The sequence below is a fragment of the Gastrolobium bilobum genome, unplaced genomic scaffold (genome assembly GCF_033153095.1).
Source record: "Gastrolobium bilobum isolate Gb01-03AN ecotype WA unplaced genomic scaffold, APGP_CSIRO_Gbil_v1 utg7104, whole genome shotgun sequence".
Classification (NCBI taxonomy): domain Eukaryota; kingdom Viridiplantae; phylum Streptophyta; class Magnoliopsida; order Fabales; family Fabaceae; genus Gastrolobium; species Gastrolobium bilobum.
In genome coordinates, this window is record NW_026898416.1 from 226,925 (window position 1) to 371,103 (window position 144,179).

The 144,179-nt window shown below is 32.9% G+C and overlaps 13 protein-coding genes across 15 annotated transcripts in view; 4 read left to right on the forward strand and 9 right to left on the reverse strand.

The window, feature by feature from the left end:
• Window positions 1–2,047: 2,047 nt before the first annotated feature.
• On the reverse strand, window positions 2,048–2,966 carry LOC133316055 (protein P21-like). The gene has a single exon (XM_061517753.1). The coding sequence runs from the start codon at window positions 2,907–2,909 to the stop codon at window positions 2,217–2,219; it is 693 nt and encodes a 230-aa protein (XP_061373737.1). The 5' UTR covers window positions 2,910–2,966; the 3' UTR covers window positions 2,048–2,216.
• A 4,019-nt stretch (window positions 2,967–6,985) lies between these two features.
• On the reverse strand, window positions 6,986–8,120 carry LOC133316054 (protein P21-like). The gene has a single exon (XM_061517752.1). The coding sequence runs from the start codon at window positions 8,072–8,074 to the stop codon at window positions 7,373–7,375; it is 702 nt and encodes a 233-aa protein (XP_061373736.1). The 5' UTR covers window positions 8,075–8,120; the 3' UTR covers window positions 6,986–7,372.
• A 2,333-nt stretch (window positions 8,121–10,453) lies between these two features.
• Window positions 10,454–11,561, reverse strand: LOC133316059 (protein P21-like). The gene has a single exon (XM_061517758.1). The coding sequence runs from the start codon at window positions 11,544–11,546 to the stop codon at window positions 10,770–10,772; it is 777 nt and encodes a 258-aa protein (XP_061373742.1). The 5' UTR covers window positions 11,547–11,561; the 3' UTR covers window positions 10,454–10,769.
• Window positions 11,562–31,669: 20,108 nt separating this feature from the next.
• On the forward strand, window positions 31,670–38,597 carry LOC133316094 (elicitor-responsive protein 3-like). Of its 2 annotated transcripts, XM_061517792.1 has the most exons (6): window positions 31,670–31,729; window positions 32,488–32,590; window positions 36,613–36,678; window positions 36,894–37,020; window positions 38,127–38,241; window positions 38,491–38,597. In XM_061517792.1, the coding sequence occupies exons 3-6, from the start codon at window positions 36,618–36,620 to the stop codon at window positions 38,545–38,547; spliced, it is 360 nt and encodes a 119-aa protein (XP_061373776.1). In that variant the 5' UTR covers window positions 31,670–31,729; window positions 32,488–32,590; window positions 36,613–36,617; the 3' UTR covers window positions 38,548–38,597. The 2 variants fall into 2 exon arrangements, with proteins under 2 accessions (XP_061373776.1, XP_061373775.1); XM_061517791.1 differs by lacking the exons at window positions 31,670–31,729; window positions 32,488–32,590 and adding an exon at window positions 36,378–36,482.
• Window positions 38,598–39,894: 1,297 nt separating this feature from the next.
• Window positions 39,895–46,770, reverse strand: LOC133316060 (uncharacterized). Its single transcript, XM_061517759.1, has 8 exons — window positions 46,633–46,770; window positions 45,807–46,095; window positions 45,600–45,701; window positions 44,794–44,928; window positions 43,552–43,647; window positions 43,125–43,259; window positions 42,861–42,924; window positions 39,895–42,739 (listed from the first exon to the last, which is right to left on the reverse strand). Exons 2-8 carry the CDS (start codon window positions 45,885–45,887, stop codon window positions 40,284–40,286), a joined length of 3,069 nt encoding a protein of 1,022 aa, XP_061373743.1. The 5' UTR covers window positions 45,888–46,095; window positions 46,633–46,770; the 3' UTR covers window positions 39,895–40,283.
• A 6,041-nt stretch (window positions 46,771–52,811) lies between these two features.
• LOC133316066 (uncharacterized) lies at window positions 52,812–57,255 on the forward strand. Its single transcript, XM_061517764.1, has 5 exons — window positions 52,812–53,169; window positions 54,485–54,748; window positions 55,215–55,346; window positions 55,438–55,554; window positions 56,665–57,255. Exons 2-5 carry the CDS (start codon window positions 54,485–54,487, stop codon window positions 57,004–57,006), a joined length of 855 nt encoding a protein of 284 aa, XP_061373748.1. The 5' UTR covers window positions 52,812–53,169; the 3' UTR covers window positions 57,007–57,255.
• An 868-nt stretch (window positions 57,256–58,123) lies between these two features.
• Window positions 58,124–61,441, forward strand: LOC133316077 (uncharacterized). Its single transcript, XM_061517776.1, has 10 exons — window positions 58,124–58,283; window positions 58,388–58,487; window positions 58,578–58,705; window positions 58,868–59,007; window positions 59,119–59,187; window positions 59,487–59,625; window positions 59,742–59,804; window positions 59,894–59,937; window positions 60,977–61,078; window positions 61,159–61,441. Exons 1-9 carry the CDS (start codon window positions 58,193–58,195, stop codon window positions 61,061–61,063), a joined length of 861 nt encoding a protein of 286 aa, XP_061373760.1. The 5' UTR covers window positions 58,124–58,192; the 3' UTR covers window positions 61,064–61,078; window positions 61,159–61,441.
• Window positions 61,442–82,856: 21,415 nt separating this feature from the next.
• On the reverse strand, window positions 82,857–87,093 carry LOC133316056 (probable DEAD-box ATP-dependent RNA helicase 48). Its single transcript, XM_061517755.1, has 10 exons — window positions 86,209–87,093; window positions 85,876–85,982; window positions 85,572–85,627; window positions 85,265–85,489; window positions 84,865–85,071; window positions 84,611–84,697; window positions 84,302–84,397; window positions 84,008–84,223; window positions 83,474–83,656; window positions 82,857–83,255 (listed from the first exon to the last, which is right to left on the reverse strand). The coding sequence occupies exons 1-10, from the start codon at window positions 86,997–86,999 to the stop codon at window positions 83,025–83,027; spliced, it is 2,199 nt and encodes a 732-aa protein (XP_061373739.1). The 5' UTR covers window positions 87,000–87,093; the 3' UTR covers window positions 82,857–83,024.
• An 841-nt stretch (window positions 87,094–87,934) lies between these two features.
• Window positions 87,935–91,213, reverse strand: LOC133316058 (tetraspanin-10). 2 transcript variants are annotated; one of them, XM_061517757.1, is made up of 11 exons: window positions 91,120–91,213; window positions 90,652–90,764; window positions 90,502–90,556; window positions 90,334–90,389; window positions 89,348–89,395; window positions 89,087–89,135; window positions 88,918–89,001; window positions 88,759–88,826; window positions 88,497–88,622; window positions 88,253–88,310; window positions 87,935–88,131 (listed from the first exon to the last, which is right to left on the reverse strand). In XM_061517757.1, exons 1-11 carry the CDS (start codon window positions 91,171–91,173, stop codon window positions 88,066–88,068), a joined length of 777 nt encoding a protein of 258 aa, XP_061373741.1. In that variant the 5' UTR covers window positions 91,174–91,213; the 3' UTR covers window positions 87,935–88,065. The 2 variants fall into 2 exon arrangements, with proteins under 2 accessions (XP_061373741.1, XP_061373740.1); XM_061517756.1 differs by having other exon boundaries at window positions 88,235–88,310.
• A 2,911-nt stretch (window positions 91,214–94,124) lies between these two features.
• On the reverse strand, window positions 94,125–99,689 carry LOC133316061 (uncharacterized). Its single transcript, XM_061517760.1, has 14 exons — window positions 99,398–99,689; window positions 98,649–99,296; window positions 98,432–98,568; window positions 98,222–98,342; window positions 98,043–98,141; window positions 97,625–97,924; window positions 97,400–97,507; window positions 97,218–97,289; window positions 96,993–97,079; window positions 96,679–96,750; window positions 96,445–96,534; window positions 95,809–95,916; window positions 95,086–95,154; window positions 94,125–94,543 (listed from the first exon to the last, which is right to left on the reverse strand). The coding sequence occupies exons 1-14, from the start codon at window positions 99,647–99,649 to the stop codon at window positions 94,469–94,471; spliced, it is 2,238 nt and encodes a 745-aa protein (XP_061373744.1). The 5' UTR covers window positions 99,650–99,689; the 3' UTR covers window positions 94,125–94,468.
• Window positions 99,690–101,260: 1,571 nt separating this feature from the next.
• LOC133316069 (LIM domain-containing protein WLIM2b-like) lies at window positions 101,261–102,607 on the reverse strand. The gene is made up of 4 exons (XM_061517768.1): window positions 102,473–102,607; window positions 101,941–102,057; window positions 101,636–101,725; window positions 101,261–101,557 (listed from the first exon to the last, which is right to left on the reverse strand). Exons 1-4 carry the CDS (start codon window positions 102,605–102,607, stop codon window positions 101,261–101,263), a joined length of 639 nt encoding a protein of 212 aa, XP_061373752.1.
• Window positions 102,608–105,141: 2,534 nt separating this feature from the next.
• On the reverse strand, window positions 105,142–106,296 carry LOC133316083 (remorin 1.4-like). The gene is made up of 5 exons (XM_061517782.1): window positions 106,104–106,296; window positions 105,821–105,862; window positions 105,661–105,748; window positions 105,450–105,531; window positions 105,142–105,360 (listed from the first exon to the last, which is right to left on the reverse strand). Exons 1-5 carry the CDS (start codon window positions 106,294–106,296, stop codon window positions 105,142–105,144), a joined length of 624 nt encoding a protein of 207 aa, XP_061373766.1.
• A 33,513-nt stretch (window positions 106,297–139,809) lies between these two features.
• Window positions 139,810–144,179, forward strand: part of LOC133316071 (uncharacterized) — a 5,162-nt gene continuing 792 nt past the window's right edge. The window contains exons 1-7 of the mRNA XM_061517770.1: window positions 139,810–140,010; window positions 140,098–140,298; window positions 140,375–140,497; window positions 140,638–140,675; window positions 140,785–140,893; window positions 141,159–143,594; window positions 143,796–143,933. Coding sequence (XP_061373754.1) covers window positions 139,942–140,010; window positions 140,098–140,298; window positions 140,375–140,497; window positions 140,638–140,675; window positions 140,785–140,893; window positions 141,159–143,594; window positions 143,796–143,933 — 3,114 coding nt within the window. The 5' untranslated portion in view covers window positions 139,810–139,941. The remainder of the gene's footprint in view (window positions 140,011–140,097; window positions 140,299–140,374; window positions 140,498–140,637; window positions 140,676–140,784; window positions 140,894–141,158; window positions 143,595–143,795; window positions 143,934–144,179) is intronic.

Below are 144,179 nucleotides of genomic sequence, written 5' to 3' on the forward strand. Positions count from 1 at the left end.
ACCCAATATATTAATTCCCCTCTACGTACTTGGGTCTTTCATCAGTCATAGTCCAAAAAATTCTAAATTCATGACCCATTAACCCATCAACTAAACCTAAGAAAAAACTTAGCCACATCTCATCAGCAAAATTTCATCTGTGTAGAGCTTCATATCTCATTGTCAAAAAAAAACTATATTATCCTTTATTGATCCTTCTATATTTAAACTTTACAAAGTCAATATATACAAAAGATATGTATTTGTAGGGATGGCAAAAAGGAGCCAACCCGTCGGGTTGGCTCGTAACCCGCACAAAACGAGCCGGGTTGGGTTGGCAAAAATGAGCTGCCAGCTCGATTTAGCCCGACCCGAGCCAACCCGAGCTCAAACGAGCCAGCTCGCGGGTTGAACGAGCCAGCTCGCGGGTTAATCTTTTTTTTTTTTTTTTTTTTTTTTTACAATGGACTTTACTGATGGATTCTCCACTGATGGACTTCTTTTATTTTTTATTTTTTGGCTTTACATACGTTTTATGGTTATCGTGAGTTAGAGTAATTCAAAAAATCATGATAAATGACTCTTGTGATTCGTGGAGTGGTTTGTGTTTCATTTAATGTTTTTGGATTTTGTAAACTACTCTACTTGTAGTTGGACTGCAAAATACAATAATTTTATACAGGAAAACAAACCACAAAAATTAAATTTTTTGAGCCAACCCGCTAGCCAATATTTTGAGCTAACCAACCCGCGAGCCAACCCACTAACATCATTTCGAGCTAACTCGCGAGCTTTTTTTGAGCCAACCCGTGAGCTTTTTTACGAGCCAACCCGCGAGCTGATTATCGAGCCAACCCGCGAGCCAACCCTAACCTGGCTCGGGTCGAGCCGGGTTGGATTTTCTGGCTCGTTTTTTTTTTCGAGCCAACCCGACCCGACCCATTTTTTTCGGGCTGAATGCGGATTGGGCCGGGTCGAGCCGGGTTGGCCCGTTTTGCCAACCCTATGTATTTGCACCATAATTATGAAACAAATTTTAGACTTTTCAAAAAATGAAAAATCATTCCAATCCAAACCGGAAAAAATTAGATCGGATCGGATCGTATATGAAAAAAAATCTAAACCGAATGGATGATTACACGATCAAATCGAAAGAATTGGATCGGATAATTTATGCTTCCAAAATCGATCCAATCCAAACCGTGAACACCCATACTAAAAGTTGAAAGTTGAAGGGATTTCTTTTTTTGAAAAAAAATGATTAATTAATTAATGGAGTGTATGTGAATCGCATTGGGAATCAAAAAGGTTTTTTCTTTAAAAAAATTATTAATTTTTGAATTGTATTTATATTTTCATAATTTCTTGATCGGCCATTTTTTCTTATTAAACAATTTTATTTTTATTAAAAAAATATAGTTTGTCTTCTCAAGTTAAAAATTAAAAATTTATATATTGCAATCTAATAAATATTTCTAACTGTAAAATCACATGTAAAATTTAATATAATTTATTATAAAATTAAAATATTACAAAAACATAAAGGTATAAAATCTTTGATAAAGTATTCCCAAAAATGAGAGAATGATTAAGACTAACTTGAACGTATATGAATATTTCAAGTTCCATTACTATTATTTAAATAAAAATTATTTTATATATTGACCATTATGAAAGATTAATTAATTTTGTACTCTGTAATTTATAAATAAAGAAGTAAAATTTCGCTTAACAAAAAAAAGAAATAAAACTTCACTTCTCATTTTACATGTACAATATTTTTCTTCTTATCTCCAATCTTCGATTAATTAATTTTTGTACTTGTGTTATTTAATTTTTAAACTTATAAAGTATATAGATATTTGTGTAATGACCTTTCATAATTTAGAACATTGTTTTGTTATTAAGTTGTATGATTATTTTTTAAAAATTTGAATATGAAATGACCTATCGATCCAATAATCCAATAACCCGATCGAGTTAATCTATTAATGATCGGGTCGGGTTTTATAATATAGCAGGATATATGCCTTGGATTGGGAGCATTGAAAATACAGATAGAAAAGACAAAGCTATAGTTATGATCATACGTGAGCAATTTATTGCTTTCATAGGAATCTGACACATAATTTAGAACAGCAGTCCGCATTCCCTAGATGGGCACCCAAAGTGCACAGACCTTATTATTTTCTTTATTTAGTGGATATGGTTGAGACTTGATCAGAAGCTGGTTGGGTTCAAGGGCAAAAGACAACCCTATAGTTGGTTCCACCAGGGCATGTGAATAAGCTTGTTGGATCATCCTGGGGGTAACTATAAGCATTGGGACACCTATCCTTAAAGAATTTGGACAAAGGAGTGGGTCCACACTTACCCGAATTGCAACAATACTGGTCGGTTTTGTACACAGTACATGGGTTGTTACAACCCCCTTGAGTCCTGAGCTCCTTGGGACACTGTCCGTTAATGTCAGCAGTGCACGTTATGCTTCCACGTTTGCAGCCCTTAGATGTTGTTGGACTAAAATCCATGGGAACATTGAATCCGTCAACCAGGGAGATATCAATAAAGTCCAAATTGGTGTAGTACCCGGGGCTGTTCTGGTTGAGCGCGAATTCCGCGAGTGTGTTGGGAGGTGAACCGTACTTTTGGCACTTCAAGAGACCGTCACAGTCACCGGTCTGGCATCGACCGCGGCCTGAACCGTCGAAGCTGCAGCCGGTTCGGCCCCAAATGCGAGACCTCGCGGTACCTGCAGGCACATCGATGGTCCACGACTCGCCAGAATTAAGTTTCCTTCCACCGCCAGGCACGGCGGCAGCCCAAACAGTGTAACGGCATCGGTTTGTGATGCCAAACCTTGCTGCGTGTGCAGGGATGAAACAGAGAGCGATTAAGAAGAAGACAGACAAGGTTTTTATGAGAGACATTTTTGTTGTAATCAGAGATGAAAAGATAAAGAGACTCTTTGGTGTGCAGAAACGGAGAAGGGAGCACCGGTTTATATAGGCCATGATGGGAGAAAATTGGCTCAGCCACTACAAGTGGACCCACTCATACTTTCATATAATGTGGAAAATTGTAGAGGGTGATATAAAAAAAGAAACAAGTTAATGACACATACAGTAATTCTACCACGAAGACAGTGTGTGTTCATTGAGTTAATGATAGAGCTTCGAGCTCTAAAAGTCAAGAAAAGACGAAAGAATTTGTTTTATTATTCAGATATCTTTACAAAGCTACATCTCAGCTATTTATACGTACACCTGTCATAGACTTTCATGTTATAATACATGTGTCCCTGACAAACTAACAGACTATTACACGTACCCCTTTTGACACTATACCCAGGCCACTATATCTCAGCTGAGGACGTTTGACTACTACTGAATGTAGTCTACAACCCAACTGGGTGCTCCAACTAATCTGGATTATGACGCTGCAGATCCTCTTCCAACTCCCATGATGCATCCTCTGGCAAGGAACTTGACCAACGAACCAACCACTGTTTCTGTTCTTTATTACCAAACAGATAGTATCCGTGATTTGACAGTGATCAAAGTGATATGGTTGGACAAAAAAAAATTAACAGACTCCTACGTTAACAGTAAATTTTATCAGAATGGCATAATTCGCTACGTAGCGAATTATGCATGCAAGTAATTCACTACACTCACAGTGTAGCGAAATATGTCACGTCAGAATGCACAGAACCAAAAATGTCACATGTCAAATTTTGAGAATGTCAAATTGAGTGTAGCGAATTTCTCAAAATTTGACATGTGACATTTTTGGTTCTGACGTGGCATAATTCGCTACACTGTGTAGCGAATTATGCCGCGTAATATTTTGATAAAATTTACTATTAACATGATAGTCTCATAATTTTTTTGTCGAAAGATGACAAAATAATCGCTATCCCTGATTTCAGCACGTCCAAAGGCTGTTGAATGGGTCTATTTTCAAAGCTCCAGCTAGACTCCCTCTATAAGGCTTAAGCAGAGAATAATAAAAATAATAATTAAAATAAATAATAAAATCTTCGTTATTTATAATCGTTATATACGATTACTTTTTACGAAAATTCAAACACTTGCTTTTGTATATGAAAGTATTCTTCAAATATTCAAAAAAATCTTTTAAAAGTATGTAATTAAGAGTGACTTTTCCCAACTAAAAATGGCCCTTATCAGATCAAAGACTTTTCTTTGCAGGTTTTGAAACAATTAATGAAAGAGACTGGTCCTGTATAATGATATTAACACTCACAAGTGGCTCGCGTGCCAAACAGTGTTAGATTTCACTTTGAGAAAAAAATCATTTGTTAACTTTATCTTAGGGATGAATTAGCGTGTATATATAAATATATATTGGGATCTGTCATTTTTAAAAGATATAAAATTTTTGAGGTTCAAATTTACTTCATAAGATTAATTATATCATGCATAGAAAGATTACTCAATACATGTTTTTTATTTTTGACTATTACTTCATACGTGTTGAGTCTAGCTTGCTTTGGCTGTCGGTTCTAATTCGATAGACATTTGTGTATTTCGGCATGTAGTGGATTGTTAACGACGCGATAGTCTAGGTTGATTTTTCTTCACTTCTTCTTTTTCAACGGTTAAGGTTGATACATTTACCGACATAACCTTCAAATATCCAATAAAATAATAACGAAATTTGAGAGAGCTGATTAGCAGAAAAATATTTTCGATACATCAGATATACCATCACTTAATACATTTTTTATCAAATATAGAAAGAAAAAAAGTAACGCATTTATACTATATATCCATACTTTTATGGTTATATTTTTCCATATTCTCTTTTTTTTCATTTCAGAAAAAATAGTATCTATTCACTGAATACCAAAAATATTTTCGCTATATCAAATGTACCGATCACTCAATGCATGGCTTTAATTTCCATAAGGAAGGCAAGAAATTTCTGACACCTAGACAACTAAAATTAATAGATTGCTACAATCACGGCCCAAACCACCTTTGAACGTGACCTTATTTTGCTAAGCTACGGTTTTAGTTGAAAATTTGTAACTTGCTCATTAATAGTCTGATTGGAGTTTCAGGAATTTTGGATTTTAATTTCCAAATGCATGTCTTGTCCTCAAATCCATACATATCAGCAAGAACATGAATTTTCCAAAACCAAGACATTTGAATTTGAACATTTCCAAATTTCCAATGGACCCATATTGAAGCCGCGTATAACTATATATAAACCCAAACTCACATGCAATTTTCTTCAACGCACTCATTTTTTTTTTTGACATATTCTTAATAATCATGATTTCTGAACACAAAACACCCCGTTGAGCTCTTCATAAAAGGCCCTTTTGTTACTAAAAAAAAAGGAACCCCAGAGTCAATTGGAAGTGTGCTGAGTTCCAGAGTCAGGCTCGTGTATCTAAAGAGCATGGAGTTCAATTTCTTCGAGGCACATTTTTGAACTAGTGAAATTTTTTTTACTACTTTAATTCACTAAAAGAAATTAGTCCCATCTCGAAATAGTGGAGATACCTTGGGTTTAATTAAAAAAAAAGAAGAAGAAGAAGGACCCCTTGTGCCTTATTGGCAGTTGTTTCTCGTACTTTTTGGTAGACTAGTCTTTGGCGGCTTTAGTTTTTCTCCATCAATAATGGTTGACTAGACGTTTGGGGCTTCAGTTTTATTTATTTTTTAATCATCAATTATTGTCGGCTTCAAACATCCAATAAACTGAAAGATGAAGGGAGCAAACAAATTCGTTTTAAAATGCGAATATCTTTTTTGGTCCTCAGTAAATTTTATAATGTCTATTTTAATTCCTAACAAATAAAAAGATTATTCGTGGTCCTTAAGAAATTTAAAGTGTATGCATGCTAAATAGGGATTAAAGACCACTTTGAATTTGTGAAGAACTAATGTGGATTTTTTTTGAATTTTAAAAGTATCATAATGTAAATGTATTCGTGGTCTTTTTTGTAAAGGGCATCATATTGTGGGTCCTTAAGAAATTTTATGATGCAAATGTAAATTAATTAGTCCTTTTGAGCGAGTAATGTGTGTCTTTTTTGAATTTATGAAGGACCACGATTTCAACTAAATGGGTCCATTTTAAATTTTTTAAGAACCACAAATAGCTTTTTTATTTGCTAGGGACTAAAGCGGGTATCGTAAAATTTGCTGAAGACCAAAAAAAGTATTTACTCCAAAATGAATTTCTTCCATCTGTCGCTAAATCAAAGTTGACAACCATAAACAGTAATATCCTCAAGTTTTGCTGATATTAAAATGACACAAATTTACTTCCTTTAAAATGATACATATTTCTTCCGCAAATAATTTCACTAAGAAAAGTTCAAACTTTCTTCTTTATTATTAAAAAGATTAAAATTAAACGTGCACAGTATATATCCCTTAGGAGTAGGGGTGTTAAACGAGCCAGGGGCCTTTGGCTCGGCTCGTGAAGGCCTGAGCTTACATGTCTAAAATTGGTTGTTGGCACGAGGCTTGAACTTGTATAAAAGCTCGTTTAATAAAAAAGCCTCAGGCTCCAATTTAAAAACTCGGCCTTAGAGCCTCTCAGGTTGGCCTATCATATTATTTTATATTTTTATTTTATATTTTTTATACTACTTCGAATAGCCTCTCTTTCTCCTCAATTAATTTCACCTCATTTTATTGGTTAAATAGACTTTTTGAATGATTTTATTCTATATTATGTTGTTTGGATATATATTGAATTTATGATATTTATGATATATATTGAATTTATGATATTTATCGGCCCGTTAACACCCCTACCCACCCGCCAACCAATACAGCACACAGCACCGGTGAAGCCATCTCCATCAAAACCCCAACCTACACCCACCGCCAACCAAAACAGCCACACAGCACCCCCACCACCATCTTTTATTTTTATTTTTTAACAGGCTAAGATAGGCTTAACACATGCTTTTATTTTTTGTAAATAAATCAGGCTACAGGCCAATATTACATCCGTAACAGGTAACAGGCTAATGCCAGTCTAACACGTTTAAATACAGACTTGACCCGTTAAGACCAAAGCTCGGCTCGGCTCGGTCCGTTAACACCCCTACTTAGGAGCATTGAAAATACAGATACAAAAGAAAAAGCTATGGCGCGAATAACTAGTTATGATCGTACGAGAACGATTTATTGCTTTCATCATTTAGAATAGCAGTGCACATTCCCTAGATGGGCACATAAAAGTGCGCACAAACCTTATTATTTTCTTTATTTAGTGCATATGGTAGACCATAGTGAAACTATATAAGTGACCAGTACTAGTCCTATTGGATGTGTATGTATAAGATCAGATTCAGTTAAACATAGATGATAGTAAAGGGTTGGGAAGGTGGTTGAGTTCAAGGGCAAAAGACAACCCTATAGTTGGTTCCACCGGGGCATGTGAATAAGCTTGTTGGATCATCCTGGGGATAACTATAAGCATCGGGACACCTATCCTTAAAGAATTTGGACAAAGGAGTGGATCCACACGGACCCGAATTGCAACAATACTGGTCGGTTTTGTACACAGTACATGGGTTGTTACAACCCCCTTGAGTCCTGAGCTCATTGGGACACTGTCCGTTAATGTCAGCAGTGCACGTTATACTTCCACGTTGGCACCCATTAGATATTGTTGGACTAAAATCCATGGGAACATTGAATCCGTCAACCAGGGAGATATCAACGAAGTCCAAATTGGTGTAGTACCCCGGGCTGTTCTGGTTGAGCGCGAATTCCGCGAGTGTGTTGGGAGGTGAACCGTACTTTTGGCACTCCAAGAGACCTTCACAGTCACCGGTCTGGCATCCACCATGACCTGAACCGTCGAAGCTGCAGCCGGTTCGGGCCCAAATGCGAGACTTCGCAGTACCTGCAGGCACATCGATGGTCCACGACTCGCCAGAATTAAGTTGCTTTCCACCGCCGGGCACAGCCGCGGCCCAAACAGTGTCACGGCATTGGTTTGTGATGTCAAACCTTGCTGCGTGTGCAGGGATGAAGCAGAGAGCGATTACAAAGGAGAAGAAGAAGAAAGACATAGTTTTTATGAGAGACATTTTAGAGATGAAAAGATAATTAAAGAGACTCTTTGGTGTGCAGAAACGGAGAATTGAGCACCGGTTTATGTAGGGCGTCATGATGCGAGAAAATTGGCTCAGCCACGACGCGGGGACCAACTCATACAGTGATATACTGTGGAAAATTGTAAAGGGTAATGTTAATGACAGAGTTTACCAAAAGAAAAATACAGAAGTCAATGACACATAACAATTCTTCCGCGAAGACGGTGTTCATTGAGAATAATTAATTAAAATTCAAAATATTTAATTATTCTCTACCAAATTCTACCATGTTCATTGAGAATAATTAATAAAAATTTAAAAAAGATAAAAATAATAAAATAAATTATATTTATAAAATTTTTGTTTACAAATTATATGAGTATTACATGCTCATTTAATATGATATACGATTACTTTTTACGAAAATTCGAACACTTGCTTTTGTGTATATGATAGTATTCTTCAAATAATCAAAAAATTCTTTTTAAAAGTATGTAAGACTAACTTTTCCCAACTAAAAATGGCCCTTATCAGATCAAAGACTTTTCTTTGCAGGTTTTGAAACAATTAATGAAAGAGACTGGTCCTGTATATTGATATTAACATTCACAAGTGACTCGCGTGCCAAACAGTGTTAGATTTCACTTTGAGAAAAAATCATTTGTTACCTTTATCTTATGGAAGAATTAGCGTGTGCGTGTGTATATATATATATATATATATATTATTTTTGACTATTACTTCATACGTGTTGAATCTTGTTTGCTCTGGCTGTCGATCGGTTCTAATTCTATAGACGTTTGTGTATTTCGGCATGTAGTGAATTGTTAACGACGCGATAGTCTAGGTTGATTTTTCTTCACTTCTTCTTTTTCAACGGTTAAGGTTGATACATTTACCAACATCACCTTCAAATATCCAATAAAATAATAACGATTAGGTGGAAAATATTTTCTTACATCAGATATATTGAGCACTTAATACATTTTTTATCAAATATAAAAAAAATGTAACATATTTGTAGTATAAGAAAAATGTGTGTTATTTTGAAGGAGGTAAAATTGTATTATTTTGTTATCAAAAAAAAAAATTTGTATTATTTTAAATGAGAGAAAGAGATAAATCATGAAGGGAAGAAAGTGAATAAAGAAAATATAAATGTGGATCCCACTTTTGTGTGAGAGTGAAATGACACAAATTACATCATTTAAAAGGATAAATACTTTTCCTTTATACTATCCATGCTTTTATGTTTATGTTTTTTCACATGAAAAAATGTTTGTCCTTTTTTTAGGGGATATAACTTTATGTCTTGTCCTCAAATCCATACATATCAGCAAGAACATGAATTTTCCAAAACCAAGACATTTGAATTTGAACATTTCCAATGGACCCATGTTGAAGCCGCGTATAACTATATATAAACCCAAACTCACATGCAATTTTCTTCAGCGCACTCAATTGAAAATGGCCATCGTGAAATTGAAAAGCCTCTGTATCTTCCTTGTGATCACCGTCACTCACGTACCTCCCCTCCGCGGAGGCAGCGAGGTTTGACATAACAAACAAATGCTCGGGGATTGACGTGGCAGCCGGCACGACCGGAGCACGCATATGGGCTCGAACCAACTGCAACTTCGACGGGTCAGGACATGGACACTGCAAAAACAGGTGACTGTGGTGGTGTTCTTCAGTGCACAGCATATGGTACACCGCCAAACACACTTGCTGAATTTGCTCTTAACCAATACAACAACCTGGACTTCTTCGATATCTTCTTTGAAACTTTTTTCTTTCTTTATACAAAATAAGTTAAAGACTACTAATGTCTTTCACAGTTTCAAGCTGCCAAATACAGCAGCATCTTTAAGTTAGTAACCCAAGTACAAACGAGCATCAATTCATGAAATTAATGTTAAGTTCGTGCATTCATTAATAGACTTTTTGGTAGAATAGACTTTGGGGGCTTCAGTTTTCGAAATGAATCATCTCATTTCAAAAAAAAATATGACATGATCATGTAAAAAAAAGATCACAACCATATAAAGATAAATCAACAGTTATAATTTTATAATTATTTCTTTCTTTTTTTTATTATCATTAATTCATCTTTATATGATTATAATTTTTCACATAATTATGTCATTTTTTTTTTTTTAACAAAAGGATCCTATACGAGCTTCAGTTTTTCTCTCATCAATAATGGTTGACTAGACTTTTGGGGGCTTCAGTTTTTTTTGTTTATCATCAATCATTGTAGACTGCAAAGTTCAAACATCCAATCAACTGAAAGCTGAAGTTAGCAAACAAATTCGCTTTAAAAAGAATTTCTTCCATCTATCAGTAAATGAAAGTTGTCATAACGTACAGTCATATCCTCAAGTCTTGCTGATATTAATTTTACCATAGGAGCATTGAAAATACAGATAGAAAAGAGAAAGCTACGGCGCGAATAACTAGTTATGATCATACGTGAACGATTTATTGCTTTCATCATTTAGAATAGCAGTGCACATTCCCTAGATGGGCACATAAAAGTGCACACACCTTATTATTTTCTTTATTTAGTGCATATGGTAGACCATAGTGAAACTATAAGTGACCAGTACTAGTCCTATTGGACGTGTATGTATAAGATCAGATAAACATAGATAGTAAAGGGTTGAGATTCTTGAGAAGGTGGTTGGGTTCAAGGGCAAAAGACAACCCTATAGTTGGTTCCACCAGGGCATGTGAATAAGCTTGTTGGATCATCCTGGGGGTAACTATAAGCATTGGGACACCTATCCTTAAAGAATTTGGACAAAGGAGTGGGTCCACACTTACCCGAATTGCAACAATACTGGTCAGTTTTGTACACAGTACATGGGTTATTACAACCCCCTTGAGTCCTCAGCTCCTTGGGACACTGTCCGTTAATGTCAGCAGTGCACGTTATACTTCCACGTTTGCAGCCCTTAGATGTTGTTGGACTAAAATCCATGGGAACATTGAATCCTTCAACCAGGGAGATATCAACGAAGTCCAAATTGGTGTAGTATGGCGGGCTCTTCTGGTTAAGCGCGAATTCCGCGAGTGTGTTGGGATGTGAACCGTACTTTTGGCACTTCAAGAGACCTTCACAGTCACCGGTCTGGCATCGACCGCGGCCTGAACCGTCGAAGCTGCAGCCGGTTCGTGCCCAAATGCGAGACTTCGGAGTACCTGCAGGCACATCGATGGTCCACGACTCGCCAGAATTAAGTTGCCTTCCACCGCCAGGCACAGCCGCAGCCCAAACAGTGTAACGGCATCGGTTTGTGATGTCAAACTTTGCTGCGTGTGCAGGGATGAAGCAGAGAGCGATTAAGAAGAAGATAGACAAGGTTTTTATGAGAGACATATTGGATGTAATCAGAGATGAAAAGATAAAGAGACTCTTTGGTGTGCAGGAACGGAGAAGGGAGCACTGGTTTATGTAGGCCATGATGGGAGAAAATTGGCTCAGCCACGACACGTGGACCCACTCATACAGTGATGCACTGTGGAAAATTGTAAAGGGTAATGTTAATGACAGAGTTTACCAAAATAAAAAAAAGAAGTCAATGACACGCACAACAATTCTTCCACGAAGACAGCGTTCATTGAGAATAATTAATCAAAATTCAAAATAGATAAAAAAAAATATTTAAAATAAATAATAAAATCTTTGTTATCTATAGTGAATGCATGCATGGTATTCAATTACTTGTTACGATTTTTTTTTTTTAACACTAACTAGCTTTTGTATATGAAAGTATTCAAATATTCAAAAAATCCATTTTTTTTTTGGTATCCTGGTTGGGGTTAAAAAACCCAACACAGGCTAAAAGGAAGAGATACAACGAGTTCTACTAAAATCACTTAAATCAACTAAATATAATAGACTAATACCCGGGGGAGGGGCCCCAAAAGAACAAAAATCAGCTTGATCCGAATCAACCAACGGAAGATTTGAAAGCCAATCTGCGCAGCAATTTCCTTCTCTATACAAGTGTTGAACCTTAACAATCCAGTCTTTATCCAACCATGGTTGTATGCGAGCAACAAGATGAGACTCACAGGCTACCCCACTCCTTGAGTTGAGCCATATGACTGCTGTTTTAGAGTCACTTTCAATAATAACTTTTCTCCAACCACCCTCCCAAGCCATCTGAATGCCCTTCAAAATACCCCATAGTTCTGCTACTATGGCACTACAATGACCAACTCTATAGCAGAAACCATTGAGCCAATTTCCTACTCAATCCCTTATCACACCTCCACACGCAGTCAAACCCGGATTACCTTTGGCCGCACCATCAGTATTCACTTTAACCCACCCCTTATCCGGAAATTTTCAAGGAACCAAGATTTCCTTCGAAACCGCAGCAGCATCCCCATAATTAAGCTTTGCTGTAGAATCCCAAATTTCTTTGGATTGACTTAAAACCAAATTATAGTCATAAGCATTGTAAGGGCTTATACTATTATGCATTAATTCATTGCGCCATTTCCACATAAGCCAAATAGTGACAACAAACAAGATATTCCAAGGCACACCCCTCCCATCCACACTATTGACCTGAAGATTAGATAAGACTCAATCATCCTCAGAGAAAAGAAAGAAAGGCAAACTTTGTTAGCCTGTAATCTCTGCCAAAGAAACTGAATACTACCACAATCTCTAAATACTTGCATCAAACTCTCTTCTTCCTTATTACACAACACACAAATTGGGTTGCCCATATTCATGTCAACAAGTCTTTTCATTGTTAGTAATCTTTTATGAGCAATCTTCCACAATAACACTTGGATTCTGAGAGGTCCTTTCCAGCCCCATAAGGTTTTCCATAGTATAGACTCATTACTCTCTGTTGTAGCAAAACCAGATAAGCAATTACAAATACCTTTAACTGTGATTCCTTCATGACCAGGCAGATTCCATTTGAAATTATCACTGCTATCCTGCGGGTGAGGGGGTAGAATACTCCTAATAATTTGAAAACCTTCATTAGTCAACCAGAGGGATAGCCTTGCCAAATCCCATTCACCAGCCTCATTAACATACTCCGCAGCCCTCTTTGAAACTTCTTCCCAAGGAATTGGGTTTGCAGTCCTATCCATAAGTCTTCCCAAATTAGGAATCCATTTGTCTTGCCAGAACCTGACATTTGTCCCATCTGCTAACTCCCAAACAGAGTGATCATCCATCTTCCTCCAAGCCAAACAAATATTTTTCCAAAGAGTTGAATCTCCACTCCTGAAGGAAAAACTATACATACCAGAATGATTAGAAGCATATTTAGACAAAAGAAATCTCACCCATAAAGCTTGCGGATTGGAAAAGATGTTCAAAGCTAATATAGCTAAGAAAGCATCATTGAAAACAGACAACTTCTTTAAGCCAAGTCCTCCATGAATCTTAGGCTTTGTAAGAGATTCCCAATTGACAAGATGCATACGTTTAATATTCCCATTATCACCCCAAATAAACTGTCTCTGGAGCTTTTCAAGCTCATTACAAACTCCAATGGGTAGTTTGGTATACTGCATGTGGAAAGAGGGGATGGTGGACAAAACTGATTGGTTGAGAGTAATTCTCCCAGCCTGTGACAAGCATTTAGCTTGCCAACCGGACATTTTCTGACGGACTTTATCAATGATATCTTCATAATGTTGCTTAGTAACTCTACCATGATACATCTTGGCCCCCAGATATCTACCAACATTTTTAACTCTTTTGAATCCACTAATTCTAGCAATCCGAGCTGCAAGATTTTCATCTGTATTTTTTGAGAAGTAAATAGTACTTTTCTGGCCACTAATCTTTTGACCTGATATATCCTCAAATAGATTTAGGCACTTCATCATAATATCAATTTGCTCCTCACTAGCTTCGGCAAACAACATTAAATCATCTGCAAATATGAGGTGTGAGATTAAAGGACCACATTTTCCACCTCTAATAGGATGCCAGAGATGACCATTGACAGCAGTGTGAATAATGTGAGGTAAATTTTCCATACCTAACACAAACAGATACGAAGAAATTGGATCCCCTTGACGAATACCCCTTGATGGCTGGAACTCTTTAGTCAAACCACCATTCCAAAGAATATTAATAGAAGGTGATCTGACCGATGACATAATGATGTTCTTCAGATTAGTAGGGATATGAACTTCTCCAAGGATCCTTTGGAGAAAATTCCAATTCAGTCTGTCGTAGGCTTTCTCAAGATCTATCTTCACAGACATATAAGCCCTTCTGCCCTTCATGCGGTGCATACTATGAATGAGTTCCTGATAAATAATTATATTGTCATGAATATGTCTCCCTGGCACAAAGCTAGCTTAAACACGGGAAATAAGTTTCACTAAAACTGATTTAAGCCGCTGAACCACAATTTTAGGCAGCAACTTATATAATACAGGACAAAGGGCAATAGGTCTAAACTACTTAATATGAGCTGCACCTTGAACTTTAGGAATCAAAACCAATAATGTGGAGTTTATTGTAGATATAAGATCTGGATTCCTCCACATTTTTTTAACTAAGTCAACAATCTGATCCTTCATGATAACCCAATTGCTTTGATAAAAATAGGCAGGGAAACCATCAATGCCAGGAGCCTTATAAGGATGCATATCAAACATACTTTGCCTTATTTCAGCACCAGAGGGTTCCATAGACAAATTCTTCAGCTCTATATCAGTAAGAGAAGGCCACATATTTGCAGACTCCAGCCACCTTCTATTGACACACTCATCTGTGAACAGGTTTTTATAGAAAGCATGAATTAGACAAATAAGCTCCTTCTCATTAGAGATCCACTGATCGGAATCATTTTTAAGTCTAGTGATTCTATTGATGCTTCTCCTAATGACTGTATTAAGGTGATAAAACCTTGTATTTCTATCCCCATCTGTTATCCATTTTTTACGAGACTTCTGAAACCACAAGAGCTCATCTTCCTTCAATACCTCTTGCAATTGATTTTGTAAGTCATATTCAATACCCTGGAGCCATTGAGAATCACCATAAGAACGCTGAATCCAGATACTGTCAATTCTAAAAGAGATTTTTTCCTTTTTCCTCTTAATATCTCCAAAAACCCTTCTATTCCAACTTCTCATCTTCGGGATAATACACTGGAGCATGTAAGGCATGTCAAAGCTACCATCCCAATGAGCATTCATGAAATTTAAGAAATCATTATGTTCCTTCCAAGCTACCAGAAATCTAAAGGGTTTTTTTTACCCCCCGGAGCACAATGTGGGGATAAATTAACAGTTAAAGGACTGTGATCAGACAGAATTCTTGGAAGATGACATACCTTAGCATTATCAAATAACACCCTCAGCTGAAAATTTGCAACCACCCTGTCTAATTTCTTGAAAACTCTTTTTTGATTTCCCCACTTCGGACTTGCCATGTGAACCGTGAACGAGCAAAATCCAACTCCTCAAGCCCACACTAATCAAGAATAGATGCAAACAAAGCACATCTTGTCAAATTGGGAGGAGATCCTCCACTTTTCTCTGCCATACTTGCAATCTTATTAAAATCACCCCCACCAGCCATGGTTCCCTAATATTATTACTAAGAGAAACCAGCTTCTTCCAAAGATCCTGCCACTCAGAAGCTTTAGGACTTGCATAAACAGTCGTACAAAGAAAAGAAGTATTATTACTGGATAGAGATATTTTCATATGAATCATTTGACTAGATTGCTCTCTAGGTTCCATATGACACCAACGAGAAGACCAAATGACCCATATACCTCCTGAAAATCCATTAGCTTCTTCCACCCAATATCTATCCATCTTAATTTTTTTCATGAGAGATTCACAAATTCGACTCTGAGATCTAGGCTCCAATAAAATTACCATATGTAACTTGTGCATTTCTACTAAAGATTTGAGGTTGTGTCCCATATCTTTCTTGGCCGCACCTCTACAATTCCAGAATAGAATAGATATTAAAACTCATCATGGGGTTTAGCAGGAAGAAGGAGTACCTGCCTCTCCATTTTGGTCGTGATCTAATTTGGATGCTTATTTCCAACCCTACCATTGGTTGATCCATGTGCATTCTGGTGATCCTTTAAATTCTTCACGTATGGAGGCTTTGACTCGAGACTTCCCTCCACTTCACTCATCTGTTGATCATGAATTCGAACCCTTTCTGGATCCTCATTATGACCACTATTTTGGATTGAAGGCATCTCCTTAGGACCTTGAGAATTAGCGTTCTGAGAGGGGTAACTTGGCTGGTCAACAACCATACCCTCTATTTGATTCTCAGCTTCCTGTCTTATCTTAGAATGCTTGAGAATAAAATTTTCAACCCGAGCTACCACATTAGCCACTCCACCCTCCCTTGTGTCCTGGATATTATCTCCTACAATTTTATAGCGTGTGGAAGTTTCAATCCGTTTACTATTTCCCTTCTGACTCCTTTTTCCCCTATCCTGGAATAAAACAATTTGATTATTCCCCGGATTCAGTTGCATTTTATAGACAGTCTCAATTTCATCCTTGTCAACATCTCCAACCTCCAAATCCCTCAGAACAGCATACTTAGAAGGATTTTAGCCCAGATTTTTATTAACTATCCTCTCCTTTTTCCTCCCATCCTCTGTCTTCTGGTTAGGTGATTTCCTAGGCCCTCTCTGTTTATTCACAAGCATCCAAGGTCCAAACCTTCCATCTTGGTCTTGAGCCTGATTGGAGTCTCCCCATGTCTCCCTTGTAATAATCTTTTCTTCTATATTATCTCTGCTTTCAACATCCGGTTTCATCATCCTAATTTTAGGACAAGAATCAGTCCTGTGCCCATACTGACCACAGTTAAAACACACAATATGCAACCCCTCATATTCAATTTGCTTCATCCTCCCTTCAACTTTATACTCTGATTGCAGAGGATTATTCAGGTCCAATTCAACACAAATCCTCGCAAATCTTCCCCTTGCCAAAGAAGTGGTTGCCGCATCTAACTTTATAAATTTACCAATCCAATTACCCACACTTTTCACTAGCTCAGTATTGAAATAATCAATAGGAAATTGTGGTAATCTTACCCAGGCCATAATTCTGTTGATTGTCGCCTGATATGGCTGAAAATCCGGTTCCCATGAGCGAATGGCAAGATAATGATCTTGAATGACCCATGGACCTGTTGTTAGAGCATGCTCCAGGTCCTTCTTATTCGTGAATCGCACCAAAAAGAAACCATTCTCCACATCTGTGATCAGAATATTGCCTTCCCGTGCCCACATGCTTTCCAGCCTCTTCTTCATGAAATTCAACGATAATTTCTTCCCCAGCAGCTTAAAATAAACTAATTGGTGCCATGGCTTCCACGCTTTCCGCTTGAAATCATTAGAGAGCACAAAATTGGTTCTCCCATCCCCATCGATTTTGCATGTCACTGCTGGTTCTGGTGCTCCTTTTTCAGACTCAGTTTCCAGGTTTTCCTGCTCCATTTCATCCTCTGATAGGTTTTCTTCATTTGGTGGCCATTCCCCGTTATTTCTCAAGATCATCTCCTTATATGACATTTTCTCCGGCATCCATTCATCTTCTCTCGACTTTAAAACTTGATGAGTGCTAAATGTAGCATCTCCTCTCTTTTTCTTTTTTGTTGACCGTTCCAGATTGTCCACCTCCTCTGACGATGGTGCGCCGTCTGGTACGAGATTTTTAAAAAAATTCCGAAAATTTAATTTTTTTCAGAATTTTATTTTGTGTGAAATTTTTTCTGAAAATACCATAAATTTTCTGGTACGAGATCTGTTATTATGGTATGAAATACATGTATAGTTATTTGAATTTCTTCAAAGCATTCTTGGATTTTCTTTAAATTTTTTGAATATCATGAATGCTTAATCGGACAATAAGACAACGCAATTACTAATTACTTAAAATAAGATAATCTTTTATCAACCAAATCAATTATTTTAAATATTTTTTAATTTATCTTTTTCATATTTTATATGCATATTAAAGTATCCGTACAATGTATAAACACTTGTTAATTGTTACCAACATTATGAGCAAAAGCCAACAACTGTGTTAAATTATTAAAAACAGATACACACCCGGGCAATGTAAATAATTCTAATGAGGAAATTGATTATGTGAGAAGTAAGATGTGTGAATTTATACTCGAAATGTTTAACAAAGAACTTTTAATTAAAAAATGTTTTCATATAAAATTAAACGAACCAACCATATACTTCATATTTTAATATTGATAGTTTAAATCTAACGGTCAAAATTTATTCATTGTCTTCTTCTTCACATGGAATTAACTTTTTCATCACAACATTCTATATTTGTTACGTAAACCTTAATGAAACTGAAAAGACTTTTGTTTTTGGCATACGGAAAAGGTAACTGTTATGATCTGATAGATCGATATCTCCAATCATAGATTGGTATGTTAATGTAGGATATGTTTGTCCTCCCTCAGGTATCTATAGGAGAGGTACCCTAGAGATCAGCGGATCACTGTGCACAATAATATATACGACATAGTCAAGGCGTGGGGTGTGTGCACAGTGACAAACTAAGACAGAGGATTTAGAGTCTGTTTACCTTATTGGTTTAACTCCTTATTTATAGATGGGTTATCTGGCAGAAGTGGACTTTTATTTATATTTCCTTAATTTCTTCTTAGCTGTTAGTCCTATTTGGACATTCTAGAATGTGAGCCTTTGTCAGATCCATAACAGTAACATTTTCTCACATGTGATCAAGCTATAAAGCTGAGTGAAAAGTGCTTTATATGAATCAATTGAGTATAAAAAAATGAACAATTTAGAAGTTTCTAGGATTGATCCAATTTAATGACCCCTAATCAGAACCTATCCACTTTTACAATTTAAGCTAAGTTTAAGTGCCATGTCAATTGTAGGTGACTAAATTATGAAGCTCTATGTATTTTCATAAAATTTGTTCCTATTTGCTTTGGATGAGCAGAAACTAAACGGGTACATCTATGATATAGAACGATGTTTCTTAATTATAAGATTTGCTAATTAAAATTAGAAAGGTTACATCCTCTATATGCGACGCTACTGATGATGAAATGCGGTTTAATTTTCTACAATGGCCGGCTTCTTTCTCGAGGAGAGAACGTGCTTTCCTTCTGATCTTTTCAACGCTATTGAGATTGGTTTAATTTAACCCAATCAATTCCATGGAAATTTGCCATGCTTAAGACCAATTTTTCTAAATATAATAATTTCCTGCGAAAGTGACAAGCACGTACCAGCCAGTATCCAAATAGATGCCCCCCCAACAAGAATTTGTATTATTGCAAGCAAGTTAGATCTGATTAGTGATTGGTTAAACTGCTAACCTCTAACTTTATTAATGTAGTGCATTGGATCGATGTGGTCAGCATAAAATTTTCTGGGGTTAATGTGATTCAGTTGTCTTTTATCTCGAGAACATTGATCAAAATGTCACTGTTTATCAATTTTTTTACTTAAATATCACTCAAACAGTGTTATTTCTCAATCTACCACGGGGGCAAGTTTGCTACAGCGGATAACGAACTCAGTTTGCTGACGTGTCACATTTCTAGTGGTTAACAAGTACCAAGTGAAAAAAAAAATGAAGTTCGCTACCCCGTATAGTGAACTTGGTGTCCACTAAAAACGTGACACGTGAGCAAATCGAGTTCGCTACACCAGATAGCGAACTTGCTTCTGTGAAAGATTGGAAAATAACACTGTTCACGTGATATTTAAATAAAAAAATTGATAAACAGTGACATTTTGATCACTGTTCCTTTATCTCGTGTCCGTCCAAGTATGTGAATAAATAAACAACTCCTTTTTTTTTTTGGCCATCGTGCATTAAATACAGTACGGCTTCTTAATCTTTCTTTCACATACGAGGCTTTTCAAATAAACATAATTATTGTGTTCCCTTAGTTTCAAAATAAATAAATAAACATAATTAAAATGTTATAGACGGTACAATACTAACATGCCAGGTGTATAACACATAAGTCTCACCTCTTTTATAAAGTTATTTAGACTTATTTTTAATTTTATTTTAACTAATGTTCAATTCGAAACGATTGACATGTTCAATTGGTGGTTGGTAATAATATATAGGATTTCTTATATCTAGTCAAAAGCATAAAAATTTATAGTTATTTAATTAAAAAGCATTAATTTTGAATTATTGACTCATGTGAATGATTCTTACTTGTTTTGAAAGATAATTGAGTTGAATTTGAGCATTGGAACGATGATTAAGCCAAAAAGACTTAAAGCGATAAATGATGAGCAATGATTTAGGGAAAATCTCTCTAAAATTGTTTTTCGGCCAATTTTTCGTATCAAATATAATGGATTTCGATCTTGTGTTTTCATAAAAATTGTAGACATTTTTTTTATCTTTCCAACGAAATCAAGATCAAATCAATTGGACGAATATAGTTCAAATTATGCACAAAATACAAAATCATATTTTTGTTGTCAAAATTGTGTGTTTTAACGTTGATTTTGACCTGACAAAGGCTCACATTCTAAAAGGTCCAATAAAAGACAACACAAAAGAGAAATCATGCAAATAAGGAAGATAATCCTCGATTAATGACGATACTTGTTAAAAGTATGTAAGAGTAACTTTTCCCGACTAAAAATGGCCCCTATTTGATCAAATGAAGATTTCTTTAGTGCAACCGCATCTTTTACTCATAATGTAGCATCTTTTACTCATAATGTAATATGAATTTTATTTTTATTAAATTATTCTCTTATTTGATTTTAAAATAATTTATTTATTGATGATTTGATAAAAATAAAATTCATATTACATTATAAATAAAAAATACATCGAAAATTAGGCACTAAAATCTATGATGCACGGACAAGGACATGGACACGAGACACGACACAACACTACGACACGTTAATTCTAACAAATGCTAAATTTTGACACGTTGGGACACGTTTTGATATTAAATAATATTTTTAATATATATATATATATATATATATATATATATATAATATAAAGGAGAGTTCAATGTTGGAAACTCAGCTGATGTGTCACTCTCTGCGTAATTCTGAGTTTTCTGTTCACACTACATGACACCTGCAAACTTTCTTTTTTTGGTAAATTGGAAAAAGTTTTTTCTTTTAAAAATCGAAATTCACTTTTTAAATTCGAAAAAAAATAAAACAATTGTGGTGGACAAGTCATTGAATGTCCCACTGCTGTTCACATTGGAATTGATCGGCTGATTTAATTTGATTTTAAATTCAAATTTTGAAATGGAATGACTCAGCTGTTTTAAATGCTTATTGCTCATATGATCTAAAAATCAAATTTTGAAATGGTTTCAAATTTTGAATTTAAAATATGGATGGTGGGAAAAGATTTGGAGAGTTTTGGGTGGCATTCATTTTGTATAAATAGAGAAGTTGTGTTTCTTATTTTTTTTAGCTTGCCTACGATTTCTTTCTTCATTTTTGTTTGTAGGGGTTGTTGTGTTGGTTTTATTTTTTGTTTTCTTTGGCTTTCTCCGATTCGTTTCATATTTTAATGGAAGGTCCTTCTTCTGCAAACGTGCCAGGATTGAGGAAAGTGTTTGTTGATCTTTGCAATGCTATCTTCTTATAAACAAGACGTAAATAATCTTTAAGATTCGTTTTATTTTTTTTATACTAATTATCTTTTATTAATTTTGTAGGGCAGAAGTTTTCATCGTATTTCATTATATGTGGTTCTTGCCTACGTTTTTTTTCCTTCATTTGTATGTGTAGCAGATGTTGTATGATTATTATTTTTGTTTACCTTATAAACAAGTTGCTATGAATTCGTGTTCTGTTTTTTGTATACTAATTCTCTTTTTTTCGTTTTGTAGGGCTGAAGGTTTCATCGTATTTCATGCTGTGTGGTTCTTGCTGTTGTTGAACTATATTTAGAAATTAATTGTTGAAGCTGTTCTTGAATATTTTTAATTTGTGTGATGTTATGTTGCATCTGTGTGGTGTTCAGTTATGGTGCATGATGTTTGAATTTGTTATAATCTAAATATTGGAATTTGTTGATGTTGTTGTAAAGCCATTTGATGCTTAATAATCATGTATTAGGCATTTTCGTTGATGTTTAATTAATATAAATATAAAGGCTGCACTTAAACGATGTAAGATAAGATAAAATTTCAATCGTTGTCCAGTATTTAACGCTCCGCGTTTCAGTTTATTCGTGATTTCAATATCAGAAGAAGTTAAAAGTTTTCAAGCTTTTTCGATTTTTGTTGAAACTGAAAACATAAATGATTTTTATTAAAATACAATTATTATGAATCTTGGGATTTTGTTGCATGAGAAAGGATTTGGAAACAAAAAATTAAATAAATAATAATTTCTTTTAAAAATCGAAATAAAAAATCAATGAAAACTTAAGTTAATCATTTATGGTGGTAGACAACTCATTCAATGTCCCACTGATTTGTATATTGGATTTACTCAGCTCTTTTAAATGCTTTCTACATTGGAATTGTTCACTCTTTTGAAATTCGAATTCTGAATTGATTTCAAATTATGGATTTCAATTTTATATTTCAAATTGTAATGGTGGGAAAGGGTTTGGAAACAAAAAATTAAATAATAATTTCTTTTAAAAATCGAAATAAAAAATCAATGGAAAATTAAGTTAATCATTTATGGTGGCAGACAACTCATTCAATGTCCCACTGATTTGTACATTGGAATTACTCAGCTCTTTTAAATGCTTTTTACAATTGAATTGTTCACTCTTTTGAAATTCAAATTCTGAATTGAATTCACACTATGGATTTCAATTTTATATTTCAAATTGTAATGGTGAGAAATGATTTAGAAATAACAAAATTAAATAAATAATAATTTCTCTTAAAAATCGAAATAAAAAATCAATGGAAAATTAAGTTAATCATTTATGATGGCAGACAACTCATTCGATGTCCCACTGATTTGTACAGTGTAATTACTCAGCTCTTTTAAATGCTTTCTACATTGGAATTGTTCACTCTTTTAAAATTCGAATTCTGAATTGATTTCAAATTTTGGATTTCAATTTTAAATTTCAAATTGTAATTGTGGGAAAGGATTTGGAAATAAAAAATTAAATATATAATAATTTCTTTGAAAAATTGAAATAAAAAATCAATGGAAAATTAAGTTAATCATTTATGATGATAGACAACTCATTCAATGTCCCACTGATTTGTACATTGGAATTACTCAGCTCTTTTAAATGCTTTCTACATTGAAATTGTTCACTCTTTTGAAATTCGAATTCTGAATTGATTTCAAATTATGGATTTCAATTTTATATTTCAAATTGTAATTGTGGGAAAGGATTTGGAAATAAAAAATTAAATAAATAATAATTTCTTTTAAAAATCGAAATAAAAAATCAATGAAAAATTAAGTTAATCATTTATGGTGGTAGACAACTCATTCAATGTCACACTGATTTGTACATTGGAATTACTCAGCTCTTTTAAATACTTTCTACATTAGAATTGCCCACTCTTTTGAAATTCGAATTCTGAATTGATTTCAAATTTTGGATTTCATTTTTAAATTTCAAATTGTAATTGTGGGAAAGGGGAAATAAAAAATTAAATAAATAATAATTTCTTTTAAAAATCAAAATAAAAAATTAATGGAAAATTAAGTTAATCATTTATGGTGGCAGACAACTCATTCAATGTTTCACTAATTTGTACATTGAAATTACTCAGCTCTTTTAAATGCTTTCTACGTTGGAATTGCTCACTCTTTTGAAATTCGAATTCTGAATTGATTTCAAATTTTGAATTTCAATTTTAAATTTCAAATTGGAATGGTGGAAAATGATTTGGAAATAAAAAATTAAGTAAATAATAATTTTTTTAAAAAATCGAAATAAAAAATTAATGAAAAATTAAATTAATCATTTATTGTGGCAGATAACTCATTTAATGTCCCACTACTTTTTTATTGTTGTATATTATGAGTAAAAAAGACCTCTACTTTTTTTTTGTATATCCCACTATTTTTTTCATGGGTAATTTTTAGGGTTTAGGAATGTTGCATAAAAAAAACATTAAAAAAAATATTGTAAAATAATAAAATTATTTATATTGTAAAATAAATTCAAAATTTGGAAATAAATTAAATAAAAAATTATGTGAACAATTTTTTGTGGCAGACAACTGCACTACTTTGGAATTTCCAAATTAATAATAACTCAACTCTTCTAAATTTTGAATTTATGTTTAAATTTGAATTTTGGATTTAAATTTTTAACTTTGTAATGATGGAAAAACTTTTAGAAATGAATCCTCATTTAATGTCCTACTATTTTTCTTTTATTGTATATTACGAGTAAAAAGACCTATACTTTTATTTTGTTGTATATCCACTATTATTTATAGGGATAATTGTTAGCCCTATTAATGCTGATTAAAAAAAACAAAAACATTAAAAAAATTGTAAAATAAAAAAATTATTTATATTGTAAAATAAATTTGAAATTTGGAAATAAATTAAATGAAAAATTATGTGAACTTGATATGTGGAAAAAGAGTTCAGCATTTAATATTTATGCAGTGGAAAAAGAGTTCAGCATTTAATATTTATGCAGTGGAAAAAGATATATATAATAAATTTGAATTTAATATAAAATTATAGATTAAACAATAAAATATTTAAAATTATAAAAATACATTTATAGTCGATAATAATTATTTAAAATTTAAAAGAAAAAAAAGAAATGGAATAATTTATACTTTACAAAAAATAAATTAAAATTTTAACATAAAAAATTTAAATATACATGTATAACCAATTAAAATAATATACATGTATTTTTTTAAAAAATATTTAACATAAAATTTTTAAATATACATGTATAACCAATGAAAAATATATATATAAATCATAAATTAAAATAGAAAAAAATTATATAAAAAATTAGTATAATTAATATAAAAAGTTTTAAATTTTAAATTTAAAAAAAAAAATGACGTCTCTCAGATTTTAATTTAGTACATAAGAAAGAAATTAAACATTCATTTTTTTATTGCAAGAGTGTAATTAACACAAATACTTGCAAAAAATAATTATTTATATAAAATGCTGACAGTTAGAGGTGGAAAACTGAGTTCGACCTAGAGGGCCGGCTCGCCAATATATTTTTATAATTCAATTAAAATTTTATCGTTCTTCTTTTATAATTAAATTATTAAACCTGCTTACCAAAAAAAAATTACTAAATCTGATTTCAATTTTTGTAAATACAAATTTGTGAAATTCCAAAGACTAACGACACTAATCCTTGCAAAAAAAAATTACAAGTATAAAATGATGACAGTTAGAGGTGAAAACCTGGGCTCGGCCCGGAGAGCCGGCCTGCTAATATATTTTATAATTCAATTGAAATTTTATTATTCTTCTTTTATAATTATATTTCTAAATCTGATTTCAATTTTTGTAAATATAAACTTGTGAAATTCCAAAGACTAACGACACAAATCCTTGCAAAAAAAAAATTATTTATTATTATTTTATAAATCTGATTGTAGTAAATGAAAGTTCATCTCCGAGATAAAATATAAAAACCTAGATGCATCTATAAAAATCTTTTTTTATGGATAAATATAAAAACCTATTACATGCTGATAGTTAGAGGTGACAAACTGGACTCGGCCCGGAGGACCGACCCACAAACATATTTTTATAATTAAATTAAAAATTTCATCCTTCTTCTTTTATAATTAAATTCCTAAATCTGATTTTAATTTTTGTAAATACAAATTTGTAAAATTTCAAATACTAACGACACAAATCCTTCCAAATAATAATTATATATTATTATTTTTTAAATGTGATTGTAATAAATGAAAGTTTATTTCAAAGATTAGTGTAGTTGCTTTGATTCTGTTCATATGCATTTGTTGCAATATAAGCAAAAAATATGACTTATACATGCTTATTTGATTAAGTTTCATTCAAATCCCGTTCAGACAACATTTTTTTTTGTCCTTAATAAAATTTAATCCAATCTTTTTATTTTGCTGATACTATGACTTTTAGGTGTTAACATATTAGTGTTACTTATTTAATGAGTTTTTTCTTTCTGTATCGTAGACACAAGGAACGAAAATCACACAAGAAATGACATATTTAGTAAGTGTTGAACTCATCCCTCCAATGATTGCTACGAAATGACACTGAATGAATAGCGTTTTTATATTATAGGTAAAAGCTAATATTTTAAATCCATATTTGCTTGGTGTTATCGTTACCTTGATTTTGTTGATGAATGTTATAATTAGCAATTATTTGTACGCATTTTTCTTTTTATATCCGTTTCTCATGTTAACATGGTGTATTATAACGTATTATGGTGTATTATGATATTGTTGTATGTGCAAAATTATTTATCCCTCTGAATAGCAGATTTTTGTTTATGGTTGATATTTGCAAAGCTCTATGTCAATGTTGTAATTTTTTTCACCTGAAATATAGAACAAAATAACAACACAATTTTTTGTAAATATAAAGTTTGCAGTGCGATTAACCAACCACGACGGACAACAAAAATTTTGATCTTTTTTCTCCGTGCATCGTACAGGTAATATACTAGTTTACATTTAATAGATATAACAACTCATAATAATTTCATCTCTAGTGAATGACTTGAGAATTATTAGATGCTTCGCACCTAAGTTTGATATGGCTCAGTTCTCTTTCCTTATTGAATCTATTTTGCTAGAGGTAAGATGGATAACATATTTGTCAAATCATATCCAGAAGCTTGTGAACAGCCTATGGACAGAACCTTTACTAGAAAAATAACCGAAGGTAATTTCTTAACATATTCGAATTCTATCACAAACCTATAAAATCGACCTATAAATAAGTGTACAGTAATTCGATAATTGTCGAGTAAATGAGGTGAAAATCTATGGTCATTTCATTCTGGAAAAGCATGGTGACCGAAGATGTATGAGGTGAAAATTCATGGTCCTATCTAGGGGTGTTAACGGGCCGAGCCGAGTCGAGCTTTGATCTTAACGGGCCAAGCCTGTATTTAAACGTGTCCGACTAGCCTTAGCTTGTTACCTGTTACGAATATAATATTGGCATGTGGCCTGATTTATTTAAAAAAAATAAAAGCCTGTGTGAAGCCTGACTTAGCCTGTTAGCATGTTAAAGAATAAAAATAAGAAAACAGAATTCCACAAAAAATCAATTTCCAGATAGAAACCTTAGCTTCCAATTTGCAGCAATAATTTACAAAGTCTACAATAAATAAATAAAATTAAAGTGAGAGAAGGTAGATAACAGGTTATATTATCTTAGCCCATTATAAAAAAAGTGCCAACAAAAATAAAAATAAAATAAAAAATAAATTGACACAAACGAGCAGTGCACAGTGGAACGAATGAGTTTTTGTGGGTTTGTTTGTGTGAAGGAGGATGAAGGATAATATAGAACAGCACTAGTAATTCCATAAATATACATAAATTCAATATATATCTAAAAAGCATAATATAGAACAAAATCATTCAAAAAGTCTATTAAACCAATAAAATGGAGTGAAATAAATTGATGAAAGAGAGTTATTACAAGTAGTATAAAAAGTATAAATAAATATTTATATACTAGGCTAGCCTGGGAGGCTCTAAGGCCGAGCTTATGAATTAGAGCCTGAGGCTTTTTTATTAAACGAGTTTTTATACAAGTCCAAGCCTGGTTCCAACACGAGCTTTTATTAAACGAGCTCAGGCCTTTACGAGCCGAGCCAAAGGCCCCTGACTCGTTTACCACCCCTAGTCATATCAAGTGGTAGGAAGGACTGATAATTCCAACAGCTAGTTAGCATTAATCAAAAAGACGAGAATTGAAAGAGACTTACCGAAGATGTAGAGGATGACCAACGAGTGGAGAAGGAACAGGCGAAGAAGAAGAGGACCAGGCGACCAGCAGCCTCCAGCGCGAGAGAGGATCAGAGGATAGGGTTCCAGATTTTTTATTTTTATTAAATATTTTTTATTTTTTTAATTGTAATTTTATTTTATTTTTACAAAAAAAATGTCAAAACGTGTCCCAAAATGTGTCCATATAAGTTGACTGCGTGTCGAATTCGGTCAAACTCGCCTGTTCCATTAGTCAACGTGTCCCACAAAGTTGACCGCGTATCCGAATATATCTATGTCTGATACGTATTTTTTAAAAAAAAACACGTGTCCGTATTTACAGACTAAAATATTCTCCACATGAAAGACTTTTCTTTGCAGGTTTTGAAACGATTAATGAAAGAGACCGGTCCTGTACTATTGATATTTTTAACATTGACAAGTGGCTTGCGCGCGAGCCAAATACTGTTAGATTTCACTTTGAGAAAAATCATTTGTTAACTTTATCTTAGAGAAGAATTAGTGTGTACGTAGAGGTGATTGCGGTCTGGATTGGATCGATTTTGAAAACAAAAATTATTCGATTCAATTCTTTCGATATGATCATGTAATCATCCATTTGGTTTGGATTTTTTTTTTCAAATTCGATCCGATCCAATCCAATTTTTTTTAGTTTGGATTGGATCGGTTTTCGATTTTTTAAAAATCCTAAAATTTATTTCATGATTATTGTGCAAATAATATTTTTGTATATATTTGCTTTGTAATTTTATTTTTTTTGAAATACAAAAGTATCGGTGAACGATAATATAATTTTTTTTTGGACAATGAGATATAAAACTTAGCACAGATGAAATTTTATTGATGAGATGTGACTAGGTTTTTTCTTAGGTTTAGTTGATGGGTTAATGGATCTTGGGTTTAGAAATTTTTGCACTATGATTGGGGAAAGACCTAAGTAGGTAAACGAGAATTAATATATTGGATCGGTTTGGATTTGATCGGTTTTCATCAACCAATCCGAAAACCGATCCAATCCAATTAAAATTTGGGGTTTTGTTCTGCTTTCGGTTTTTTGGTTTTCGATTTTCGATTTATTCGGTTATCGATTTTTCGATTCGGTCATCGCGATTTAAATCGATTTGAATCGGTTGTTGAACACTTCTAGTGCATATATGTATAAAACAGTGGTAGTGAACAATTCTAATAGGACAAATGCGAGAAAGGATGCGAATCTGGACAAAAATGATATAGATTGGTGCCAAGCTTCAATCCAAGTCTGTTGTTGTAGTCAACGCTGCTTTGTCTTGTTTCCTTAAGGAGTGGGTAATTGTTGGGCAGCGACTTGATATGAAGGGAGAACCATAATAAAAACACAAGATTTATGTGGATCACCCTTCAAATTTCTAATAGACTAGAGTTACTTACACAGTTACACGGGCTAAGATGGTATAAACTCTACCACATAAAAGGAGATTACAAGTGCATAGCTTTATGTGGTGGTGGAGTCACGAGGGGTAATGAGAGATGATGGTCCCCTTTCAAGTTTATCAAATCTTTGTCTTAGAATAGATTTAGACTTAAAGAAATTGTTCACTTTCAAGTTGCTTCGTTTTTATTATTCCTTGTTTACAAAAAATACTTGGGGGCATTTGGTTGGAGCCATCTGATAAGATACATAGGCATTGGAGAAGTGGGATTCTTCATTGACTGTGTTTGATTGAAGAGTTTGGAATATTTGACTAGCAAAATCACTCCCCCAGCCATCCACTTTGCATGTCTATTGAACCCAAATGCAAGGCAACAGATTTCCAATTCAGACGTGGTATTGGAGGTTGTCTACTTAAATGGAGAAATGAGTGAAAAATTAGATGACCAATATACCCTCAAATTTTGTTAATTGCTACTTATTTTCGTAAAGGTAAAGGGTAGGTGATTCAAAAAAATTTAAAACAGGAATATTTTTGTAATTGCTACTTATTTCCCCATCTATATTTTGCCTCAAACCAAACATAGACTTTATAAAATTTACCTAACTTTCCCTGTAAATTTTTTTTCCAACCAAACAACTTTTTTAACATTTTTCTACCAAACTCACTCTCTAACCATTTTCCTACTAATTACTTTTCCTTAGTATTCAAAAATTTTCTCCTCAACCAAACGTTGGAGAATTTTCTAAATCTTATTACGTATCCACCGTCACTATATTGCTCTGCCTAAATTGGTGTAAATTGTGAACTTTTGTTCCCCTCTCATAATTTTTTTGGATCAGCCATAAGACCTTTATGCACAATCCAAATGGCTAATTCCAAAACCTCAAATTTCCTACCGCTAAACTCTATATATTGAATAAACTACTCTTGCCACTGGAAGAATAATTCAAATAAAAAGTACCTAACTCCTTGTATATAAAATCTCCTAGTAGCCTAAATACCTATCATTTTTCACAAATGTTACAAATCATTTTTATAACTGAGAGATTTTTTATTTCTTTTGGATAAACCATTGTTATTTCTCTTGAGTGGCAATCCTGTTCGGGACGAGTTCAATATTAAGGCTTTAAGTTCTTTCCAAAAATAGTATTGAGGAGGATCGAATACATACTCTCATATCCACGGGCTCAGTTATTGAGAGATTACTCTCTAGTCTCTACTCTTCAACTTTTTTTTATCTACTTTCTTTCATACTCTCCACCCAGTACCCTCCATATTCTTTCGTCATGTCATAAATTCATTTTTCTTGCTCAAAAGGCGAAAATATACAAAGAGAGATGTACCAATATGTGTCTCTCGAGCATACGCTTCTAATGTTTCGACACTTCGTGACACAATTGTAAACTCCAATGTATCATGCAAAGCATAAAGTTAGTGATTCAAACTCAAATACTACACAGTTGTGAAGGACCTCCTACATTATAGAAGATTGTGCCTAAATAGTTTTAATGATGTCAAAAGCATGAAGAACTCAATTTGAAGATGCTAAAATTTTGGGTTAGATAATTTTTAGATTTTTTTGTAACACATTAGATATATTACTAAGTATGATACCAAGCTCCATTGCATTACATGCATTTAGCTACATGCATTTCTTTTTAAAAATTAATTTGTTTTGTTATGGATTTAGTTTAATAAAAAATATCAATTAAAAATCTGTATTAATAAAAACCAAAAATTAAAAGTAATATAATAAAACTAAATCAATTATATATATATATATATATGAACTTTGGTTTTTAATATATAATATATTGTTTCACTGATTGCTTTTTCTAACGCATAGTACGTGATAGTTCAATTTTCTTTAAAAAAACAATATACAATATAATAATAAACGAAAGAAGGATTTTTTTTTAACTTCACTCACAGACTTTCGATTTGTATATAAAAAAGTAAAACGTTCTTTCTTTCTGCCATTTTTGCGTGAAAAAACAGAGCTCACTTTCTCATCTTTGAAAATCGTTGTTCCAATTCTTTCATCTTGGATATGCACAAAATAGAGTGTGTGTGAGTGTTTGATACAAACCTTGTATCCATCTTCCTCCCAAAAATCCCCAATTTTTCATTAACAAATTTTCTCTTCTTGAACCCTAAATAAAGTGCATCACTGTTGATGAGTCTCTTGGTCGATTTCTGAGTCAAGATTGGGTGATTTAGAGTGTTGTTCATGATTCTACAAGTTTGGAAGGATTTATTTACTTTGCTGAACATTTGAAATCTCTTGAGGTAATATCTTAAACCTTGTTTTGAGCATCCTTTGGTATACTCTTGAGACTTGATATTGTTGATTTGATTTTCTGTTTTCATTCTGATACATTGTGAATATTTTGATTTCTCTGTTTTGATTTTAAGTGAATATAATAGAAATCTTGATGTTGTTTGTGAAATATTTGTGTTTCTAATTTTTGTGAAAGATGGATTCAAAATGTCAAATCTAAATTTGTTTTTATACCTTGTTATACATTGTGTTAATTCAGATTTTTGTTCAAGATTTACTGTTTAAAAGACTAATCTTGAATTGTTCTAGAAATTTTAATGTTGGAATATTAAATCTGATTTTTCTGTTTTAATTGAGGTATATTGTGCTTAAAATTCAGATTTCTTGTAGTTTATTACTAAGATATTTATCTAGAACTAATTTTGAAATTTTTATGAAATTTTGAGAGAAATTACAAATCTGATTTTTCTGGATATATTGTGATAGTTTCTGTTTAAATCAAAAAATTTAAGTGTTCATCATTTAGATACTTGATAGTATTACATACAAGTTCCTTATTGCTGAAAATTTGAAGTTTGTGATACATATACTTGTGCTCTAAATTTTCTGCATACATCATATAATTCTGGAGATTCTTGTTGTGCCTTATTTGATATATCAAGTGTGATAGGACTTTGTAATAGATTGATAAATTTTCTATTATAAATCTAAGATATTGTATTGTTTGTTTAAAGTGAAGTGTGTGTGTGTGAAAAATCTGTCCTAGGTGTGTGGATGCAACTGAGTGGGTTGGCGACCTTGTGCTTGGCTTGAGAGTGTGTCTTAAGGCCTGGAGTCTCAAGAACAGTGGCGTAGCCACATCCAAGCCAGTAGGTGCTTGTTTTTTTTACTTATTATATAATTAATTATAATTAACTAAGGTAAAAATTATAATTTGGCACCACCTAAATAGAAAATCAAATACTCAATACAAAGTAACAACACACCATCTAAATGCAAACAAATAATAAGAAACATGTATAGTATAGTTATTTTTGTGTTTTACCTTTTTTTATTTTTTATCCTGCATATTTTTTTCTGCTTTATTCTAATCAGTTATGTTATTTATTCTTACTCCTATTATTTTAAAAAAGAAAGACTTCTAAACTTAATCACAAAAATGATTAGTTGACCTATTTCAAAATATGGGCCCAATTAAACCAAATAAACACATTTAAAAGTAGGGAAAAGGGTTTTTCCTTTTAAAGGACACAAGGTTGTATCATTTTAGTTTTTGACACTATATATTACCTGTAAAACATAGTTATAATATGAAAAATTATTATTTTTCCTATTTCCTCAGTCACTTCAGCTGATGAGGAGAGAAAAAAAAACTATTTTTAATGTTATAACTATGTCTTACCGGTAAGACATAGTGTTAAAAACTAAAAGGACACAATTTGTGTCCTTTAAAAGAACAAACACTTAACCCTTGAAAGTAACAATCATGAAACCAAATGAATAACAGGGCTAAAATTATGGAATATGAAGGTCCATTGAACTATTGTGTTTTGGGTTATTGCACACAAAGAATAGTCAAAAATCTAATTCCCAAATGTGAGAACTTTCCTTCGTGTCTATATTATATAAGTAATTATAATTGGGCCCTAGTTAAAATTGTAAGTTAACCCTAGCTAAAATTGTAACAGTGGTAACAAATTAAGATATGGAGCTGCTTTCCGTGTATGATTATATAACATATTTCTTTCTTCTTAATTTCTTCTTCTTCTTCTTTCATCTTCTTCGAATTGAGGTTTTCTTCTAACCTTTTTTTCTTATTCGCACTCACCACCCGGAACCCAGCCATTATGCGACAAGGCACGATGTTTCGTTCCTTTCTTCAAGATTTTACGGATACCTATTCTTGGAACATGCATTGGTAATTATATTGTCCGTTGGCAAAAAAAATTGATTTATATTTTTGAACCTTATAAAAGTGAAATTCTTTGTCTTTGCTGACCATAATATTTTATTGGGTGTTTCTAACATAAGTGAAATTCACGCCCCCTTTATTTTATTAACAACTTTTTTTTTTGTGGTTGTAGTTATTGATTTTATTTCTTCTGAAAAATGAAGTGTTGTTTTACGTTTACCTTTTTTAATAAAAATTATTTTTATGTAGAGCTACAGTTGCTATTGGTAATAGAATTGAATTATTTATTGGTGTTATTTGTATTTTATTTCACAACAAGAATGTGAATTTTGGTTATTAATTAGTGGAAACTGTTAAAGAGAAAAATCAATGAAGATATATGTATATATATGGAGTATGAAATTTTTTTATACATATCCATTAACAACTTCTTCTTTTTTTGTATTTTTAAAATTTTTAAAATATCTAAACACTAATTAAATCATTTATGTGGATCAAATGTCATTTAAATGATTTTAGACATTTGTCGCTGATTATTCCATGGTTCTTTTTAATTGTGAAGTTTGTTGTCCCTCTATGTTAATGTTCTTCACAGGTCACGACTAAGGGTATAAATGGGCCAAGTTAAGCCAAACTTTGACTTTGATAGGCTAAGCCTATGTAAAATATTTAGAACCTATACTGACCTATTAGCCTATTAAATACTTGATTTATGGCCTGCTATATTATAAAAAACTAAAAAAACCGAATACGACTTGTAAGGCCTACCAAGTTGCAAACTAAAGTTTGTAGGCCCAACTCAAATTAAAATATAAAAAATAAAAAAATTTATTCACAAAGATCACATGAAATCAATTTTCATTAACATCACATGAAATAAGCTTTCATTAACATCACATGAAATAATGTTATCAAATATCACATGAAAATGTGCATAAAAATCACATGAAAATTTCATATATGTATATATAATTTGCACTCTCTTTACTAATTTTATTTTATATTATGTTCTAAATTTTAAATAAATAACTATTATTTGTTAAAATAACATCGATCCTGTTACTTTGAAAATGTTAAGTAAAAATTTTTCCAAATAGATTTGTGTAATTATGAATTCTTTTTGATAATTTGATATGTCAAATTTTTTGGCCCCGGCTAAAATTAAATCCTTGCTCCGCCACTGCTCAAGAATCCACTAGGGAGAGTGGAGGTCTTGTGTGAGAGGAGTTGGTGAACTACGTAGGTTCGACTTGAGAGAATTCTCAGAGCTTGGAGCAGTGTAGGCACTAGGAAGGTTTTTGATATTTTGTTTGATTGCTTGTGTGACGCGTGTTTGTAAAACAGATACACTTGTGATAAATAAAACATATGCAGTGACAATTAACATACTTAGGCTTAGTGGGTGTGAACCAGTGTAACATCCACGTCTCGAGCCGGTTCAATTAACATACATATGATACTAAACAGAAATAGTGGAAGACTTAACTTACGAAAATACGAGCTAACTTTTTATTTTTCTTTAATCCTTTTTCACATGATATATCACATTGCATACTTCTCCTAGTTTAACTCTTATTTGACGAAGACGAAAATCGGACAGAGTAACCTGGCTCATTTATAAAAAACAAATGGTCTGGCCTAACCCGTTAGCCTGTTAATTTTAACTTCTAAGTAGAACCATGAATCAACTTCACAGAATACTCAGATTCTGTTGTTATAACAAAAATCACAATTTCAATGTCCCAACAGAATCATGAATCACAATAACTTCTTATCATAGTCGATATTTAAGTCACTTTCGAAAACAAAATGCACAAACTAAATAACATATATTTCATCAGATCCAGCAAACCAATCCATACTATGTAACTTAAAATAACCTTATGAATCCTACAAACACATCATGATGCTGGTAGTAGACAAAAACTTCTCATCATCTTTTCTCTCCTGAAAATACAACTCCAAGGTGACATAAGCTGGCAAATAATTTTTCAATGTAGAAAACAAAAAACATGATTAAAGAATAGAAAGAAAATAAGATTAAGAAACAAAAAACTTTTGTATACGTTTTGTTTACGTAGCCAATCTCCATTATATATTAAAGTTTGGATGGTATCTTCAGCTAAGCTAGAACGATAAGCATCAATAACTCTTCCTCCAGCACTAAATGTTGATTCTGATGCTACTGTAGAGATTGATACAGATCTTATTTCTCTCCTAAAGGTGGTATTGGTGGGGATCGGTCCTTCCACCACCTACTTAGCTCACATGACTATCACCATTTGGTACTACTATAAATAATATTATTTTATTTAAATAAATAATATGATATAGGATGCCTGTAAGTTTATAGGTCTGACATGTTAAAAAAAAAAGCTTATAACCTGCTTTCTAAATAGATTTTCTTAAAAGCACATGCCTGCTCTATATGCTTATTTATAGTTGGTCGAGTCTGGCCTGATATAGGTTAGGCTGTAGGCCCTTATAGGCTAACCTAACCCACTTTCATCCCTATCTATTTTCATATGTAGGAGATAAAATTATCTTTTATAAGAAGAAAAACACAAATCCCTAATAATAAACTTATAATTCCATTAGAAAAAGCAAATTTGGAAAAGAAAATAAAGGACCTAATCGTTGGACTTGAAACCTGAGATTGTCTTATTGGGCCCTTTCAAGTTCCAACACACAATAAATACAAATTCTGTTTCATATTTCATTCTCTCAAAGACTCTTCCCTAGCGCCGTATCAACCCCTCCCCTTCCCCCTCTTCCATTCAAAATGCCTCAGGGAAGCCTTGAAGTTGTTCTTGTCAGTGCCAAGGGCCTTGAGAATACCGATTTTATACGTAAGTTGTTATATATATGATATGATATAATCCATTTCGGACATTCATTTATCTGAAATCTTAGTTCTATTATTTGGTTTGTATATATACGCACACATATATAAATACTTGATCTGATCTGATGGAGCAGTTAACATGGATCCCTATGTGATCCTTATATGCCGCACTCAGGAGCAACAAAGCAGTGTTGCATCAGGTACATACAAACATCTCTTCTCTATTTGAATCAGATCATGATCATATACATAATTCAAATTAATTATTGGCCTAAGATTCTGAACTGAAGGCGTTGTATATTCATTTCCAGAAATTAAAGCGTTAACGTTTCTGTTCATTTATATATTTTGAATGTGCACAACGAAACATTAAAAGTTGGTGCGTATTTTGTGAATTACATTAATATGAATGCAGGTCATGGAAGTGAACCGGAGTGGAATGAGAATTTTGTATTCAATGTGTCTGAAGGTGTTAACGAACTCAGATTGAAGATCATGGACAGTGATACCGGAACGGCACATGATTTCGTAGGAGAAGCTACGTGAGTCTCTCATTCTCCATTTCCATCGTCTTCTTTTTCCTTTATCATAGCTTTTATAAAGCTCCTAGGCTAGCAACTTACCTTGTATTAATTCCAAATATATGAAGAAATAGAAAACGATGCAAATCTGATTCAAAAGTGCTTCTTTTTTTTTTTTTAATAATAACAATAAAAATTATAATAAACTCACCTAAAAAATTGAATTTTCTAACTAAATTATGTTTGGCTATTATTCATGGGTCCTCAACTTATGTGTTGCTGCAAATTTTTTCTCTTATATCAGTAATTATAATTATATCTTACCGGTAAGACATAGTTGTAATATTAAAGTTTTTTTTTTTCATCACTTAGTCGGCGAATGAATCTTTGATACAACAGATGTTCCAATCTGAGTAAATGATCTACCATACTTGGTACAGCAATAGCACCCAATAAATTATTTTCTCAGTCGACAGCCTTATCAAGAAAGAAAAAAAAAAACTTTCAAAATAACAACTACGTGTTACTGTAATTGTAATTGGTTGTTGTAAAAAATTTTCCTTTACAACAACATTTACGAAGTTGTAATTGGTTCGTGCAAAAAAAATTTCCCTAGAAATGATTTTGCCTTTAGTCATTGAGAAAGTTGTCTTATTTTAAAATAGAGAAAGAAATAGATAAAGGAGGAGAGATGGTTGACAAAAAAAAACAAAGATATGGATCTCACCTCTTTGTGAGAGTGAAAAGATATAAGTTGTATCATTTAAAATGATAAACACTTTTTTCCTCATCATTTTGGGTATTGAATTGTTCATAAACAAAAGCAAAGTGCCAAAGTGGAATTAAGTGTGGTTTTCTCAAAATAAAAAAAGGTTAATAAGATATGAAATTGTAAAGTCACTTAACATGTAAATTGACTTTGACCGTAACACCCTCGATTTTTTTTTTTTATAGTAAAATATTGTGTAAACGTGAAGCTAAAAGTTATAAACGTAATATCAGAATTCAAATTTTGAAATCGCTATTAGATTTGATTAACATTACCCCATGCCAATTTTTTTTGAGTAATTCATTGTACGAAAAAGACGTAAATAAATTTGGTTTCTAATTTTGGTTATGTTTGACAGGATTCCATTGGATGCGTTGTTTACTGAAGGAAGCATCCCACCCGTGGCATACAATGTTGTCAAGGATGGCCACTACTGTGGAGAGATTAGAGTTGGCCTTACTTTCACACACGAGGTATCTTGTTTTCCTTATCTTTTATTTTCATCACCATTGATATATAGATAATTAGACAAATTACGGCAATTGCCAAAAGCTAAAAAAGTTTAATTAGAAATTAATGGAAGATTTATAAATGAAAACTATACATATATGTGAAGAGTAATATATCCCAATCGATTGACTGCATTTCAATATGAACAATTCCACCACTTTCCTTTCAGACTATAATCTGATGCTGCTGCGTCTTTCCGTTTCTTATTGCAGGATCGCAGAGAACGGTCAGAGGAAAGTTTTGGTGGATGGAAGGAGTCTGGTTACTGAGACTGAATATCTTAATTAATAGCATTTCTGTTTCTGAGTACTATTATTGTATGAGGATCTTGGTATTAATTGGTCATATATGGATCTTCACTTTTCAATTGCTTTATTTTTAGTTGATTAAAATAATACTACAAACGCTAAATAAATCTCAGGTAAACAGAAACTAAATATTGTAGACAGAATATAAAGATGAACAATAAAAATGAAACTTCAGGCAAAACTAAAAAAAAAATACTGTGATTGATTCATTAAAAGCTCCAAACATACAAGCTCTATATTAACATCATTAGCTTTGAGAAAAATTTCGTCCCAAAATTGCTACACCCAGTTTGATGGGAAGCATCTCCATTAGATCTGATTTGTTCACTCTTCACGATAAAAAATAGTGTTAATCATAGACTATGCTTTGCTTGGCTTGGTTGCTTGATGTGATGCCTTGCGAAAGGATCTCAATATGTCAAAAGTGTAGTTATAATTTTGACACAAAACTTGAATTTGCTTTTATTCCATACGAGAACATGCCAAGAATTGCATTTGCATTACCAAAATCTTAAATTAGCAACCTGATATTGCGAATTGGAGGGCTGTAGGGAAGGATTTCTTGTCCATAATGAATCGAAATGGTTGGATTCCCTATAGAACCATATTGAAACTGCCAATCATTATCAGAACATTGAGAGAGAGAAGAATGGTAATAACTAGAACGATTATTGTAACTATAAAATCCCATGGCTCGGGGATAAAATCCTAGGGCTGGAAAAGGCGGTGGTTTAGCTAAACAGCTTCCTTGGCTTGGCAAAGTTGCAGCAATTGCCTCTCTTGTTCACTGGTGTAAAACATTGACCTATTGAAAGAGTTAAATGTCTGGCACTGCAATTTCTTTCGACTTAAAAAGAAAAAGATAGAAGAAATGAACTTCAAAATTGCGGACTCCAATTATCATTTTCTTTATACAATAGTGAGAGTAAAACTTAAACTTATAATCTAAACCACTCATTAATTCTAAATAATATTAATGAATTCAACTCTACAAATAATTTTGTAGAATACCAATAACACATGATGTTAAAAATATCAAACCATTAGAATTTATCTAATGGTAAGGAATTTGAATAGTTTTGCATAAAATCATAGATTTGAACATCAGTGCCACATTATATACAAAATAAAAAATGTTAAAAAGTATCGTCCCAAAAACATTAGTGTAAGAAACGCCATGTTACACGGCCAACAATATTATGGACTCCACACATTTTTATGTGTGTAGTGGAGATAAAATTATCTTCTATAACACGAGAAACAATAATCTCATTATATAAACATGCAAATAGTAGTCCTAATTCTGAATAAAATATTGAAATAAGCTGGACAATCATTTTACGAGAGCACTTATATCGTAAGCTTATGCGTTTTCTAGAATTTTCATAGGGTGGAAAAATAAAATACTACTTGATACAAATAATAACAACGGCTACAAATTACAGTATTTAGATGGCGTTGTAAAGGATAGCTTTGTCACAACAGCTATTGGGCTCCTGTACCTCCCTGCTTTACTTGCCTAGATCTTCTAAACAGAAAATGAAAAACACCAAGCCAGACCTTATGTTCAGAATGCATTCACTAATGTCACAAGGTAAACAAAGGATGCTTAATGACAACGATTTTTTAGTCTACAAGAGTACAATAAGAGATTAATAGCAGTTATCCTGGGGCTAGCAACGAATGTTTTTATGAGTTTACCTCCTTCGAAAATCCTTGTTGAACTGAGAATAGTGTTTTTGAGGATCAACTCCAGGGCAACCTTGCAGGCTCGCTTTTTCTAAGGGTAGGATTGGAGTGCTCATTGATGACTGCTGCCCTGGCATTGAATTTAACCCTATATCATAGTAAAATGACACATCACTTTGAGAAAAGCTGGAAGATCCAACATCTGTCAATGTTGAGCCAACATCCCTTCGTTCATGACAATTAGCAGATTCCTGGAGAGATCCTTGAATTGCAAAATTTTCCTCCAGCGGTATGTCACCTGTAAGAGTCTTAAATGCAAATTCTAGGCATGGGTCTGACCAAGAATTCATAAACGAAGGACAAAACGGAAATTCAGAGTTATAATGGTCTATGGTTTCAGTTTCCAGTGGTGGTTGTTCAATCGTAACAAATTCACTCTCCACAACCTGTCCATTTCCCTTTAATGGCTTTTCATGCATCAGTGTGTTTATATTTGTAGAAGGATGCACAAGTTTTGTTACGTTTCCAGCATCGATATGTACAGTTTCTCCAACCAAATTCCTTATTATGCTGCCTTCATGGCTACAAGACTCGCCAGTTGTAAATTTAGGAGCATTTTCACAGGACGTGGAGCTGGTCCTCAACATAGGTTGCCCCATGAGTAGTTCTGAAGGCTGGGTACCCATATTAAGCTCTTTTTTGTTCTGGGATTGGTTTGATTTATCATGACCTTCTGCATTGATGCTCGTCACCACACTCCCATGCAAATCCTTATTTGACATGTCAGCATCAGGAGTCATAACAGGCAAAATTTCCACAGCAGCCTCAACGGGCAAAGCACCAGTGAGAGTTTTGATTGCAAATTCAAAGCATGGATCTGACCAAGAGTCCCCAAATGGTAAGGGGAGCTGTGGCTCGGATCTCTCCTGACCAATATTTTCAGCTTCAACATTCTGCAATTGTTCCTTGGGAACAGTTTGGGCATCATATGACTTCTCAGTCATGTTTGATGATTCTTCTAGTAATTCTGTTTTCAAACTGTCAGATGCATGAAGATTAAGCTTGGTTTTTTCCACAGTAGCAAGATGGTCAGATGCAGTTGCAATTGGAATAGGTTCTTCCTTGCATTTTCTGGAGGAATATTCAAGAGCTCTTTCAGAAGGTAGTACCTCAGGTTCAAGGCCAGCAAGTCGCTTAGACAACCGCATAGGCACTTTGAGCTCTTTCTTCCTCTTGGATTTATTTGAATGTACCTGGGGGTTTCTGTCTCTGCTTCTTCTTGAAACATTGTCGAACAAATTGTTTTGACTGTCCCTGCTTATTCCTGTAACATTGTCAAACAAATTTTTTTGAATTGAAGTTTCAGGGACTGTAGTGGGTCCATTATCAACTGAATCTTCAACTGGTGGTAACACCCCCGTGAGGGTATTGATTGCAAATTCCAAGCATGGGTCAGACCAAGAGTAGTGGAATGCCAAGGACAACTGAGATTCTGATTTCTCATCAACCACTTCTTCATCTTCGAGTTTCTCCAGTTGACTGTCTGTAAAAGGTGGAATTTTAGGAGATTTTCTTCTTTTATTTGCTGACTCTCCATTTATTGGTGCAAGATCTGCAATCTCTGTAACAGGCTTACCCCCACTTTGGAGCAATTCTGCATTGACCTTATCTTCAGACTTTTCGCTTTTATATTTAGGAGCATTTTCACAGGATATGTAGTTCAGCTCATGTTCAAATCCAGCAAGTCGTTTTGAAGACCGATGAGGAATGTTGTGCGCTTTCTTATTACGGGTTTTGCTTGAGTTAGTACGAATTCCTGGCTTTTTGTCCTCTATTTTATCTGTTTCTTGCAGATGTGGTTGCTCTTTGAAAACTGTTTGGCCTTCCGAAAGATTATTGCTTGTGTTCATTACCTCTTGTTCCATTTTATGCACCTGCTCAATTTCTTGGACGCCATTGAAAGGCTGAGAAGATTTATTTTCCATATCAGCATCAAGAGTGGCCCTACTTTTCCTCAAGTTTCTTTTTGGAACTTGAAGAGTCTGTTCATTGATCACATTGTTGGCCAACTGGACAGGTTCAATCCCAGCAAGTCTAGGTGAAAACCGGTGACGCACATTGAATTCCTTGTTTTTTGATATGCTATGGTTATGGTGATTCTTTTCATTAGCATTCTCCATCATATTCACAGCATGCTCCTTCACTTGCCCGTCATCTGCAGAAAGCCCTTTTTCTGATTCTTTCAAGGATTCATATTTTAAAAGTGCTGAGCTACCTGGGTCAGATGTTTTCTTTATTTCAGGAGGGTTTGCAGCTCCAACCTCTAACGAATGCATTTTTACAATGGATTCACCTGTGGGAACAGGAGCAGCCATCATTTCAGATGGCACCTTCACATCTTGCCCTTTTCTTGAGCTGTTAGCATCTGACAACTCTAAGGTGCCTTTATGAAATATTTCGTCGGCTGCAGTAAAAAGTTTGAAATAAATATGAATGGGTTTTTGGGGTAAATGCCATAGATGATCATGTAGAACAATTGATCAACCAATCCTAAAATATAAATATATACATTTATGGTTTCTTACCTGCAAAAAACTGTTGTTTGGATGCAGACTTCTTTAGTTTCTGTCTCTTGGCAGCAGGTAATGGCTACATTAAACAAAAGCAGAACAAGAATTATGAAATTATTCTCAACTTGAATTCTCACATGAAAACATAAAAAAATTATTGATTGAAGAATCCCTAGATTCTTTTAATCTTTTAACAGCTTGGAGTTAGAACCAATAGGAAAAGAGAATACTCAATAAAAGCGACAACAGTAAGATAGTACTCATGCAAAAGGTTCTTACAGTTAACTTTTCTTCATCTTGGATTTGTCCTCTGCGTGGTTTAAACACACATTTGCCTACATCTCCAGATTCAAGATAACGCAATACATCCTTCTTGGAACGGAATACAAATCCATTCACTGGATCTTTAAACAACTGTTGGGAAGTATAACCCAATCATAATTTATTCAAGCACTTATTTTTTGGAAAGCTGTAAATGCAGCATATTACACAATAAACCACATTGGAGATTATTTGTAACCGACATTTCCAAATGAGAAAAGACAAATAATAAAAAAAAACAGCATTTGATTTGAAGCCAAAAAAAAAGAGAATGTGATATTAAATAAATATCCATCTTTTTTTATAATACTTAAAAAAGAGCTCCTATTGGGCAGAGGGACAGCAAAGCATAAACCTCTACCAAACATGAATTAAAATTTCATACCGGATCTTTCCTAATGCCATTTCTGTTCTTCCTAATCTTTACTTCTTTTATCCATCCAGGTGGTAAATCCTCCTCAGTGGACTTCTCAACCACAGCCTGGAACACAGCAAAACCATGAAAATTAAATAGAGGCTCATCCAATAATCAATATCATGAAACCTAACGCATTTTTTTGGCTAACTTTCTGCTCCTTTTCTTTGTAAAGGTATACATGCATTAAATGGCAGCAAGAGCACACAACCCAAGTAGACAAAAGTCAAAACAAAAAAATAAAAAAAATTAACACAACCTGAGTAACAAAGACAAACTAGGACTTAAAAGTTCGTACAATTCATAGTGTCCAGCAAAAGAAAAATTAGCCAAATTGGTAAAAGAGATGTACAGAGAAAACAAAACATATGAGGCCTTAAGTTGATGCAGCCATTTTCATTTTCCGAACAGCTCTTCTGTTATGTGGTGGCACATTCTTTCAAGGTTAATCTATAACTTTTTCTTCATTATGGTTGTATGATACGAACCCACCATGGCAAGTATACCGTAGAAGGATTCGGGCTCAAAACGCAGAAGTGGGCTCAAGTACAGGCAGAGAGGTTGCTGAAAGTGGAGGTCCAAGTGGAGATGCCACTGGCCCAAGTGATGACCAAAGTGCCCTCTAATAGAACGCAAGTGGGAGAGAGCAAATTAGTTACGGGGAAATTGGTTAAGAGGGGGAGATGGACGCTTGAGGGAACCATCTAGAATATTGAAGTGGAAACCTTGGGAGAGAGTGAGGCCTCTCCGATTGTCTCACACTATCCTTTATCTTCTTGCATTGTTATTTCATTTCCAAGTTCATTGTAATTTTCCCTTTTCTGTAATTGTCTCTGTTTCACTGTCACTAGATTGTAATTGTCTCTTGAAGAATATATAAAATCTGATTATTCAGGCCAAAGTCCTTGGTTCTCTGCTATTGGGTCTGTTTTTGTGCTGAAGGTTCTTATCATTGTATTTTAGGATTAATTTTCATGTCATGGTCATTTCTACACAACAAATAAAGTGAACAAAACTCCTTATAGTGTCTAGTGTGATTTTGGCTTCATATGTCACAAACAGTTCTAGTTATGAAAATCATCAATCATTCGTGATGCAGGACTGTGTAATGGATGATGATAAGAAAGAATATGTCAATTTGATGATAAATTTCATTAATAACAAACACAAAAGAAAAGAAAATTAGAGCACAAGAGATATAGAGATACAAACGTTGCTTGGAGAATGCATGTTAGTGCATTTCTTCTCTTTCTTGGAAGTGCTGTTGTTGTCCTTTATAGTTTCCAGATACCGTAATACCTCTGGCTTGGAGTAGAATTTGAGTCCATTCACTGGATCAATGTAACACTGCAACAAGAAAACAGTTTCATTGTGAGTGATAAGTTTCACCATGAACGCTGATAAATACACAACAAAACCCCATTTAAACAGTAATTAAAAAGAAAGGGAAACACTGTATTGTGTAATTAATATGCCTGAAAAGTAATAGTCCAACAACAAGGCAAGAAAATAAAACACCACCAAGAAGGAGGACAGAGTCACATGTTCACGTCAATTAAAGACTTTACCCCTGAATATAACTATTACAAATAATTTGAATATGGTCTCAAAAGATATGTCCCAAAATCCAGCGCACAAATTTAGGACAACTGTTCACAGGCCAGACACGAGGGGAGATCAAATTTACGATTGTATGTACCAGATGTTGAGGTCAAGAATGTTTTTAAGAATCAGATTTTAGATTCCCAAAGTAAAAATTCCGGCTACAGACAATTCTACCTAAAATTTATTCATGTTTCAAGGCCAGAAAATTGAGAACTGTGCAAGTTATAGACTTATAATGTACGCCATACAATAGTAGTGGCAATGGTTACTTCCTGACTAACAGCAAGCCAGTGTTTAAGGAATAATAAGAACTTACTACACGAAAAACAGAAACAAAGAGAAAGAAGATGATCTAACTAAAGTTGCTAATGGTCTAAAACAATAACAACTAATTAAGAGAATCTATCTATCACCTTATATCCAGATCCCATATGTGTACCACTTTTTCGAGTTTTGATATCCACATTCCATCCATCAGGTAACCATTCAGGACGTTCATTAGCTTTCTCTACAATCTGAAATTATCACATATCAACCAAGATACAACAAGTGATAAAGTCTTAGCTACGTAGTGGAAGACAATATCCCAAGAAAAAAAACTCTTCAAAATTTATACTCACTTGTTTATTAGAATTGCATTTTGTGTTACTGTCAATCTGTCCATTGGTTTCTTCAGCCTTTTCAACTTCAGCTTTTCCCATTTTCAGAAGGCAGGTTATGTCCTCAAAGATAAAACAAATTCGTTAAAGCAGTCAAAGCTCAAAACATCTCCCTTATTCCGGTAATTTATTCCCTCAGCCACAAAGCACGCATTCTGACTTGTTTCATTATACCAACAAGGAGACATGACAAGCAACACAGATCTTAGGAACTATGACATGCCCTCCAATATGGACTAAGTTGTACCACCTGAAATACGAAAAACTCTCACAGGTCATTAAAAACAAATAGGAAATGAAGATTGGATATGATACAATCAAGAGAGACATCTGAACATTAAAGATATTCAACTACCCGTGGAACTACCAGACAAACAAACAACAACCTTGTCACTGCCCTAAACAATTAGGGTCATATGGTGAGAAAGTAGTTCCACAGTTTGTGAAATAGATTTCCCGCACCAAATCGAAAATTAATTTTCTTTTATACAAAAAAAAAAAGAAAATGATTTTTTTTTTTCTTTCTACAAGCCATGAATGAAAGGAAAAATAATAGAAATGAATTTAGACAGAACAAATGCATTGACTACAACTAAAATCTCATTCATCTCCAGCTCTTTACCTCCACATCCCGTTTCACAAACAAATCATTAACATACATATAAGTGTTAAAAAATAATAAACAATTAAATAAACACATGTTAATGAAAAAACATCAAACTAAGTGTTAAAAAAACTCAAAGCTAAGCTAATCCCAAAATTAGGTCATAGGTTAGTTAGTAGTTACCGTATTTCAGCGAGGGAAGCAGTATTCTCATCAGAAATGGGAAGTGCGGAGAAGAGATTGCAGGATCCAAGGCTTCTCCGACAAACGGAACTGAAAAATTGTTGTTGGTTTGTGAGGCGAGGGTTTGAGCTTCTTGTGTTGTGTCTTTTTAAGAGTTTGGAGGATTGGCTTTGATGGGAACTATTGCTATGCGAATATTTGATCTTAGTCCACGAATCACCATCCCAAACCCACGTGTTCTATTCAATTAAAGTTTGCAATGCCACACGTAACAAGCTTTTTCTTTTGCCCGAAAATTAATTTCATAAAAATTAAATTCAGACCACGGTGCGTTAGGTCAGCTACCAGCTGATTTCTCGTACTTATAGGATAAGTTCTCAGTAATTTCTTTATTTTTCTTCACGGAAATTAATGGCTCAGTTATTTGTATTTATTCTGCTTATTTTTTTTCATTTCTAATGTCACGTAAATTTATATACTTTTTAATGTTAATGGGACGAGCACGTATTGGGATTGTGAAAGTTTTTTTTCAAGTAATAAATTTCTTAATGACGCATGATTAGGAATGATGTTTTAAAAAAATTATTACGATTGGAAATATTATTTATTAAAAAATTAAAATATATATTTAGTATTATTAAATTTAAATAAAATAAAAAAATATGATACAAATAAAAAAAAAGTTATAAATCTGTTTATGTTTAATAAAAAAAATCAAATAAAATATGATAATTGTAAATATCTAATTTTTTGAACTAATATTAGATATGATAATATTATATTCTGAAATTATTTTCTTAAACATAACTCGAGAAAAACAAAACCAAAAGCCTGACTTGTAATTATCCATGTAAATTAGTCTATAATACCCGGACAGGGATTTTTTTTTTTAAATGGCGTGTCGGACACGTGTCCGACATGTTCGAACACGTGTTCGATACGCGGTTAATATTTTGGGACACGTGATCTACTCTTCGACACATTCCGACACATTTTTTCGACACGCAGTCCACTTTTTCGGACACGTGGTCAACGTTCGGACACGGTTTTTTTTTTGTCTTAATTTTATTTTATTAACTAAAAATAAAATAAAAAAATATTTATAAATCAATGTTTTTCTGTTATGAAATTTGACATGAAAAATTAACTTAATACGAAAAATTATCTTTTTTATATTTATTTTATGAAATTTAAATATTTGATTGGTTATATGACTTATTATGAACTATTATATGTATTAAATATAAATTTTATTATATATATTAAAAATATTATTTAATATCAAAACGTGTCCCAGCGTGTCGAAATATGCCATTTTTTAGAATTAATGTGTCGGTGTGTCATGTCGTGTCATGTTCTGTGTCAGTGGTGTCCGTGCATCATAGAAATTAGTTAGGGAAAGTCAGACTTTAGCGTAAATAAATTACATCTAATATTCAAAGCATAAATTCGCTTATTAATTTGATAGAAATTAAATTATAAGTATGTCCCGACTTGTTTTTAAAAAATATAAAGTTTGCCTTCGCTTATCAAGCTAACCAAGCCTTCAAAAATAGCATATTGCACTTTGAGAATTATAAGTTATGAAAACTACATCCTAAAATATTAATAATTTAATTATGTTGCTATAAATAAAATAATAATAAATTGAATCAAAAAGTATTGATTTTTAATTATAAAACTAAACTTTTATTTAATTTAACGAAATTTAAATATTTAAACACACATATTCACATGTAGTAATAAAAATAATAATAATAATTTAACAAAGAAAATTTCTTAATATCTATATTTTTTGGAATTTTTAATTATACTTAAAAAATAAAAAAAAATAAATCAAACTTTATTTTTACTGTTACATTAAATATATATTATATAATTAACGTTTAATTTATATTGATATTAAATATCAAAATTATATTTAAGTGTGATTCATAAAATTATTTCGGTTCACATTTATTATATTTTAAAGAATTAATTTTAACTTATATTTAATATATTTTAAGAAAATTATATTTATATAGTAAAAAAATATTTATTTGTATTGTATTATTTTCACTTGTATTTATACTATTTGAGTGATTAACCATTGTGTCCCTGTATTTAATTTTTTTTACCACTTAGCCCCTTTTAAACTATATATTAATTTTAACCTTATATTAAAGGAAAATATTACTTTTTTTTCACATAAGATAACTTATCTCGTGTTCTCTCACTTCAATTATTTTTTCTTTTTTCTTGTAATGGTGGGACCCACTTATTTTCTCTTTACAACATAATATAATTATCTAATGTGAAAGGAGACTAATAAAGTCCTATATTAAAACTATGGGTTATGTTTATCTCATTTTACATGAGATAAACAAATTTCTTACATACACAAAAAGGTATTGAGTCTAACCACTCTTTTTTATCTCTCCTCTTACCTGTGGGTCCCACTTATAATTTTATTTTTACAACATGAGATAGTTTTTTTTTACAACATAAGAAAAATATTTTCCTAAAACTATATATCAATCTACTCGAGTAACTCAGACAAGTCGGTAACTCAACTCTTGATCCACGAATATTTTATATTCAAACTAAATTCTAATGTCTTATACATATGTAAATGGACTTGTGATTGGTGTTTGTGGGTCCTTTACAATTGAGGGGAGTCCTCATTCAATTCATGGTGTCAAAACATAATTTTCTATTGATTTTCAATATAACTTGTTAAATTGGGTTTTTTTTTTTTTTTTGATAACAAAATTGGGTTTTTTTATTAATCCATGCTTATTGTTATATTATGCATACACATGTTTGGACTTCATATATGGATTAGAGGGTTCAAAACAATTGAAAACAATCTTCATCCAAGCTATTTACCCTAAACTAAGTCTTATATACATACTTATATCCAAGTGGCATTGCTTTTAAAGATTTATGCTCATTTACTTTGTCATTCTCAAAACCCATGAAGGAAGTATTTATTGGAAAATTATTTGACCAAATCCCCTTCAGGAAATTTTTCATCACCTACATTTTGAAAAGTTACGCAAAATAAAAATAAAAAAAAAACAATTTGGAGAATCAAGCCAAAAGTTAGGCATTTCAAAGTTTACACAATTTTAAGGGATCAAAAACTTGGATGGAAACTGTTCTCAATTGTTCTGGACCTGTAAATACTCATCTCGAGTCAATTTATACATGTACAAGACATTAGAACTTTACCTAAATTAAAAAAAATTGTGGATCCAAATTTGAGTTGTCCACTTGCCTGAATTACTCGAGTAACTGGGTCGATTACTACTAGAATAAGTCATTTACTCGAATAACTAACTATCAACGTAGTTAAATAGAGACATGTTGATCTATAGTTTGAAAAGAGAGACAAAGTTATATATTTTTTTTAAAAAGGCAAAGGGTCAATCAGCCATATTATTTTATTGAAAAAAACAAAGGCTTAGATGTCAAACATTTTAAAATAAGTCTTTGGTCTAATTTCTAAAGAGACATTTGAACGATGCCAAGCCTTTATTACTTTTAAAAGAGGTCAGCCTAAAAGCAGCCTAGGTTGTAGGAGTTTGATCATTCATCTGAATCATGTACACAAGAAAAAATTCAGAGCTCCCGATCCACATGCTTAGGGGTGTTAACGAGTCGAGCTGGGTTTTGCTCTTAAAATACTAAGTTTATATTTAAATGGGTCAACCTGACCAAGCCTGTTACCTATTATAAATATAATTATTGGCCTGTGGCCTGTCTTATTTACAAAAAAATCCTGATTTAGTCTGTTAGCCTGTTTTTAAAAAAATAAGATAATAAAAATTTATCCAAACAGAATATACAATCAATAACACTACTAATTCTATAAATATTCATAAATTCAAGGTATATCCAAACAGCATAATATAGAACAAAATAATTCAAAAACTCTATTTAACCAATAAAATGGGATGAAATAGATTTAGGAGAAAGAGAAGGCTATTACAAGTAGTATAAAAAAAATAAAAATAAAAATAATATACTAGGTCGGCCTGAGAGGTTCTAAGACCGAGCTTTTGAATTGAAGCTGAAGCCTTTTTATTAAACGAGTTTTTATACAAGTTTCAGTCTGGTGCCAACAACCAATTTTAGACATGTAAGCTTAGGCCTTCACGAGCAGAGCCAAAGACCCCTGATTTGTTTAGCACCCCTGACACTTTTAAATTTTATTTTATTTTTCTCTTTTCTCTGTACACTACTCCCAGCCGTTGTCCTATTTTTATTGGCTCGGTCCACTGATTGATTTATACATCGAGACAGTTGAAAATTTTCCCCATTTACACCCCAAACTTGTATTAAATTTAATTTAAATAATATATTCTTATATTGATATAAATTATCATTATCGTTTTTTATTTTAATCCTCACATCAATTAATTTTTTTAATTGTGAGTAAAGCATGAATCAAAATTAAATTATATAAAATATGATTTATTTATTTTCGTATTAAATTATGGCAATATGATTTCTCCTATAATACACAAAAATATTGAGGACCCTCCATTTAACATAAAATAAAAAAGCACACGGTATATTTTTTGATATGTATGCAGAATAATATATATATGTGTTGCCCTTCAATTATTGGATATTTCTTTTGCAGCAGCTGCAGATTTTTTTTGGTGCAACAGACACATAATTTTATGTGTTGTTGCAGAATTTAATTTGGCACCGACAAAAGAAGTATATTTCCGTAAATTATTTTGTTTAATAAAATACTATTTTTTTATAGACAAACAAAATACTATTTTACATAAAGGATATTTAAGCTTACAAACGAGATATAAATAATTTAAATAAATATAAAATTTGACATTTGAGATAAAAAAACAAATTTTAATATACAAATACAAAATATAACCAATTATTTTAAGATAACTGAAGCTTGAAGTAAAAATAGACTTTAATGTAAAAAAAAAATAAGTTTCATAATTTTTAAAAAATATAAACAAAATTCTAGATAGTAATAAAATAATATTTGTTAAGGAAAAATAGCAATAAAAAATCATTGGACTCAAGGGTAAAATTATATTTTATTACATGAGAATTGATTGGCGAGCTAAATATACTTTCATAATAATATCTCTAAAGACCATACCAAGCGACAGATATTCCGACAAAATCTTCAAGCCGAATTATCAGTGACAAAAAAATATATGTATATATTTACTTCAAAATTAAAAATAATAGATTTATCTTGTTTGAGCAGAATCCAAGATTACATGTGATAATTTTTTACAGAAATGACGAGTAAGAAAAAAAAGATTTTTTAAATCACGACAATATTTTATTAAATAAATTTAATATAAAATTATTAATATAGATCGAAAATATCTCAACGCATGACTCCTCTCATATTATATTTGTTATGCACTTATATGTCAATTTTTCTTCTTGACAAGTTATATAATTTTTTTTGTGTTATTTAACATAATTATATCATGTGAGATAATAACATTCATACTAGAACGAATGGAAAAGAAAGAGAAAATATTGGAATAAGTGGTTGTAAAATTATCACCATTGATTTACTTTTGCATAGTTAGAATTCTCACACGTGATATGATCACGTTAAATAATACATGAGATGATTTATTTTCAATTTATTTAACAAATATATTTTTTCTTGCATCATTTTAATTAATATGTCCAAAATCTTCACTATTGAACAATGTTTAATTTTGTAGATTGAATATACGACCTATTTAACTAATTTACTAATTTTTTAATCAAACAGATCAGTCAAGTCCCATTTTTTTTTTATCAATAATACTTGGTAAAGGAAATGAAAATAATTATCAAACTTATTTGGAATAATAATAAAAAATTAGCTCAAGCAGTAATTAGATTTAAATTTTATTTGAATTAAGACCAGAATGAATATTAAATTAATAGATATTCGCATGTGTATCTAATATATGAAGAAACAATTTCCTTATAAAAAAATTAATTTTTTTTTGGTATCCTATAAAAATATTAATTTGTTGCTAATAGATTTTCCTAAGGAGGATATTTTTTCGTTGTGAACCGGCTCACAGATTTTGATAAAAAGTAGTGGAGGACTCGAATCAGTTTTCGTTGGATCTGATATATGATCGGTCCATTATTTGACTCGAATCATCTATACCACCGGTTTACCGGTTTTGATACAGTTTTCTTTTTATCAAGAAAACTACGTCGTTGTGCAGTTTTATTCTTCTCTCAATCAGTTTGTTCTCATCAACAAACCTTGACAAGGGTTTTGCGCAATTTCTTTCGTTAATCTCTCTCCTTCTGCTACCCAACGCTTCACCTCCTTGCCTTCCATCAACCCCTTGACGTGGCTCGCGTAGAGGGTTTGGAGGCAACGTTCAAGTTCAACCCTATCGGAAGGTACGAGAGCGTTCCAGGTGAGCTCCGGCGTGAAATCGTGGACTCCGGAGAGGCGCGAATCCCAGAACCAAAGGACCGCCAGTGACCATCATTCGTAAACAGAGTTATTAATTTTGGATCTACTCGATCTCTGTTTCGGTTAGTGTTGCTTGTGAGGTTTTTTTTTGGCTTATTGCTCTGTATGTCGATACCTAACATGTTTAATGTGAACCGATAATATAATTCATTGATATTAATTTGCTCATATTTTTTTTTTTGTTAGCATGTTTCACACCTCTCTTCGAATTACAGAAACCGTGATTTTTTTGGGGGAAACAGTACATGGGATTTTTTGGCCAGGAAATTTGGTTAATCTAATAGTTCAAAGACCATACTGTAAAGAGTAGAAAGCATGAACTACATCAGACCTACTTCTTACGTCACGAGATGATTATTTAGTATTTTAAATTGAGAATCATGTTTTGAACATCTAGTAGGATCCATTAGCTCAATTTCTTCCACACAACTGAAGAAGAATCAGTAAGGTTGCATTTATGATAAATAATATATTCTTGATAACAAATATCACTTTCACACCAGTGCTAATTTCTGTTTTAGAGTTCTGTGTGTTGATACAATCATACCCTGATAAATATTCATAGCTCGTCTTGAAAAGTAACCATTTTTTCGGCCATATATAGTTTGTTAATAGAGTTTTGAGGATTGACATTTGATTAGATTAGCAACAGAATATTATCAGCCTCATGTTTGTTCCCCTGCCCCCTTGTTGGACAATGATGTGTGATTTATTGTTTTTCATATTAGAATATTTGGAAGTGATATCATTTTTGGCATGTGTTTGAGTATGCTTGTGGATTTTTAAGTATAAAATATAGATTTGCATATACTTAACCTGGTAAACCGGTGACTCACCGGTTGAACCATTAACCCAGTGACCTAGAACCTTGGCGGGTCAATGACCGGGTCGGTTCTGGTAACACTGGTATAATGTCTTTTTTTTAAAACTACAAAATAAGCCCGATGTATGATTATAATACCTGTGGCAAACCTAGAACCAATTGACGAATGGAGGTTCAGAGCAAAGTCCTTCGTTCCTTTCATGATTAGCTTCTCTCTCTTTCTCTCTCTCAGTTCGATGATGGTGTGTTGGATATCATTGCTATACCTTTTTAATTTTCCTTCACTTTGGAAGATTTGAAATTAAGGACATTCAAGATTTCACTTATTCTCTAAATCTTAGGGTTACAACTTCCCCTACTGGATGCTATTGCCATCTCGTCGATAGGGTTGGGTCCTTTACCAATTCCTATCAAGGAATAAAATCTTACCAATTTCTCTTCTGTTCTCTCTATCGTTGATTTGGCATTTTTTTTCCTCTGGATGCATAACTTGAAAACTATCATTATAAGCTCTTTATGTGATTTCAAACTCTCTGTGTATGTTTGGATCTCAGATGGCGTTGCAAGAAAAGCTAGACAGATTCAAAAAGCAGCAAGAGAAGTGCCAGTCAACCCTATCGAGCATTGCAGCTAGCAAGGTTGCTACCCAAAAACCTATGGTTCCAGTAGCTGCACATGCCCCAGCTTCTTCCAATGGAAGAAATCCAGCCCCTGCTGTCAAATTCTCAAACGACACAGAGAGGCTTCAGCATATCAACAGTATTCGCAAAGCCCCTGTGGGTGCTCAGATGAAGCGTGTTATTGATCTCCTGCTAGAGGTAACTATCCGAATTGTCATTCCATTTGCATTGTGCTTTCCTCCTTTAATGCAAATATATTGTTCCTTTGTTTTATTAGGTTCGATTTTTTGTCAGTTACTGGTGGTGCAAGTGATAGCGAATCATGATATAAAAAAGGGATTTTTAGTCAGCACTTGCATTCTTTTGGTTATTAATACTAAATTTCAAAATTGTGTCCCTAAAACACTGATTAGGAGAATTTTCTTTACCAACCTACATGATGTATGATTTTGCTTTTCTTTCAGTATCTTATGTTGGTCCTCCTACACTTAGTTGAAACAATATATACATATTTAGATGGAGGGGGGTCGCCCCATTCTGTGGTCGGGGCATGCCATAAGCCTCAAGGAGCCATGCCACTTACACATGACCTACTAATGAAATTCCTATATCAGGAATTGATTAGTTGAAATCATATTGATTTGGTGCTTGTGTTTGCTGACAGACACGACTAGCTTTCACACCAGAACAGATAAATGAAACATGCTATGTTGACATGAAGGCTAACAAAGATGTTTTTGACAATTTGAGGAAAAACCCAAAAGTAAACTATGATGGGCAGCGATTCTCTTACAAGGTAATTTTATTCATGCATATAGCTAAACCTTCATTTATTCAAATATTCCTTTAGAAAATAAATTCTTTTGTTGTTTGCTTCTGGTCTATAGTCAAAGTATGGCCTTAAGGACAAAACTGAGCTTCTTCATTTGATACGTAAATTTGCTGAGGGCATTGCTGTTATTGACCTAAAGGATGCTTACCCCACTGTGATGGAAGACTTGCAGGTAAAATGATTTTTATTTTTTTAATTCAATGAAACATCTCTTGACATTGATTTTTTAGTAACATTGGTAGTTTTTTTCATAGATATATGTCTATTCTTATTTCTCACTGATTGATTCCTGTCTATATAGTGTTTTTTGGGAGAAACATGAATTGAAACTCAGTATACCTTTGGAAGAAGATCAAATGTTATGGGTGATACACTTGTTAGCAACAGGCCTGCAATTAGGAAAGTATATGTTAGAAGAAATAAGGATGGGTGGGCCAGCCTCTCATAGTTAGGCCTTGTTATTTGCAGAGAAGTTGTTAGAGTTAGTTAGACAGCCCTCTAATTACAGTAGTAAAGGTAGGAAATACACATAGGGAGAGAATGTAAGTGAAGGCACTTGGTTGGTGAGTTTGTCTTGGAGGGAGAGACTAGGCTCTCAATCAAATTCCTGGGGAAGTTTCCTTTTTTAGGCCGTGCTTTCTCTTTTGATCTTTGGATATCATCGATAAAATTCCCATATTTTAATCCCATTATTTCCTAATTTCTGGTCCAGTTCTATCATACACTAACGCTGCACATTAGTTGGTTTTTATAAAATCATTTTGTCACTTTCTACTAACCTTTGCCATTATGTCATTAAGGCTACTACAAAGGAAATAGAAACATATTTTTATTAATCAATACAAAATCTTACTGTTTAAGGTGGTAGCTTCAATGTGGTTCAACCTTTCCTGCTACTTTCTCGTATGTTGGATTCGGAGCTGTGTTAAAATCTGGCTTTGCAATGTTCTTACTGAAGGAGTTCAGTCTGGAGGGGCATCCTGCCTAGTAGAACAAAGCCATTAAAATTCTTCCCCCTCCCATCACTTTCTTGCATTTGTTATTTCTTTTTAAAGACCATTCTCTTTGCTTGTTTTTTATTGATAGAAGAGTGAAATTTTGTGTGTTTATCGAAATATGTTAATAAGAATAGAACTATTTAGTGGAGTTGATCTAAAACGTCTATAATCAGATGACTTGCTGTGGTGATAGGTGATGTTTTTGTTGAAGTGGTGAAGAGTCAAAATCTAGTAAATAATTGGTTTCTCATGGAATAGAACCTTACAAAGCTATTGCTTTCTAGGCTTTGAAAGCTGCAGGGCAGATTTGGCTGCTGTCCAACTTTGATTCACAGGAAGACATTGCCTACCCTAATGACCCCAAAGTGCCCATTAAGGTGGATAATGACCTGAAACAGCTTTTTCGGAGTATTGAATTGCCTCGTGATATGATTGATATAGAGAAGGATCTTCAAAAGAATGGAATGAAGCCCGCTACCAACACTGCAAAGAGGAGGAGTGCAGCGCAAATTCAAGGCCTCTCTTCTAAGCCCAAGGCTAAGAGGAAGAAGAATGAAATCAGCAAAAGGACCAAGCTGACCAATGCCCATCTTCCAGAGCTTTTTCAGAACTTGATCAATTCCTGATTAACTCGCAGAAAGTGTTGGATTTGATGACAGAGATAATTTGTTAGCTTAAACTAGATCAGCAGAGTAAAATATACTCCGGAGTTTCTTATTGCTCTGCCCTACTCTTGATATTCGTTTTCAATTTTTATACATCATGGCTGAAGCCAATGGACTGTTGTGCTCTATAGCAACTCTCTTAATAAATTGTGAGTCCATGTATATTATTAGAACCCTGTTCGATATTTTATTTCCAGTTCTTGTTAGATAACCTTTTTTTTTTTTACAAAAGTTATTACTAGATTGAAAGTTAAATTTTTTCTGCAAGCTCTTTATTCAACTTTGGAATTTAACCTACCCATAGTTTCAGGAGTAGGTTTGGTTAAAAATAGCCTAGATTCAATGTGAGCCATGAACGGGATCTTAACTTTGTACTTGCTCTGTTGCTCTACCTATTATCGTAATCATTATTATTACTAACTGCTGGCGTATGTGTGGCTGGCTGCGTGTGTCGAAAAATGCTGCTCAGCATAACTAATTGCATCGAATAAAAAATGAAAGAAAACGTTGAGACATTTTCTATGAAATTTACTTTGGTAGATATTCTACAAACCGAAATATTACGTACAACTTTTTCTGTGTGCGGCACACGAAAATAAATTAACCGTTGATTCAAAGAAAAAAGAAATATAGCGGGTAAGAGACAAAAAAAATGAAAGAAAAAATTGGACGGCGAAGGTTCATGTGTGGCACACAAAAATGTAATCAAAGGATGGTGAATTGGTGATAGCGGGACTTTTTTGAGGAAAGGATGTTTTATATAAATATGACTGTTCATTTGTAAATGATTTACAATATATAAAATTATTGCAAATATTTAATCATTTCTCTGTAAAAAAATATTAAAATTATAGTAAGAAAGAAATGTAAATTTTGAAAGTTGTTTACAAGTTTAATCATTTGTTAAAAAAAAAGTATACATGAGTGATGAGAAGCAGGACTCGAGTGTGCAGCATGAAACCTGGCTCACTTAAAATATAAGGCGCCAAATTATGCGTGGTATTTAAATGAAAGGCGAGTTGTTTTATCCTGAACCACCCATTATTTTCCTGGGTTTTGTTTTTATGATATACAAACATATACCTTAAAATAATATCTCTCTTTTATCTGGGAAGCAAAAGCAACGGAAAATTCAAAGGCTCTGAAAATGGGTTTTGCATTACAATGCTCAAATTATGGCTATTCTATTTGTTTCCCTCATCGATTCCCCTTCTCCCAAACCCCTCTATCTTTTCACGGTGCGTTTGTTCAACTCTCCTCTCAACTCCCACTTTCGATAACGGAACATCACCATTTACTGCATTAATTCGAGTTACTTTATTTTGTCGAATTTCTTTCACAGCTTACCACTGGAACGGATTCAAGAGTGCTCGAGAGAATCACAAAGTGGTACTTTCTGCTATGGACGAGCGAAGCTCCAACCTCGGTTCCCAGAGGAAAAGGTCTTCGTTATTTATTATTACATTTTTAGTTTCAAATTCCCCTTTTCCTTGTGATCATAAATATGATGAATGTTTTTTAATTTCATGTAGAAAAATTGTGGAACACGTTTGTCTGCTCAGAGCAAAGGAAGATTTATCAGAAGAGGAAGAGAACGACATGCTGGATTATTTGTACACAACACAGTATCAAATGGGTGGTGTTGTTGCAATTTCATTAGGTAAGGTGTGGGCGAGTTTAGTGTGGATAGCCACATACATTGCCTGTACATAGCTTTAGCTACCTAGCATTGATTAACTCCGCATACAGCTTCTAGTGCTAGGTTTTTGTTGCCAACGAGATAACAACACCTTTTAATGTGATGACCTTGTTACCACTGTAGGGCGCATTTCTGCTCCAAATCCTGAGCACTATACGCATGCTCTATATATGCGGTTTCAGAGGAAGGAAAATCTCGAAAAGTTCTACGAGAATCCCTTTTACTTGAAAGTTCTCAAGGACCATGTAATGACTTACTGCCATGTATGCACCAACATGTAAACACCGATTCTCTGTTCCTTTACTTTTCTATTATTGTTTAGTGAACCTCACTGTGAATGTCTTAACTTGGTCCTCTACTGAGTTCTGTTTCAGGGATTAATTAATGTCGATTATGAGTCCGAAGTGGAAGATGATATGCTTTCTATATTTCGCAAAGGAGAGGTTGGGACTAACTTACTTTCCTCTTCTCGATTTATAAATTAAAGGGTTGTTCATTAAATATTGATGTCCCAATTCATATTTGACCATGACCTAGGGACCACAGATTTTATGTTCATTATAAAAATGATAGACAGCATTGTAAATGGAAATTGACATAAATGCATCTGTGTTCTAGGTATTTGTTTCTTTGTACTTTAGATTCATCGACCTCTTTTTTGTTCATGTCTCTTTGTGGTATGCTCGGTTTCTGATTCTAAAAATAAATATTTGGGGGTGGTTCAAATGAATACTGTGGCCAGGAGTTCAACCATGGTGTGGAGTTTGTGCTTCTGATATCATTTAATAAGGTTGCATTGGGTAATCTGGTGGAACATGCATTGGCCTCTCTGGCATCGATGATGTTGGGATCTCCTTCCTTGATAGTCCAATTTACTCAAGGCATGCTTCCACTTTTTCAGTTATTGCCTTCTTAGTTTTTATTTAACTTGGTTAAGGATTGTATTAAGAAAATATTTTTCACTAAGTTTTTATACCTATTACTATTCAATTGCCAGGTCTTAATTTTAGTCCAAGCTCTAAGGAGTATACTCATGGAGTAGTGATACGATTTCGATCAGGTGATCTCAATCTCATGGTCTGTAACATCTGATTTTCTTTCTCCTTGGTCATGTTGACTGGTACTGGTGCATGATGGCATGTTTTGCAGTTGAGGCATTCAAGATATTTATACACAGCAAAGAGTACCAAGATGTAAGGAACCTAATTTGTTGTTTCTTGCACATTTAGACAACAATGCTTGGGTTGTTATTTGTTATACAACTTTTGGTCTAAAGTAGCATGTGCTTAAGTAATAGATGTTATATTCTCCTTCATGGAAGGGCCGGCTTGGCTCAGCGGTAAGCTTGCTTGCCGTGGTGTGTCAGGTCGCGGGTTCGAATCAGCCTCTCTGCAAAAAGCAGGAGAAAGACTGCCTAGAGTATTCCCTTCCCCAGACACTCACGAAGTGGGTATTTGAACTGGGTCGGCCCTTATTCTCCTTCATGCCATGTTCAAATGCAAAATGATTCCAAATGTCTCTGATAGAGTCCTCTAACCCAAATACAAAACAACAACAGAGAGAGAACAAGGTATTTTTGGTCTGGTAACCCAGAATTTTCATATATTTATGGAAAATAGAGACAATTACAGAACTAATGACAGTGAAACAGAGACACAATGGCAAGGAAAAGGAAATTTACAAGGAACTGGAAATGAAATAACAATACGGAAATGTAAAAGATAATGTGAGACAATTGGAGAGGCCTCACTCTCTCCCAAAGTTCCAATCCAATGCCATATTCTAGATGCCGCACACTTCACATTCCTCTTCTATTTATTATCCACACCCACTTCTAGAATATTCTCTACTAACTAACCATTTTGCCGAGTCAATATTGAGAGGTGGGAATATGCTATAATGCTTCCTACACTACTCTTATACGACTGTCGTATCAGTCTCCCTTTTCAGTAAACAATATAATTCAGAATTTTTGTTTGGGTTCATGCTGTCATTTTCTCTTGGTAAGTGACAAAATTCTGATTTGTTGGCTGACACTGTCGTTTTTACTTGGGCATTTTTCATTTTGATTATATTAACCCATTGAGATGAACTTCTGATGACAAAGTTGAAATATAATTTCCTAGAGCTAAATATATTTTATAAAACTGAACTAATACCACTGTTTTTAATTATATCTTTTGGAAAACAACCACAGCAAGAATCTAAATTGTCTTTGAATTTGGAAAACAGATATGGTTGTCTAAGTTCCAGCCTATTGTCCAGAAATCATTGTCTCTTCATTTCTCTGTTGATCCAGTGGGAACTGAGATTATGTAGTGAGGATGACTTACGGTAAGTTTTTACTATTTACTTAATTGGCTTAGGTGGAAGTGAGATACATATTCCTCATATTTTATGCCATATTCTTGCAGGTTTTCAACAAGAGATGCGGCTTGGTTTCCTCTTCCTCTCAAGAACAAGGATGAAGGTTATTTACCGCTTTCTCTTTCCACTTACACGTTCTTTTGCTCTGAATTATGAATATAGTGTAGGTGTCCACTTCTTTCTGCAACATTCTGTAACTTAATTGCCTCAAGGAAGTTTTTGTTGCTTATTTGCATACCTGTATAATTTGTATATGTATATTTTCTAAATGCTTAATAGGTTCTGGACCTGCTATCTTCTATTGCTTTGGTTAAATTTGCTGTTACTTAACGTCAAAATTAGGCCTACAAGATACTCTTCTATTTTTCCTAGAAGTTATCGTATACATGCAATACAATAGATTTTATGGAGGTATGCTAATTTAATAGGTATTGTTAGGGGTGATCATGGATCTAATTTGACTTGATGACCAAATCAGTCCCATCCAAACCAGTCCATAAAATGTGTTGGATTGAATAATCGAGTTGATTTTGGTTCAACCTGAACCCACCCAATCTCAATCGGTTCAGGACTTCAGGTATCGGATTTTGCTTCTTCTTTTTTCCAACCTGAATATGAACCAAACTAATTATATTAATTTTTATATTTTTTAAAAATGTTTTTAAAACTATCAACCCATTCATTCGTTCTGAACCAACCCAACTATAATCAGATTGGGTTGGTTTGGGTTGATTAAAAAAAAAAGCTCTCTATCAGACCTTACCCAACCTGACTAAACTTGATCGATTTGGTTTTTAGTTTTGCCCAAAACTGACCTAACTCAACCAGTGATCACCCCTAGGTATCAGTTCAGCCACTATGACGAGTAATGTCTTGTGGGGGGCAGGGGTTGGACAAGGTGATCTTGAGTTGAAGTCTAGTCAGGGAATGCATTATTTTTCTTCAGCAACCCCACTGAATTTTTTTTCTTATCCATCACTAGCTTCTTGATCCTAGTCTTTTGCATGATCATGAACAAAGTTTGAGTCAGTATGCATGTATGTCAAGTGTCTACCTTCTTTGTTTGCATTTTCCACCATGGTGTATCATCTATCTTGGAGTTGTTTAAAAACAGAGTTTGTTCATCTGAATTGAGAATCAGATGAACAAACATACAAATACACTATGACTCTGATGTTTTAATTTAAAATTTTCAACAACATGAATTCTGCAGTAGTATTCCTGTCGCTGGTGACATATAATTAAGCCAAATTTGTCAGTAATATGCTGACATATTTTTCTTTTGGCTGTTGACTAAATATACAGGTTTTGCTTTTTTACACGCAGACTACTCACTCATGTTTAACCTTTCTTGTTAAAACTCTTATTATCTATGTTGTTTTTAATTATTTTACGGGGAATTGAATGAAAGTAATTAGTGAATATTACCAAAAAGGAACTCATGATAAAATATCTAACATGAAGGAAAAATGGTCAGGTTTTAAATCACCAAATTCTGTTACACAATCACCTAAATATGTTCCCTTCCCAGTCCATAATTTAATATTTAAAAAATCAATTCAATTCAAAAGTTTAAATTATTAGGTGAGAACATATGGATTAATTTTATATATTGAATTATATTTCTAATACTCTCTTTTACACAAGAACTCATTGGACTTAAAGATAGATAATGCATTACCCATCTACCTTTTGTTAAAAAATTCACAATATTTATTAAAAGAATAGGGGTGACAAGGATCATCTTTAAACCATTTTGTCATAGAGACCTTGATACTATATAAAAAATTAATTTAATCCAAGTTGTTAGGTAAAGGTAAATGAATAATTTTATATATTATATTATATTATACTGCTAACATAATAAAAGTTCCTTTTGTATACTTCTCCTCAGAAATCATTCAGATACCCAACTAGGGTAGTACATAGATCATAGCGTAGCCTTTTAAATATAATTTACCTTTCACAATTTACAAGGACAAACTTTAGTTTTTGGGCAAATGTCTGCATATTTCATTATTTTTCCACCGAAAGTACAGTTTCTGTGTCTTTGGAAGACTAGGCTTATGATTCTCCCAAACTTTATCTATTCTACATCTCTTATGGGAAACTAAAATATTTTACAGTATAAGCCTGCAAAAACTTGTATAACTTCATAAATAGCAGATTGCTAGATAGTTGATCAGTTATGGAGTGGGTTTGGACCCCCTGGAACATCTCGGAGAGAAACTCCATAAATTGGGTGGACCTCTTTTGTGATGGGTCCCTGTTGTGTCTTTGTATAGAAATGCCATGAGATTGAGAACTGCTGAAAAGAGATGCTTTTTTCCGTTTGCTCGATTTCTTTACTCATCCATCTGCTAGCCTCACAGCAACTTGAGAGCTGGCTAATCATCAATATGATCATCAAGATCAGAAGTGAGAACCTTGAATATTGAATTGCCATGACTGCAGTTTTGTGAGAGACTGAAAATTCCAACTACACAATTGCAAAGAGAAGGGCTGGATTTAGTTTGTTCCCTTATGCAGGACGGTTTATTGCCCTTTAATATGAGATCAGGGAAGCTGTAGCGAACATAGAGCCAAAACTAAATTAGTTTTAATGAAATGGCCAAACTGCCCATTGATCATAAATGGATTTGCATTCAAACAAACTAAACTAGTTGACAAAACAGATTGATGATTGAGAGGTTGTGCTTGTTTTGGCACAGTTGTAACTGGTAATATATATATATATATATATATGGCAAAATGATTTCTGCAGCTGCTGTACCTACAGCAAGTAAGGATCCGCGTCCGGATCCTAGGATACGGCAACGGATCCTGAGTTTTTTTTTTTTAAAAAAAAAAAAATCGTGGGGTCCACTTTTCTGTGTCAGCTGTAGATAACACTATTTACGGCTGCTGCAGAAATGTTAAGCCCTATATATATATATATATATATATATATATATATATAATATATATATGAGGTAGGATCCTTTGATACCAGTGTCAAATTTCAAATTTGACACCTCATCTGATAGCTGTTAGATAAAAAAAGATCAACGGCGTCATATGCTTACAAATCAGAGTTGTTGATTTTTTTTATCTAACGGCTATCAGATGAGGTGTCAAATTTCAAATTTAACACTGATGTCAAAGGATCATAGCTCTATATATATATTGGTACACTACTGGTAATATATATATATATATATATATATATATATATATATATATATATTGGTACATTACTGGTAATATATTTTAGTTCAAGTCATTTTGTTGGAATTTCACTCTGGTGATTCAAATAGAGCTTTGAGATTAGCTGGGAGAATATTATTGGATCTTCTGCATTAAATTTGACTCTGATAAAAGCTGAGCTTTTGAATAATATAGTCCAAGGAAGCAAGAGTCCTCTTTCAGTCTTTTGTCCTATTAGCTCTGGTGGAGTGCCAATTTAAAACACAGCTTACAAAAGGATGAGGATGTTGACTTTTCTATCAATTGGGTCTATTATTGTGCAGGTCATTTAGACGTTAGATAATTTAATTGTGTGATAATTATTGCGAGGACTTGTCTGTGCTTTCATCGCCACCGTGTGTCTGGATCAGAATAACAAGTGATGTGCATGAGTTGAACCGAATTAGTTTTTTTAAAAAATTGAATCGAATTGGTTTAAATGGTTCGATTCGAAAGTGGTTCGGTTCGAAATCGGTTCGGAAACGGTTCGGTTTTGAACCGGTTCAGGTCAATCCTCTTTTGAAAAGAAAAAAAATTAAAATATTAAAAAATAAAGTTATAAAAATTAAATTGGTTCGGTTTGAAAGCAGTTCGGTTCAGAAACGGTTTGGTTTGGTTTAAAATAGTTCGGTTCTTAAACCGATTTTAAAAACCGGTTCTAAAACTTGGTTCGGTTTATGAACTGATTCTTTAAAAACCGGTTATTTTAAAAAGCGATTTAGTTCATGGTTCGGTTCAATTTTTTTGATTATTTTGCACATTCTTAATTCTGGTGCATATTTTCTGAGTCAGATGTTAATCAGATACGATATTGAAGGATTGCCAATTTGCCGTGCCTTCGGTAGCTTTCCTTAGTTACCTCATTCTGTCAACGCCAAAATCATCATCGTCTAGTATTGATGCCGCACCAGCGATTATCTAAATGCTTGTTTGAGAGTTCTTATTTTTAATTTTTCTTTTTCTTATAAGGAGAAATTCAATTCAATATAATTTTATAAAATTTCTTATCATAAAAAAAAAAAGTGAAAAGCTAAAAGTTTTCAGGAAAAAAAAAATTTAAGATATTTTTTTAAAGATGTATATTAACTTTTTAGATTTCTTATATTTATTTTTTAATTATATTCTTATTCTAAATTTTTATTTATAAATTTTATTATTTATCCTTGTAATTTACCCTAATAGCAAATCATTACATCTTCATTGCTTCAAAACTCTAAAAACAATCATATATAATTATCAAATAATTTTTAGCTTTATTTTTTAAACTCTTTTTAAATTTTAACTTAAAAATAGCTTTTAATTAAAAAAAAAATGTTTCAAACAGGCTTTAAGTCTTTTCCTAGTTAAAATTATGAGCCTTTAAGAATAGAATCCCTAATAAGAAATCAAAGAGAATGGGTTTTTCAATTAACAATTCATATAACCCTTTTTTTTTCCACATCTGGTATTACCAGTATATACATACCGTTCCATATTATCATGTTCTTGTATCGAAAGTTAATGACTTTTGTGTTGATGAAGAGATACTAAAGTGTGCATTTGAACGAGTTAAATAATATTTTTTGGAAGTTATCCTTCCTAGTTTACACGATAAATATTAAAACTTATTTTTGTTTTTTGTTTTTAGTTTTTGATTTATTTTTTTAAAACAAACTTATCTAATAATTATAATATTTTAGGCACTTTTTTAATTAAAACACTTTTCTAATAAAAAGATTAAACAAACAGGCTCAAAATAGGTTTGGTGTAGACATATTTGTTAATGGTTGCAAGCATCGTACTATTTAGCACACAAGACTGTAGATGAAACAATATGAATTTGTAATTGAATGGACTTACTAGGGCTGGAGTCTCAATTTGCATTAAATAAAAATTAAAAAACTAGAGTCATTTTCAATCATCGGTTTATTTGGAAATATGTATAAGCCCGTGCCGACAACTTAGGATCTAGCCTTACTGTGGTTACCCCAATGTATAGAATATGTCACATCTAAAGGTCATGACGATATGCAAGTCTCACGCAATTATTTAATATGCTTCAGGGTTATTGTAATCCTTTCATTCAAAAATCAACACATCTAATAATTTTTTTTTCTCTTTTCTCTTCTCTATCCTCAATCTTTTCTCTTTTTCTCTCATCTCAGTCCCACCCAATTTCTTTTCCTCCCTGACCACAATAACTTCGCTCAACCCTCACTGTGGTAAGTGCTAATCCCACATGTATAGAATATGTCCAGATTTAAAGTGTCCTAGCGATATTGCTTGTAAGTTTTCAGCACGTCTTAAATAAATTGGTTACTCTTGGGATAGAACAAAGATTCTTCCAAACAATTTTCTCGTTGTTAAAATCATTTTTATAAAAATTGGCTGACCCAACTGGTTCGAGGGAATGGATCTTCTTATGTTAATAAGTGATTATGTAATCATGTTATTTGATTATAATCACTCATTAATGATGAGATAAGAGAGAGAAAAATATATAATTTTTAAATGAGTAGTTGTGATCAAATAACAAGATCACATGATCACTTTTTCATATGAGATGATCTAAATCCAATTCAACCAATTGACCCGTAAATCAAATTTCCAAATGGTCTAATCCAAGTATTAAATCAGTTATGTATATAACCAGTACCGTAGCAGAGTCAATGATGGATTCGAGTATCATAAAAGCAGTTCAAACTTCATTAAATCCAAGTTGATCAACACAAGTTCCGTGATAACATCTTAGGCTTCTTAATTCTTGAAGCCTTGCAGATTGAGTTTGATTAATGATTACTGTTACATGTTTCTTATTGCATCCTAATGGGGTACCAATTTGACAACTGATTAACAAGGCAAACCCTAGTCGGCTTAATATGACCACGGTTGTCTAGGTAAGGTGTTTTCGTGAGATAATCTAGTGGCCCCATAATTGCAAATATTGGAGACCGAACATCAAAACAAATTAACATTCTCTTCTGGTGTTGATGTTGATAAGCTCTATTAAGGACAAAACTAGTTTAATACCCATGCATGAAATAATATAAAAGATTTGATTTTAGTTACAGTTAATATTATGTATATGGCCAGAATGACAATCTAGGAATACTTAATTAAAAAAATTTTATATCTTCATTAATATATATATATATATATATATATATATATATATATATTAATAAACCACATGTATTATCCACAAGAGGTAATCCTGTTCGGGACGAGTTCATAATTAAGGCTTTAAACTCTTTCCAAAGATGGTACTGGGGAGGATCGAACATATACTCTCACCTCCACCTACTTAGTTCTCATGTGCCAATTGAGTTACCATCATTTCACGAGATAAGAGATATTTAAATTAATTTAAAATTTAGAAAGTAAGAAAATAATTTATTATTATTTAGAGGGATAAGAACATAATTTATCTCTTTAGTGAAAGCATCGTTTATAATTAATCGAATATGAATTCAAACTTTTTAAAATTGAAATATAAAAATCAAGACTATAGACAAGAAAGTGTGAATTCGAAGAAAAAAAAAATTTAAGATTGACACGAAAACTTGGTTTGACTGGTACGCCCCATTAACCGATCTCCCATAATGGTTCAACAACATTACGGTCACTTTTTCATCGATAGTAGGGTGTTAATGGGCTGAGTTGAGTCAAATTTTGGTCTTAAGAGATTAAGTGTGTGTTTAAACCGTTATAAATATAATTATCGGCCTGTGACCTGAATTATTTACAAAAAGTAAAAGTCCGGTTTAGCCTGTTAGCCTGTTTTTAAAAAATAAATAAGACAATAACAATTTATTTAAACAGAATATACAATCAACAACACTAGCAATTCCATAAATATTCATAAATTTAATGTATATTTAAAAAGCATAATATAGAACAAAATCATTCAAAAAGTCTGTTTAACCAATAAAATAGGGTGAAATAAATTGAAGAAAAAGGGAGCGCTATTATAAATAGTATAAAAAATATAAAATATAAATAAAAAATAATATATTAGACCAGCCTGAGAGGCTCTAAGGCCGAGTTTTTGAATTGGAGCCTGAGGCCTTTTTATTAAATAAGCTTTTATACAAGTTCAAGCAAGCATGGTGTCAACAAACAAATAAGTTTTTAGACATGTAAACTCAGACCTTCACGAACAGGTCAAAAATCTCCGTTCGTTTAGCACCCGTAATCGATAGCCATGTCACATATCCAACATGGGCTTAAGAAAGTTTGGACCAACCTAGGGACCACAGATTCTATGTCCATTATAAATGGAAATGAACATAAATGTATCTGGGTTCTAGGTATTTGTTTCAATGTCTCTTGGTTAATGAGAAAAGTCTAATTTGTTGGCTGATACTGTCGTTTTTACTTGGGGATTTTTTATGTTGATTATATTAACACAAAAAGATGAACTTCCGATGACCAAAATTGAAATATAATTTCCTAGAGCTAAATGTATTTTACAAAACAGAACTAATACCACTGTTTTTAACTATATCTTCTGGAGAACAACCACAGCAAGAATCTAATTTGTCTTTGAATTTGGAAAACAGATATGGGTGTCTAAGTTCCAGCCTATTGTCCAGGAATCATTGTCTCCTCATTCCTCTGTTGATCCAGTGGGAACTGAGATATATGTAGTGAGGATGACTTATTGTAAGTTTTAACTATTTACTTACCAGGCATATGTGGAAGTGACATACATATTTCTCGTATTTTATGCCAAATGCTTGCATGTTTTCAACAAGAGGTGCGGCTTGGTTTCCTCTTCCTCTTAGGAACAACAGTGAAGGTTATTTCCCGCTTTCTATTTCCACTTGCACGTTCTTTTGCTCCAAATTATGAAAATAGTATAGGTGTCCACTTCTTTCTGCAACATTCTGTAACTTAATTGCCTTGGGAAAGTTTTTGTTGCTTATTTGCATACCTGTATAATTTGTATATGTATATTTTCTACATGCTTAATAGGTTTCTGGACCTACTATCTTATATTGCTTTGGTTAAATATTGCTATGTTAACGTCAAAATTAGGCCTACAAGATACTGTTTAATTTTTCCTAAAAGTTGATGTATACATGCAATGCAATATATTTTAGAGTAAATATCATTTTGAATCCGAAACCATTTTAATTCCTTATAAAAAAAGTACTTATATTAGTTCTTTTTGATAGATTAAGGTGAGTTTTCTTTACATTTTAGAAGAATTACAATTTCATAGAACTGAAACTTGACCACTAAGTCAACTTTTTTTTTTTCCTAAGGTTTTTTTATTGAGAATCCGAAAAAGTATTTACTCTAAATTTTATCGACTTATGCTTTTATAATATGTATTGTTAGGGGTGATCGTATTCGTGGGTCTAATTTGACTTGATGACCAAATCAATCCCACCGGCCGAATGAACCCGGCCATATAAACTTGATTGATTTGGTTTTTAGTTTTGCCCGAAACCTAGGTATCAGTTCAACCACTATGGCAAGAGTAATGTTTTGAGGGGGGCAGGGGTTGGACAAGGTGATCTTGAGTTGAAGTCTTGTCAGGGGATGCATTATTTTTCTCCAGCAACCCCACTGAAAGAATTTTATTCTACACCTTGGAGTATCATCTATCTTGGAGTTGTTTAAAAACAGAGTTTGATAATCTGAATTGAGAATCAGTTGAACAAACATAAATACATTATGACTCTGATGCTTTTATTTAAAATTTTCTACAGCTTAAATTCTGCAGTAGTATTCCTGTCGTTGGTGACATAATTATTAAGCTAAATTTGTCAGTAATATGCTGACATATTTTTCTTTTGGCTGTTGACTAGATTTAGTGTCTGTTTGGATCTTCTATTTTTTAAGTTACAAGCTATTTATAAGCTAAGTTACGTCAAACAAGTTTTTAGAAAAACTCTTATAATGAAAAACTTTTTTTATAAAGAAGAAAAAAGTTAAGAGCTAAAAGCTCTTAGGAGAAGCTTTTTTTTAAGCTCTTATATGCTTTTCTTGAATTGTGTACTTTTTTTAAAAAATAAAGAGCTATAAAGATAGAGAGAGAAATAATTTTCTTCAAATATGTGTTTCTAAGTAACTTTTAAGCTAAAACTTACATGTAATTATCAAATAGCTTTTAACTTAAAAAAAGAGCTACTTATAAGCTAAAGCTAAAAAAGAAAGCTTAAAAAAAGTAGCTAAAAGCTGTTTGGAAATTATATAAAAATTTTAGTTTAAAAATTACTTAAAAACACATATTTCAAGAAAATTATCTCTTTCTATCTTTATCACTCTTTATTTTTTTAAAAAGTACACAATTCAAGAAAAACAGATAAGAACTTAAAAAAAAGCTCATCCTAGAAGCTTTTAGTTTTCAGCTTTTTTCTTCATTATAAAAAAAGAGTTTTTCGTTATAAGAACTTTTTTAAAAACCTGTTTGAACTAACTTATGTTTATAAGTAACTTATAACTTAAAAAAGAGAGGATCCAACAGACACATATTTTTTACATGCAGACTACTCTTTTTTCTAAGCTCTTGTTTTAATATGGAGGTGTTGCTTTTTTACATGCAGACTACTTACCGATGTTCATCCTTTCTTGTTAAAACTCTTATTATCTAGATTGTTTTTTAATATTATTTTACCGGCAATCGATTGACAGAAATTAGGGAAAATTACCAAAAACGAAGTCATGATAAAATATCTAACATGAAAGAAAAATAGTCACGTTTAAAATCACCAAACTGTGTTACACAATCCCCTTAATATGCTCCTTATTTTCCTTGTCCATATTTAATGTGTAATTCAATTAAAAAATGTAACCGATTAGGTAAAGACACATGAATGAATTTATATATTATATTATATTTTTAACACACTACCTCATGCAAGAGTTGACTTGAAGGGTGAAAAATACACAAGTCCGCGAACTCTATACCATTTGGTCATAAAGGTTCTGATATCGTGTAAAAAATCAATATAACGCAAAAAATTAAATTGTTAGGTAAAAGTAGATGAATAACTTTATATATTATATTTCTATCATAGTTGTTAAGAATAGTGGTTTAGAAGTCTCACATCATGTATATCTTATTGTATTTCATTTCTATCTGATCCTGATATTTTACATGATATCAGAGCTTCGGTGTTACAAGTTCGATCCTCATCGCCCCCAATTTCTCTTGCGTAACATGGTATCCAGAGCCCCCAATTTCTCTGATGTAACATGGTATCCAGAGCCTAACGAGAGAGAAATCTTAATTCGCCTTCCCTTATTTCTTTTTTCCATAATTTTAATGTGGTAATAGAGAGATATCACCCTCCATGACAAAATTCTGCTACCGTCGTCAATTTCTGGCATCACCTGCCACTGTCCCCCACAGGAAAAGTTTTTCGGCAACCATTCTGATTCAAAAAAAATGTCAACGGAATCAGAAAGAGCCGATCTATCCATCTACCCAACTCCAGAGGACCCACCATCATAAGAGGTCCCACTACTGCCCGCTGTTGTGGTTTAGATTTGCCCACTGTTGCAGCATTTTGACTTGTTTAGTTCGTAGCTGCCACTGTTGTCCCTGTTCTAGCCTTGTTCCTCCGCTGGTTCATCTTGTTCGTGAACGTGGTCTTCATTCCTCGTCGGACAGCCTCGTTCTTTGTTCCACGTTGCAGCAAGCTCGTCGTCCCTGTTGCTCTTGTTGCAGTAAGTCTTTCGCGGCTGGTTGCTGCTCCTGTCTTCGTTGGAGGTGCTGAGACCGATTCCGCTTGCAGGACCATCTCCTTCTCCGGCCAGTCACTGTCGACGAACTTATTGTTCGCGTTAACACCCTTGTCGGACTTGTTTTCTTGTTTGTTGTTCGCGTTTGCTGTTCCTCGTTTGTTGTTTACTTTCGTCGGAGCCAGCAACCACCACAGCCTCGTTTGCTGTTAGCGTTATGCCGTAGGACAACTTGTCGTGTTCTGCTGTTCATTTTTTACTGGATCTGTCGTCGGACCAGCACACCATCATTGTTGGACCACCAGTCCGTCCTGTTCGCGTGGATCGGTGGTTTCTGCACCTCCTTATCTCTCTTATTTTTCATTTTTGTGGATTTTATTCAAGTCTGATCTGACTTGATTTGATCTCTGTTTTTCACTTTGCCATTGTTTGGAACATTGTTCTGATTACGCTTGTATTTGGCTACTTTGATTTTATTTTCACATTGTTTCTAGTGTTTTTATTTATGTTTAGCATTATTTTGGTCTCTCGTTAAGGGGGAAACTAGTGTTGCTCGCCAACTGTTTGATGAAATGCTTAAGAGGGATCTTTTCAGTTGACTTTGCCAACGTCCATCATGGTCATCCATTGCTACCAGCTCTTCAGACTGATGGTCATCCCAGATAATTTTTTGTGCTACCGATTTCTCTTGCTTATGTTCCGTGAAGCTTAGTTTTAATCTTCTTTCTTCCTAAGATGGAGTGTTCATGTTATTCACTTTCCATTTTGAGAGGGAGTGTTAAGAAGTTACCCATTCAGAGGGAGCACTGCCCATGTTTCTGATGTTCATTCCAACAGCTCAGTTGATTTTGTCTATGTTCATTTCAGCACTGTCCATGTTGCTGATGATCATTCCATCACGGATGTTTTAGCCTATGTCCATCCCGATGTCATTTTAGCACACTGTTGATTTTGGTTTCTCGTTCAAGAGGAGATTTATTTTGATGTTATGTTTCTTAGTCTTTCTTGTTCAAGTTTATTGCATATGATTTGTATGCTCCAACTTGAGGGAAAATGCTAAAAATAGTGATAGAATAGTGTTTTACAAGACTTACATTATGTATATCTCATTGTATTTCATTTCCTTTCAGTTATATAATAGAACCTCTGTTGTAAACTTTAGACACACAGATTACTCACAATTCTTTCTAATTTAACAATAATTAAAGTTCCTTTTGTATACTTCTCCCCGAAATTGTTCAGAAACCCAACTAGGGCATTGCACAGATCATAGCATAGCCTTTTAAATATAATTTACGTTTGGCAATTTACAAGAACAAACTTCAGTTTTTGGGCAAATGTCTGCATATTTAATTATTTTTCCACCGAAAGTACAGTTTATGTGTCTTTGGAAAACTAGGATCATGATTCTCCCAAACTGTATCTATTCTACATCTTTTATGGGAAACTAAATTTTTTTACAGGAGAAGCCTGCAAAAACTTGTTTAACTTCATACTTAGCAGGTGTCTAGATATTTGCAGTTGTGGATTGGGTTTGGACCCCCTGGAACAACTCGCAGAGGAACTCCATAAATTGGGTGGACCTCGTCTGTGCTGGGTCCCTGTTGTGTCTTTGTATAGAAATACCATTTGTTTGAGAACTGCTCAAAAGAGATGCTCTTTTTTGTTTGCTTGATTTCTTTTCTCATCCATCTGCTAGCCTCGCAGCAACTTGGCGGCTGGCTAATCATCAATATGATCATCAAGATCAGAAGTGAGAACCTTGAATATTGAATTGCCATGACTGCAGTTTTTTGAGAGACTGAAAATTCCAACTACACAATTGCAAAGAGGAGGGGTTTATTGCCCTTAAATATGAGATCAGGGAAGCTGTAGCGAAATAGTTTTGGCGGAGTTTTAAGTGTTAATATATTTTAGTTCAAGTCATGTTGTTGAAATATTTTTGTAATTTTGATTTATTTCAGGTTATAATAGTCTTTATATTTATAAGTTTTTTTAAAGTTTAATATCAAAACGTTGCCGTTTTGAAATAAATGCAGATAACTTATCTACATTGATTGTAGAAATATTTTTCCTTTTGAATAATGGAAAAAACTATTTTTGTGTTACATGTGATAAATTTCTCTCTTACGCACCATTCGATAATTGTGCCACCTTTTTTTTCTTGTTATTTTTTAGATAATAGAGCTATAAATTTATCTCTATGACATGAGATAACTTATTTTCTTTAACACGAGATTAATAAAACCTTGAATAATATAGTATGGGGAAGCAATAGTCTTTTTTTTGTCCTATTAGCTCTGGTAGAATGCCATTTTAGAACACAGCTTACAAAAGGATGAGGCTGTTGACTTTTCTATCAATTGGGTCTATTATTATGCAGGTCATTCAGAGGTTAGATAATTTAATTGTGTGCGTTTTCATAGACACCGCGTCTCTGGATCAGAATAACAATTGGTTCTGGTGCATATTTTCTGAGTCAGATGTTGTCTTTCCTCGTGTGCCATGTCCTCTAATATATTAATTAATGATATTCATATAGTCGCAATTATGAACCTTTAAGAATAGGATCCCTAATAAGAAATCAAAGGGAATGGGTTTTTGAATTAACAATTTCTACAATTTTTTCTTTCCACGTCTGGTACTACCAGTAGGCATTATTCCGCTTGAGTATATACATACCATTCCATATTACAATGTTCTTGTATGTAAAGTTCATGATTTTTTGTGTTGATGAAGAGACACTAAAGGGTGCATTTGAACTAGTTAAAAGAATAAAATAAAATAATAGAATAAATATTCTTTTGAGTGTCAACAAAAAATAAAAAATTCATTTTAATTTTTTTGAAAAAAAAATCGAATGATGATCCCTCGTGACTTTCTTTTAATGCATTAATGAGTAGTGAGTGAGAGTATTCATGTGGACTTTTTCAAAAAAAAAAAAAAAAGACTTTTAATGTATTAATAAGTGGTGACTGAGACATGTGCACTTTCCAACACTTAAAAAACTCAAGTTAAATAGATTTTTGTTTTTTTTAAAAAAGAATCATAATCTCTGCCAATTTCATTAACGCGGTTTTCATATGATAAAAGTACACATGCAATTACATTTATATGGTAAACTTAAATTTATATAAATTCATATATAATTTTTTTAAAAATATACAGGCTATTTTATTTATACTTTTAGTTTATATGTACTCATTTCAGAAAAAAGAAGCAAGAAACATAATGTATATTAAAGATCGTGTTTCTTTTCTTTTATTATACATATAGAAAACAAATGGTGTAAATCTTTTTTTTAAATAAAGTGGTGTGTAAATAACATGAGCCTATAATTTAATAATTTTCATGGTTCTTCCATTGTGCTTAAATTATAAAAAGAATACCATAGGTTTATGTATTGATTAAATTGGGTAAATGAATTTGAAAAGATTTCTATTTGCCTTGACTTTTAATTGTTTGAAAGTGCACATGCATGCTATCACTCACCACTTATTAATGCATTAAAAGTCTTTCTTTATTTGGTAAAGGGCAAATGCATGCTCTCACTCACCACTCATTAATGCATTAGAAGAGAGGCATTAGCAGCGGGTTACACGTGTTAGACGAGCGGGTCTTGTGGCCTAACCCACCGTGGTATTTTGAAATTTTTTTTTGACCCGTGGCATTCTAGATATTAGTTTTTGAAACCATGACACGATGGTCAATGTCCTAAACCATAATGCATCATATATTTATGAAAAAAATGTTTGTCATTTTAAATGACAGAAATTTATGTTATTTTAAGAGAGATACAGACACAGAAAATTTAAATTTTAAATTAAAAAACCACTCACTTTCTCTCTCCCATGATTTTTGTTTTTCTGTGTCTATTCCTCTCCTAAAATGATATAACTTATGTCATTTAAAAAGACAAACACCAAACCCTATATTTATTAATATGAGCGTGCAAACCAATTTATTATTTTTATACTGATTGAGGAACAATTTAACCCAGTTTCATTAAATTTTGCCTCTCTTTTTTATCACGCAAAAACAAGATGGAACAGTGACTAGAATGTCACTATTCTCTAACTTTTTTTTAAATACTATGCCAACAGTATTAATTTTTAATATGTCACGCGGACAAGATCGCGGGACACTGTAGCGAACTCAGTTTGCTTATATGTCACGTTTCTAGTGGACATCAAGTTTGCTACATGAGGTAACGAACTTGGTTACAATTAATGCACTTGCATGTTTATTTCGTGGCAGGTGAAAACGTGCATGTGTATTAATTGCAACTAAGTTCGCTACCCCAGTAACGAACTTGCCCACGTGGCATATTAGAAATTAATACTGTTGGCGTGACATTTAGGTAAAAAAGTTAAAGAACAATGACATTTTGATCACTGTTTCAAACAAGATCTTCGTCTTAATTAAATAGTAAGATTATTATTTTTCAGTTTCTAATTCAAATATGATATATTTTTTTATTCATTTTTTTAATTCTTTAATATATTGAATTATATATATATATATATATATATATATATATATATATATATATATATATATATATTGAGCAAGGTTATACTTACAACTTTTTTTTTACAACCTCTTACCACCATATCTTATTACCGTTGATTTCCGCCAATCAACGATTATCATTTTAGCAAATTAAATTCATTAATTAATTATTAATTCACAATAAATGATAACCGTTGATTGACGAAAATCAACGGTGATAAGATATGATTGTAAGAGGTTGTAAAAAAAAAGGTTGTAAGTATAACCTTCCTCTATATCTATATATATATATATATATATATATATGTGGGGCAATATATTCTTATACCAGTGTAAGAATTAGAAGTCTTACACTCAATCTTAATCATTGATCCACCTGTATCCAATAGCTCGAATTACTAAAAAATTAGAGCCCTTAGATATAAGTGGAATCAATGGTCAAGATTGAGAGTGTAACTTACACTGGTGTAAAATGATCCCGACCCTATATATATATATAGGAAAAAATGAAAATAAAGTAACTGGACGGTAGTAACCCTATTTTTGCACTATGTTCTTGCGGGAGATGTACAAGATTCTGACAAACGAATACATATGCCTATCATAAGCAAGAACTGTAACCCTAGACTCAAGAACACAAAATAGACCAGGAAAATTAAGGCTATAGCTGAAACAACACAATAGCCACATAGAAAGAAAAGAAACTTCCTAACCGAAAGTCCTCAATCACCAAAGCACCAAACTTCAACAAGCTCCAACTTCTTGAACCTTTCACGAACAGAAATCAAACCACCTACATCCAAAGCTGGCAACTCAGCTTGTCATCAACCTACCGAAAAATGAGTATTATTTCGCTGGGCCGAACCCATTTTGAAAGTAAAAAATAAAAAATAAAAAATAAAAAATAAGAAAAAGAAAAATGAATTAGACAAGTTGGCAAATTAAAAAACCCAGTCCGTCATCGAACTCGTATTGCCACCACTTTTGTATGTTTGTTAGGATGTTAGCCGAGTGAAAAAATCAAGTGAATAAAGGAAAGGCAATGTTAGTCTTATGCAATAGAATTTTTTTTTATCTTATGTCCATACATCGATACTTGTGTCATTTCTTTTTAATTTTTTTTCTATTGGGCCCATTTTAAATTAAGGGCATGTTTGGTGCATAGTATAGGATAAGGCCTGATAGTATAAGACCTGATAGGATAAGGCCTGATTGTATGAGACCTGATTGAATTTTAATATTATCCAGCGTTTGGCACGGTATTGTATAAAATAATATATTATATAAGATAATATCATCTAGTATTTGGTAATGCAGTGTATAATATAATATATGATAAAAATAAATATTTTAATAAAAATATCCTTTAATAAAGAATTTATATAATTCTTAAAAAAATATCACATGATATTAATTTTTATAAAAATTTATTAATCAGTGTGTCCAAAATATAAATTAATTTTTATAAAAATAAAAATATTCAATATTTTAAAAATTAATATATTGAAAAATTAATTTTTATTTTAATAGAATAATATTAAAATAATATATTAATTTTTGAAAATTACATCAATCAACGAAGTTAATACATCAATATCTTATCAGGCATTATCCCTCATCCTTAGGTCGGATTAAGTTATACATCATTTTGATGTATTAAGGGATTATGCTGTATAAGCTTATACTATACGATGGTCACACCAAACAACTGGAAATGTCATAACGTATAGTATAAGCTTATACTATTATGCCTTATACGTCACACACCAAACAGGCTCTAAGTGTGCAGAGACAACAAAATTTTGCTGTTACATGAGACTACAATTACCCAAAAAGGAAAGCTGGTTTTGTTAAAAAAAAAAAAAGGAAAGCTGGACACGTGACTTTTAAGAGCCTGTTTGGATGAGCTTTTTTTTAAGAAAAAAAGTACTCCTCGTTTTTAGTTAGTTTGGATGTCTGCTTTTTAAAAAAGGAGAAGTCACAAAAAAGTCAAAAACTTACGGTTTTAAGAAGCTGAAAATTTTAACTTCTAAAAAAAGCAGAAGTCAAAAGTCAAATATTTTTTTCAAAAACTAAATATTTTTATAAAAATATAAATAGCTTTAATTTTTATTAAAAGTACTTTTAAAATAAGGAAGTGATAAAAGTTACTTTTTCTAAAAGTTGAAACAAACGACCTCAGTAAAACATATCTAAAAAGCAATGCTAAACGCACCGTTTAGCTTTTGTCAACTAATACTAACACCCAATAGAAAAAAAACAGCAAGCAATATGCATCAGCAAGCAAATAAACTCACCGTTTTACTAACAACATGTAATAGTAAAAGGCAGCAAGGGTGTGAGTTGAGTTGGTTAAGGATTTGACTCATATTCCATAAAGACATATTCCACAAAGATATGGGTTCGAATCCCACCAATCAATATGAGGATTTTATTAGTGGACGAGGTTGAGAGGTGTATTGTGGCTTTGGCGGGATATTAATATCTAACCCCACTTAAATTTTGGGACACGTTTTGATATTAAATAATATTTTATACATATAATATAATTTATATTTAATACATATAACATCTCATGATAAATCATATTACCAATCAAATATTTAATTTTTATAACATAAATATAAACAAAAATATTTTTCTCTACTTTGTTAATTTTTCATGCCAAATTTAATAACAGAAAAAATTGATTTATAATTTTTTTTATTTTTGATTAATAAAATAAAACTAAGATTTAAAAAAAAAAAATTGTCGGATAAGCGTCGAAGCGATGACCTCATATCAAAATTTTTTGCCTGCGTGTCAAAATGTATCAGTGTTTCACACATGTCCCCCATGCGAAAAGAATTGCTTGTCCGTGCTTCGTTGCGTATATAACAGCAACAAAAATACTGCACACGCACACAAATGATAATGCTGCTAGTGTGCTTTGTATAATAGATCCACAGCAACGTATATTTATATAGATTTGAGAAAGGAAAAAAGTTGCAATCTTTGAGGAAATTTTTTTTACATAGAACCACTATACAGAAAAATGTATTCAACAAAAACTTTGCAAGCAAGGCAATAATAAAAAATTCTGACAAGATTAAACACCAGTCCAATTATGAGCATGATATGTGTAACACAAACTGTGAATGTAATTATAAATTTTTTTAGAAATTATTCTATACAAGATTAAACACCAATCATCTTTAAATGTAAAAAATTAGTGACATATAAAAGTATGCCAAATAATTTTTTGCATTTTATACCCCAATTATATAATTCCCCCAGCAGATAATAAAGCTCTATTGAAATTAATCATTAGATTCTAAGGATAAAAAGAGAGTAAAAAACTAAAAACATGGTAGAAACGGATGGAGCAATTGTATGCCAAAAAAGAGTGGATTTCAACTAATAAATCATTAAAGCTATCATTACATAAACCTAGTAACTTCAATCCATATTAAAAAATTGCAAACACTCGAAAGGATATATTATTTCCCTCGATGGTTTTGTGTAAAAAAAGAAAAATTTCAGTACCCAGAAAAAAAAGTTATCATTTGATTTCCTATAGTTGTTCTTCGACATAATTAATAAACTAATACTTGAAATATTTTCCTATTAAATGAGCAAATCAGTCATACCACTGATGCGGCAAGAAAGCTAAACTCGTCATTTTCAAGGAATTCACGTGCAAAACTTTCAAATTGGGATGACGAACATGAAAAATTGGAATTAGGGTTTACAAATTTAGGAATAAATTGTAAAAAGTTAAAACAAAAATGGATAAATTAAATTAAATTCCATTTAAAAAAGAAACTTTAGGAGGGTAAAATTAAAAAGTTAACCCGGATACTTAAAAAGGGACTTTGGATTAATTTGTACATTTTCAGCCTCTCAAAAAATTTCTAAACCTCATTAGGAAATTGGAATAAAAATTTTGTGGAAAAAGTTTACTCATTCCATATTCATAGTAATTTTTTTAGTTGAAGGACATGTATAATTTTGGTGATTGAGGACATTTTCCTATCGAATATATGAGGAGAGATATTCTTACTATCAAAATTTTCTACTACCAACTCACTACCTATCTAATCACCATTGGATCGATATCTTCTCTTTTTTCAAAAAAAAATTTAGCATTCTCTCTCTTTGATTCAATTGTGATTAGATATGTAGTAAGTTAGTAGTAGAAAATTTTGGTAGTAAGAATATCCTCCATCCGAATATATAGCTTCATTTTGTTCGGCTTTTCTTATTTGTCAGTTGTGAGTATTAGTTACCTGTTCAAATACATGCTTCATCTCTCTCAAACACGCAGTTTCTATAGCAAACTAGTGGAACTTCCATTCTTGTTCATGCCATCATCTACTTTGGCCTCATCACTATCTTCCTCATTGGCATTGGCGTTCCCATCTACACTGGCTAGCTGGAGCACTGAAACACTCCTCTTTGGGGTCACTTATCTCAAGTAAATAAAATGTGTATTTCTTCCCATTGATATGGGATTTGAATGTTGCGCCTATGTAACATTCTACCATTAAGAATCACATTTTCAATTTCTATGATTATTTCTCAGTTCCATCTTCAATTTCTATCAATATTTATAAGTTCCATTGTTATATATCAATCAAATTAAATGAGAATTTGTATCCATCCTACTAAATTACAATTAAGCACTTCGCCATTTCTCTTTGTCTATCCATCTTAATTGACCTCATTGAGTTTGCATTAAGATTTGTCATTTGTATTCTATCAATATGATTGAACTTTGGAGTATATAAGTTTGCGTTCAAAAGCTCTATATATCAAGCATAATTAACGAATGAGATTAATCCCTTATATATATATATATTTTTTAATTCAAAAATTTATTTTCCTTGTGACATTACAATAATTATCAAATAAAAAGGCTCAAAATTGATAAATTTATCTAAAAAATAAACAGCCAAAGCTTAGACATCAGCTTGTTTGAATTTTTTTTAATTGCCGAAATATTTACTTACCCTTGGATAAAGACGTTACACAACTAAAAAAAATGCAGCTGATCCTGGTATGAGAAATCTTAATTTATTTTAAAACTAACACTTGTATTGATTGAAATTTATTGAACAATATTTTAATATTAAAGCATATATTTTTATACAATTTATGTGCGGTGCTTTTACTAGATTTAGTTTAGTATTTTCTTTTCCAGATAACTACGCAAAGGAAAAACTAATTAAAACATAATTTGGGGAAAGCTATGCTCCTCCTATCCCCAAATATTCTCTCCCAATTATATGACAAATTGCATCTTCTTATGACAAGTGTAGGCATAGGTGACAAGCCAATATATTGTAAATGTGAGCTATCAATGTGTTGTCACTCACCAAAGTCAATAATAATGACCCCCTCGGTTACGAGAGCATTTTTAATGCTTATTATCATTCAAAATAAGACACCTATATTTAATAAGTCATTAATGATCATTAGCGATTGTTTCCTTTTTTCTTTCGCTAATATAAGTACTAAGTAACGGTGCAACGAGAACATTTAAGGGTTTTATGTTTATCATGTAACATGATATAACATCACTTTCCTACACACACATTAAAGAGGTAGGGCTCACATATTTTTCTTTCTCTTTCATCATTTCACTTTCTCTCTCCATTTTTATGTGTGTTGGAAACAACACTTATATCATGTAACATAACACTAATAAAACTCAACATTTAAAATATTTTCCTCAGTCACGAGTGGTTGGTTAGGTAGGATGATGTTGTCAATCAATGCTATCATGTGTCACTGCTAAGAAGTTGTGCGGAGGCAAGGGTTATACAATTCCTCTTTAGTTGCCTCAACAATTACGCTTGGATCAACACAATAAGCCTAGGCATATAGTAAATCTGCCGCCATAAAACTGAGATGGTTGCATAATAGATCGAAATTAAAGCTATGTACTCATATAGTAGACAAAAAACATATATCTTTTGAGAATTCAAAGGCACATGGTTAATACACATCACTCTGTCAGCTAGATACGTTTCTGCAACAGTCCTCGAAGATTTATGTCATCTCATTCAATTATTCATAATAAATCTCTTTGCTAAGGTAATTGTCCAGCGCAGCATACCCGTGAATTTAACTGCTAAAATTAAGGCGACTACTGCTACAAATTTAGTCTGTGTACGTGAATTCAAATACCATCAAACATTCATCTGTACTAGAAGATCTGCAATTTCATTTTCAAATAAACATACATACATGTTTATTATTATATTTTTATTTTTTTTTAAATTACGTCAATCATCAATGGATGAGAATTCTGAAATGGTTCAGAGGTGTTGCACATTACTTGCCACAATTTAGCATAGGGTCTCACAGCACTAACGATTGACTAATCGTGAAACCATGAATTCAACGACCTATAGTTCTAAATCATAATTCAGTATAATATTGTTATCCTCGACACTTCTCTAGTTATCCCATGCACGCTAGTATTTCACTTTACCTATCTGTGCCCACTGTCGAGCTATCTACGAATTCTAATGCCAGGAATGTCTTTCAAACCCATTTTTAGTGCAGTTTTTCGGAATAGAGCAGGAGGCCTCTGTAAACCAATTGATTCAGAAAATTGGCTTGCCAGCTCAGCTATAGTGGTCTTCTCCCTCCCAATTTCCCTGATGGAGTTATAATAACCAAGCCAAGCATGATAAGCTGCTTCTTTGATGTCATTATCAATCTTTGCCATTGAACGCTCAACCTGCAAGTATAAATAGATCATACAACAACTGCATGCATATTCTAGAGAACAGGTATGGAAAAGCCAAGCACAAAACAAATGTGGCAAATCACTTTTACATTCTTAATCTACAATTATATAAGTCAGGACTCAAGATGAATTATGAGGATCAAAACATCTATATACAAAGGGTATAAATCACAATAATGCATACATGAGAACCTGAGCAAGAAATGTACCTTAAGCTTTGTCTGTGGATCTATATCTGGTAAGTGGAATTTCTTTAGAGGGAGATCCTTGATTTCATCTAAAAAATACTCTTCCCATGGAGCAATCAACAATATGCCTTCCCCTTCTTTGCCTTCTCGTCCTGTTCTTCCAAGACGATGTATATATTGTTCACGGTCAGGAGGAATTCCCACCTGGATTAACCACTATCCAATTAATTAATAGTGAAGTAAAACTATCTATTATACTGGCCTAATTAGCATTCCCTTGAACAATATTCAGGACACGGGGCAAGTTGTTCACAATGAAATTATTGGCTATGGCACTGTAAAAAAATTTAAAAATCCATGTTTTACTTGATAATATTAGCAAAATACTATTCCCTATCTCATAAGGAACTTTGTTTCAGAAGTAGTTAATTCACCATTATCAAACCACCCCCCCTGCAAAAAAAAAAAAACACCGGAAATTTCCAAGGAACACAGCCCAAGTACAGAAAAATGTGAGTGGAAACACATTAAAATATTTAAAATATTTAAGCATACCTGTATGACTAAAGTAACATCAGGATAATTCATTCCACGTGATGAAACATCAGATGAGACAAGAACCAGTTGTCTGGATTGCCTGAACTCATCTGATATGCGAGCTCGATAGAGCTGAGGTTTTCGAGAATGTATCTCCCTAACATTCATTTTCATTTCCCGGAGAAGGTGATACATGAGAGATGTAACCATCCCAGTTATACAGAAAACAATAACCTGAATGCAAATCTACCAGTCAAAACCACAAATTATATAACAAAGCAATTCAAACCCTGAAACAGAAAATGTATTAACCTTATAATCAGGTGCTTGCAAGATATGCTCCTTCAGAATATTGTATACTATTTGAAAATGTGATTCATGTGGGGCAATAAGATAAGATTGCTTTACCTGTGATAGCAAACCAGAACAAGCATTAATGCCTATCACTGGAAAATTTCAATACAATAATTAAAACATAATCAGTTTGAAAGAAATATACAATAATTAAAACAGTTAAACAAAACAAGAAAAGAAAAAAGAAGCTTAATGGTCAAGAAGTCAATCAAATGCGTATTTTATTTATGCAACTTTTAGAGTATGACACGAGTTACTGTAAATTGCCTGGACAGGAGTTTCCACACAACCCATTCCAACTGTATCGACAAATGTGTGTTCCCTTTTCAAAACAAGCTGAGATATACGACGGACCTGCATATTTTTAAATCATCAATTGCATTGTTGACTAAATACTGTAGCAACACAAACCTACTCATAAGAACCTGAGATTGAAAATTAAAAAAAAAAAAAAAACCACTCCCCGTCAAACCTGAGATTGAAAATTAATTATATATAAAAAAAAAAAAACCTAACCTAACCTCCTTTGGGATGGTTGCCGAAAACAGCAAGGATTGTCTTTGACGGGGCAAACAATCAACAATTTTTTCTATATCCTTTCGAAATCCTAGGTCCAGTAAATGATCTGCTTCATCAAGTACAAGCATCTGCAAGCCCATTAATCGTACAGATATTCCAGACTTATTCTCAATATGATCCAGCAACCTACCAGGTGTAGCAACAAGTATCTGCAAAATTTAATACAAGAAATACAAAATCATTATGCTTTGTGTTTTACCACACAAGATCAGCAGCATTTTTTTTTTCCCATGCTCTTTCCATCCCATCCTCCCCTCCCCTCCCCCAACCAAAAAAGCATTAGCCTTACACTCTAAGAAGCCACACAATGGGAAACATAAGCATTTAGATATGACACAAAACCTGACATGGATCTGATTCAAGGCGTTTTTGGTCAACTTTAAATCGTACACCTCCTACTAGAGTCTGCACCCCAATGCCATTGTGGTATTTCAGTATAACCTTTGCTTCAGCAGCAATTTGACTAGCAAGTTCTCTGGTGGGGCAGAGAACTAGAACAAGTATTGGAGGCACACGTTGAGAGGTATTGCTACACATAGCTTTCAGAACTGTTTCAATAGCAGGAAGCTGTTTGCATTCAACATAATTGATAGAAAGAATCAAAATAGGATGCAGTGCTTTAAATGAACATAAAAGCACTAGGGTGTACCAAAAAAGCTGCACTTTTCCCTGTGCCAGTTTTAGCTTTGACTAAAGCATCCATACCTGCAATGCAACACAGCTAAAAACATCATGAAAATCAAATCTAATAGTCATATTCGACGGACAGGAGAAATGTAAAACACGCAAAGTAGTAGGTTGAGATAAAGAATTATAAAGCAAAAAGTTTTACCACATATACGTTTTGTAAGATTAAACAAGTGGTAATAAAAATACTAATAATAAACGATGAATAGAAATTGGATTGCAACATGAGTCATGAAAATCCGTACTGAAAGAAATAGGCATCATACCATCAAGGCAAATTTTGACGCTAGCCTCTTGTACCCGGGTCATATGAATATAACCAGCAGAAGAAAGTGCCTTGACTGTCAACGGCGATATACCACACTGGTCAAATCTACAAAAACAAAAACATCCAAATAACTGACTGCAATATTACTGTTCCACAAAGTAAGCAAACATGCATATCCATCTATATCTATATCCTCTTTTTTGTTATCACCATCCCTCCCACATCATTGAAGTGAATGCTAATAATCAATACTCAATTTGTCAACACCAAATCAACAAGCACAAAGAAAAATCATTTCTATTGCAACTTGCAAGTATAAACAAACGAATACCTTGTCTGACTTAGGATGCTTTGTTGTTCCTCACCCTCACCGTGGTGCTCCTCATTCTGGGTCAACTTCCTGTGATTAAGTTGAAACTTGATCAACTCAACCTGCTGCGAAAGATCACTTCCATCGTCGTGTGACTTTGGCATCACCCTCTTCTCCCTCTTCACATCGTAATTCCCCAAAGAAGCACTACTACCCATCTTCGAATAGTTGCTCTCACATTCCATTTCATTCTCACTCTCACTGGAAGAAGAATCATTATCGTTTCTCCAAAATCTCCGCTTGCTGCTGCCGATAGCCACATTTCTAACCTGAAGAGCAGAACTGTAATCCCTAGTCTGCGTATAATTCGTTAAATTCCGATTCGAAGGTTGGGTTATCAGTTTGCGCAAATTCACCGGCGGCGATGGGATTGGGGTTGGGGTTGGGGTTGGGGTTAGGGTTAAGGGACCGTCGTCGTTGTTCCAGAGATCTTCGGCGCCTTCTGTCATAAAGCGATTGGCGAGAGACTTGATATGGTCGTGTGGAGTAATGGGGCTGTGAGTAGCGGCGGCGGCGGTGGAAGAAGGAGGTGAGACGGTGGAGCGGATGTGGGAGCGAATGCGAGCCTCGTAAAGTTGCTTCTCTTGGTCGAGAAGCCTCTGCTCTTTATCTTTGGCTCTCTTCTCGTGCATCCGCTTCCACTTCCACTTGTTTACTCCCCCCGGAAAAGTGCGAGGACCACCGCCCATGTTACGAACCACCGTCAAGTTCCACCATGCCTTCCGCCCTTCCCGAATCATCGACCACCGCATACTTCTGCCGTAACCACCAACCTCGATAAACAACAAATGTTTTAAGGGTTTAAGGGTTTAAGCTCACCACACCCGACATAGTGAACACACGAAAACCTGATTCCATTAAGTACAAAAAGTATATTATTATTATTATTACAAATATATTAAGTAAGTATAATACTAAAATTTGAAAGCATTTCAATTTGCTCTATGTCCGAGTAGTTTATCAGGCGAGGTATGAAGGACTTTTTTTTTTTTTCTTTTCAAATTAACCAAACATTAATTATTTCCGAGTTAGTTTCCTTCTATATCCTTACAAATTTCAATTTAAGCCCGGTATGGTGGCACATGGATATTTAAACTGGAGTATGGGATAAATCAAAAATAAAAAATATTTAAATAGTAAATAAAAATTGAACCGAAATCATTTCCTTTTCACTCATCTATCACAATTTGGTTGAAGGGTGTTTCTTCATCACCCTAATTTAGATTTGCTTCAAAATCATTCCATCTGTGCAAAATTAATTTTTATAAAAGATACGAGGTGTTTTCAATTAGGCGCAATACTTATAAAATGTGTAACATTTTCTCCTAATTAAACCTTTGCTTACTCTAATTCAAATGTAAAAACTTGAGGATGAATTATTTAAAACTGATTTACAATTTTTTAAACTCTATTTTCATCACAGACTAACGTACCACAAAAATGATAAATAAATAAAATATTAATTATATTTCGGATATTAACTTGGATCAAGTAACAAAAGAACAAGAGTTTAAATCCTGAGGACTTCAGCCTACCAAAAAAAAAACATATATATATCCTGAAGATTTCATGTCATCCATAGCTCGTAAGTTAGGTAATTTTGAATTTTTCTATGCACATCAAATCAAATAATTAAAAAAAGATATTAACAATTCAAGGCAGGTCTGATGCTAAAAGAAAAAAGAAAACACAATTCATTGACAAGAGGTCCTAAAAATAACATGAATTCGGTTAGTTAATCACTGGCGGCAGACATTGAACTGTCTTTTCCTCTTCAAGATATTAAAAAACCAGTTAACGGAAGAATATATGTTCCCTTCAACCCTTAGAATGGCTCCTGGCAGCATTTCGTCTGGCACAGCATCCCACAAAGTATATAATAGACTGGCATTATACAAAACAAAGGTAAAATGGAATTAAGGCATACATACAAACAAAGACCTTATGTGATTGTTGTAATCTTACAAATAGGCCAAGAATGTCTTACCAAGAAAACAAATAAGACAACATTAAATATTGCAACAACCCTCCATTCGGTTTTCATGTATTGTGCCACGCCAGCCCTGAGAGGAAAACAAAAAAAATGGCAGCGTGGTGAGGCAATGTATTACTCATCTAGAAAAGCAGAAATAGACCAAATGATGGTAGCTTAGTTGGCGCATGAAAACTGAGCAGATAGGGGTGAGAGCATGTGGGTTATACAAAAAAAAAAAAACAGAAATGGAGCATGGGATATGGGATATGCTTACTTGCAAGAATCACAATCATAGCATTTGATGGCCCGAGAATTTTTGTACCGCTTGCAGTCTTTGTTAGTGCTAACTGGATGAAAGGTCAAGTCATAGTAGGATGCATTTACAGCAGGATATCCACATCTAAGTAACATAAAGTCCCAGGGTATAAGAATATTAGAAATGTGCAATGATTTTCTTACCTAAAAAATAAACTATACTGTAAAATAAACAAGGAAAATTCTTGGGAGAGGAGGGAGAACCAGAGAACAAAACCTACTGGGAAGGTGGTCGGCAGCAGCCAGCCTCAATTGCGGACAATTTAGCTGATTTATATTGTTTAAGAGTCTGCATAAAAGGTTGGAAAGGGACAAATCGCAGTTATTTGTGTAGAAGATAACAGATAATTGAATTAAGTGGAATAGTATAGGCCACTGACCATATATTTTTTAGATAGGTTATTGCAGTCTTCAGATCTGACAAGACAACCCCTCAATCGCTCCCAGTTGTGAGAATTGTTTAACTAAAACAAAGAGAAAAATGTTAAGTAAATGGATGTTGAACTGTTATTGTGAACCATCAGTTCTCTATGTTGATAAGAATCTTACCTCCTTGAGAAACCAAGAGCTATAATCTTGAAGTTTATACTCCTTGTACCTAAGCAGACAATAAGACTGTCATTCACCAAATCACAACCATGTTGTCAAGAGCTGAAATAAGAAAAATATCATTAACCAGACATCAATTCCTCTTAGAGCCAAGTATTCATATATAGTGTGATCCTTTGTAAACATCGTGAATCATGGTTACCGCTTCAAATATGAAGGACCATGATATATGTCTAAATATTTGAATACTTGACTCCTTACCTCAAGCCAGTCACGCTATGACCTGATCCATTATTAGTCACGATGAACCTGACACAATGGCAGAAGACTACACAAGATCAAAACAAAAAAGTATCCAAAATCAAAGAAGTCAATTGATTGGATGATGAAAACAATAGCAATTAATTACTTTTATTAAACATAGATTCACCTCTTTTTCTAGTATGTGAACATAGAAATTAAAATGAAAATTTTATAAAACGAGAAGTGTATTTAATTTGTTCAGTTGTTTGACACACAATGAAAAAGCCATAACACATGCATCTATTTTCATGCTCATTAGTGTTCCTCCACAATCCACCGCATAAAAATATAGGCCTTCAAGTTCTGGGCACAATTTTTCCCTACATTTTAAGTTAATAACTTAAGAAAACAATTTGAAATTTGGACAGCATGTGATTCTATCTCGTTGACTACCAAACATAAGGCAGTGAAGAACACTGGAGATGAATACTTAGTTTTAGATTGTGACTTGTGTTATTGAGAGGAACAAACCAAGGAGGACATCCATCTTATAATATCAAATCATCTAGAAACTTAGTTGCTAGAGCATCAGTTTTTTAACTTTCCATGTTCTTAGTGCATGTTCCCATGTATTTCAGTTATAAAATTTCAATCAGCCTATCTATTTAAAATCGAAATACATATAAGCTACTGTCTGAGCTTTACTTGTTTTCACAAGTTTCTTACTCATTCAAAATTAGTAATTGCAAATGGTACTGAAATGATATTTAATACCTGTTGCTGAAAATTATAATAAGGAGTTAAGGACTCATTTTGCATATCAATAACATGGAGGGAAATTTAATAAACAGAGCAACACAGCAAAGAACCATTGGCAATGCAAAGTGTTACATTTTTTTTATAACCAGTATATGAGAATCTACTCCGGCAGAGAATATATGTTATTACAAAAAATGATAATGGAGAAGCCAGCATGAACATTATCAACGAATTTGCATACTTACACCAATACTGTGAAGACAAGGATTCCAACCAAGACGAAGAACAGCAGGATCAGATACTGCAAGAGCAATGTCAAGGAGAATACCCCGAATCCAAAAATTCTTTTCTTTTCTTTTTATATTGTTAAGGGTTTAAGTTAAAGGCGAAATAAAAAAAGCTGATAAGGATACAACCCATAACAGTATGGAGCTGTTTTTCAGGGCACCCAAAAATCCCACTATGGATCTGTACAACACAGAAGCGTGATACAAGAGAATGGAGTAGCATAAAAGATTCAAAAGAAAAGAAGGTACCATAATCACAAAGAATGCAAGGCTGACATTAAGAAAATAACTGCTCCGAGGGTTAGCATAGGCACAGTGAGAGACTTTCGGCAACCATCATGACGAGTGCTCATCCACACCCCAAATATTATGACACCAATCGCTAAAAGCTGCACAATTACAATATGAAGACAGCATCGACAAAACCAAAAAAAAAAAAAAAAATACTTGACCCTACACAAAATAAACTAGCTAGAGAAAGAAAACGTCAACAGAAGTAAAAGAAGCTGCTAAAAACCGTAGCTTTAAACACGTTTAAGTGTAAACTAAAGCGGGTACGCAATAACTAACAACAGCATAAAGCCCCATGGAAGCAAACCCCATTTTTTATTTATTGGTGTTAAGATTTTCACAGGAAACGACCATGGAAGCAAACCCGTTTAGAGAGGATTGAGAACGATTTGAACATGAAAGCATAGCAAAAATACTACACAAAATATAACAGTAGAAAGCAAACAGCATTACCATGGTGAGAAAGTTTATCCATCTAGTGACAAAGGTGCTTGTTCCTACACCCATTTTTTCCGCAGAGTGCAAATCCGAGATGTCAGAAAATTCTGAGTTTGAATGTTAATTTTATTGAGAAGATTTTCTTTGTGTGTCTATCAGTTTTAGGAAAGAAAGACAATTAAAAAGAGAAAAAAGTGGGAAGTGAAATAGAGAGAGATATCATATAAGGAAGGAGCAATTTCGTTTCATCAATCACAAGAGAGACGCGCATGCATTATCTATGATCAAGATGCGCCACAGGGTGTACGCCAAGAAATCCATCACCCCACGACACGACATCCTACGCACACCCAAACATAACAGTTACCAAGACAAAGCTGTCTTTAATTTGGATAATTCAAACTTGAGTCTAACTTGGGGCCCCACACTCCAATTACAACGTTAATGAATACTATTCAAAATATTTGAGGCTTGACCAAATCTCATAATTATTAAGCAAATTATTATAAAGGCTTGATTATGATCAATTCAAAATAAAATTGTAATTGATTTTTTGTTCTTACCAAAACAGAACAAAACAAAAATATTAAAATATTATATTCTATCCAATTTTTATTTTATTTAGTGAAAAAAAAGAATAAAAATAAATAATTGATTTTAAAAAAAATAGCATAAAATAAAACAAAACTCGTATTTTAAAATTGAGAAATTATCTTAACGTTTTTTCTTTCATATATATATATATATATATAATAATTGTTTATTAACGGAAATCAAAGGTTAGAATTTGTACATACAACAATCAAATACTTGCCATGTATATATTTGAAAGCATTAAATGTGGAGAATCATAATCATACAAAGGATGAAATAATTAAATATAGGGAATCATAACTATACACCTGTCATTGCTGTACGTAAAGCGGCTGCAGAAATGATTTTAGCTCTCTCTCTATATATATATATATATATATATATATATATATATGGCAAAATGATTTCTACAGCTGCTGTACCTATAGCAAGCAAGGATTCGTGTCCGAATCCTAGGATACGGCAACGGATCCTGAGTTTTTTTTTTTTTTTAAATAGCCGCGGGGCCCACTTTTCTGTGTCAGCTGTAGATAACACTATCTACGGCTGCTGCAGAAATATATATATATATATATATATATATATATATATATATATATATATATATATATATATATGGGCTTATCATTTCTCAAGCTGTCGGAGATAACTTTATCTCTGACTACTAAATCATAACCGTACAAAGATGGATCAATGGTGATGGGAATCATAACCCTGATGGTCCCTGATTAATGGGGGGCGCCAGAATCCCTTGTTGAGCTCCTCCGAGTTGTCCATTCCAAACGGGTACATCCGGCTCCCTATTGGCCATTTGTCTATTGCCATAATGAGGACCCAAACCTTCTGTCTGCCGTGGTCCGTAATGCTGATAATCCCAATTCGCTTGTCGCCTTCTATCTCCTTGACTTTGATCTCTACCCCAGTAATGGTACTCGGTATCGTCTCGTGGAACTTCACCTCTGCGATAACCATAACTTTTTCCTCCTTCCGGCCTCCACCTTTGATAAGTTTCTTCATATCGACCTCTGTTTACCTCTCGTTCATCTCGCCGAGTATAACCTTGACGGGCTCCTAAATACTGTTCTTCCTCCCATATCACCTCTTCTTCCACCTGTTCATCTTCTCTATTTTGATATTGCCTAGCGCGGCCCGTTCTCCAGGCATAATCCTCAGGTATCCTTTCTCCTATCCGCGGATTTGCTCCTCGTCCTCCGCCTTGATAGCCTCCCCTTTCTGGAGAACCCCTTGACTCTTGACAAAGTTGTCCTCTCCTCCCTTCATTTCTTCTATTTCCCCCCACCGTTGGAGGTGATAAAGGAATATAGCTAGGAAGAGGAGACAAAGAATCTCCTCTTCTGTTGGGTGATTGCTGCTCATTCTCTACAGAATGCCTTTCCTCTGCTCCACGTCTCCTTTGCCCTCATTCTAGATGTTGCCTATTCCTGATATCCTCCACTAACTGAATCAAAACTTCCCCAATGGTGTTCAGAGACCGACTCCTTCCACTGGATCAGAAAGAATCTTCCTCTCCTAGGTATCCTCCGTCGTCTTCCGCTCCCTCATCATGGTAATTGCTTGCCATGACTCAAGAAAATGCGTAGGAATCTTTTTACCTATTCCCACAGACGGCGCCAAATGTTCTGTATGAACATTAGTATGATTATTGTATGGTCCCTTCTGTTAGTTATGGTCTTTGGTATATATAACCCTTCCATAGGTGGTTATTGTGAACGTGGGTAGTTATAGAAACCCATCATGTAATCGTGGTAGGGCCCACTTTGGGTTATAGTATTTTGGCCGGCTTCCCTTCCGGGTAAAACCCCATCCGAGTTCTATCAACTCTTCTCCTTGACTATTGATACCCTGATGTATAAACCCGGAACAAAATCTATCTGCAAAGATTTCCTAGGGAATTTGAACTACTTCCTGATATGTGATTTCTTTCACCAGAGTACCAGAAACGTTAATATTTGTTTTTGGTGTAGAATTTTTTTTTTCCGTCATATTTACATAAACGAGTGAATCTTGTTATTGTAAAGTGAAAAGAAAAAAAAATTGTGAAGCCCACTTACTTTCGTGTGACTGTAGTAAAAAAATTCTGTCTACAGCAAAAACAAAAATATTTTTTTCAAAAGAACAATGTAAAAATTTAAATATTTTTGACATAGTAATTTTTTTAATTTGAATAGAGTCTACGTCTAAATAAACTATTGGTAAATCAATACGTTTTTGCAAGTAATGACGTGGTCTTATGGTTGGTGTCTGAAACTTTGTTAAGAACCAACTGCAGTGTTCATTTTTATATTTTGAGATGAGATAAATTTAAATTATGATGCGTTAGATACAAATTTTTAAGTTTTGGTCGTCATGTTCGAACTTTCTTGTAAGCTGACAGCAAATTAAGCTCAAAACAACCACATGAACTCGTTTTCTTATTAATTTTGAGCTTTTAGCCTTAATTTTGAATATGGAAATTACCAAAAAGAGTTACTACATGCAATAGTTGTCTAAGAATTTTGTATGGTAGCGGTAAAACAAAAAATTAAAAAATTAAAAAAAAAATGGCACCACTTTAACCAAGGGAAAGATTCAAAATATGTAACCACAGCTCCCCCTACGAAGACTTTACAGGAAAGAAAATTTTGATCCTCCCCACGAATCTCTTGAATAATTAACTTGAAATGCTCCTTCGATTGCAGCCTGCACTCCCCGAAAGATTGTACAATCGCCAAAAATCAAGCAACAACAGGCTTACAGCCACAATCCACGACTATTCCACTTTGTTCGCACAAGTCATAATAGCTGATTTCATCCTTTCTTTATCTAAAGAAGTTTGAACTATCACCTGCCCAAGATGATTATTCATTGATTAGGGTTAGATTGTACATGGATTTGTATGAAAATATGTGAATTCCATCAGTCATCCACCTGCATTTAGAAGAACAAGGAGACGAGAAGAAAAAAGTAGACCACCAAAAAGCATACACATAATAAGTGAACCTTTGTTTGGCAAAACCATAGTTGGGTTGTGCTTGAACATGATTTTGGGTCTCAAACCATTGTTCTGAGTGGAAGTGATTAAAAGTTATTTTTCAATTGGGTCAAACCATGATTTGCAATCTATAATCCAAAACCGTATTCACAAGCAACTGTTTGCAAACTGTTAAAATAGTACAGCAGAGTAAATTGCAGGGGAGTTCGAAAATTCTAGATTCTGAAGGAAAATGTCATGTCCCAAAGCAATGTTAAAAAGTAAATATATAAACAACTTGAGAAAAATCATCTCCCATGATTAAAAAAAGGACTACTAGTGGGAGGGAAGACATTTTTTGAATGATACAGCCAAATCTGTTTACCAAGAAGTTAAAACAGAATCTATACCATTACCTCTTGTATTCTGTTTCCAGATCGAGCAAGCAACTTGTACTGATTCTCGAACATGGATGCCATATAAACCTGGAACAATGTTAGGTTTGCATGCAGATAAATCAAGAACTCGAGTTTGCTAACAAATATCAAACTGATACTTGGAAACAAATGATAAACAAAAACAAAGCTGGTAAGATCCATACTAGAACAATAACCAAGCATTAAATAGCTTCTCTCATACTGTTATTTATGAACATATGAGGTTTCAGAGAACTAAGAGTTGGTCGTGTATTTGCCAAATTTAAATTTTAAGGACTTGTATCTAATAAACTGGAAGTGGCTGCTCAAAACAAGAACAAGTAATCACATAATCAAAGGAAAATGAAAAAAGGGGAACCCAAACAGGAATTTTGGACACAAACGATTTTCTAGTCGAGTAGTAGGTCAGCATTATTACATTTTCGACTAAAAAAATATAAGAAAACCATAAGAAGATTCTATAGGACAGTTGATTAATTTGAACCTCGATCTTTCACAAACCATATGCAGAATCCATAATGCACATCATTGCTAACTTGATGGCATGTTCTGACAGAATAAATAATGAGCTAAACCAGGGCTTTCAAATGAAAATAAAAGAAATGAAGATTCTATAGGACAGCATCAAGCAAATAATAAAATGAAAATCCACATTACAAGATTCATTAAATTATGCAGAGGTTTGAATATATGTATGCATACCTGAAAAGTTGGAGCTAAACCGGGGCTTCTGAAAAAACCGCCCTTTGAAACAGACTGGATTCCCTCAACCTTTTGCAATTCTTTGATAAGGCATTCCACTTCAGACCACTGTCCGAAAATGAGCATAATTTCATGATTAGTCGTGTCAAACCATGAAATCAACAGGACAATAAACAGATCCAACAGCCATGCAGTTATTAAATCATTACAAAAGGTATATGTTGATAAAAATTATTTATTATTTAAAGTGACTTCTGCTTCCTTATATAAAGATTGTTGAGATATATAGTCCCACATTGGTTGTATGTGCAACTAATGTGGAGTTTATAAGGCCTTGGGCACTCCCACCCTTTGAGCTAGCTTTTGGGGTGGTGTATCCCAAGATTCTTATCATGGTATCAGAGCCTCGCCGCCCCCCACTTTCTCTTGTGGCGTTTCTTAGCACAGGTAGGCTGGGCCTGTTGCATTGTCCACTCTTCAAGCCCAATGGGCTCTCGTGTGAAGGGGCGTGTTGAGATATATAGTCCCACATTGGTTGTATGTGCAACTAATGTGGAGTTTATAAGGTCTTGGGCACTCCCACCCTTTGAGCTAGCTTTTGGGGTGGTGTATCCCAAGATTCTTATCAAAGATTACCTCTGCATCTGCTTGAGCTGCTTCCAATCTCCCATCTAAGGGGTCATGATCCCCAACTACAGACTCTAAGGAATCCGTCAATGGATCAGGCTGCCATAGGAAGGTAATGATTTGTTAAATCAGTAAGTGTATAAACACTGCTTAGTCTAAGTAGACTTTGCTAAAATAATCTCCATAATTTCTCCCAAATTAAAGGAAACACTTGAAAGAGGAAATAACTAATAGATAAATTACCATGACCTCCTTCAATGATAAAAATATGCGGTCAAGAGCAAAGTTTAATTGTTGAACTTTTGCCTCTATAACCTGGACCAAAAAGTAAGCTTAAAAATAAATACAAAGAAGTAATATATAAAAGAATCTATTATCATTGGTACTCAATTGATTCCATCCATATTAAAAGTACTGAAAATGGATGGCAAAGTCATATAAGCAAAACAAATAATAAAAAAGGTAAACAAATTGTTCGTGGCTTGCATCCTTATTATTTATTTAGTCGTTGAAAATGATTCTCCACTTTATTGTCACACTGTCAAGGAGGAAGATACCTGACCAATCTTAAAATATGATGTTGGGTTCAAAGTGGCATCCCATGATAATTCTGACTGATGAATTAGCGCAGAAACTCCTTCAACCTACATTAATAACAGGACAATATTTAGAATTTTCTGTCACCTCTCCGAACCCAATTCCATGAAAGGGTATGCGGGCGCTTAGCTAAATATGTTTGTAAAACTGAAATCCATATTACTAACATCAAATGCTTTATATACCTCAACAAAAATTCCAAAGTAACTTATCTTCTGGATGCAGCATTTCACTATATCCCCGACTTGAAGTCTAGCCTGCCATGAGAAACAAAAAACGAATCTGAAGGCCACTTGGTTTTTGCATTCAATCTACAACACATGCTCCATGCTAATTCAAGAATGGTTATTGTTACTAAAGCATCTACCATAAGATTTCTCTTCTTCTCAACTAGTTCTTCCTTCTCTTTTGGTTTCACTGACAATATGAGCTTTCTCAATTTTCTGTCTGCCAATAACACATTTGCTTTAATTTTCTGCAAAACATATTATTATTATATTAATATTAAGCATGATAACATTCAAGTTTCACCTGTTCCAATATAACTTCAGGAATATATTTGGACAGTGTATTTATGTTTTGAATACCAAACCTGCCCAATAAATGATGATAAGAACTTGATTTTCTCTTGGTCATAAATCCTTAGCAGATCTTCCAATTTCATATCTGGTGAAATTTTCTCTTCAACTGTATTATCAATCTTCAGATTTGGAGGAAAATTAGGAGAAAAATTCTTATTTTCAGCATCATCACTTGTAATAGTGCCTAAATTTTGCTTGTACATTGGCGGATCCAAGCCCTTCTGTTTTAACCATGACTCAAAAGCTAAGAACTTCCACTTGGAAGTAAGATTACGGTATGGCAGAAATCCTAATAAGGAACCAAAAGAAACCTGTGAAATGGTTGAATCCAGTTCAGAAGATATAGACGAAGAAAAAGTCATCGGTGACTAAGAAAATGATTTTTTATTTACAAATTAAAGTTCCCCATACTGCTTTCTAAGTACTTACAATGAAACCTTTGGTACTACAGCTTACTAGTTCCACATCTTCTCTATCTCCAGTCTTACTCAACTCTTCTGCCCTGGTCCAATCAGCATCTCCGCCTTCCTACAAAATTAAAGACCGCAAAGGTTAACACGAAGTTTAGGGCAATAGATAAATAACTCATACAATCCATATAATCTGACCTGAAAATCTGACATAAAAACAAGATTCCCTAATTCCTCGTTGTTCCTGTGACCTTCAGGATTACGGAAAGAAGTCTCTTCTCCAACAATTTTTGAAGTTTGTTCCACATATTGATCTAATCTATAACAAAAATACATTTAAGTAATGAAATGTAACTGGAATTGCAACCACAAACTGAATCATACAACCGTAAAACTATTTTCATATACCTTTTCGGCTTTCCCTGTAGTGCAGCTTCCCCAGACAACTCCACTCCAGAATCAACTGAATTTAAATCAGACAGTTGACTTAAATCAGTCGGCTTCTGATGGAACTCTAGATGTCTCTGATCATGTTGCTCCGAAACCTAATTAATCAAGCATGAAATCATTTAAACCCTAGCCTTACATTACAAAATTCTATATTGCAATGACGATTAGAACCTACATCATTTGGGACTATGACTTTGGCATCCCCAAGCTGCTCATCTCCTTTTCTGCCACTTGGTTTGCGTGGCTGTTCCAACAAGGTCAAGTTACCAATTTCATCACGCGGCTCTTCTCCCCTCATCTTTAACTCATTATCATTGTTCCTTTGGTCATCCAAATGAGAAGAAGGCTCTTGGTTCGTATCATCATCCTTGGCAATTGATGGTTCAGGCTTCCTCAATAGTATCATATCACTAAACTTCTCCTTTGCTTGCTCATTCCGCATTTGTAGAGACAAATTCGGTCTTATTCTGAACCTCGAGGACATGTCTTCATCATCATCCTCTTTATACACAAATGGCTTTCTCAGAATAACATTACGAACACTACTCTTTTTAACATTCCCTGTCTTACTTTCAGCTTGGCCAGGTTTCTTAATCTCCAATGCAACTTTGTTATCATCAGGTTCAGGTTTAAATTTTGCTCCTTTCATCACAGGTCGCACCAAACCCACGTCATCCAATTTATTTGATAACTTCTTTTCCTTAGAACCTTCAAATGGAACTTCTTCAACTTCTACAAATTTACCCTTCTTACCCTTCTTATTATAAAAGGCTTTCTCAATATCAAGATAAGAAGCATCAGGATTGGCCTTTCTTCCCATTATCTAAAACAAACAACAAGTGTATAGTGATATTGAATGAAGTGATTAATACAAGGTTGAATAATGCATAAGTTGAAGTAAGGAAGAAAAGAGAAGAGATGAACCTTGGCAAGGGTGAGTTTTGGGTCCTCTCCAAGTAAGCGACCGAACTTGAGTTCCATCTGGTCGTAGCTGTTGAGTTGAATGGGTTCTTCTTCTTCTTCTTCTTCCTGTGAACGTGAGGCAACGAACTTGGGTCTTTGATTCAGATAAAGGGTTCTCGATGTTGGTCTTCTTCTTCTTCTCTCTGATGAAAACCAAGGAAGCTGGGTTCTGCTGGTGAAGAAGGATTTACTAGTGAGAGCAACAAACCCCATTTTTCTCACAATTTCAATTTGCAATCGATTATTAATAATATTATTATCATCAAAAGTTCATAATAATTTTACACAGAATCTGTGAATTTGGTTTTGGATAAACGACTAGCGAGTAGTGAGAAGAGGATTATCCCGCACATGGTGACGTGGCTTCCGGTCCAATTTTTTTGCCTTTTTAAAGATTAACTTAATTAATAAATCGTTTTAGTTATTTAAAAAAGAAATAAAATTAAGACTTAAAGCCCTAATGAAAATGCAAGTTAAAAAAATTAATTAAATTATACAAAATCATTTCAAACATGAGATAGAATATGTTACTAACAAATGGGGTGTGCATGATAATCATTATATTCTCTGATACTGTTTCTATTTCTGTGCCCTAGAACAGCTTTTGAGGAAAAAAAAATATGTTTGATGATTTGTTCTATTTTTATTCCGAGAATGAGAATTGTGCTTGATAACACAACAAATAATATAATAAAAAATAATTCATATTAAGTTGATCCAATGTCACTACCACTTTGTTTCACTGTTATATTGATTATGTTAATCCAACGGTTATGATTTAACTTTCTAAAAACCTTTTTTCTTCTCTCTATGTTTAATACTTTATATTTATTTTCACCTTTGTATGGTTACAATGGCGAACCTGTTTGGTCACCTATGGTCGCAAGTGCGAACATAAATCCCTGAAATTTTTTTTTAAACATAGTAATAAAGCATGATGTTGGTTAGATTAGGCTTTGCTTGAATATATAATGAGGGATGGAATGAAAATGAAGGGAACACGGTGGGATAGAATGGGATGCTATATATTTTATTAGATATTTTATGATGTCATACAACAAATCAGCTTGATTAAAAAAAAAAAAGTGTTGGAAATAATTTTTTATGTCAAATTGAAGTTTTTTTTTATTTTTATTTTTTATTTTTAATGCATTGAAAATTTTCTTTAAAAAAAATTTGAAGGCGCTGCCCCCAACCCCATCACTAAATGTGCAGACATAAATAATATTTTTTGAATCCGCCACTATATGGTTATATTTCTCCATATTTAATGCTTTCACATTAAATATGAGGAATCATAATCTTATAAAGGTGAAAATAAATATAACCATTAGATCAATTATATTGATCTAACGGTGAAATAAAGTGATAATGAAATTAATAATAACTATAATTAATAGTAACAATATCTTATCTCTTCAAATATTGTGATAAAATATCATTACCCTTTCCTGAGTCCTACGTTTGCAACAAATAAAATGAGATTGAAATGCTTACCAAAAAAAAATAAAAAATGAGATTGAAACAAAGAAAGAATGAAGTACATTTGAAATGACTGGGGCGTACATAACTTTGGCTTGAAAAGGCATGTACATCACTACATGCCCCCCAAAAACAGGACGCTTATTTATAATCTACCATCAATGTTTGTTTACAAATGAATCACATAATAGCACTTTCGCAGGAATCTTGCCAAATAACATAAAGCCTTTAGTCACCACCCAAATCAATCAAGAACAAAATGGGGTTTGATGAAGCCAACGGTCCAAAAAGAAATCATACACAGACACAAGTGAAGCCCCCTTTGCACAATTGTTCCATCAACTACTGGTCTTGCGTGATGACAGCAGCAGCCTCTTCTTCTTCTTGTTCTTCTTCCTTTGGTGCCTCTGTATCTGATGTAGGCTCAGATTTCTCCTCAGCTTGTTGCGTTACATTTTTCTTCAATGAAGCTGTCTTGGAGAGATAACTATAGCTACCTTTCTCCTTGAACAATTGAGAGAAGTGTGGCTTGCAATAAAGGAATCCATCAAGAGCAGCATAGGATGAAGGGGTGAGGAAGCATCCTCCATGTGTACACCTAAAGCATGATTTGTGGTAAAACTCACCCTCCACTGTCAACTGTCATAAACAGAATTCATAAATTAACAAAGGGTCCCCCAGAAAGCATGGATCATAAACAATGTGAATTACTCAAACCTTTTCCAATGGATATACGGTTTTCTTGCATGATGTACATTTCTCTTGAGTCCCAGAGAAGAATGCAGAGAGTTTGCTTGGTGCCCTAGACTGTAAACAACAGAAAACAACGTAAATTGTGAACACGAGTTGAAAGACATATACAAACTAATGATTTTTTTTTTGACAAAAATTACTCAAGCAAACAAAAGGTTGAATACATACCAGCTCGTTCGGAGGCTTTCCAGCTGATTGAAAATTATGAAACAAGATTATGATTAGTACACAATAACTAGCTAGTACTTATAATTTTAAATAGAAACAACCAAAAAAGGGGTCTTACATGACTGCATTTTCTTGTTGAAGGTGCCAGCTTCCTTGTAAAGTTGTTCAAAATGAGGCTTGCAATACAAAACTCCTTCCATAGATGAGTAGTTGCTCATCTGTAATGTAAACACCATAAGATAGAAAGGCTTTAATTAGGTTTCTGACTCCATGATTTTTGTTTAATATTGTTGCTTAGATGGTACGGTTTCTCCTTAGTCCTTGAATTATTTTTTTTGGAAATATTCCAATTGATTCATTACTTCGCAACTAATCTGATTCGGGGCGGATCCAGGATTAAGGCTTTAAACCCCTCCCAAAGGTGGTACGGGAGAAATTAGAACACATGCTCTCATCCCCACCTGCTTAGTTCCCATGCGCCAACCGAGCTACCACCGTTTGGTAAATATTCAAATCTTAGTCCTTGAATTATTAAATAATATAAAAATTTATGAATTTTCGAACATAAGCAAAAATAAATAAATATGTAAAAGCAGAAAGTAATTAATTAGATGCATGATGAAGGGGACGTACGGCAAGCTGGCCATTGCAATGACTACATTTGAAGCAGTTCTTGTGATAATTAACACCATCAGCAGATAATTGTTCGATGATGTGAACAGTCTTATCGCAAGCCTTGCATTTCTGTTGGGTCCCGCTGAACGACATTTTATTTTTTCTTTGTTTTTTTTTTCCTCTGCTCGTGTGGCAATAGCTAAGTCAAAATCAAATCGACAACAGAATTAACTTGTGTTGGAATACAAAGCCAGCACACGCAAGAGGGTTCAGCTAAAACACCCAAGGGAGTTCTTTCTCTCTATCTTTAACACTTTACGACGAAAATGAGATCGATTCTATGATCCTCCAGCGTCTCTTGTAGATGTTGTCAAGTGCGAAATAAAAGGTACAAAAAATGAAAAGGATGAAATGGGTGGAGAAGGTGCATTCAGTTAATTGTTGACAAATAATGCAAACACACAAGTTTCATCGCATATTGGATTATCCTCGTCTAATTATAGGACTCTAATTATGAGGGGAAATGTATATGAGACAGGAAATCCTTTGACCAAGTTCGGATTGCCTTTGACCAAGAGTCTGTTGATTGGAACTTTTGGAAGATGATATACTTCTATTATAAACTAGGAGCAATGCTTAGGTTTGGAAATCCCATTCAAATGCGTGGCTCCCGCAGGTACACTCTATTTTTAACGGTATTATAACGATTTATTTGGGGGAGTAAATAATTATATGGAAAAAAAAGTATCTAATGTTACTTTAGACATCTTTGTCTAATGTTCATCAAAACGACGTTGTTTTGAGGTTGAAAAATTAAAAAATTAGAATGATAAAGACTATTATAACCCTGAAATAAATTAATATTTCAAAAACACCATGATTTTCGTCCCAAACGACGTCAGTTTGGTGAACATTAGATAAAATTATCTAAAGTAACTTTAGAAAACACAAATCCATAATTATAATATTAAATTTATTTTTTCTCTTTTATCAAAAGTTTGTTAGCTGACATAAAAAAAATTAATATTAAAACTATGTATTTCTCAAAATACATAGTTATAATATCATAATGCAACTCTTGCGGTACAAATTTGTTGTTGGGATAGAGTTGCCGAGCTATACAAGAGGGGCTACGGGTTTGAAATCAATTATCTCAGATTACTGAGGCAAGTCATATACTTAAAAAGTTATTAAAAAAATTATCTACAAAATCGATATAATTGGATTGATTTTAATCGTTATTTATCATTCGGACCCACAATAGTTTACGAGACTGGCATGTTAAAAAGTGAGACAAAAGCATTTTTTTGGGACTTTTGGCAGAAGAATTATTTAGTTAAAGTTGATTAGATATTTATAAAAAAAAATTGATTAGATAAATTTTTCGAAACTAATGCAGTCAAACATGTTAACGATAGTGACGGAACTAGTCTCGTCAATAATCCTGATAGGACTGATGCCACATCAGCACCACGTAAGCAATGTCGTTATCGTAAAACTTCATAAGGCCATAATTTTTAACTCGGGTATCCAAATCAAATGATTTTTTTTATTTCACATAACTTTTGGAGATCTACGTAGTGACACTTCATTTGACATATTTTATCTCCCACAAATATAATTTGAATCTGCAACAATAGCTCCACAATCACAAGAGCATTTAAACTCAGAAGTTCATGAGTTCTTTCCGAACCAATACCATGAATTGTAGCATATGTCATCGATTGACATGTTTTATCTATGTTAACGATGTTATTTAATTTCTTTTCGTATTTTTCAACTATACAACAATAACAAATAATGACAGTAGTTTTCTCTCCATCAATGCGCACAAACAACAATGGATAATAGCGTTCCTTCTTACAGAAAGTCTTAAAGTACTTATTTTGTTGTTGAAAAAATCATTGGCTTAGAGACTAACTGTAAAAAAATTAGACCAAGAGATCGATGACATGCACTACAGCTCATGGTGTTGGTTCATAAAAAACTCAGGAGCTTTGGGTTTAAATGCTCTTGTAATTATAGAACTATTGTTGCAAATTTAAATTATGTTTGTGGGAGATAAAATATATTAAATGAGATGTCATTGTGTAGTTTTCGAAAAGTTATGTGAAATAAAAAAAAATCTTATTATTATTATACTTGATCACAATTTACTATAGAATTTTACTTTTGTAATCAATAAATTTATTATGAGGATAAGTTCCAATGCATGCAGTATGAAGGCAGGAGGGGACATTATATTATGTAAAACTTTAATCAAAAAATATTTAAAGAGTGAAGACATTTACTTCACTTTATATTTTTTATGTAGATCTGCCTCTATTTGATTTTATTAAACCGAATGACGTTTGTATATATATAAAAAAAACTTATATTATTATTGTAGTTTGCTTATTCATTAAAATAAAGTGCATGTATTTAGATATATAATTTAATTTTTTTTATTAATTTTAAAAGTAATGTAAATTTTTGTATATGCAAATTTCATTGGCTGTCATTTATTACAAATAAATATTTGGGATGAAACAACACACCAAAGCAAAGTTTAGAAGTATAACAACACAAAACCAAGCCAGTGAGAGTTTGGTCTTTTTATGGAATCAAATATATTACTTTCCTTTTCCCGTCTTATTAATGGAATAACGACAATTTAAACAAAATTAATAACTAAGAAAAAAATATTATTACTTAAATGAGATGGAAATTCTGTTGAAGCATGCAAGAAGTTTCCTTGATGGATACCCATGGGTACGAAACTTTGAAGCGGTCTCCTCTACCTCGACGAATTCTTCTCCTCTTTGAGCTTCAACTATTGCCCTTTTCTCTTCTGCTGATCGATGAATTTCAGCAATTTTATTCTGCATTTTTTCAACATACTCAGCCTTCTTTCTTTCTAACTTTTCCTGTTAAATACAAAAAGTTTTCATGTAACATTTGGGGTCATAAAAAAACAACCAGTAAAATTGATGCATTAATTGAATACTATTATGACCTCATTTATTTTTATTTTTGCCTCCACAGATGCTTTCTTACTATTCTCCCACATTCCAACAGCAGAATGCATCTTATATGCCCTGTATGACAGTCTCGCATAAATCAAAATCTTGACATTAGATCAATTATTCTTGGACTACAAAATAACACATACAATTTGTGGAAGAAAAATCAGTTAACAAAAGTGTTAGATGGTATCTTATTCTTACCTGTTATCTACTTTTGTCTTCTCACTTTCTTCCCATGCTTTGATTAAAGCCAATCTTTTCTCTGCTTCAACTTTTGCAAGCACAGTATCTGATTGAAAAATATAAGTTACTCATGTCTTAAATATTCAATGACTAAATACACATATTTTGGGAAACCAACCTCTGCTAACTGAATCCTGTGTATCCGTTCTAGCAGCAGGAACTGCAACCTCAATAAGAAAACACATTACTGGTTGAATAAATAGAATAGTAGCATTGAAGAAAACATGTGTGCAAACAAAAGTAGATAATAGGAACATAGTTAAACAAGATAAAATTGAAGTTTTAGTGAAGAAAAAAAAGGAGGAGGGACCTCTATTCTGTAAACACAAGCGATAAATTAAGGTTTCTAATAATAATAAGGAAATTTTTTCTCTAAAATAAAATTGATCTGAGAGACTTACTTTGATCAAGTTGAGAAGTTGCCTGGTCTTTAGGAACATGGATCACGCAGTGCTCTTTTCTAACACTGCTTGAACTTGAAGTGTCTGCATTCTCCGGTTCCTTTCCTTTGAGGAAAAGGGAAAGCTCTTGTGTGGGAACAGAGCCCGCAGACTGTGCTTGTAATTTTGTTTCTTTGTTCTCCTCTTCTCCCATGTCGCATGTAGTTTGTATTCAGATTCTATCAAACTTGAAAATGTAGCAAAACTTAAGCTTTGTGTGCATTTTATACTACTTATTTTTATATGTTGGTGGTAATTGTTCCAATCATATGTTTGGTCAGAACCTGAGGTATTTTCATAGAAGAATTTTCGAACTATAGTATAATGAACCACCGAATAAACTAAACTAAATGTTTAGCATATGAGATGAGTGAAGGGAGTTAATGGTGAGCTGGAACAAATGAAAATAATAATTAATGAGCTTAATTAGCCACTGCAAGGTATCTCTTAGCCCAACCGAACAGCTTTGGCTAAACCGAATTACAATGAATAACTTATTTCCTATTATGTTTGTACAAAATAATAAAAAAAAATGATTTACTTTTATAAGAAGCATTTGATTTTTCGGTAAATGATCAAGGCGTTAACCCTGGCTCATCAGGAATGGCTGATGGGTTATGATTACGGTTAATCACTTGCCGATTGAATTGAACCAGAGAATATATACTCTGTTCTATAATTTTTTTTGGATAAATAATCTAGTGGTATCCTCAAACAATCTTCTCATGTCATCTTGTTATCAGATGCTCCTAAGACTAGCTCTTCATTGAAATAGACGGTACATTGGATTACTATCATCTGAAGAAGGTATTACTAATCTCCGTCTGAGGGAGAGGCTGTTGGTCCCAGATGAACTCAAGAGGGGTGAATTGAGTTTATAAAATTTTCGTCTTTTTTTAAAAACAAAACCAGATTTCCAAAGATAATAAATAGAAAATAAAGCATATCAATTTACGTGGAAAAACCTCCTTGGCTCGAGAGGAGTAAAAACTCACGGCACCAATTTGGATAAACTCTCCAATTGGTCAAAAACACTTCACTAAAAGAGCCAAAAACAATAGTACAAGGTTAGCCCTACACTACTCTTATACAATTCACACCCAATTCTGAATGACTACTCAGCCACCCAAATGACACTTCACCAATAACTCACCTTCCGTCAACTCAGACAGAATAGCTTAACTCTAAGCTAACAAAAAGATTTAATAATAGAAATACCATGTGTTTTTTTTTTTTTTTTGATAACAATACCATGTGCTTTTTGAATAAGGCAGATAGGTAATTTGAATTCTTATGGAAAAATATTCACTTCGCCAAAGGATGAATGCACAAGAAAGAATCCTAATCTTGAAAATCTAATTCTCTCTTTTCTTTCTTGTATTTTCTCCTCAATGAATATTATATTTTCTCCACACTTGAATAATGAACCCTATCTATAATAATAACATTTTCTCTTTCCTAAAAGCCCAAAAGGTATAATATTTAAATTTAAAATCTTTTCCAAAATCTAATCAAAAATCTTTTACTCTTGAATGAAATTTTAAATGCAACTTTCAAAAATAAGATTTCTGATTTTTTCAAATGAAAGATATGTAAACCTTAAATATCTTATTCTATTATGCAATGCAATTCTAATTTAAATCTTTGGCAAAAATATTTTATTTCTCTTTTACATGAAATCTAAAAAGATAAAATTTATCATCATCTTTACTTGATTCCATGTTTTTATCTCTCTTCATGATATCTTTCATATCTTCTCCAATCTTCATGCAATCTTCAATTATCTTGAATACTAATTCAAATCAGAATAAATATTATTCTGAAATCTCAAACAATCAGCTCATTAATAATTTCAAAATATTATCAATTAAATTAACAATTAATTGATTGTAATCATCAAAACATATTTTAAATCAATTAAACAATTGGGGTATAACAAATATCCAACAGAGACTATTTTTCTCTGACCCCTAAAGAATTTCAAAAATTTGTTTTGATAGTTTGAACTATTTACTAAAGCAAATCCTTGACCACTAAGTTACTAACTGAGCTACCTATAAGATTTCTTTTTTCTATAATTTATCAATTAGAAAATTTTCTTTTTTAAGAATTTTTGGAAGGCAACCCAATTGTGAATTATTATTATATATAGAAGTATGTCCGTTGATATGCATGATGTCGCACTATCCTGTGATAAATGCAATGGATTGATAAATAGGAAAAATGCCAACTAATTATACTCGATAGGAAATTTTTTTGATAGTAGTTAGAATTTGTTAAATATTCAATTATAATTGTTGAATAGGCAAAAGCAATAGAGATTATTCATTTACCTTTCAAACAAGCATTATAATAAGAAATTATGTTCATTTAATATTTATCTATTGCATCATCTACTGACGCTCATATAAAGGGTTATATTTCTGCATTTTTAAAGTGAGACTAGCATACCCTCGTGGTAAAGGACTTTACTCCCATGCAGAGCATACCTTACACCTCATGCATCATCACTGGCGGAGTAAGGATAGGAGGCAAAAATTAATCTTTTGTCTTCTATAATATTAGTGTTTTTTTCACACTTTCATAGAACTCATTTAGGTATTTTCTTGATTTTTTTGACCCTTTTACCCTTCATTAATTAATTAATAACCATTTTGTCCCTCATTTAAAATTATCTACCAATCTGTCTCTCTTTAATCGATTAAGTTGAAGATTTAATCGATTAAATGGTCAAAACTGACAAAAATAGTTGACTTGAAGATTTAACGATTAAATCTTCAACTTAATTGATTAAATATCCAACGAGCAACAAAGAAAAGCCTATTGTTAGACGAAAGTGGTGTTTGGGGTGAGAAACACTGACACTGACACGAAAAAATGGTCTGTTATTACTGTTCAACGATCAGAATTCTAAAGCAATTTACACTACTTCAAAACACGATTCCTATCATGATATACCTTTCAATTCTCAAATTGAATCAAACAAATATTGTGTTAAATAAAAATAATCCAAAAATCGTCGAAGCTTTCAGTTAACGATAATGGCATTAATTAAAGCAAGAAAGGAAAATTCATTTTAATACAGAGAAGAAAGATAAAAGTGACAAAGGCTGAAAAAGTTGAGAGTTGAGAGACGGAGGCTGAAAAACGATGCAAACAAAAAGGAAAAAGATTAAAATGTGAAAACAATGGCTAAGAAGTAGAACATAAAACAAGAGGAACGCACCCCAAACGCCACACCGCAACTCAATATGCTTTTCTTTGTTGCTCGTTGGAGATTTAATCGATTAAATCTTTAAGTCAACCATTTTTACCAATTTTGAACATTTAATCGATTAAAGAGGGGAAGATTGGTAGATAGTTTTGAAGGAGGGGGAAAATGATTATTAATTAATTAATGAAGGGTAAAAGGGTCAAAAAGCCTTACCAAAATATTAACATTTAACAACATTTTAAAGACTGAAAAAATGTACTATTGGCCAGGTTCAACAAAGATAAAAGTAGTTTAAAGCAATAATTAAAAGAAAAAAAATGGAGAATGCCTTCATTCAACATTAACATTATTTAAAATAGTGCTTTTAACTACAATTTTTTTTTTTAAAAAAAAAACAACGATTGCAACCAAGTTGCACTAAAAAAGTGAATCTTTTAAGTTAAAGCACACTTATTTTCTCTATACGAAACCACTACGCAAAGAGAAACACAATCATGCAAATAAAAAGAGAGCAAAAGGTTGGCAAAAAGGCCAAAGCTTTCATTGACCAAAACATAGCAAATGAAGATAAAAAAAGTAAATGCATAAAAAGGGTACACATAACACACATTAGGTGAAGTGGAGGTAAATTTCAACTTGAATCTCAAACCAGAACTTTCAGAAGAAGCACGTTTAGCAGCAACAACAATACCATGATCCCAAACCCTTCTAGCAGAATCAAAACTCAACTTCCTTATCTCCAAACCCTCCTCCACAACACGGTTCACCTTAAAAGATGGTGACCCTCTCTTTATCTCATCCCTCTTCTTGAAAAAACTACTACCATTGTTATTGCTAGTGCTAGTGTTAGTTTTAGTGTTACTCTTGTTATTTCCCTTCTTGGCTCTTGTGAAAAGAACCTTTGAAGTTGTTGCAATAATGTGCAATGAGTCACCGAAAACCAAGTCAAAACTCAACTTTCTCATCTCCAAACCCTCCTCCACAACACGGTTCACCTTAAAAGATGGTGACCCTCTCTTTATCTCATCCTTCTTCTTGAAACAACTACTACCATTGTTATTGCTAGTGCTAGTGTTAGTTCTAGTGTTACTCTGGTTATTTCCCTTCTTGGGTCTTGTGAAATGAACCTTTGAAGTTGTTGCAATAACGTATTCATAGAGCTTTACTAATATTCGAGTTGTCCCCTTACAGTTTGATGAACATCATTAGAACGCTTTGCGTTTGGGGGGCGGTTCCAGCGTTGCAACATTTAATCGACCCAGTGACCCGATGATAAACTGCCTGGTTTTCTCTTTAAACCGAATTTTTAAAATAAATGTTCGAACCAGCCCTTTGGAGTGAGGGGTGCCACCATTTACCACTAGGCAACTCAAACTTGTTGAATGATATACACCGTTTAATATACTTATTATATAATTAATAAGTTAATAGAATTCTTTCAAAAATTGCATATAGTGGGGATCAAACCCTTGCATTTGAAGATATATAGTACTTACCACTAGACTACAGTAGGTTATTGTCTAAATTGCACCATTTAAAATATTTATTATATAATTAAGTATAAAATATAAATTTATATACATATATCTGGGTCATGCAGTTCAACCCGTGACCCACTTATTGAACCATTGACTCAGTACCCTGGCCGAGTTAATGACCGGTCCGGTTCTGATAACGTTGCCTTCAACTGCATCAAATTTTTTTTGGGAGGGGGGGGGGGGTTAGGGGTCGCCCACCCTGGCTTCTTCCTTATGCATCATGTCATTGTGTTTGCCTCACACATAGTGGACCCATAAAGACAAAACAGATATGGCTTATCATTAAGAAATTTTCTCTACCTATATATACCTTCCTTCAACTATAGAGGAGTCACCTTTTACATGGTCTTCATTAAGTTGTTATGTTGCAGAACTGCCTCCACATAATTGTTGTGCCCTTCACATTCCCTCTTTACTCATAGTCTTCGTGTGAGACCCAAGCTTATGTTTATACTATCATCTTATATATCACTTGGGGTGTAACTGAGTCAGGCCAAGTTATGCTTTAGTCTAAATGGGCTACGTCTATGTAAAATATTTCAAGTCTAGCTTGACTTGCTAGCCTGACACAAGTCAAATTCTTAACTTGACTTAACTTGTTTTTAGGAAATACAAAGAAATACAAGCCAAAATAGTATACTTTATGAAATATAGGTTATAATTATTTATTTTATTTTATTTTATTATATGTTTGAGTTGATGGAAAGTCAAAATAATACAACAATCGAAACCTCACCACAACTCAAAATATTATTTTATTATAAAATACAGGTCGAGTCTGAAGGTTAGAGGCCAAGCCTTCTAAAATAAGTTTGTGGCCTGATTTCTATGAAGATATTTTAAGGAACTTAATCTTGTGCTATTTTTAAAATGGATCAAACCAAGTCAGGCTATAGGTCCCTGATAAGCCGCATGACTCATTTATTACACTCTTATAAATCACTATTACAATAACGTACTCAATAGCAAAAGGAATTGATTGAAATTTGTTAGAATTGGTTAAATAGTCAATTATAATTGTGCAATAGATGAAACTATGAAAGCAATAGAGATTATTCATTTACATTTCAGTCAAGCATTACAATAAGAAATTGTGTCCATCTAGTATTCTTTGAAGATTTTTGATGTTGTCATTGAAAAAGAGTTTGATTTTAATATGCTATTAGTGAAATATATTTTTTACTTTATTATCTAATTATGTGTTAATACCTTATTTACTGGGTTTAATTATATTAATAATCACATGAAATCCATTAAATGTTGTTATAATACAAATATAAATAATAATGTAGAACTTTTTTACTCGTAATACATCAAAATTCAAATGTTTTAAAATGAGATTGTTGTTTATGAGGAGGAAATACTATAGTTGGATCAATTTTCAAGGAGTAAAGAAAATATATGTGGTTGATGCATACAGTCAAATATCCATCTCCTTGTCATAATGTACATTAAGAAGGATGTGAACTTTTTTTTTTCTGAAATTTTCATTTTCGGGAATTAAATTTGTATTTATTGTTACTTAATGACAAATTAACATAATTAATTGTCTAAGAACCTTAATTCAAATGACACAAAATAATTTTGAATTTTTTTTAATCTCGAATTAAATCTCATGGATGCCTCTTTTTTTTTAAATATATTTACTTCAATTGCCTTTTTCTCCTTACTTTGTAATTAAATAGCCTACAAGTCCTTAACTAAAAGGAACAATAAAATTTGTGATATCAATTACCAAAAAAACAAAATAAAATTGTCATATCCTAATTTCAAGTTTAAATTTTCTCAGAAACCGAGGTGAGATTAATGAAAGAAACATTTTATAAAAATATAGAATAAAATCATTACCTTCATTTAAATGATCATTAGATGCATTGATAGTTTCCCTAACCTTTCCTTGCGTCAACGTGCTCCATTTACTTTTTAGTTTTTATAATGGTTTATAAAGGTATCTATATATTTTAAGGGAAAAAGTATTTTTTATTTTAAAATATATAATTTTATGTCATTTTAAATAAAATAATCATATTTTGATATATATTTAATAATTTTTTTATATTTTTTCATTATATCTTTTTTCTCTCCTACTAATTTTATAAATAAGAACTATGGTAAAAAAAAGTAATAAAAAAGTATTTAAAACAAGATTATTTTATTTAAAATGACATAAAATAGTTTCTTGTAAAATAATAAATTATTTTTCCATATTATAATATGTAAAATAATATGTTATAATTTGTGGCTAGCAAGTATGGGTGTAAATGGGCTAGACTTGTCTACAGGGCTTACAACTTAGTCTATATTATTAGACCTGATTTGTCCTATTACAAATAGTAAAATAGAACATGCTTAAACTTTTAAAAAAAAATTATTTAAAAAACAGGCTATATGTTTTTTTGTACATGTTGGAACTATAAGCCTACAGGCCGGACTATATCATTTTATTTATTTTAAATAAAATTATTAAAAGAATAATAAAGTAATACTATTTTAGTTATTCTTTTAATTGTTGAATATTTAATAGGTTTAAACAAGCTAACAGGTCTATACCAAGACTTTTATTTTTTAAATATAGGTCAGGTCAAACCTGTAAGTTGGGACCTACATAGGCTAACAGGTAAGGTCAGACCCAATGTTTGTAACATAGGCATGGCCTATTTTAAAGCAAAGTCTAGCCTAACTTATTTATACCTCTATTAACCTAACTTATTTACACCTCTATAAACCTAGCTTATTTACACCTCTAGTAGCAAGAAGCTTGCCGTAGGTAAAAAGTAGGGATATCAAAATGGGTTGACAAGGCATGAATAACATGCAACGGTAATTGACCAAAAAAAAATAAAAAAAATGGGTTGAAATTTAAAAAATAAAATAAAAATAATAACAATAATAAATAAATACGAGTCGACACGGATTTGACACGTGACACGACAGGACATGAATATTTTGTGGGTCATTTTTTTTAATACGCACACGACATAATTTTTTTTTACGGATAAATTCAAACACGAATTTTCTTGCCACATCGCGGATTAACTTGCGTGTCATAACCTATTTTGACACTCTTGATCAGTTTAAAAAAAGAAGGCATGAAAATAATAACAAATCCTCTATATTATGAACATGCGTTTGGATTTGGATGGGAAGACTCATGAATTGATAAAGCACAGTAGTCACACAGGCAACGAGCTGGACCTGCTCAGAAAAAGAAAGTAATCAGTAATCAGTTCACTCTCACACAGGAATACACTAAAACAGCTTAATTTGGGCACACTGTAAACACAATCCATTGTTTTAATTATTCAAATCAAACCCTCAAGCAAGCAACCGTTATGCTTGTATTGTTTCTTATGTAAAATAGTTACTTAAGTAGCGTACCCAAAAATAAATAAATAGTTACTTAAGTCTCACCCACTAAGCTTTCTATGTTTTTGATCCTATCCGTTGATTGCGATCACAACAATTCGGCGGTGATTTGTTTATATTATCTTCAACCCTGAGCATGCTCGAAATGTGTAGTTTGACTTTGATGACTTGACATTGAATTTTTTTTAACCATAAGTAAAGTCCGAGAGTGTGTGAAAATGAGATTAATCTAAAATGTCAGTCAGACAGTCAAACTTATATTTTTTATTTAATTTGTAAAAAAAATTATTTTAACTCAATTCGTATATATATTTATAATTTTTTAATTTAATTATCCTCGTTTGTTGTTGTTGTTGTTGTTATAAATTTAAAATATTATATTTTGTGTCCTGGCATTTCTTTTAATTTCAACCTCAGTACTTCACAGTATTTCCATATTAATCTTACAGCAACAGTAAAAAACAATAACATTAAATTAATTATACATGTAAAGATTAAATTAAAAACAGTTTTGAATCTTTAGTTTAAATGAGTAAAAGATGAGAAGATAAGTGAAGAAAGGAATATTACGGAAAGCAAAATTATTTTATTTACGAGATTTATATTTCTCATACCACTTTTTAATTTTCTTTCTCCTCTTTTTAATGGGTCTCATCCTTTTTTTATGTGTATATAAGATAAAATTATCTCATGTAAAATATAAATATATTCCCCATTATTTATTGTGATATTATAGGAATGTTAAGTGTTGCGACTTTGACAAATGCACCGATCGTACAAGTGATAAAGTGTAATGAGTATGAGATCGTTCCTATGAAGATTATAATTTTGAGCACTATTTTGCTACTTCTGCTTAAGTTGGACAATCAATAATGAATTTTAACAAGATTTGGATTCGTAATTTATAAAACTAAATAATGACAAGAACAAGAATGTAAAATTTAAATTGCTTGACAAATAAGAAACGTAGCTAGGGCTTCAACTTCCCTCAGTCTCCCCTTTATGTTTTGAATTATCTCTTTTAGATTAAATGTACTTAATATAAAGCCAATTGATCCTACTAATTTAATTAAGGTTCAATCTCTTGACGTCCTAAATCTTTATAATCTTGAAAGAACCATAGTTCCCCAGTTATTCCTCAAGAAAATAAGTCTTATGTTCAAGAATAATACTATTGCATAAAATCATATATCTAGAATCATAAGGATTACGATGAAATAATAATGTACACATCATGTGCCAATATTTTTATTTCCATACATTTACCTTAGATCAATCTATAAGATTCACTCATAGAAGCATTAAGAAAAGATAACTTCATTCAAAATAAAAAGGAAGAGTCACATCAAGAATTCATTCAAAACATAAAAGATCAATTGGGTTCCGTCTAACCCTAACTACAAATAAAAGTTTAGCCTAACATGGTAGAATCAAGAGCAAAAGAAAGCAATAAATCTTCCCCAAACTCCATTGATATGATAGTATGGTGAGTCTTCAAGGCTTCTAATGCATACATGATTCCAACCTGTCTTCGACTTTCAAAAACATGAACTACACGCTTCTATGCTTTAAACTCTGCTTTAGCTCTCCAAAAGTAATCCAAAGATTCAATTCCCTCTGTAATTCCCCTTTAAAAGGTTGAAGAATTCGTGCCCTAGATGGAAACCATCAAATGGGCTAAGTTGGGTCGTAATAGGCACTAGAGCGCGTTGGAACGGTAATGCATAATCATGTTAGCGAGCTTAAGCGTCCTTATGCGAGCTTAAGTGTGCTCTTCAAAGAGAAACTTTAGTATGACGGCGTGCTTTAGCACAATTAGCATGCTTAAGTGCCCTATTACAGAAGCATTTTACTATTTCAGGGTGTTTTATACACTTATGCTTGCAATGGAGAGCTTAATCGTCCTCTTCAAATGATAAACTTGCTTCTATTGTGCGCTTTGTGACTTCTATGATATTCAATTCCATGCTCCAAGACTTTGAACTTCATGTTTGCTCCAATTTATACTAATTTACCTTGAAAACAAGGGGGAAAAATCAATTGTTTAGTTCATATTTCAATGGCTTTTTGACCCTTATAACCCTTTATTATTAATTAATTACCGATTTGACCTTGATTATAAACTATTTCAAAAATTTAACCCCCTCAAAAAACATAACACTAATCTGCCCATGTTTGACCGTTGACCACCAAGCCTACCCGGGTACACCCCTCCCTACCCGGGTAGACAAAAATTTTCAAAAAATACCCGGGTAGGGAGGGGTGTACCCGGGTATTGTTCTTCGCACTGAGAAATTGCTTGAAGTATTTACCCGGGTAAGGAGGGGTGTACCCGGGTAAATCTTCGACCACCGGTTCGTTCATTGGTGGGTTTCTTGAATTTGTGCAGTAGAACTGAAGACATTCATTTGGGGAAGCAGATTCACAGTCATGTTCTAAAATTGGGTTTTGATGAAGGGAGTGTGCACATTCAATCTGCTTTGATTGATATGTATGGAAAATGCAGGGAGATTGAGAGCTCTGTAGCTGTATTTGAGTGTCTTCCCAAGAGGACTTTGGAGTGTTGCAACTCATTGATGACCTCTTTGTCTCATCGTGGTGCCATTGAAGATGTGGTGGAATTGTTTGGTTTAATGGTCGATGAAGGTCTTATGCCAGATGAAGTAACCTTATCCACCACACTTAAGGCATTGTCGGTATCTGCTTCATCAAGCTTCACGAGCTCCCAATTACCCAGGTACACCCCTCCTTACCCGGGTAAATAATTCAAGCAATTTCTCAGTACGAAGAACAATACCCGGGTACACCCCTCCCTACCCGGGTAGATAAAAATTTTCAAAAAATACCCGGGTAGAGAGGGGTGTACCCGGGTAAGCTTGGTGGTCAACGGTCAAACAGGGGCAGATTGGTGTTATATTTTTTGAGGAGGTTAAATTTTTGAAATAGTTTATAATCAAGGTCAAATCGGTAATTAATTAATAATAAAGGATTATAAGGGTCAAAAAGCCATATTTCAATAGTTCATGCTTTTTCAATGATTAACCATAATTCTCATGCATTTAACTAGGTAATTCATGTAATTTTAGCCATTAAAACATGATAAACTAGAGATTTATGATTAAGGCAATTACATTCAATCTAGCTGGGGACAAAGATCCAGCCAACTGAATTCTCTCATCGTCTCTTTCATGGGTTCTCAACTTCTCATCCTTGTTCCCTAGTGCAGAAGCGAGAATGAACATGAACTTAACTAAATTAATAAAAATATTAAAAAATCACAAAGAAAATGAAAATAGAAACAGCTCTACTTTGTGAATTGCATTTTAAAACTATTTCTAAAGTCTAACTAATAAGCAAATGGAAGTTGAGCCTAAAGCTAGAGGCACGTTGATGCACCGGTTCCCAGTCAACGGGGCATTAGAGGACACAAGCGGTGAAACACTTTCCCAAGCAGCTAGTACTTTGAGTAGTAGCCAGTTTAACATAAAACATGGGACCAACGCCCACGGTATTTCACTTCTTTCCTCTTATTAATAATCTCGTATATGCCTTTCCCTCTCCACCACCACCTATGCCTCATTTTTAGTTCACTAATTAGACTACATATTTTGCTTCTAATTGCAACTTTACTTTCATATTTTCACACAATTTTAGGCACCTCCCTCTTATTTGAATACAAACACACATTTTACAGAATGGATGTATTTATTCCGGAAGAGTATGTTACAAGGCGAAGGGTTGAGAAAAAGGCAGCAGAAGCAGCACGCTCTGAGAAAAGGTCCAAATCACATTCACAACATAGGAATAGCAATAGGACTGAAGCCACACACAACAAAGCTTCGTCGTCCACTCATCCACCCTTGTCCGCAAATGATTTCTTCCTCTCTAATTCTAAAGGTTTTGGCTCCCTCGTTGACAATGTTGTTTTTACTTGCTTCTCCGCTTAATTAATCAATCACAGCCCCTACATTGTACTAAAACAAATGACTAGTTGCAATTTTTGTAGTGCTGTATGCGACTTTATTAACCGAATGGTTAATTTTTTAAAATATTTTTTCTTTGGTTAATCAATTGTAGCATGGAACATTCATATGACGACGACGAGTAATGATTCTTTTGGTTTTGGAAGAGGTGACAAAAAAAAAAAAAAAAAGTGGGCCGAACAAGGCAAGCCCTATTTTCGTATCTTCCACGCATGCAAATGAATGCACTAGGTGTAAACCTATGATAATATTCAGTCCATGAACCTCCAAAAAAAAAAAAAGAATTTGAAACAACAAAAAAATTGAAAAGTGAAAGCATCCATCAGGTCTGTTATTTTATGTTGACTAACCATACTTTATAAAGGATAGACATATTTTTTAAAACTAAAGAGTTTAATTTTTAAGATTAATGTTTCTCATATTGTAAGAGATAATTTTATCTCCCCCACATAATAAAAGTATGTGGGATTCATATATATTTTTTCTCTCTTCTCTTCACATTGCCCCGTATGGAGTCCACACAATTTTATATATGTTATGATTTATGTCCTATAACAAAAGAAATATTAATCCCTTAATTTTTACGACAAAATTGTAAAAATTAAATGAATTCGATTAATTTTATTTAAACTGGATTGAACAGTCTTTATTCGAAACATCAATGGAGGTGACCTCAGTGAGTACATGTTGGGCTTTCAATGTGAGTCCAATGCCCAATTGACCATCTAGTCTAAGAGCAGTCCCACCTCAACTCGATCAACTCATATTTGTTTTGGGCTTCCGGTAGTTGGCCTGTTTCTGTAAACCATTTTTGCAATGCAAATTATAATTGATGATTGTTTTTTAAATTTTTTTATTCCTTATGTATTTGTTTCTTTTAAATATATATTTTTAGTTATGGATTACCTTTCTAGTGTCTAAGCCAATTTTTACATTTTTATTTTCTTCTTAGCCTTATTATCTAAGTTACGTCTTCTTCTTTTTTAATGTTTTTTACAAGTTAATTAATTTTCTACTAATTTGAAATTTATTTTTGTTTTTCTCATTCTCCTTCAGTATATAACTTTTGCTTTTTATATTGGAAAATTAGTCCTAAACAAAGAGGGGATATAAGAGATAAAAAAATATAAAATATAATTAATAAATCCACAAAATAAATCATATCTAGAGCAATAAGTTAATTTGTGACAAAAAAAAAAATACTGATTATGGTACTGCAAAAGTTTTTTCCCCCACATATTTATCAATTATTGGTGTAGGGTAATTTATTTTTCCCACCATTTTGAATTTTAAATGAGTTATATTTACTGCTTTTCAATAATAATAATAATAATAATAATAATAATAAATTAGAAATCAATCCAATCTAAGCTGTTTTAACTTTTAAATTAGATTGGATTTGAATATCACACCAAACTTATTGGATAGTAAAATATAAATAAAAAAAAAGATTTATCAAAAAATATATATATATATAAAATGTTTACCAAAAAATATATATAAAAAAATTAAAATTAAATGAAATGATTTTGTCACCTTCAAAACCGAACAAAACCAATCTGCAAATACCCATATTATTTGATTATGCTGCTTTACAAATCTTCAGTATTTCTGAAATAAAATTTGAAGCATGTTAAGATGTTTGGATACATGATATATCATTCGTGTGACCATTCTCATTGGATAATAATTTATGTAACCACTTTATGCTAATATATACGGATTGAATGGTTACGGACTCATACCCTTTTGACTCTCGTTTTGGAGAAAAAACTAGTGCACGACCGAACTCGGTGTTTTTTTTAATTTAAAAAAAAAAAAAAACGTTAAAGAAAAAAAAAAATGGATAAAAATAATAAGATTTAAAAAAAAAAAAAGAGAACACCGAATTTGATAGTCCAGGTGTAATGAAGTTTTTCTCCTCAATTTGTTGTGTGATTAAAAAGAGAACAAGGGCGTAGGGTTTCTTTCATCACGCGAGACCTGTAAACCTTTGGCTGTATATATAGCACATGATCCTTTATTTTTATTTTATTTTTTCCTTTTGTTTTTCAGTCATTGCCTTTTACTTTTTTTTTTTTTTTTTTTTTTGGAATTTTTGCCTTTTCCTTTTGACATGTATATCATTGCATCTTTTCTTTTCTTTTGTGTTTCCAATTCTAAAGGGATCAAAGGGGCCAACACAAATCGCGGGGTGTGGCTATGATGCGCCACGGAGGAGTCTTAGGGGACCTATTTACACAGTAGTACGCTTTAATTGCAAAATGGGGCATCTTGTGAGTTTTAGTGTGCTGTATTGTGATCATATGGATTATGAGATCGACGACCACCTTCACTATTGTCTCTCATGCCTGTCATGTGTGTGTACACTGTACACACACGCACAACACTAGCTCATCATTCCACTGTAGCCTGCACCATTCCCTCCCTTATATATTCACTTAGAAAAGAAATAAATAAATTCGGAGCTAAATATAATTAAAAGAGGTGTGTTTGAAATGTTTCAGTGATAATGATCTATACCTTAATTGAGTAAAGGCGCTGGAAGCAGGAAGATTTCACTATCTCATTGTTGTCACGTTACTCACGGCTGCATATATATGTACCTGATCAGTACTCATTCAATATATTGTTACTGTTCCAACGACACATTTTATTTCATTTTTTGTCTGCATCGAAATTCCTTTTCATCCGTCCTTGTCAATAGTTTTATTAAAAATACCTTTCAGGATTTTGAGTACGTTAGAATGTGGAAAATCATTCAAATTTATAATATAATTAATTAATTATTTGTTGAGAAATATAGTATCACATTGGTGTGAGGTTTATAAGGCCTTTGAGCTAGCTTTTGCGTAGTGACTTCAAGGTTCTTAACATGGTATCAGAGCGTTCGAAATCTCACCGCCTCCCACTTTCTTTGTAGTGGAATTTCCACATATAGGTGGGCTTGTATGTTGTTCACCCCCCAGTGGACTCTCGTGTGAGGGGACGTGTTGAGAAATATAGTCTCACATTAGTTGTATGGGCAACTAATGTGAGATTTATAAAGCATTGGACACTCTTACCCTTTGAGCTAGCTTTTGGGGTGGTGACCTCAAGGTTCTTAACGTTATTGATGTCCCCTCTCCTAAAAGGAAGACCATATAATATAATTAAAAAACAACTTTGTATTTTACAGCTCTAGGAAAAACAAATATTTTTCACCAATTAACTTCTTTAATGAAGTTAATACCTGAATAAAAAATGAATTGTAGGTAGAAGGTTCCAATCGAAACATTAAAGTTTAAGAAACTTCATGATACGGTGAGAGATAGAGAATTCATGATACAGTGATACATACCTTGTAGTTGTGGTTAAACTCAGAGAGAGCCTTGGAAACATTGGAGTTCCTTTCCCACAAATCTGAAGCATCCAAATGGTGATCCGGTGAGGGTAGCTCCTGTGATTTGGTGACCTTGATGGCTTCGCGCTACGCCTGAAAGTGCGATATCATGGTGGTTAAGGTTAGAGGAACATGAAAAATTGGGATTAGGGTTTACAAATTTAGGAATAAATTTTGTAAAAATTTAATAACAAAAATGGATAAATTAAATTCCATTTAAAAAGAAACTTTAGGGGGTAAAAAAAGTTAACTCGGATACTTAAAAAGGGACTTTAGATTAATCTGTACATTTTCGGCAAATATCTAAGATCCAAGGAATTCAATTTGGGAAATAAAATCTTGACTTTACTGCTTCCTTCGATATTCTCCTCTTCCTTTGTAACTATCTCCTCCATCACAAGGTGTCTAGCCATGGAATAGGAGAGCAAGCTCTTCAAGCTATGGCAATTTTCAATAGTAATTGACATTAGCTTCTGGAAGCTTACATGCCCTGTAATATTGGGTTTCCATATGTGCCTTAGTTCTGATAATTTTTTCAGTTCCATCCATTCCAGCTCATAATGTGCAGTACTGGCATACCCTTTTTTTGTACCCACTCTTCCTACCAATTCAAACACCTTGACTAATGAATCACATTCTTTAATTTTATGGTGAGTTTCCTCACACATTGAAGTTGAAGTATCTGTATCTCATTGAATGGAACAAGCAATATCAGTTTATGATATTTTTTGATTTCAATTTCTGAGTTTTTGACGAAGTATCCAAATATGTCATCGTCATTGAGCTGACTCCACCTTAGTATATCAGACCTTAAGGATAGCATTGTTCTGCACATTCTTCCCAGCAAATGATTTGCTTTAGCACTAGCTATTGTAACTAATAATTCACTTCGTGTGTTGAGCGTATTTCATTACATCTTTAAATGCGTACGTTAGAGCGTGATAGTGAGTTTATCTTCCCTTGCATAAAAATTAATGACCTGTGAGTTGTAAGGGAAATTTAAAAAGGTACCAATCTCCCAAGGTGAGAATTGATTATAGTGTATCACAAAAAATAAAAACATTAATGAGTTATACTATGGGTTTTATAAGAGTTATGTTGTAGGAAAAGTGATTGTGTAATGTTATAGAGATTCGTTTTGCGTGCCTGAATTTTTTATTTATTTTTTTGTTTTAAAAAGTGTGGGCCCCATAAAATGTTGTGAGGGTAAGAAAATTTGTTATGTTATGTTAAAGGATAAAACTAAAACCCTTATACTATTGGCGCAATAGAAAATTAAACAAAGTTGAGTAACTGGCAAAGTTTTGACCTTCGACGTATATACGTATTGTTCTATTGGAGTTTGGTGGAAACTAGGAAACCATATCCTAATTAAGCTTTTTCCATGCATTTCTTTGCTGATTGGCTAATAATAAAAGTAAAAAGGCTTCCATTTATAATTTCATGGAGCTAAATGTTCATAAACATTTACGTTGACATTTCTGTTTTTACTTGCTTCTCCGGTTAATCAATCAATCACAACACCTATACATTGCATTGCATTGTTAGCTGCCATAGCGTATGGATGGCCCCTTTTGCTTAGTCTGTGTCACTAATGTAATGTACTAACACAAATGACTAGTTGCAATTTTTGTATTGCTGTATACGCGTGTATCTTCAAGAAGACAATTAGATTTTGAGAAAGAGATATATAAGTGATTCTATTAACCGAATAGTTAACTTTTTTTAAATATTTTTTCTTTGGTTAATCAATTGTAGCATGCATGGAACATTCATACGGGGAGAGTAATGTTTCTTTTGGTTTAACATAGGGATCCTATTTTCTCATGTTGTAGGAGATAATTATCTCCTACTATTTTCTCATGTTGTAGGAGATAGTTATCTCCTACTATAGACACGTGATGTGATGCGGCCCACCACCTATTAAAAAAAAGAAAAAAAAAAAATGATGATACAACTTTTGTTGTGAGAACAACGTGAGAGAGTTATCTCATGTAAAATGAGACAATAATTTCCCTTTAACAAATCACTAGGAATAGAAGAATGGTTTAAATAATTTGAAAGAGGTGGCAAGTTACCTCTATTATACCCAAAAAAAAAAATAAAAAAAAATCGAACAAGGCAAGCCCTATCTTCGTTTACAGATTAAGGGGAGAAACACATCAATGATCCCTACTCAACCAGACTGGGCTTTGCTTAGTTCGGCCCTTAGTCTAAACCCAATAGAATATTCAGTCCATGACCCAAAAAAAATAGAGAGATAGAAACCACAAACAAATTGAAAATGTAAGCATCCATCAAGTATGTTATTTTATGTTGACCAACCATATTTTATAAAGGATAGTCGGATTTTTTTAAAACTAAAGAGTTTAATTTGTATAAAAATATATATTAAAATTTAAATAAATCATAATTACTTATTTAATTACCAAAAAATTAATCTTATTTAAACTGGATTGAACAGTCTTTATTCAAAACATCAAAGGATGTGACTTTTCTCAGTAAGTTAATGATGGGCTTTTAATGTGGGTTCAGTGCCCAATTGACCATCAAATCTAAGAGCAGTCCCACCTCAACTAGATCCACTCATGTTTGCTTTCGGCTTCTGGTAGTTGGCCTGTTTTTTGCAAACTCATTTTTGCAATGCAAATTATAATTGATGATTGTTTTTAATTTTTTATGTTTTTTATTTTTGGATTACCTTTTTGGTGTCTAAGCATATATTTACCTTTTTTCTTAGCCTTATTACCGATGATATTTTTTATTATTTTAATATATATTTTTGAAAAAGAATATTGTAACAATCAATTAGTGTTATTACCAATGTTACTATCAACCAATTTGAAGTTAATTTTTGTGTTTCTCATTCTCCTTTAGTATATAATTTTTTCTTTTTATATTGGAAAGTCATTCCTAACAAAAAGGGGATAGAAGTTATACTTAGCCGCCCCCCCCCCCCCCCCCCCCAAGGTTTATCAGTTATTCAATTAGTCGACATTTGATTAAGGAAACCAACTTTTAACCAATTGAACCAATAGTTATTGGTGGAGTGTAAATTCCTTTTCATTATTCTGAATTTGAAATGAGTTATATTTTCTGTCTTTTCAAAATAATAAAATAAAAATTAGAAATCAGTCAAATATAAAATGTTTTAGATTAGATTGGTTTGAATTTAACACCAAATTTATTGGATGGTAAAATATATAAAAATATATAAAATTAAAATAAATGATTTTTTTTTCTTCAAAACCGAACAAACCCAATCTACAAATACCCATATTATTTGATTACGCTGCTTTACAAATCTTCAGTGTTTCTGAAATAAAATTTGAAGGAATCTTAAGATGTCTGGATATATGATATATGATTCGTGTGACCATTCTCATTGCATAATAATTTCTGTTGCCACTTTATGCTAATATATATGGATTGAATTCATGCATGCCTGGTTCCGGACCCATACACTTTTCCCCCTCATTTTGTTGTGTGATTAAGAAAGAACAAGGGCGTAAGGTTTCTTTCATCACGTGAGACCTCTAAACCTTTGGCTGTATAGCACATGATCCTTTATTTTTATTTTTATTTTTGTTTTCCAGTCATTGCCTTTTCCTTTTGACATGTATATCTTTGCATCTATTCTTTTCTTTTTCCCTTTTTTTCTTTCACCCCCTTTTCATTTTTCAGCGCCATAAGGTGTTTTGTGTTTCCAATTCTAAAGGGATCGCAAATGGGCCAACACAAATCATGGTGTGTGTGGATGCGCCATGCCGCCATGGAGAGGACTACATCTTAGGGGACCCATTTACACAGTAGTACGCTTTAATTGCAAAATGGGGCATCTTGTGAGTTTTAGTGTGCTGTATTGTGACCATGGATTATGAGGTCGACCACCTTCACGTGACCATCTTCACTATTGCCTCTCATGCCTGTCATGTGTGTTCACACACACGCACAACACTAGCTCATCATTCCACTGTAGCCTGCACCATTCCCTTCCTTTATATCCACTTAGAAAAGAAATAAATAAATTCGGGGCTAAATATAATTAAAAGAGGAGTGTTTTAATTGTTTCAGTGACAATGATCTATACCTTAATTGAGTAAAGGCGCTCGAAGATTTCACTATCTCATTGTTGTCACGTTACTCACGGGGATAAAGTTAAAGATCTAAATTTAACTAAACCAAATTCACGTGAGCAATAATAATAGGAAATCAAAAAGTGCTTTAGCTATTTCTCGGACCACATCAGATTCATACATTGATATTTTTGTTTCCTCTGAAGTCCCACTGCCAGGTATTACCTATTATTATCCTCTTTTTCTTTTTTCCCCCCTTTAAGAGTTGTTCAGCAGTGCTTTAATAATTGAGTACTATAAGTAGGAGGAGATTAAATTAGTTGCATTTTGCCGATAATTAACTAACTTGGACAGAATAGATAATATAGATTAGAGACACATATAATTAATTCTAATAGTACTTATATACTATTAAAGAAACCAAAGTAGGTTCATTACTTTTATTATATGTATATACATACATATAGCTCAACGTCCAGATTAGGAAGTTGTTGAGTAAATTTTATAATTGCTCCCTCAATTCCATTGAAGTTAGAATTCTTGTTGTGGAAGCAAAGGATCCAAAACGTAGTCAATGATTCCTTCATGACCGTATCCTGGGCATATATATGATAAAGCCGAAGTTCACATGTGAGGATATTGCATGTTCTGCACATTCTTCCCAGCAAATGATTTATTGTTAGTAATTCACTTCGTGTGTTGAGCGTATTTCATTCCATCTGTAAATGCATACATTCCCTAACATAAAAATTGATGACCCTGTGGCTGTGAGTTGAAATGGAAATTTAAAAAGGTACCATGAACATTTTTTTTTATACAAGTTTAAGTGGGGTTAGACACCGGTTTTCACTAGGGTCAGGGAAGACTCCTCAACTTTTTTGAGGATTTCTGAGAGGGATTACATATCACTCACCAACAAAGTCCTCACATCGGCTAGCGGGATTTGAACCTATGCCCTTGAGGGGTATGGACCAAACCCTTAGCTAAGTGTATTCACCTTTGTTGACAAGGTGAACATTGATTATAGTGTATCACCAAAAAAATAAGAACATTAATGAGTTATACTATTGGCACGTTAGAAAATTAAACAAAGTTGAGTAACTGGCAAAGTTTTGACCTTGTCCAATTAGTTCCTACGTAATAATGGAGTTAGGTGAAAACCATGAAACCATATCCTAACTAAGCCTTTTCCATGCAATTCTTTGCTGATTGATTCTGAAGATGATTGGCTAATAATAAACGTAAAAAGGCTTCCATTTGTAATTTGATGGAGCTAAATATGCTCATAAGATGGGAACCGATGAACCAATAAAATTAAATTTGCAATCCAATGTAATTTTATGATAAAGCTCAAAAGTGGAAATCATAATGAAAACAAAGTGGATCAAGGGTCCTCCTCGTTGAAAATGTCGAACGGGACCAAATGATGATGATGCTCTGCAAAATAACATCATCATATATAAGGCAGCATTAAAATCTTTATGGTTCCCACTTCTGTGTCTCACAAGATAGAGCTATGTCTCCATCAAATCAATTCTCTTATTTAACATATATCTTCAAGACTTGAATTAACCCCTAATTAGTTGTTTAGGCTTAATCTGTAGACAAACCCATATTTACTGTGACTTTTGCTTCTTTATAACTTATCGGATTAGACCTTTGAAATACACTTGGGAACCTAATTAAACTGTTGATGAAACAGCACGCAAGTGTTTAGTTAGTGACCACGAAAGCGTGATTGATGGATATATGATTTAAAAAAAATTATTATTTTGGTCTTAAAAGAATATAAGATTTTTTTAATTAGATGTTTTAGAGTTTAATTTTATCATAGTCTTTGTTAAATATTTTAATTTATCTCAATTTGATAACGGCGTCCGCATTTAGAAGATATAGAAGCTGTACAAAAGGTGCGTGAAGTATGCACAGAAGAGTAATATTGAAATAATTGATTCAAAAACTCAATTGAAATCAATTTAAAAACTAAAAATTTAAGGACCGAAATAAAAATTTCTTGCAATTTAATCTGTTCCCGAATTCTAATCAAAGAAAAAAAACTAGAAAATAATAATTTTTTTTGTAGATATTTTTACTGCTTTCGAATTTCTCAAGTGAAATTAATCATACATGATGTTTCATTTTGTATGGTTCAAAAAATAATAATTACTTGCGCGTCAACAAATTTAACAATCAATGACCTCTTATCTAAATTACGCATGTTCTTGAATAAGTAGGTTGAAATAAATACGGAGCCATGTGCTGAATACAAGTGAATTATTCTTTCGCCATTTACTAAAGAATGATAGGGAATGAAAAATAAATAAATTATTTCAACATTAATTCAAACAACATTATTAGTATTTTGGACCATGGCAGTTAAAAATTCGTTTTAAAACAGTGATTTTATGTTTTTACTATTTTTTTTATCAAAATGTTTTTATCAATATTTCGAGCTCTTTTCACCTTACATTTTTAGGTAAAAACTCAACTATACCTACCTTGTTTTAGACTAATCACAGAAATCTAATTTATTGGGCCAGCATCTAAAACCTGCTTAAGGGATTACATTACATCCCTGCATCTTTAAGATGATCAGATTAATGTGAATTTGTCCCCCTGAATATTATTCTCCTACACACACATTTGATGCACTAGTTGAGGATGTTTGTCTTTGTAACATCCTTTATAACTAAAAAGTATAGAGAATACCTCCTGGCAATGTACCAAAAAAAAAAAAAAAAAGTATAGAGAATATGTTATCAAAAAAAAAAAAAGTATAGAGAATATAATATTATTTCTTAAATTATACTTTATCTGTAAGAATAATAAAATAAGAAATATAAACATAAATAAATAGATAATATAAACTTTCTCAAGTTACTTTATACATGGTACCAAGTTAGATGCATACATTTTACATCAGATTCTACATTCTAAGTTATTTTACATTGGTACAATACGTATATTATATTCCTAACTTCTTAAAGTTTCAAATTTATACATTACACAAGCCTTATTCAGTCTAATCTACAGGTATAAGTTTCTACATTGCTAGGATGAAATATGGTCACTGCTCCTTGATTCCCCACTAATATATAAAATCTCAGCATTTTTCATAAAAGTAAATAGTAGCAGTCTATCCTTCACCGACAAGGCATAAACTAAGCATGATGCTTATCTAGAAAGGTTGGCATAAAACAAATACACATAAGAAAAATCTCAATAATATTGAGATTTTCTAACTATAACCATTCGAGCCGTAATAATAAAAAATATCATTCTCTCAAGTAATTTTATAAATTGAAGTAATAATGATAATAATAAACTGAATAATTTTTAACTGAAGCTAATTAAACGACAATCTTGAGGGTCTTTGAATGTCAAAAATTCTGTATGGCAGAGCTCAAGTCATGATAACATGTCTCTTACCCTATAGTTTATATATGTCTGATCCTAAAATTTTATGGATCAGTTCACAGCAGTATCAACAATTAAAAATTACACACTCTCTTTGTATTTATTTGGTACTAAATAACTTATCAATCCGATAATCAATCATTCAAAAGAAATAAAATTGTAAAACTAAAGATACTTGCAAAAGAATTTAAAGTCTAAATAAAAGATAATAATAAAATTAAAGAATAATGTCAAATAGAAGAGAATCTATAGAAAAGAGTTTGGTAGAATAATATCATTATCAAAGCTAAAAATCAACTTTAAAAGAATAATTAAGAAGAAGAAAAATGAGAAATTTTTTTACTCTCTCAACAGCACCTTCCTTTTATTTCCTTATTTGCTTCTCTCGGTCCCTTTTTTTTATTTGCTTCCCTCCTATTTCTTTCTCTCTTACTATTTTCTTCTTATTCTCTGCCATTGTTTTCTTTTCCTTTTGTTTTATGGGAATATATATATATATATATATATATATATATATATATATATATATATATATATATATATATATATATAATTAGATAGATAGATAGGATCTAACTAAATCAATTGAAATCTAACTAAATTGTAACCTTATAATCATTATATATATAAAAAATATCAAGCATTCTTATCCTTTAATACACGAGGCATTACTAGGTTTTTATTAACATACTATTTTACTATTTGTTTATTTTATTTTTTATTTAATATATTTATTTATTATTATTGTAATTATTATTTTTTAATTATGACATTGCATTCAACGGCGCTTTAAGCACCCACGAAAGAATTGACATTCTAATTAGGGGTGCTAAACGAATCAGGGGTCTTTGACTCGGCTCGTGAAGGTTTGAACTTACATGTCTAAAATTGGTTGTTGGCACCAGGCTTGAACTTGTATAAAAGTTCGTTTAATAAAAAAGCATCCGGCTCCAATTCAAAAGCCTTAAAGTCTCCCAGGCTAGTCTAATATATTATTTTATTTTATATTTTTTATACTACTTGTATTAGCCTTCTCTTTCTCCTCAATCTATTTCATCCCATTTTATTGGTTAAATAGACTTTTTAAATGATTAAGTTCTATATTATTATGTTGTTTTGATATACATTGAATTTATGAATATTTGTGAAATTACTAGTTTTGTTTATTGTACATTCTGTTTGGATAAATTTTTGTTGTCTTATTTTTTTTTAAACAGGCTAAATCAGGCTTTTATTTTTTGTAAATAAGTCAAGTCATATGCCGATAATTATATTTATAACATGTAACAGGTTTAGTCAGACTGACACATTTAAACACAAACTTAACATTTTAAGACCAAAGTTTGTCTCAGCTCTGCCCAATTCGGCCCGTTAACATCCCTAATTATAATACAATTGGTACTTTTAGCGCCAACTTAAGACATATAATATCTTTCAACGCCAATGTTAACATAGATGGCGCCATTAGCGCCAATGTTAAATACATTATGACGCTTTTTGCGCCATTGAACAATGACTTTTTTTCTTTCTTTTTGGTATTACATTCTCACACTTAGTAAGACCTACGAGAATAGAAATAATTATCGCTCCATCACACTCATCATCGGTGAAGATTCCCTGCCTATAGATATGTCTCGTTATTATTGAGGAGGGACCTTTGACATATCAATTATTCTTATTGTTACTCTACCAGAATACAACCATAAGAGTCGTACTACATTCTCACCTTATGTTTAATGCTAGCTTGCTGTGACTTTCCAATTAAATTTAGGTTTATACCTCTGATTTAGTAAATCACAATTATATTGACATATTATATTCCTTGAGAGAAACAAATTCTAAATCCACCTCGCTCACCATTTATAATGTATTAAGGTAAAAGAGAGAAAGGGAGAAAGAAATGACATTAAACACAAGTTATTTCCACAATTGCTTTTGCTGTCGCGATTAACAATATTGCATTAGGACCAGCTAAAAATAAAATAAAAATTGAAATTAAGGTTGGAAAGTCTATATAGCGTTGCAATTTATATCATTCAATACAGAAAATAAATTAAACCAATAGTGCACATTCATTACAATTTTTTTAAAGAAAAAAAGACTATTAAAAAATATTTTTCTTTTTCTTTTAAGCCAAAGCACCACTATTAATTAAGGGGTTTCCCACACTCGAAATGGAATTTATTTGACCATAAATATTATTAAATGAATAAAAGAAACAACTAGTGTATATATATTTTAATAAAATAGATAATGTAAAATATTTCTATATTGCACAAACTAAATATTTGCTATAAAAAATCAGATTCAACATATTAATAGTGAGCATGGTATACAAATAAAGTTAAATATGTTGTAAAATATGAATTTTACATGTAGATCATTATTGGAATTTTAAAAGATTTATGTTATGATATTTTGCTTGTCATCGACTTTTGGCACTGGCGGAGCCACGCTGGGGCAAATATCCGCCAGTGCAGCAGACATAAAACTTTTAAACTTAGATTTTTTTCTTTTTTCTTTTTTTGTTACAGGTACTTATTTTTCTGTTGATTCAATATTTATATTAGGAGTAAATATCTTTTTAAGTCCCTAACAAAAAATATGATCTCCATTATAGTCTCTTACAAAAGAAATTAGTCTCGAGGTCCTTAAAATATTCAAAGTGGATCAATTTAGGTAAAATCATATTCCTTCACAAATTCAAAAAAAACCTACATTAGTCCCTCAAAAAGATCAAACTGGGTCCACTTTGAATTTCACACGGACTAGGTAACTAATGTTTTTTTTACAATGGACTAAAATGGGGACCAAATTTTTTGTTAGAGACCAAAAAAGATATTTATTCTTATATTAGTTAGCATCGTACGGAGATGATTAAACTATTGCCTATAGCTTGTTATGGAAGCAACTAGATTATGAGCGGGTTCAAGCGTTAATTTAAATTTTCTTTACAAAAAAATTTTAGTCAAACTATTGCCTGCAGCTTGTTATGGAAGTAACTAGATTATGAGCGAGTTCAAGCGTTAATTTAAACTTTCTTTACAAAAAAAAAATTTCAAGGACATGAAGAAATATTTTTGGGTCACCACTGAATTTTGGTATAAAATATAACTATCAAGCATAATAGTGCATTGGTGTGTAATCATTCTCCCTATTCATTTTTGGAGTCTTATATAAAGACAGGTATTTTATGAAAAAAGAATAATAAAAGTTTGTGATATTCTCCTACTTGTTAAGAGTTCTGCTTTCATCTTATTTATATTTTCTTTCTTCATTTCATACTTTCTCTATTTTTTCTATTAGTTTTATAAGAAAGAATTAATATAGTATTATCAAGTATCATAAAAACGTATTTTCTTGAAACTTTATTGTATATAATATATTTAATCTAGATAAAATACAGTAGGCCCACTAAAGATTAAAAGTTCAAAGATTAAGGCCCAAACCCATGAGACCCATAACAAGGTGCGATGTCCTCGATCGCGCATCATAGGGCGCGATGGTATCATCGCGCAAGAACCGCCTTACAACATGACTTCAGAGTTAAGAAAACAATCAAAGGAACTAATAAAGATCTATCGCGCCATTGAACAAATAAACAGAAGACATCACCAGCTTGCCACCACTTTACCAAGATAGCCTGACATAATGAGATAAGGTTAAAGAAGCACTAGCTAAACCTGTAGTCTATGAACAACCAATCAAAAGTCATACCGCCTATCAAAGGCGGCATCAGATTCATTATATAAACAAAGGGTACATATCCAGATATAACAATCTAATTCGTAAGAACACATACAAAACCTTACATTGATATTAACTTGAGCGTCGGAGTATCGTTGCAAGTACCCCCAGTTTTGATCATCGCGTCAAGGAATAATCGTTCTCATCACATCATCAACAATTATCACCAGCCCAGGAAACAGACAACTCAACTCAGAGTCTTCTCACATCAACCGTGTATGATTAGGCCCGATACACTTTGGTCAGCCCACATAGTATTAGTGTGATCAATATTATAATTATTTGGTTTAATTGACGTTAAATTAGTATAGTATCAACTATTTTTTTTTTTTTGATTTTTTTTTATATCACCTAATACAACTACTCACACCTCTTGTTACTGGCCTAACCCTAGTGCCATATCAACTAAAACTTTTGGATTGCTGGTTAAAATAATACTTCATTGAAGTAGGGGGGTTTCTGCCCCTATGATGGTTCGCAAGTAGTTTGTTTTATTTCAATTTGCATCAAAAAAGAAGAAGAGTTATTTTGTCTTTAATAGGGTAGAAGGCAATTGGCACAGACACAGGTAAAATTGGTGCCGCCATAATTGGCACATCTGTTCCATCTGGTACGAAGGCAAACTGAGCTTGTGAAACAAAAGCTGGCCCAGAAGAGGCAAACATTATAGGTCAGAATGCCTTGAGATTTGATGGTTTCTTACTTTCTATGACTATGAATAATAACAGGTTTTAACAGTATTACAATTACGAGTCAAGGCATATCAAATAAAGAAAATGTGTTTTTTTATGTTAGATAAGATAATTTATCATAAATAGGTTGGACTAGGTTAGGCTTTGACTTAAATAAGTTAGATCTGTGTGAAAAATATTATGTCTGGCCTGTGTAGGCCCCAAATTACAAGTCTAGCCTGATCTATATTTAAAAATTAAAAGCTTTGGCTTAGGTCTGTTGACCTGTTTAAGCCTATTAAACATTCAACAATTAAAAGAATAACTAAAATAATATTATTTTATTATTCAAAATTATTAAAATAATAATTTTATTTTATTTTTTAAAATAAATAAAATGATATGGGCCGACCTATAAATTTATAGGTCCGACATTTACAAAAAAGCCTAAGACCGTTTTATAAATAGGTTTTTTTAAAAGCTTATGCCTATTCTATTTTACTATTTGTAATATGTCAAGTTTGACCTAATATAGGCTAGTCCGTAGGCCCCTGTAGGCCGGCCTAGCCCATTTACACCCCTACATGCAACAAACAAAAAAGCTTCTCTTTCTTCTTTAAAGCGAGTCCTATCCACTTTTTTGTGTGTTGTATGAGACAAATTATCTCATACAACATAAGAAAAATCAAACCTATTTAGCACATAAAAGTTGGAAAGGTCAAAATGAGAATATGTATTTATCTTTCGTATCATCTTAAAAGAAATTTTAAATCTTAATTTTAATCTTGAACTCGCTACAAATAAAATTATCTCTAATAGAAAATTCATGTTATTTATGAAAAAAAAAAAAAAAAACAATTACAAGTCAAGGCACAATTGGAGATTATTTAGGCTAGCCACAGGTGATGGACCCCAGTTTAAAAGGTCTGTACTGTGGTTAGGTTTGGTAGTTGTAATTTGTCTTTGAAAGGTGTACTTTGTTCAGAATTATGATTTGAGGTAAAGGATATACCTTTTTTTTTCGCATCATGTTACTTATTAATATAATATTTTTCTATTAAAAAGAAAAAAAATTAATTGTTCAATCCAAAAATACCGGGGACGCTTTAACAAGTGATCTTTATGGGAAGAATGGAAGGTGCTTACGAGAAAAACTAAGAGATCCATCAATTCATTCAATTTTTCTCCTTTTTGATGGTCCCGATACACTGAAGTTTTATTCGATGATTACAAAAGCTCACACATAGGTGATAGAGTATGTTGGGGCTAAATATAGAGAATGGAGTGTGTAGACAGTAATATTTGGGTTGAACGTTATTTCCTTCATGGATAAGGTTCATTATCTTAATTATATGACAGTTCGTATTTGAATTAAGGCATCTTAACCCTATCTTTTAGAGCCTGTGGGATTTGTTATTCTACTCCATAACTATTAAATTTGATTTTGTCTTTTTCTTCCTGATTATGTAATTATCATATTAAGAAGTTGAGAAAATATTCCAAATTCATTGGGAATGCTTGCATAATGTCCCTAGTTTGTGAAGTATATGATATGATGTTGTCACTTGTCAGTGAGTTATGCTGTGGTAGCTAGTGACTGCAGACGCACGTTATGAATTTGGACCCGAATGGACTTAAGTGACTGACTACTGGTAATGAATGGGTTAAGCTAGCACACCTCAACGCACTGCGTACATGACCAGCTTTAAAGCCAAGTAATAAATTGAAAGCACAATGAAAACTACTACTGTCTCCTCAGTCACCACACTCATGAATCCACCTATCTAACCTTCGCTTTCTTCGCCTCCCACGTACCACTGCTTCTATTCTGTCTCTTAAAGGATGGAATCTTCACAATTATTTTTCTTAGCACTATATTGGTGTGTGTTTTACACAGAATGTGTCGGTCTAGCTATACATATAAATATAAACATCTATACTTTTTTTTTTATGATTTAGGTAGATATGATTTTTAGTATTTTGTGGGCCCGTAAAGAAACCACCTTTGTCTTCTGTTTACTTTGAGAATTTTTTATATTATGCATCAACCTAACATAAACCTCACAACCAAGGCGTATTAAATTTAATTGGGTCATCTGACATGTTTGAATGCCCTCAGTTAATGCTTAATTTAATGCAAATAAAATAAAATAAAATAAAATACATAGACTATATATAGGCATATGCCAGGTTTAATTATGGGTGTACTGTATTTCTGCACTTGAACATTTCTCACCTCGATCTATTGAATAAGTAAAATAAATGTACTCGAAAACTTCAACAATACGATTATCTTTGAAATATATGTAGATATTTTTGACAAGTTGTTATTGTGCACTAATTTAAAATTTTACACGATTTGATTATGTAAAGTTTTTATATTTATCTTTCTCGTCATATATTTTAAACAAGTAAGATCTAATTATCATTGATGAAAAAAGAGATAGATACAAAAACTTTATATCACCAAAAGTCATATGAAATTTTAACATGAAAGATGATACATTTTAAAAAAGGGGTTTGTATTTGTCATTTAACATGACACAACAAACTTTCCTACACACATAACATTTTGTAGGGCCCATACTTTTTGAAGAAAAAAGAAAAGAAAAAAATTACGGCATGCAAAACGAATCTCTATAACATTACACAATTACTTTTCCTACAACATAACTCTTATAAAACTCTTCAAAAAATTACACATATTTAAAAGGTGAGTTAATTGGTAATCGTAATTGTCTACTAACATTCTTATTGATAATTCACAATTGATTACGACTTAATTTAAATTCATAATTTTTAAACGAGTGATTACCAAACTAACAAGATAAAAGAAAGATAAAAATCATTTTAAATAATGTAAATACAAAAAATTGTAAGATTCTGATTACATAAGCAAAAATATAATAGAAAAATATTTCTGCAGTTACTTACTGCAGATAAAGTTATTTGCATTTACTCCCAAAATGACGTCGTTTTGAGATTGAAATATTAAAAAATTATAATTATAAAGACTATAATAACCTTGAAATAAATTAAAATGAGAAAAACACCACGATTTTTGCTCCAAAACGACATCGTATCGGACTTACTTCAGATAACTTATCTGCACTAACGGCAGGAAAAACGAACCCAAAATATAAATAGCTAATATTGTGAAGTGTGAATAGACAGATATTAATATATTTAATTAAAATTAAACGTTATTTAAAAAAAGTATTAAGGTAAGGGTAGTTTTAAAAAATATATGTAAATTATTGATAGGAGATATAAATAGACAACGCGTATTTAGGGAAGTATTCGTAAGCATATAAGATGTCATTTTCATCATTTTAAAAGGAAAAATGAAAATTATTGATCGTTGAGCTTTTCATTTTTTTATTTCAGTAATTTATCGCATAATAACCCAACCCAATCATCCATCGGAATATTCTTCAGCAGCTGAACTGTCTATTACGAACAATGGCAAGCAATTTGAAATATCCTATAAAATTTTGGCTTGATATTTTTAACAAAACGATGTCTGATCAATTATTGGATCCCCATGTTTATTTATTCTAAGCATGGAATTCTGTATAAATGTGTATTATGAAAAGATATTCATAAAAATAACATAAACAAATTTATTATTATTATCATCATCATCAACTAAAATAGCCATGACTTTGGGATGGGATAGAAGAGATCTGCACAAATTAAAAGCAAAATAAATATAAAACGAACATTTTTTAGGTGATATAAACCGTGTATACATGCATATCCATAAAAAGTCACAAAGGTTAATGTGGCGGGAAAGGCTGATGCGGTGCAAGCTCGATTGCTTAGTATGATCATTTGTGGGGGCCAGTGGTTGTCTAATTTTGCAAGAAATTAAAAGAAGCGAAGAAAATACCGAAAACTACATACTTTAGTGGGCCCTCGTAATTCAAGCATCCAATATAATGATAATGACTTAATGAAAGAATCCAATAAAACTGAATCGAATTATTGTTATCAATGACATAATTATCTGTATATATGGTTTCTCAATGAATAGTTACGTTAATGTAACACATTTTTCGTAAAAGCACCCTCCTTTGGTCTTCATAAGAAAACTTTAGGCTATTTTATTTGAGAGCATTTTGCACAATTTATGAAGGATAGAATTAGCTCAGTGAGGACAGTTTATCACGCAAAGTTCATCGAGGGCCTTGTTCCTTGGGGCCTTGGGGGTTTCTTGTGAGCGAGATTATTCACAATTGTCTTAATAATTAATATATATTCCTAAAATATTGGCACAATTAAGAGGTGGTCAGTGTCAGAGACCAATATAGTCTTATATAAATAATCATATGATTGCAACTGTGACTATACATATTGTAATACTCGGTTAAAGCTTTTATGCTCGAGACGCATCTATTAGTAGCATTTGCATCAAAACTCCTCATCTCTATGAAGTACCAAGGCATCTGGTTTAACATTGTCGTCCTGAAAGGACAGTTGCTAAGCTTCCTTTGAAAAGCCATATTTCGGCACTTGTGCAATTCAATTAAAGATGTTAAAAAATTCCCTGGTTCAAAACATCCACGTGGTATTTTTTTCTTAAGGACAAAAATTGAATACACGGAATAAAGTTTTTAATACAATACACAAAATGATTCCAAGTACTCCTAAGCATAAATTAATTTGCACGAATTAATCACAATAGACCTATTGTGCTGGACCAGATTCATCCAGTGATAGGTGTAGGATTTTTTTATAATAGGGAGAAAAATAAAATTTTAAAATTATAAATTTTATTAAGACTAATAGAAGATATTAATTATTATAAATATTTTTGAGGAAATGATTAATTATTAGTATTAATAACTTATTATTATTAAAATATATATTATTTTATATATAAAATAATAAACAAATTAAAATTTAGGAAGGGACGATTGCCAATGCTAACCCTCCCTTGATCCACCCTTAATTTTATCAAGCTTATCCTATGAATTGACTCTTAGAGATACACTTAAGGGTCACTCAATTTCTTTTCAAAATGAGATTTTTAGATTCTCATCATAAAAAAATTCATATTCCCTGCAATATACTTGTATCAGCTATTACTTTGCTGAAATATAAAGTCAACGTTTAACTTGCCATTTCACCATGCTCTTTTTCAAGGAACAGTAACATTTTAATTACTATTTATTCATTTTTTTACCTAAATGCCACGCGAACAGTGTTATTTCTCAATCTGTCACGGAGGCAAGTTCGCTATCCGGTGTAGCGAACTCGGTTTGCTGACGTGTCACGTTTCTAGTGGACACCAACTTGATTTTAACCAAGTTCGCCTACATGGTAGGCGACCTTCATTTTTTTATTATTATTTTTTTAAAATTTAATATTTGTTATCCATTAAAAATATGACACGTCAGCAAACCGAGTTCGCTAAACAGGATAGCGAACTTACTCCCGTGACATATTGAGAAATAACACTATTCGCGTGACATTTAGGTAAAAAAGTTAATGAACAGTGATATTTTGGTCAGTGTTCCCTTTTTCAAAGAGTTTTCTATAGAGTTTTGGTTCATATCATTATTTTTAAGCACAATTACATTAATATACTAAAGTTCACCCATATTAATAATCTAAAATATTAGCATTACACTCGAGATTTGATTTCGTGACACTAATTTTCGAATTTTATTTTTCATTGAGCAAAAGTGGCAACCGTGCATATATGATATATGTACCTCATTACTCATTCAATATATTGTTACTGTTCCAACGACTCATTTTATTTCATTTTTTGTCTGTATCGAAATTCCTCTTCACCCGTCCCTGTCAATAGTTTTATTAAAAATACCTTTCAGGACTTTTAGTACGTTAGAATGTGGAAAATCAATCAAATATATTCGCTATGCAGGTAATTTTTTTTTAAGAAATTTTATAATAAGAAGGAAAAAAAAGGCAACATACAAGGCTATCATTATTATTGATGTCACCTCTCCTAAAAGAAAGACCATATAATATAATAAAAAACAATTTTTGTATTTTTCAGCTCTAGGAAAAACAAATATTTTTCACCAATTAACTTCTTTAATGAAGTTAATACCTGAATAAAAAATGAATTATAGGTAGAAGGTTCCAATCGAATTGAATATGATTTATTCATATGACGCAGGTATCATCTGGTTTATTAAAAACTGTTGCAAAAGACACAAGACAAGAACAGCAATGCATGATGAGATGAGATCTACTGACTTTGTTTGTGTTTGGTTTCAAGTTTTGAACACCCGCGAGAGCCTCACTTTGCTTTTCCTTAACTTATTCTGAAACTGGGTTTGATTTCACAACCTTCACTTCACTTCAATTCTCTGTCTTGTTACTCTCTCTCTCTCTCTCTCTGCATATGTCGGTGGATTGGTGTGAGCGAAGATGTTCAGATGGAGGAGTGAGAGAAACAAGGTCAAAGCTGTTTTCAAACTCCAGTTCCATGTCACTCAGGTAGCTTCTTCACATGATTCATTCATTGATTCGTTACATTTGCTTCATTTTTATAATGAGAATGATTATTGATAATGGTATTTTCAGATTCTGCAATCTGGGGTGGATGCTTTGGTGCTCTCTATAGTTCCTGGTGACATTGGAAAACCAACTACGAGGTTAGAGAAAGCTACAGTTCGTGGTGGAATTTGTAGATGGGAGAATCCTGTCTACGAAACAGTCAAGTTTATTCAGGAGCCTAAGACTGGGAAATTCAGTGAGAGAATATATCATTTTGTGGTTTCAACGGTATGAATTTTCACTCTTTTTGATTTTTGGTTGGTTATGTCAATGTGATCTAGATTCTTGGTTCTATTCTGTGTAGGGATTATCCAAAGCTAGCTCCTTTGGGGAAGTTTCTATAGACTTTGCTGATTATGCAGAGGCTACAAAGCTCTCTTCTCTCTCTTTTCCCATCAAGAATTCTCATTGTGATGCTGTCTTGCATGTTAGTATTTGGTCTCTCCCATTTTCTGATTTTTTTTTTCTACCAAGGGATCACACTACTTGAAATTTCAGGGAAACCTAATCAAAAAATTGAGTAGAATCCTTGATTTCAGTATTTCTGATTTGTTGTTTAATGGACAGGTATCAATCCAGAGACTACAAGAAAATAATGATAAAAGGTATAAGTGGGATTATCATGGTTATGTTTCCTTTTCAGGTTGTAGAGTTTGCCTCAAATTCGTTTGTTTTTTATGAAGGGGTTTCTTACTTGTTAAATAACATTTGCAGAGAAGAAGAGGAATGTGAAGATGCCAAACTAAAAGCCCATGATAGGAGCCTGAGGACCTATTTAAGCAATGGCGATACAAATGAAAGCACTAAAAGTGATTCTTCTGAAGTATGGTTTCACTCATTGGGCCTAGGGATTATTTTTGCTCGCTTATATATATCCCAGTCTATAAAATGATTTTTTCTTTGAATATTTTGTTTGTCTTTGTATAACTTACTATCATGTTTTCATGATTGAAAATTTCCTCAGTACATAGTTCAAAAGTCATGTCCTTTCTATGTGCAAGAGTTATCCATTTTCTTCCCTTCTTCTATACTTGCAGTTAAAATTTCATGGAAATTGTTAAATTTTTTCTCTTTTTTGTGTTTCATAGGACGTGTCGGCGAAAGCAAACACCAATAGAGCTGAATTGAGTGCTGAATGTAGGACATCTAGTGGATCTGACATTACATTGTCAAGTTCTGATGGCAGCTCTGGACTTGATACTCCCAGAGCACTTGGACCGAGAAATACTAGCATCCACCCTAACACAAATGGTTTTCTTTCAGATGTGAGCCACATTTCTGAGCCTCAAAAACCTGCTGTAAATACCTCAGCATCAATGTATGATGTCCATCAGAGATCAAACTGGGACTGGTCTGCTGGTTCAGAACACGGTTTGAGTACAGACGATTCAACAAACTGTTCTCAGGATGCACTTCCTAGGGAAAGATCCAATCAGGCATCTGATATGGAGATTGAAAGACTCAAGGCTGAACTTGCTGCTTTGGCTAGGCAGGTGAATGTGTCCGACTTGGAATTACAAACTCTTAGGAAGCAAATTGTAAAGGAAAGCAAAAGAGGACAGGAGCTCTCAAAGGAAATCATTAGCTTGAAAGACGAAAGAGATGCACTCAAGACAGAATGTGACAGTCACAGGTCTTTTCACAAGCGAATGGATGAGGCCAAAGTGAGTAACAGGTCACAATTGGAAAGTGGGGATCTTCGTACCCTTGTTGAAGAAATCAGACAAGAATTGAATTATGAGAAGGAGCTGAATGCAAATCTTCGATTACAGTTAAAGAAGACACAAGAATCAAACTCTGAACTAGTTCTTGCTGTGCAGGATCTGGATGAAATGTTGGAGGAGAAAAATAAGGAAATATGTAGTCTTTCCAGTAAACATGAAGAGAGTAAAAGCTCCCATGAGCTAGGGGGAAACCTCCCTAATTGTGAAACAGATGACGATGAAGAACAGAAAGAATTGGATGAGCTTGTTAAGGAGCACAGCAATGCCAAGGAGACACACTTACTTGAGCAAAAAATTATGGATCTCTATGGTGAGGTAGAGATGTATAGGAGAGACAAAGATGACTTAGAGATGCAGATTGAGCAGCTTGCACTAGACTATGAGATATTGAAACAGGAAAACCATGACATTGCATACAAGCTGGAACAAAGCCAACTGCAAGAACAGTTAAAAATGCAGTATGAATGCTCATCTCCTCCTTGTGCTGTATATGACATTGAAAACCATATCAAGAGTCTGGAAAATCAACTCAAGCAACAGTCGGAAGAATTCTCAAATTCTCTGGCTAGCATCAAGGTACTTGAAACCCAAATCAGCAAATTAGAGGAGGAACTGGAGAAACAAGCCCAAGGATTTGAAGCTGATCTAGATGCTCTTACACGTGACAAAGTTGAGCAGGAGGAATTGTCGAATCAACTCAAGAAACAGTCAGAAGAATTCTCAAATTCTCTGGAGACCATCAAGGTACTTGAAACCCAAATCAGCAGATTAGAGGATGAACTGGAGAAACAAGCACAAGGATTTGAAGCTGATCTAGATGCTCTGACACGTGACAAAGTTGAGCAGGAGCAACGAGCCATCCTAGCAGAGGAAGCTTTGCGAAAGACCAGACTTCAAAATGTTAATACTGCTGAGAGGCTTCAAGAAGAATTTAGAAGGCTTTCAATGCAAATGGCCTCTACATTTGATGCAAATGAGAAGGCTAACATGAGGGCACTGACAGAAGCAAGTGAACTTCGTGCGCAGAAAAGGCTACTAGAAGAAATGCTGCATGAAGTCAAAGAAGAGCTTCAGTCAGTTAAAGCTGATTCTGAGGTAAAATTGAATGAACTTTCCAACCAAATAGATTTGATGACAGTTCAGATACAACAGATGTTGTTGGAAATTGAGGACAAGTCCAACCAGCTTGAAAATCACAAGAAGCATGAGGAACAAGTTAGTAGAGATTTCTCTGATGAGATCCAGATGCTAAAAGCTGAGAATGAAAGGCTTAAAGCAGAGATTTCATGCTTTTCTGAGCAAGTTGAACAAAAAGAAGTCTTAAGAACTGACTTGGAACTTATGAAGAAATTGCTTGAGGAATATGAGACTCTGTCACAGAGAAGAACGGTGGAAAGAAATGAGCTGGTGACTACAATTGCTTTATTGAAGAAGGAAGCAGAACGTTCTTATGATGAGCTTAATAGGATCATGCATATCAAGGATGAAAAAGCGACAGCGGAGAGACTCTTGCATTCAGAGTTAGAGGCACTTAGAGCTCAATGTACTGATTTGAAACATTCTCTTATTGAGGATGAGACTGAGAAAGAAAAATTAAGAAATCAAGTTTTCCAGCTAAAGGGTGAAATAAAGAGCAAGGACGATGCATTAACCAACACTGAGAAGAGGTTCAAGGATAGTAATGGACGCACACAACTTTCTGATGGAACTAAAGCCATTCCGAAGAACAAAAAACCTGCTTCAATTTCTCAGAATTCAAAAGAAATGACAAATCTAAGGGAGAATATAAAAATGCTTGAGGTAACTTTTCAAATCTCAGTAGTCTGAAGAGATAGTTCCTTTGAGAAAAATGCTTGATACCCAAATGTTTATTCCTCTATTGATATTTTCACTTAACTGCCCATCATTTTTTCACTCCTCTGCATTTTCTAAAGATAACACTAATTTTCTCGTGGCAATTGAGGGGAGCAAATTAATAAAAATAGTTGTTCTTTATGGCAGGGCCTGATAAAGTCAAAGGAAACTGTCTTGGAAACGTCAACAACTTCATTTTTGGAGAAGGAAAGGGAACTCCAATCTAAAATTGAGGAACTGGAGCACAAAGTGGAGGAATTCGATCAGAGCATTGCTTTGGATAAGGTATAACCATGTAATGATTAATACAGTGCAAAGCTTGAGCAATTTGCCAAGGTTAATGAAACAATTGAGTCCCTTAATCCATTGGCATATACATCAAAATGCATTTAGAAATGATGGGGGGAAAAAAATTCAACTAATTTTTCATTTTATGATTTGTCGTAGGCAAAGTTTCATAGAATTTTTGGTTCATGAAGTTTAAATTACAAAGCCAGTCTTTCTTAGTATCTGGATTAAGCTTTTATTATT

What these genes read in the sequence shown, in the direction of transcription:
- LOC133316055 (XM_061517753.1), bottom strand. Translation starts at nt 2,909, where the DNA reads ATGTCTCTCATAAAAACCTTGTCTGTCTTCTTCTTAATCGCTCTCTGT.
- LOC133316054 (XM_061517752.1), bottom strand. Translation starts at nt 8,074, where the DNA reads ATGTCTCTCATAAAAACTATGTCTTTCTTCTTCTTCTCCTTTGTAATC.
- LOC133316059 (XM_061517758.1), bottom strand. Translation starts at nt 11,546, where the DNA reads ATGGCCTACATAAACCAGTGCTCCCTTCTCCGTTCCTGCACACCAAAG.
- LOC133316094 (XM_061517791.1), top strand. Translation starts at nt 36,416, where the DNA reads ATGCCTCAGGGAAGCCTTGAAGTTGTTCTTGTCAGTGCCAAGGGCCTT. An exon ending in GATTTCGTAGGAGAAGCTAC is followed by an intron (nt 37,021 to 38,126) that starts GTGAGTCTCTCA and finishes TATGTTTGACAG; the next exon opens with GATTCCATTGGATGCGTTGT. An exon ending in GCCTTACTTTCACACACGAG is followed by an intron (nt 38,242 to 38,490) that starts GTATCTTGTTTT and finishes TTCTTATTGCAG; the next exon opens with GATCGCAGAGAACGGTCAGA.
- LOC133316060 (XM_061517759.1), bottom strand. Translation starts at nt 45,887, where the DNA reads ATGGGAAAAGCTGAAGTTGAAAAGGCTGAAGAAACCAATGGACAGATT. An exon ending in ACATGCATTCTCCAAGCAAC is followed by an intron (nt 43,648 to 44,793) that starts GTTTGTATCTCT and finishes GCTGTGTTCCAG; the next exon opens with GCTGTGGTTGAGAAGTCCAC. An exon ending in AAGATGAAGAAAAGTTAACT is followed by an intron (nt 42,925 to 43,124) that starts GTAAGAACCTTT and finishes TGTTTAATGTAG; the next exon opens with CCATTACCTGCTGCCAAGAG.
- LOC133316066 (XM_061517764.1), top strand. Translation starts at nt 54,485, where the DNA reads ATGGCGTTGCAAGAAAAGCTAGACAGATTCAAAAAGCAGCAAGAGAAG. An exon ending in GGCAGCGATTCTCTTACAAG is followed by an intron (nt 55,347 to 55,437) that starts GTAATTTTATTC and finishes TCTGGTCTATAG; the next exon opens with TCAAAGTATGGCCTTAAGGA. An exon ending in CTGTGATGGAAGACTTGCAG is followed by an intron (nt 55,555 to 56,664) that starts GTAAAATGATTT and finishes ATTGCTTTCTAG; the next exon opens with GCTTTGAAAGCTGCAGGGCA.
- LOC133316077 (XM_061517776.1), top strand. Translation starts at nt 58,193, where the DNA reads ATGGGTTTTGCATTACAATGCTCAAATTATGGCTATTCTATTTGTTTC. An exon ending in CTCGGTTCCCAGAGGAAAAG is followed by an intron (nt 58,488 to 58,577) that starts GTCTTCGTTATT and finishes AATTTCATGTAG; the next exon opens with AAAAATTGTGGAACACGTTT. An exon ending in ACAGCAAAGAGTACCAAGAT is followed by an intron (nt 59,938 to 60,976) that starts GTAAGGAACCTA and finishes TTTGGAAAACAG; the next exon opens with ATATGGTTGTCTAAGTTCCA.
- LOC133316056 (XM_061517755.1), bottom strand. Translation starts at nt 86,999, where the DNA reads ATGCGGTGGTCGATGATTCGGGAAGGGCGGAAGGCATGGTGGAACTTG. An exon ending in AGCATCCTAAGTCAGACAAG is followed by an intron (nt 85,983 to 86,208) that starts GTATTCGTTTGT and finishes TTGTTTTTGTAG; the next exon opens with ATTTGACCAGTGTGGTATAT. An exon ending in GTGTGGAAACTCCTGTCCAG is followed by an intron (nt 84,398 to 84,610) that starts GCAATTTACAGT and finishes TTGCTATCACAG; the next exon opens with GTAAAGCAATCTTATCTTAT.
- LOC133316058 (XM_061517756.1), bottom strand. Translation starts at nt 91,173, where the DNA reads ATGGGTGTAGGAACAAGCACCTTTGTCACTAGATGGATAAACTTTCTC. An exon ending in CATAGCGTGACTGGCTTGAG is followed by an intron (nt 89,136 to 89,347) that starts GTAAGGAGTCAA and finishes TTGTCTGCTTAG; the next exon opens with GTACAAGGAGTATAAACTTC. An exon ending in TATGATTGTGATTCTTGCAA is followed by an intron (nt 88,311 to 88,496) that starts GTAAGCATATCC and finishes TTTTCCTCTCAG; the next exon opens with GGCTGGCGTGGCACAATACA.
- LOC133316061 (XM_061517760.1), bottom strand. Translation starts at nt 99,649, where the DNA reads ATGGGGTTTGTTGCTCTCACTAGTAAATCCTTCTTCACCAGCAGAACC. An exon ending in GTAGTACCAAAGGTTTCATT is followed by an intron (nt 97,925 to 98,042) that starts GTAAGTACTTAG and finishes ACCATTTCACAG; the next exon opens with GTTTCTTTTGGTTCCTTATT. An exon ending in TATCATTGAAGGAGGTCATG is followed by an intron (nt 96,535 to 96,678) that starts GTAATTTATCTA and finishes TTCCTATGGCAG; the next exon opens with CCTGATCCATTGACGGATTC.
- LOC133316069 (XM_061517768.1), bottom strand. Translation starts at nt 102,607, where the DNA reads ATGTCGTTCAGCGGGACCCAACAGAAATGCAAGGCTTGCGATAAGACT. An exon ending in ATTGCAATGGCCAGCTTGCC is followed by an intron (nt 102,058 to 102,472) that starts GTACGTCCCCTT and finishes TTTACATTACAG; the next exon opens with ATGAGCAACTACTCATCTAT. An exon ending in CCGTATATCCATTGGAAAAG is followed by an intron (nt 101,558 to 101,635) that starts GTTTGAGTAATT and finishes TGTTTATGACAG; the next exon opens with TTGACAGTGGAGGGTGAGTT.
- LOC133316083 (XM_061517782.1), bottom strand. Translation starts at nt 106,296, where the DNA reads ATGGGAGAAGAGGAGAACAAAGAAACAAAATTACAAGCACAGTCTGCG. An exon ending in AACTTCTCAACTTGATCAAA is followed by an intron (nt 105,863 to 106,103) that starts GTAAGTCTCTCA and finishes TTGAGGTTGCAG; the next exon opens with TTCCTGCTGCTAGAACGGAT. An exon ending in ACAGGATTCAGTTAGCAGAG is followed by an intron (nt 105,749 to 105,820) that starts GTTGGTTTCCCA and finishes TTTTTCAATCAG; the next exon opens with ATACTGTGCTTGCAAAAGTT.